Source organism: Pinus tabuliformis, chromosome J (assembly GCF_031772625.1).
Source record: "Pinus tabuliformis cultivar Carrire ecotype Pingquan chromosome J, CPIR1, whole genome shotgun sequence".
Lineage (NCBI taxonomy): Eukaryota > Viridiplantae > Streptophyta > Pinopsida > Pinales > Pinaceae > Pinus > Pinus tabuliformis.
In genome coordinates this window covers 1,213,649,092-1,213,793,270 of record NC_142295.1, presented here as the reverse complement: position 1 = coordinate 1,213,793,270, position 144,179 = coordinate 1,213,649,092, and positions in this window count along the sequence as shown.

Below are 144,179 nucleotides of genomic sequence, written 5' to 3'. Positions count from 1 at the left end.
GCCGATTGTCAATCCTGGAAGCGACAATGTGGCCATATGGGGTGCACCAACATCTCCCCAAGAGGAGAAGGGACTATTATTTCCTCCAAGGGGAATTCCTTGGTTGGTGGAATCCATTCTCTCAACCTAAGACCAACATAGGAAAGGTGATGATTATTCCATTTAAAATAAATTTTAGACGCTTTGACACAACTTGTTTTTTCAATTTTAAAGAGTTGAGAAAAAACAAAAGATGACTCTAGTCGCCTTCGATTTTTAATGAGCCTAAAGTGACAAGTGCTTAGATGGACCTTTTCCGTTAAGGAGTCTAAAAAGGAAAGAAAGGGACTGCTCTGGAAATATAGGCAGAGGGATTACCAAACCAATCGCAAAACTGCAGAATACTTTTTACGGTATGGCAGTCAATCTTCCCGAATGCTGTGTTCAGTGCATTGTGATCAATAGGGCGGTAGACATGGCTTCCTATGGATAAAGGATTAAGCCTATTGTGGTCTTCCAAAATATACTTGATAGTACGTGGGAGCACAAGTCCGTACTGGCACTTATCATCTCAAAGTGGAGGAATCACCAAACCAACAGTGAGAAAAACAGTTACCAGGCTTTACGACGTCGGAATACGTCTCTAGCCTAGACTTCTAGATGTTGTGCGTTAGGTTCCAAAGCGTTGTTAGATTCATTAAATTTATTTTATAGTTGATCTTGCTTAAGAAATTTTCCTTTCAGGTTCACCGCGTGATGTAGATGTACAATTCCTAAAATGCAATCTAAGATGATAAACAGTCTTTTATCTTCTTTGTGCAATGAAAATCCTAGCTACTAAGGAAAGAAAGACAGAATTCTTTCAACAAAGAGCAAAGAGCACACACTATATGCACCGTCCTAAATCAAACCAATCAAACAATCTAAATGAAAATGCACATGCATGTATTTGTTTTCAGCCTTCTTAATATGTGAATGATAAAAAGAAAGCTAATGCACAAATCTGAATTACTTTCAAACGACAATTACTAACAAGTTTCTTTTCAAATTCAAAATGAAGAACACTAGAAAAACTACAAATTCAGATCAAATACAACAGTAACAGGGTAATCGACTATCAAGAGCAATCAAACTCTCTTCTATGACTGAAAACGACACTTGAGACACTTTAAAATCAAGAAACGACAGTACAATTACATTACTTTTTGCAAAGGAAAACTGAAAATGACTCAACAAATACATAAAAACATTTACAGTTCTTTGCACAATGGAGGCGGAATATCAGCAAGGAAAGGGGCTTCAAACTGTATTGATCATAGGCAGCAAAACTCATGAATAGAACTGAAAAGAATGAACACAGAAACCAAAATTCAAGAACAATGCCTAGTCTGATCAGCGCACCTGTAACATAGTGAATTTGAAATGCAGCGCACCTACTACACTCGGGAAGTGCGCTGAATTTCAGATTCACATAACAGAGAGTGCGTTGGGCCAGGGACGAGACTTTGCTTGGGTTTCGGGTCACAGTTTGCAGTTCAGTTCAGGGATTTTGGCTGAGCAAGTGGTAATCAGTAAATCAACAACAGGGGTAGATCTAAGGAGGTTACTAGAGCCACCACAAGGGCAATTAGAGAGTTTGTAAATCAGTTGTTTAATTCATAAACAAAACCTGGAGATTGATTGAAGCGGCATTTATCTACTTTGCATTTGCATAGAAAATGCAGTTCGAAAGCTACCTGGCTCAACTTCAGGCTCTGTCTGTAAGTTTATAAAGTAAAAAAAATGTAGATAAACAAACAACCTAGTCGCTCCCCAGCGGAGTCGCCATTTTGTTACAGGGAAGAGTGTCTATGCAGAACTGCGAATCCCACTAAGGTGTGGTAGCTACCTTAGAAACAAACAAAGTAAAGCTACTTTCGTTTTCCTTTATGAAATATAGATGAGAGAAGAATAAAGGAGACCAACCTCTGTCTTGCGCTTGGTTCCTAGTTCGATTCCTCTCTCTTCTGATAGTCCTTTACTACTTGCTTCCTTGTACACCCAGCTTCACAGAGCACGTATAGAATCAAAGTAGCATAACACTATACAAGAACATGGATCTATTATCATAAACAATCTAGGATCAGATGTAAATTGACCATACAAATGCATGAAACATAAATTACACAAGAGTATCGAGGAAAACTTGAATAGCTTTATTGATAATCAAGAAAGAGCCAAGAGAGTTACAACCAGTTGTTCTGACCCAGCATCATCCTCTTAGCAAGTAAGCCCTTCTTCACCTCATGCAAATCTTAGATCACCCAACACTATGATGTTGCCTCAAGAAACCAACATCAATTCTTTACAAGATGCAAAATTCCAGCTTCTGGATCTCTGGGATGAGGGATCCATATATAGATATCTGTAAGGGAGACGAGTCAGCTTGTGATTTGATTAGTGTCTTCCCTCTGATAGTTCTTGCTTCCACTTGGAGATTGATGATCTCTTACTCATCCTTGGTTGAATTCAGAATGGCAAGTGTCATAGAAGAAGTTTCTGAAAGATTCCATGCTTCTCCACCTTGCAGATTGACACTGCCATTTGTCTCTTTTCGCCCATCGCACCCCATAGAATGGCCTTTTGAAAATGCAATGCACCCACAGAGTGTACTTAGGTGAGATGCAACGCACTTTGCCTATGGAGCAGGTGAAATGATCCTGTTTTGACCAGTTCTAAGTGGTTTTTCATGGAGAACTTCTGGGAGAAGCTGTAATCAGTTGACCTTGTTCCTTTAGGGGTTGGAACAACACTTTTAGGGACTTAGGAGCCCTTGGTTTATGGACATTTTATGCTTGGGGTTGCAGTGCCCAAAAATGTCTATAACACTCTTGGACACTTAGAGTTTTACTGGAGCACTTTGGAATTGGAGCAAGAAAGGAAAATAAGGCAATATGAAGAAAATATCAAGCAAGGGAAGGTAGGATCAAGTAGCTACAATAGGCACGAAAGGGGGTGCCAGCGGAATTTGGAAGGTGTGTGACTACATGGAAGGGGGTGACCAGATTACTCGAGGGACTCTATAGCAAAGAAGGGAAGGTCAGGGATGGATTTGTTTTGGTCATTAGCATTTTCAGATGGAATCAGATGCACATTGGGAGTGTGCCTTGGAACAATGAGTCGATAACTATTCATTGAGAGGACAAGTGGTGTAGGATTATAGTGCTAGACATTGGATGCAACTTTGACTTTGCAGTGGATTTTGGATTTCCTGGGAAGGAGTAGAATCTTGGTATTACTTTGAGGGTGGAGGTGTGAGCCTTTGAATTCCATTGTTGTGGATGCAAGCATCGTATCCTTTTATTTGTTGGTTGAGAAAATGTGCATATGTGTATATGTGTGTATTATTGTAAATATTGTATCGAGTTGGATTTATAAAGCTCCATAGACAGTATGGTTATTTTTTGGTTGAAGAAAATGTGTATGTGTATATGTGGTCATTGTAAATATCATAATAAACTATGTTATAAAGCTCCAGTAAATGGTATGATTGTGATGTTTCAGTAGTGGTCATTGTAAATATTGCCACGACCTATATTATAAAGCTCCATGGGTAGTATGTTTTGTTTTATGTAGTATTTTTGGTTATAGGTGTCACTGAATACTGAGGATGGTGTTCCCCCAAGGGAGAGGGTTTTGTAACAACCCTATATAAAAGTTCATGTAAAAATATATAAGGCCATGGTGATGGGACATGTACTCCAAGCTGAATGGTGGACAAAACATCCTAGTGGGTATTCGTTCAGTTTATTATAGCTAAGGAAATTGGAAAAGGCAATGGAAAAGGCTTTCGAAAGGAAAGAGGCATTAATTGACATTTTGTTTATGAAAATAATGGAAATTAAGAGAAAAGGAAGGTGAAAGGTCACATGTTGTGTGTGAGAAGGAAAATGAAGGAAGATAATGGAAAATGAAGAATATAGAGGCCTCATTCATAAAAAGGCTTCTAAGGATCAGCTGATAACCTTTTTTTAGTTCAATTTTGGGGTTCTCTCAGTATTCTCTCTCTCTCTCTCTCTCTCTCACTCTTGGACATTTAGACATTTCTTGGAGCACTTTGGCATTGGAGAAAGAAAGGCAAAGAAGGCAAGAGGAACCAAAGATCAAGCAAGGGAAGGCAGGATCAAGCAACTACAACATGATTCTTTACATGTATTTATTTTCATGTGTATTTTCCTTGCTAGATTTGGCATGCAATGCTGTTGCTGTGGTTTTTTTCTGTCATGGAATGGGTTTTTCTAGGTGTGATAGTGTTTTCAGCCTAGCCTTACTATTTCCTGATAGCCTTGATGAGATGGGTTCTCATATTTTGGTTGAGCTAGATTGATGGATGGATTTGAAGCTAAGAGAGGTGGATCTCTAAAATGAAAAAACATGGCATAGTGGTCCCTGAACCAGACTGTGGATAATGGCAAAGCCACTGGCCTAGTAACCTCTGAGTCAGACTATGGGTTGCAATCAAGCCAGGATTGTGTGCCTCAGTGGGCCTAGGAATTCTTGCCGGTGAATGCCGAGATATATAGTAAACCAAGAGGTGGATTACTCTCCATTGGGCCTAGTAGTCATGGGATGGGATGTATTGCAAAGCATGGAGAGTAGGTCTCGATGTAGGGCCTAGTGATCCCTCAATTAGACTATGGATTATGGTATAGCCTGAGAGACTAGGAGGCACTCAAAATTCCTCACTGCATAGGTGGAGAACTAAGGTAGAATCCATGATTGTTTGGTTCTTTTCAATTGGTTATGAGTCCCACATTCATGCTTGGAATATGGCAAGGGAGTGATTGGCTGAAGAAAGATTTGGCTCAACCAATCTATGGTTGGGTGGAATGTGGTAGTCTCATCCCCGGTTGGTTTCTACATTCATTAATGAGAAATTCATTTCCTTGGTTTTCATGTGTAAATGTATTGGTTTATATGTGGATCCTATGGTTGATGTATTTATGGTATTTCTATTGTTACTATGATGGTTATGTATATGTTTTATGGCAACAACTATGTATGGTTTTCATCATGTTTTTACTTTTAAATCAATGAACAATGTATCTATGACCTCATAGAGGATAATGCAACAAATGACATGAGGTAACAATGGTTGTTAGAGATTATCAAATAAGTATGAGATCCCTATGCTTAAATTTGTTGCTTACACATGTAGATTACATGTTTGTGATATGTTTGACGAAATTCCTACTATGGATAATAGGGGTCTGGTTAAGGGCTTGTTCAAGTAGTTGCTTTAGTATCATTGTTTTCCTATTATTTTACTGCCTTGAAGATGTCATTCCATTCTAGGTAGTGGCCTTGGCTCTGTCCCTAAAAAAGTAGCTCAAATCCTTGGGACCCTGGCACAAAACTAGAAAAAATGGTCCCTGGACATTGGCTTGCAGGTCTGCGAGAGCGTCCAGAGTCCCTGGACGCTGACATGCCAATAGCATGAGCACGTCCAGAGGGAAAGTGATAAAAAACTTCAGTGGGACCCAGGAGAAAGCTTCCTGAAGTGTTTGCACCATTCTTGAAGGTCCTGTAGCCGATGTGGAAGGTTTGTATGTTGTATTTCCATCGATTCCATTTCCTAAAGGTCACATAGGAGGTTGAATCCAATCATAGTAGCCTCTCGTCGCATGTTTACCAGGGTTGGTCGGTTACTTAGGTAGATTTGGGAGGAGGGTGTTACAGAGTGGTATGAGAGCATGGTTCACCCCTTAGACTGGATGAGCAGTGTGGTTGTCACACATTCATGTCGATTGCATATGTGTTCCTTATGCTTGTAGTCCACGTGCTTGTTGCATTTGGATGGTGTTGATCATGGTTGTAGTGAGGTCGCCATGTGAAGGTTGATGGTGTTTTGGTGCAATGTGTCATCATGAGTGCATGGTTGTATATTCATTTGTTATGCATGTCGGTGTCTATATGTTGTTATGCATGCATTGTCATGGTTATGGTCATGCATGTATAATAGGTCAAACATGAATTATGAGGTCATTTTATTCAATTAGGTCATCATGATGTTACTGGTATGTTATGATGCTAGTGAGTTGGTTGAGATAGTGCAAAAGATGCATATCATTAAAGTGAAATTACAGCATTGGACCTCGAGGCAAGAGCATGTCATCATATATGTTTGTATGTTTGGCATGCATGTCTGTAGGTTAAGAATTGTTATATGCATTAGGCTGCTACACATTAGTTTTCTGTACATGTCTATTGAGGTTATGGTTACATACATGATAGATGCTAGTTGATTAGTATAGTCATATGCAAATGTGTCAGATAGCCATGAATGATAGTAACCTATGGTTGTCTGCATTGCTATTTTTGTTTTATGTTAGTTAGCTTGATGATTATGTTATATGTTGTTGATGAATATGTTATAAGTTAACTTGTTGGTGTTATATGATAGTTAGCTTGATGATTACGTTATATGTTGTTGATGAACATGCTATATAACTTGTTGGTGTTATATGATAGTTAGCTTGATGATTATGTTATATGTTGTTGATAAGCATGATATATAAGTTGTTGTTATTATATGCTAGTAACCTGATGATTAGGGTTATTAAATTAAAATCTTGATGTTATATGTATTGTGTTAACATAGATTAGTCTATGCAGATGGTTAGGGTTATGGAATTCAAGTATGAGTCAACATATTTGGGATATTGTGTTGTACTAATATAGACTGATGGTCCATATGTGATTGTTATGCATGAATAAAAATTGTTTATGAGTTTATGGGTTTATGTTGTGAACATGTTAGCTAGTGACAATTATGGATATCATGACCTTATTTATGTTTGAATACATATGTTGTAAAGTTATATCGTGCTAATTTAGATTGATTGTGTAGACAAGATAGCCTCCCCTAAGATACGTTAAGGTATGAGCTTGATTATGTAATCTACTTTATGCTTGAATGTTTGATTATATTGTCTATTTAGTTTTGAATGTTGGTGTCTATTATGTTGTCTAGTTGATTCATCTTACATTGTACACTTATAGTTTGTTTGAATGTTTGATTAATTGCATGATATGAGTATGCATATATAATATTGCTTGAAGAAATGATCTTGTTTTGAGATGGTCATACTAACACATATGTGTTGAGACTACTGATATGTACTTGAGTGCAGTTGTAGCATGAATATGTATTATGACATGATTGTTACTCTTGGTAAAGGTTGATTGTAAATTGATAGATATTATTGTCTTGATATTTGGAACATGTGGTTGACATGTGTGAACAGTTCCATGGAACATGCTTGGTATTAACATGACAAGGTAATAATTTATTTGTTTATATAACTATCCATTAGGTGATGTGACAATACATAGTAAGACTCAGTTGCAACAATGTAAATGTAAAAGAAAGGATTTGGGAGAAAATTACTTTAGATATGTTTGTAAACCCTAATTCCAAACGAATGAGTGCTTTTCATACAAGAAGTTTTCTTAACCTTGATTTCGTCCGACATTATGTGGGTATGTGCTATATTCATGGACTTGTGTTTGATAGGTATAACAACTGGTGACTAGTTATAGCTATATCTCTCAAAGGAATTAGAGTCCCTTGAGAGATGGCATCGATGTATATTGTTACAAGGTAGCGTGTTGGCATAACAAGATAAGGTAACTAGTGTATTGTTATGTTAAATTATGCACTGACAATTATATGTTTATGGAAATATGATGTAGGGAATTGCATGGAAAAGAAACTTCCATGAAATTATAAAGAAGGCTCAGGTTGAGATTTTCCTTGGAGGATTTGGGAACCATGGGAATTGATTCATGGTGTTTGTTGCTAGTCTTGTGCCTTTGGTATTTTTTGAATTTCTGTGATTGATTACATCTTTGTTATGTCTAGTGCAATGCCTTGCCACTATTTGTGGTGTCATATTATTGTTGGTTTTCTATGATTTTCTTCTTGTTTGTTTCTTGTCTTGCCTTTTAAGTTTTGAATCTTGGTAATTGGTTGGGAAAGAGGAAAGTTAGTGGAGCTTGGGGAGAGATGAATGAAATACTGCAGGTGATGTAGGGCCTGGATGAAGTTCAATGCATGTATAAGGGGAGTTGAAGGCAACCATATGACAACGAGTTGGGTTGGTTGGGCCGATTGAGGTAAATGGATGTTGATAGGAAAATCATTGGAAATGTATCAAAAAGGGTAAAGTAAATGGATTTTAGGTTTCATATGCCTTGGCTATGTTGGGAACTATTGTTCTCAATGTTGTGCATGGTGTGCACAAACAAAAGGGAGTTATTTTAACCTTGATCTTATGCTATCTGATAATTATGTTATGATCATGATTACGTTGATGTTTATATATATATGTATGTATGTGTATATGTATGTCATGTCTAACAGGGTTGTCGTGGATCATGGTTGTTTAATGCTAGAGTTTATATATATATGAGTGTATGTATGTCATTGTCTGAGAGGATCATGATTGTTTTATGATGTTTATGTATATGTATGTATGTATCCATGTATCTATGCCATTGTTCAATAGGGTCATCAGGGATCATTCTTGTGGAATAAATATTTCTTATGTAGGTGAATGGCTTAGAGAGGTTTCAAGTCTTACGAGGAATCAATTGGGAGGAGTAGTCTTGAAAAATCTATGAGGTCAATATCATGTGGTTATAAGTTGATATTATGTGATTACATTATGTTTATGTTATGGAAATGCTATACTAAGGGATGCATCAGCAAAATGAAAGTAGTGTGGTCTGCGACATGTTGGGATAAGCATGGATAAGACACTAGAAGAAAGGTTTCTTGGTAGAGAAAATGTGCTTTTGGATGTGAGGTACTACTGTTGTCCATATGCTGTATATGTTGTACATGTTGCATCTATGATTTTGTGTGCATGCTGTGTTGTGTATATATACTGTGTGTACATGTTATTCATGCAATGATTATGTACAAGGTGGTACATATAATGTTGTGTGAATGTTTCATATGAAGTGTTGGGTATAGATGGTGCTATGTACATGTTGGATATGCAACGTTATGTACATATTGTACTGTGTGCATGATGGATATGCGATATTGTGTGCATATGGTTCTGTGCGCATGTTGGATATGCAGTGGTGTGTACATATGGTGCTATGTACATGTTGTGTATGCATTGCTATGTACATATGGTGTTGTGTGCATGTTGTACATATGGTGCTATGCACATATTGTGTTGTGTGCATGATTGTACAAGTGGTGTTGTGGCCATGTGGTGCCGTGTACATGTTGTATATGTGGTGCTGTGTGTAGGTGGTGCTATGTACATATCGTGCATATGGTGTTTTGTACATGTGGTATCATGTACATGCCATGCATGTGGTGCTATGTATGTTTCGATTTGTGTACACGTTGTACATGCAGTGTAGTGTACATGTCATGTACATGTGATGTTGTGCACACATTGTGCAGGTGGTGCGGTGTACTTGTGGTACTGTGTACATGTTGTAAATATGGTACTAGTGTATGTGCGATATTGTGTGCATGCCATACATGTTGTGTTGACGGCATGCAGTACTATGTTTGTGCATTATGTAGTTGGGATATCGTGACATGTGTACTCGTTATGCTGTATTTTTTGTAGTACATGTATTTTGTTGTGTTGTATGCCAGGTGTAGGTACATGTATTTTGTGGCATTGAACATTGGGTATATATGGATTTATTGTGTCATACACTGGGTGTAAGTGTATGCATGTGTTGTGTTGTACACTGGGTGTAACTGTATGCATGTGTTGTGTTGTACAATGGATGTAGGTGTATGAGTTGTATGTCAAGTGTATGTGCATGTATTGCATGGTGTTGTGTGCCATGTGTGGTGATGTGTGTGTGATTCACAATATGTGTATATGCACATGGTTGAGGAGAAGGCACTGGGTGTTTTTCAGGTGTGGAAATTGATCCAGTGTGTGTACAGAAAGAACAAAGGAATAAGTAAGGACCGATAAAGGATAAGTATTGATCTTTACTCGTTATGTTGTACTCTATGTAGTACATGTATTTTGTTGTGTTGTATGCCAAGTGTAGGTACATGTATTGTGTGCATCTGAACATCGGGTATAGATGGATTTATTGTGTCATACACTGGGTGTAAGTGTATGCATGTGTTATGTCGTACACTAGGTGTAAGTGTGTGCATGTTTTGTGTTGTACACTTGGTGTAGGTTTATGAGTTGTATGTCAAGTGTAGGTGCATGTATTGCATGGTGTTGTGTGCCATGTGTGGTGGTGTGTGTGTGATTCACACTATGTGTATATGCACATGGTTGAAGAGAAGGCATTGGGTGTTTGTCGGGTGTGGAAATTGATCCAGTGTGTATACGAAAAGAACAAAGGAATAAGTAAGGATCGATAAAGGATAAGTATCAATCTTTTATCCCAATTTTATTATGCATGAGATTTATGATTCTGGTATATGATGATTACATGCCATCTATGATTATGGTTTATGATAGTTACATGTGATTTATGATTTTTATCTATGATGGTTGTGTTTTGAGCTAACCTCATGTGATATGTTTATACATGATGACTCGATCAAAGATGGCAGTTTGACTTTTTGTGACAGGAGGTAAATAGGATTGCAAGTGTACCTTATTGATGGACCACCAATGAGGTATGATTTGATGTTATTTCAGTTTATTTTGAATCTACTGGAAATTATGTTCTTGGTGTAGGAAAGCATGAAATGCCCAGTTGGGTGGTTGAGATTGACTAAAAGAATTGACAACGTTAGAGAAAGGAATTGGAAGATGTAGCAATATGCTGGTAAAGTATTCAGGAGTAGGGCCATTGTGGGACATTGCTGCCCAATAGTGACCATTGATTTCCATGAGCATGCTATGACCAGTATGATGGTTTTAAGGTAGGGATATGCTTTGTTTTTTGGACCTTTTCATGCAAGGAATCCTTGCCAAGGATGGACAACCCTGAATTGGGGTGCCAACGGAACTTAGAAGGTGTGTGACTACATGAAAGGGGGTGACTAGATTACCTAAGGGACTATTTAACAGAGAAGTGAAAGTTGGAAATGGATTTGTTTTCATCATTATTTTTGCCATGTGGAATCAAATGCACATTGGGAGTGTGCCATGGAACAATGAGCTAGTAGTTGTTCAGTGATTGGACAAGTGGTGTAGGATTATAGTGCTAGAAATTAGATGCAACTTTGACTTTTAAGTGTATTTTGGAATTCTTGGGAAGGAGGAGAATACTGGTATTACTTTGAGAGTGGAGGTGTGAGCCTCTAGATTCCATTGTTGCAGATGCAGTCATTGTATCCTTTTATTTGCTGGTTGAGAAAATGTCCATATGTGTATATGTGTGTATTATTATAAATAATGTATCAAGCTGGTTTTATAAAGTTTGATAGAAAGTATGGCTATTTGTTAGTTGAAGAAAATGTGTATGTGTATATGTGGTCATTGTAAATACCATAATGAGATATGTTATAAAGCTCTAATAAATGGTATGATTGTCATGTTTCAGTAGTGATCATTGTAAATGTTGGCACAAGCTATATTATAAAGCTCCATAGTCAGTATGTTTTGCTTTCAACAGTCTTGTTGGTTATAGGTGTCATTGAACACTGAGGACAGTGTCCCCCCAAGGGGGAGGGTTCTGTAACATCCCTCTTTAAAAAATCATATAAAAATATATAATTTTGTGGTGATGGGACACGTATTCCAAGTTGAATGGTGGGAAAAACGTCCTAGTGGGTGTTTGTTTGGTTTATTATGGATAAAGAAATTGGAAAAGGCAATGGAAAAGGATTTCGAAAGGTAAGAGGCATTAATTGACATTTTATTTATGAAAATAATGGAAATTAAGAGAAAAGGAAGGTGAAATGTCATAGGTTGCATGTGAGGAGGAAAATGAAGGAAAATAATGGAAAATGAAGAAAATAGAGGCCTCATTCATAAAAAGGCTTATGAGAACCCGTTGGTAACCGTTTTTCAGTTCAGTTTTGGATTTCTCCAAGGATAATTTTAGGGGCGAATGTTCACCCTTTGGCGAAATTAAGGGGTTTTAAATTTTTAGTGGGCGAATATTTCGTATCATAGTACATTTTTATAAATCACCTCAAATAGCCCACCTTATTTTAAGGGAGAGGGTAAAAAAGGTAAATGTAGCCCTTGAAATTAGGACTTACAACCTTCCATTTGCCCATTTTCAAGAATAGGTTTTATTTAAGTGAATCCTATGGGCCAAATACCATATTTATAAAAGAGGTATGGTAAATTAATAAAAATATAAATGAGAGGTATGGTAAATAAATAAAACATTTTTTATATTTACTCCATAAGTCACCTTATATACATGTAAGGGTGTAAACAAATAAAAATATAAGTAAAGTGGAGGTATGGTAAATAAATAAAACATCTTTTTATACTTACTCAAAAGGTATGGTAAATAAATAAAAATATAAATAAACTAGACGTATCGTAAATAAATAAACCTCTTTTTATATTTAGTCCATAACCCTCGTTCTATTTATGAAGGCTCAAGAAAGAGGTTTTATTCAAGTGAATCCTATGGGCCAAATACCATATTTGTAAAAGAGGTATGGTAAATTAATAAAACTATAAATAAACGAGAGGTATGGTAAACAAATAAAACATTTTTTATATTTACTCCATAAGTCACCTTATATTTAAGAACACTCAAAAAATGGGTTATATTTAGGTGAAACCTATGGCCAAAATACTATGGGACAAATACCATGGACTAGATTGTTATTAGTACCATGCAAAAAACCATTATTAACCCTAATATTAGAATTAATAAAAATAAAAATGGCACATGGTATTGACCCATGGTATTTAAAAAAATGGCACATGGTATTGACCCATGGTATTCACCTAGAATGTATCTTATTTAAATGGGGGAATTAAACCAGCATGTAGCCTATGCTAAGATTCACTAGGACTTTACAAAGTTTTATTATTTAGTGAAAGACTCGCCAAGGTCTTACAAGATTTTATAATTGAGTAGAATATTCGCCATGCCTGGTGAGAGATTCGCCAAAAAATTATATATACATATTATATTATTGATAAAATCGCCTTCCATTTTTCCTATATACCATGGAGATTCGCCCATTTATTATATTTATAAATTTAGGGGGGGTTCTTAAAATTTTCCCTGGATTTCTCTCATTATTCTCTCTCTCTCTCTCACTCCTTGACACTTAGAGTTTTCTTGGAGCACTTTGGAAGTGGCACAAGAAAGGAAAAGAAGGCAAGAGGAAGAAAAAATCAAGCAAGGGAAGGTAGGATCAAGTAGCTACAACATGATTCTTTGTAGGTATCGATTTGCATGTGTATTTTCCTTGCTAGATTTGACATGCATGGTGTTGCATGTGGTTTTTTTCTGTCATGGAATGGGTTTTTATAGGTGTGATAGTGTTTTCAGCCTAGCCTTTCCATTTCCTGATATCCTTGATGAGATCGGTTCTCATAATTTGGTTGAGCTTGATTGTCATATGGATTTGAATCTGATTGGGGTGGATTTCCAAAATGAAAAAAACATGACCTAGTGGTCCTTTAACCATACTCCGGATCATGGTAAATCCACTGGCCTATTAACCCCTGAGACATAATGTGGGTTACAGTAAATCCAAGATTATGTGCCTCAGTGGGCCTAGGAATCCTTTCCAGTGAATTTCAGGATACACTATAAAGCCAAGAGGTGGATTTCTCTCCATTGGGCACAGTAGTCCCGAAATGGGATGTACGATAAAGCCTAGAGAGTGGGTCTCGGTTTAGGGCCTAGTGATCCCTAGATCAAACTATGAATTACGGTAAAGCCTAAGAGACTAGGAGGAACTCAAAATTCCTCACAGTGTAGATGGAGAACTCTAGTAACATCCATGATTTTTTGGTTCTTTTTGGGTTGTTAAGAGTCCCACATTCATGCTTGGAATATGGCACGGGGGTGATTGGTTGAAGAAATTTTTGGGAAAACTAATCTATGGTCATGTTATAGCACCATTTACCAATCTTGGTATTTGTGATGCTTTGTTTATGGCATAGGGAACCCCTCCTTCCAGACTTCGTCCAAATATATAAAAAATTGTGTTTTATTCCATGTACGCTACTTTTTCTTGAGCTAAAAGTGTGTACATGTGGGTCAGTCAATACCCAACTCGCGTATATGTATTAAAACACTTAAAAAAATTAATTTTCCTTAATTATGGGCAGAGTTCACAGGTTTTACCTATTGATTACCTCCTACTGCTCATGGACCAAATATTTCCCAACTAAAAAACTAATTGGGAGAAGTATAAATAGACTTCTATGGGAAGGCCTTAAGGAGGAGAAGAGATAGAGTTATTATACTGAGATTATCCCTGACTGAGTCTGATGAATCCCTGTGCCTCATGCATTTCCCCAAGCTTCAGGAAACCCTTGTTTTCTTGATTATAAATATTATCTCTTTTGCTTGGGATATCATGGTGTTGGTGATAGAAGAAGATTGCTGAAGGCTGGGATAGGATGAATCTGGAGGACGGTTCCTCTTGGACCCACAAGAAGACGACTCGGGTGAATTCTCTCCATGTTATTTATAGCTTACTGTAATAAAAGAAATGCTATCGTGCTTCCGAAATTAACTATGTTTATGCATCAAGTTATGTTTTAATTCATATATGATTGTCGTTTTGATGTATGATCAATCATTCGTTTATATGATATAAAGTCAATCTCGTGAATATGATTTACTTCTATACTGATATGTACTATGTTTGAATTGAATTATTTTCAGGTTTGAAGAACATTAGGAGTTGCAGAGGGTTTGAACCCTGCGAGACCTACTCGAACAAAGGAAATCTGGGTACGGTTGCTCTTATGTAGTTTGATTATATAAGCATTTTTCCCGAGTTGTATGAGTATTTCTTGTTGTAGTTTGCTTCTGCTCTGTTGGGGTTCTAACCTAAAGCCCTAGGGTGCTTCCACCCAAAACGGAATTGGCGACTCCATTGGGGGTAAAAATCTTGTTTTTCCTGGTTTGGGTTGTTCATTATGAATAAGGGCTCAGTCTTTGGTTTTCTTGCTATTTCAGCCTTATTTGGTTTACTAGAGTCCCAGGCCGTAAGTCTGATCTTTTGGATCAGACTTTGTTTTTTATTTTTTCTTGCAAATCTTTGTATACACTTTTTACTTTGTTTATAGTAGCATATACATGCTTGTTTCTATAAAGTGAACCCGAGTATACGTGAGTTTCCTGTGTCAAAAGTGCGTGTGCATGCTTCTGTGTTTGAACACAGTCGTGTATGCAATTTTTTGCATTCTTTTTTCAAATCTCTCTACCCAGACAGATTTGTTTCCTGGTCTTTTTAGTATCTGTGTGTTCAATTGATGTCTGAATATTTTAATTATTCTGCAAGCTTACTGTTTCGAAGTCTCTTCCTCATTGAAAAGATTTGGCCTAGGTTTGCTTCTTTAATAATTTTGTAATTTGTGTTTTGGCACACAAGACTTCGTTCAAAAGTTCTTGATTGTTCTGGTCCCCCAAAACACAAAATTGTTTTCAGTTTAAGTGTCAAGCTTGGATTTCAAATCTACTTTCTTTTCTTTCCATCGTTTTGTGGCCTCATAGCTTTTCTTGCTTTTTGAAAGTCTTTTTGACAAATTTGGAAGTATTTCTTTCCGGGCTTCTTGGTTAGTTTATCAAGCTCTTTGCTGCTGTTTGGGTCATTTTGTACAAGTTGAAGTATTTTTGCTCAAGTTTTCGTTCATTTTCGAGTTTGTAACTTGCAAAGACTCCTTGTGCTCTCTTTTCGATCTTTTAGTTTTAGTAGCATTTTAGTGATTTTCGGAAAGTTGTTTCTGGTTGTTTCTTTAAAAAGAAAAGATCTCAAAAAATGTTTTCTTGTTTTTCTTTTGCCAAGTTTGGTTTTTGGGTTTCTTTTTGTTGTTGAAAGTGAACTGCGATCTTTTACAATTTTTCCATCTTGTTTGGAAAGAATTTTGTGTTCAAAATTTGTATCCTCTTCAGTACTTAAGTTGGTTCATTGTTAGTTATAAACAATTGCTTTTTCTTTTTGAGTGATTTAGGATCTTGCATCTCCATTATATCTTGCATTAGGGTAGTTTGCATTGTTAAAGCATTCATAGTCTTTTAGTTTTTAGGTGTGTGAAGTGTGTTTCAAGAAAATAAGAAAAAAAAATACTTTTCTTTGTAGAAGTTTCGTAGAACCTGTGTAGAGATCTCTTTTCATCGAAGAAAAGATGATTGCATTCATGTAATTAGTTTTTCATTAATTTCTGTTGCGTCATACACACATCATTGCTTTCACTCCCATCTATACCCTTTACTTAAATAACAACCATTAAAATCAAGCGATTAATTAAAATAAACTAGAACTTTTGTATTGTCATCAAAATGCACCAACAAGTTTAGGTTTATTAGGGCCTTGGATTAGGAGAGAGGAGAGTTAACTCTCCAAGGCCGCTCAAAATTACAAAACATAGAAGTTTGATTAATGAGAAAAATCCAATAGCGTTAGGGAGACCGGCAAAGCTCCGTAACTGGGAGTAAAGCACGGGGGTAAGTGAAGATAAGGATGAGAGATACCCCCTCTCTTACTTGTCGGATCCCGCCTCGTGACTGTTTCACCCAACTTATGATATGAGTTGGTGACCATAGTTGCCTATCCTAGGGACCACACAAGTGGCTACAGAGGGGAATCCTATGGAACCTAAGGTTGAAATTGTATCACGTTCAGCAGTACTTCCAGAGGGCACCCTTACGAAGCTTGGGGGCTTGCACCAGAAAAGGCTGTTGTCTGGAGGTCAGTGTAACTACCTCTGATACCTTCACTAGTAGACCTGGGGCGTAATTACCCCAGTCTATTCTTGGAAGGCCCTTGTTATTAACTTTCTTGTATTTTGGTGTCCAGTCCTAATCACCCGGAGCAGAAATACTGGAGATTTGTTTGATTACTGATATCTTTATGGAATTTTTAGTGAGTGTTCTTTGCTCCTAGTCAGCCTAGCTCTATAATTTTTCGAGTCTCTAAGTAGATATTTTAAATAATTCAAAGTGGTTGACCGACCATCTCGATGGTCTAGGAGACTTCATGGGCTATCACCTACGAGTCTTGAGCCTTCTTTTAGAAGGCGTAGGAGTGATTTTGCCAGTGGTTTTCAACCAGTGGCAGCAGGCGCATCAGAGATTGATCCTTCACTTGGGGTCATTCATTCAAAAGATAGACCTGACACTAGTAGAGAGTTAGAGAGGAACACACCAATTCTTTCTCGAGTAATTTTTCAGTCGGAAGATAATATTGAAGTTGTAGAGCTTTCAGAGTGGGTTGCAGCTCTGAATTCGCCTCTTCCTCCTGATCATCTAGATGTTCTATTGTACGTTAGAACTATGACTCATAGGCCTTCGACCCTAGGTTTACATACATCTATTCCTTCAATGACCACTGTTGGAAGCATGGCATCTACGACGAGTGTTGTGAGCATGCAGACTCCCATATCTATATAAGGAGGGGCAAACTATTTCCATCCCTTCTATTACTCCCAGCACGACTATAATTGGGTCTAATTCCATTCCGTCAACGATTGGAAGTTCTCAGGCTACTGCTTTTGGTTTTGGATTTTTCCCTTATGGAATGCCGTCTCACGGGATTCCTTCAGTTCCTTTGAACATGACATCGACTGCCTCTACATCCATGATGAGTGGATCGTCTTCTTTTTAGGGTTTACCATTTGGAAGTGGTCATATACCACATTCCAATCTGATAGTAGGGTCAATGCCTTTTTCTTTCACAAGTCAAGGTAGTACCCCTTTCAGAGTTGGACAAACCCTGTGGTTAGTGGGATAGGAGCTCGGAATCAATTTTTTGGCCAACAAGGGAATGTATCGTATTATTTAGTTAATTCGTTTCATAATTTTCCACCCTTTTATAACACATGGAATCCTTATCAGGGGCTGTCAGCTCCTTTTAATGCTTCGTTAGGGGGGTAACTTCAATAGTTAGGGAGGATTTTTGGCAGGAGTTGGTCAAACTATGAATTTTTCTAGACCACAAAGAGCACCTTTTGGTTCAGTAGGCTCTATGAGTTACTTTAGGCAACCTGGTGTTTTTCAAAATCCAGGTCATTCTTTTCAGACCTATGGGAACCCCGCCCGCTCTGGATGAATTCCCAAGGTCCACCATAACTTCCTTTGCTGGCCACACTGAACTTGCCAGACTTAACTAAATTGACAAATGATCTGATTCGGTACAATCTAGCTTGGCCTTCAGTCCCATCTAAAATTCCCTTGTATATCCCAAAATTCGAAGGAAAGAGTGGTGAAGATCTGGGAGACCATGTAGCCACATTTCACTTATGGTTCTCATCCAACTCCATGATAGATGATTCGATCAGGTTGAGGTTATTTCAGCACACCCTAACTGGAAATGCAGCCAAATGGTATATAGTGTTTCCAGGGGGCACCTTTACTTCTTTCTGTGATTTGGATAATATCTTTTTGAACCATTTTCATTTGCCTATCCGATAGGAAGCCGGAACTGAACTTCTGGTTAACTTTCAACAAGACACTACAACTCACATTTTGAATCACATCCAAGAATGGAGGAGGAGGAAAAGGCTTATCAAAGCTGAAATCCCACTAGAATTCCTTCTCAAATGATTTCTCAAATCATTGCAACTAGAGATCTCAAATATGTGTCTCTTTCTAGTGTTTATTCGGAACAGTAGGCCATTTTCTGAGCCCAGCAATTGGAACTGGTATATTCTCAGTCTGGGACTCTTAAGAAAATTCTACCTAATGCTCCTAGATCTAAGGTCGATTCGGCCAAACCAAAACTATGCCCCCACACTGATGGTATAGTTAGATCGATTAATATTAATGAGGTGAACCAATTGAATCAATTACAACAGTTGTCTCTACAAACTTCTTCTTCTAACCATGAAGCACCGTCTGTACCTACACCTTCCCAACCTACCTCTATGAATGTCATTCAGAGCTCTAACCCCAAAGGGATGAGGTAAGAAGTAGAGCCAAGAAGGGAAAGGTAATGCAAACGAACCTGGCAATGCTACCAGAGAAGATAGGAAAGAGTCCAAGAAAAAGGTAAAATTTCCATGGAAGTTATGCAATGGAGATCATCTGACTCACATCTGCCCCAAGATGTAAGACACTTAGCGCTTATTAGTGCAGCAAGGGTCCTCTAGCTCCCAAGATGTTTTGACTAACCCTTTTCCCCAAGGGCAGGAATTACTTGCTGGTGCGAATTCTAATGCTAGTACCTCCTCCGGGGGCAACCAGGAAGGGGAAAATTCGTCAAATGTTTATATGATGAGCTCTCATATCGACGTCACTATGCAAGCACATAATTATGGTGAATCAAAAACATCTAAGGCCAAATTTGTTCCTGAAGCCACATAACCACTTCATATTGAGAGATCCTCTGTTGAGTCTATACCTCGAATACTGAAAGGCTCTGCAAATCACTCGACTATTAACCCTAATGCTAGGGCAACCCAGAACTAATTGATTGTAGAAGATCTGGCTCAAATTCCTTGTGCTATGTCTGCATTGGAGGTACTCCAGTTGTGCCCTACTTAGAGAAGTGCTTTGCTTTCAGAAATTGGCACAGTAGATCCAAAGAATTCTTTAGTGCTCACTTTTGATATGTTGAATGTAAAAAAGAGACTTCCTCACCATATGGCTTTCCAGATAAAGTCCACATACCGAAAGACCAATATTTTTCGGACAATTATAGATGAGGGAGCTTCCACATGCGTGATGTCTATGTCATGTTGGAAGGCCATTGGATCACCTTCAGTTGTTCCTTCACCCACTCTTTTGATGACATTTGATGGACATTCTCATAGGCCACATGGGATTATCCCGACCTTTCCTATCTGTGTTGGGGGAAAGGTAGTGAATATTGAGGTAGAAATTGTTGATGTGAACCTAGATTATAACCTCCTCTTAGGAAGGAATTGTATTTACGAGATGGATGCCATTGTTTCATCATTATTCCACATCCTCTATTTTCCTCATGAGGGGAGGATTGTTATAATTGATCAGTTAAACTATTCTCCAGGTGACTCCCACACAACTTCAGATTCTACTGTTCCATTGGTGGAAAATCCCGTTGATCTATTGAGAATTTAGGAGTTGGGATGTACTCTTCGTTAATGGGTATTTTTGACCTCCTTCCTCCTACAACTAGAATTAATGTAATTTCATCCTCTAAGGGACCTTCTCGGAAAGGGTTATTTCAAACTCATTATTTTTCGGACCCTTGGCCCTTACCTTCATCTACCACCGCATTAGATGGAGGAAAGGTAGGTGGAATGCCATTTCCCATGTCTGCAGTAGAACTTAGTTATCAATCTATCTTTAATTTTGTAGACAAACATCCCACTCCTTTTTCACAAGAGGAGTTAGATGGCAATGTGGCTCCGGCTTGGACCCTCGATTCTTCTTCAGCTCTAGATTGCTTGGATACAATGTTAACATCTGAAGAAGCAATTTTGGAAGCAATGATGGGAGTGGATTGACCATGGGAGGATTTATATCATTGTTCATGTTTTCTCCTTCCATTGCGTGAAGTTGAATCTATTTTTTCCAATTTGTCTACTAGTGATGTTTGTACAGTTTGAAACCCTTTGGCTCTAGCACAATTTTCTGCCGAAGGTAACATGTCGGTTATCTCACGAACTGTACATGTAAACATCTCTAGGAATCATAACGTAATATAAAATTTCTTCATCGGAGCTCATTGTTCCTCTGAAGAAATTCAAATCGACATTGATCTCTTTAAACAGTTTCGAGATGTGTTCGCTTGGTCATATGAGGAAATGCCTGGAATTGATCCATCTATAATCCTTCATGAGATCAAGACATATGAAAATTCCAAATCGATTCGTCAAAAACTTCGATCAGTCAATCCTCGGAAAGCAATAGCTATTAAAGCTAAAGTTGAAAGGTTGCTTAAGGCGGGTATCATATACCCCGTTCCTCTAACTGAATGGGTTTCTAACCCAGTCTCGATAGATAAGAAGTAAGGAATTATCCGAGTATGTATTGACTTTAGGGATTTAAATAAAGCTTGTCCAAAAGAAAATTACCCCACACGTTTTATTAATCAAATTGTTGATGAATGTGTGGGTCATGAAATTTTTTCGTTCATGGACAAATTCTCTGGATACAATCAAATTAATATCCATCAGACAACCTTTATTTGTCCCTGGGGCACGCTTGCATACAAGAAGATGCCTTTTGGTCTTAAAATGCTGGAGCTACTTTTCAACGGGACATGTTTTATGCTTTCCATGACATCAAACATGTTATCAAAGCATAATTGGATGACTTAGCTGCTTGTTCTTGCAAGAGAATTGATCATCCCAGCCACCTTCAGTTAGTCTTTGAGAGATGTCGTTTTTATAAAATCTAGTTGAATCCGAATAAGTGTGTTTTCGCGGTCACATTCGGTCGGCTGTTAGGATTCATTGTATTGACTGAAGGGATTCGTGTTGGTCCTTTCAAGGTTGAGGCAATAATTCAGTTGCCTCTCCCGTCTTCCATTCATCAACTTCAAAGTCTCCAAGGGAAGGAAAATTTCTTGAGGAGATTTATAGAAATTTACGCCGAGATTATCAAAGGATTTATGCGTTTTCTTAAGAAAGGAGTTCCATTTTTATCGGACAATTTTGCGCAACGATATTTTGATGCTTTGAAAAAAGCATTAACCTCTGCTCCATTATTGAGTCCACTAGATTAGGGAAAAGATTTCCTTCTATATCTCGCTGTAGTAGAATCAACCATCGGTATGGTTTTGGTTCAAGAGGATGATGCTCTCAACGAGCATGTAATCTACTACTTGAGTCGAGGCTTAGTAGGACCTGAGCTACACTATTCTCCCATTGAGAAATTAGCCTTGCAGCTATCCATGCTGTCCAACGGCTTCATCATTACATTCCGCTGTGAAAAATGTTCATCTTAGCGGCTGTCAATTGTTTTTAGCTTATCCTCAGGAACGAAACAGGTCGGGTGGAACATGGTAGTCCCATCCCTAGTTGGTTTCTACATTCATTAATGAGAAATTCATTTCCTTGGTTTTCATGTGTAAATGTATTGGTTTATGTGTGGATCCTATGGCTGATGCATTTATGGTATTTCTGTTGTTACTATGTTGGTTATGCATATTTTTTATGAAAACAGCTACGTATGGATCTCCTCATGTTTTTACTTGTAAATGAATGGAAAATGTATCTATGACCTAATAGATGATAATGCAACAAATGTCATGAGGGAAAAATGGTTCTTAGCAATTCTCAGATAAGTATGAGATCCCTGTGCTTAATTTTGTTTCTTACACCTGTAGATTACATGTTTGTGATATGTTTGACAAAATGCCTATCATGGATAGTAAGGGTCTGGTTAAGGGCTTGTTCAAGTTTTTCTTTAGCATCATTGTTTCCCTGTTATTTTACTGCTTTTAATATGTCATCCCATCAAGAATTTGGGCTTGAAAAAGTGGCTCAAATCCTCGGGACGCTGGTACCAAACTGAAAAAAATGGTCCCTAGACGCTAGATTGTAGGCCTGTAAGAGCATCCAAAGGTCCCTAGATGTTGGCATTCCCATAACATGAGAGCGTCAAGAAAGAAAGTGATACAAAACTTCAATGGGATCGAGGGGAAAGCTGCATGAAGCGTTGGCATGGTTCTGAGGGGTCTTGTAGTTGATGTGGAAGGTATGTATGTTGTATTTCTATTGATTCCATTTCCTAAAGGTCACATAGGAGTTTGAATCCAATCATAGTAGCCTCTCATCACATGTTTACCCTAGTTGGTCGGTTAGTTGGGTAAATGTGGGAGGAGGGCATTATAGAGTGGTATCAGAGCATGGTTCACCCATTGAACTAAATGGGTGGTGTGTTGGTGACACATTCATTTCAGTTGCATATGTGCTCCTTATTCTTGTAATCCATGTGCTTGTTTCATTTGGATGGTGTTGATACAGTTTTAGTGAGCTCACCATGTGATGGTTGATGGTGTTTTTGCGGGATGTGTCATCATGAGTGCATGGTTGTATATTCATTTGTTATGCATGTCAGTGTCTATATGTTGTTATGCATGCATTGTCATGGTTATGGTCATGCATGTATAGTAGGTGAAGCATGCATTCTGAGGTCATTCTATGCAATTAAGTCATCATGATGTTATTGCTATGTTATGATGCTAATTCTAACACCCCCTCCTCCCAAGTCCATGCAAAAAACATGCTAGCCAGAGTAAACATGCGATGAAAGAGGCTACTATAAGATATTTAACTTCCTGGTGACATTAATGAAATGGAATCGGTAAAACATATAAAACAAACACATCCACATCAACAAAAACACCCTAAGGAGACATGGCAACCACTCAGACAACCTGTCCCTGAGTTCCACTATTTTTTGAAGCTTTTTAACACAAATTCACTCTCATGCTATAGGCAAGATAGCGACCAGAAGCCAAAGTTACTCTCACAGGCCTATGTGCTGGTGATTGTGAAATTTTCTCAGTAGACCTATGCCAATGACCTTAAGAATTGAGTCGCTTTTCTAGCCCAGAATCCTGGCCTCTGCCTGTAACATTCTACAACCTTTAAAACCCATAAAAGACATGATAACAATGTTGATAAATCAAAAATCAACCTCAGGACTAGGCCTGAGCATCCCTAATTGAGACTGACATTCTGTCAAATATTGATTAAGGCAACTAGGGACTACAGGTGGCAACTCACACACAACATAGTCTAGTGTCTCATTAGAAGTCTCATTTCTTTTGGAACTACATGGACACCACTTCATAGCTTCTTCGCTAGAGAGCAGCTCAGAGGGCACAAGTGGGAAATCAATGCTCTTACAAACTGATATTGGTAAGGGTTAATCAACAACCCTATAGAAGCGAAGGGTTTGAAATGGAATCAATGCAATCTACAGGTCTAGGGTACAAGAGAGAGAATAGATGGCTGAAAGCACTTATGAAACATAACCAGAAGGATCACCTCCTTCTCCATTGAAATATTATATCATCAATTAGGTTTTGCATCCATCCATTAAAAAATTACAAGTAAATACATGAAATAACCATGACATGAGCTAGTCATATAACCATGATTATAACAAGCATAAAACCATATAAATATCAGAGATATGCACTCCATTAAATCTATATATAAATAAGTGAAAAAGTAAGAGAACTTAAATTTTATTAATCATAGGAAAATTCGACTAGGTTCGGGACTTACACATACCACCTAACCATAGACATGGGTGAACCAAATCTCTCTTTTATCCAATCACCCCTGTACCATATTCCAAGCATGAATGTGGGATCTCATAGAATAACCAATCCAAGAACACCCAAGTGAATCCAGAGTTTAAGCCACCTCCACCCTCATCAAATCGTGATCACACCAAAACCAGTACTCCAGTCACAACCGAACCGAACTTGGAATGCCATCTGGAATCCATCACTATCCTTGAGGAATTTTTTGTCTCCTTGCCCCTCAGGCTTTATCGCAGTCCAATCCTAGATCACTAGGCCCTAAACTGAGACCAATATCTTAGGATTTACCACATTGAAAACCTGAATCAATAAGCCCTAAATTGAGACTCCTCCCTCAGGCGTTACCATGTATCCCTCCAAAATCGATCAAGGGATTCCTAGGCCTTTGGGAATGAAATTTGAGATGAACTCCACCCTGGATTCCGAAATCCATCTGGAAAACCAAAGATAAAAACCAAAATAAACATCCCAACACCATGGAATATAGAAAAAGGCAAGGCCATGCTGAAAACCATTGTCATACCCCGAAAAAACCATGCCACCGACAATAAGAGAATCATACATCAACATGTGAAGCCATGCATGTCCAAACCAACTAGGAAATCACACATGCAATATGTTACCTGAAAGTATTCTTGCAGAAGTTGCTTGATCCTACTCTTCCTTCCTTGATCCTTTCTTTCCTTCCTTTTCCTTTTCTTGATTTTCCTTCCTTGATCCAAAGTTAGAGTGCTCCAAGAAAACCTTAAGTGACCAAGAGTGAGAGAGAGAGAGAGAATAATGAGAGCTACAAACTTGAACTGACAAAAGGTTAGAAAAATCTTTCCCACTAATCCTCAAAAGCCTTTTTATGAATGACACCTCTATTTTCTTCACTTTCCATTATTTTTATTCAATTTCATCCTCACGTGCAACTTGTGACCTTTTACCTTCATTTTCTCCTATTTCCTTTATTTTCATAAAAAAATGTTGCAAAAATTCCTTTCTTCCTTAGCCTTAACCTTTTCTAATTTTCCATAACCAAAACACACATCTAGTGATGGCCACTAGTATATCTTTTCCAAACATTCAACTTGGAATATGTGTCCCTTACTCGTGGTCTTATTTTTTCCTTTATTTACTTTATTACATGGAAGTTTCACTAGGGCTTTTATAAAACCCCCCCTTGGGGAACACCATCCTCGGTGGTATACCACACCAAGACCTCAGAAAAACCATTGAAAAAAAATGTATTTCCTGTTAAGTCCCTATAATACTAGTGATTACCCCATTACTATTGTAGTTGTCTCCCTTATTAATATTGTTGTGCCCCTATTGCCCCCATATTGTTATCATTGTGCCCCATAGAATCCCTTTATTATTATTCTTGTGCCTTTATATTATTGTTGTTAGGTCCGCTGGGTTATATTGTGACTCCTTAGACTCCTATATATAGAAAGGAGGTTTTGTCATTTGAATCATCCAAGAATTGTTCATTTGTGTAATGTAAAGGAGGTTTTCCCCTCGAAGAGGCTGAAATTATAAGGCGTTCAACTATATTTTCTATATTTTGTGAGCTTGTTTCATAACATTTGGTATCAGAGCTTTGGATTCTAGGGTTTCGCTACTCCAAATAGGTCATTGTCGTATTTTCGCTATAACTTTTTTTCTGCAATGTTTTAGAAGAAAAAAAAACAACCCATTTGAGATGAAATGGCACTGAACATAGAGTCCAAATTTCAAAGCTTTTTGCGCTATATTTGAGGAGATATGATTCGAGGAAGTTGGTATTTTTGCAGACTCTTGAATTACATTCCAAACAGGTGACCTGGGGAAAATCATCATAACTTTCTCTCTGAACATCAGATTGAAATTTCATAAGAAGGTATAGAAAGAGGATGGAATGTAGTTTCTTGTATGTATTTTTCAGAGCCAAAGGTTGAAAAAGGGACACGTGGCATGTCGTACAAGTTTGCTCTACTGAACTAGTTTATAATCAAGTCACTGTGGGAGATTTGGCATAAATTTTACTTAGAAAATCCAATTTGGATTAGACTAGTGGCATTGGAAAGAGGACACAGAGGGCTACTACAGGTCACAATTTTAGAACTAGATGATCCGAAATTACAAAGATACATCAGAGGCAATATCGAGCTCTTACAAAGTGAAAAGAGGTGTGTAGTTTTTTTTTAATTTTTTCTTATGCTTGGTTTGAAAAATTATTTTGAAGCAATTCAAAGGGCATAGTAGAGCATTATTATCGGTAACTAATGCCCCGAGGAAAGAAAATGCAAACACCTAGTAAGCAACCTGAAAGCTCTAGCATGACTCATGAAGAAGAGGAAGAAATGCTACATGATATATCAAAATTACAAGACCAAGTGCAACAAATGTCACTTTCACAAAAGCTAATTGAAGCCAAGATAAATGGCGTGGAATCTAAGATAAAGTGAGTGGAAGCTAAGATGGATGATTTGAAGATGGATTTGAAGACAGGAATGACAGATTTGAAGACAGATTTGACAAATTTTCTACAAGAAATACTTAATAATGGTGAAAGGGTAGTAAAGGAAACTCATGATGCGAACAAAAGAAATGTTAATCATGATTTCATATAATCTAATGTTGGATCAAAGACCCACCATATTCCAAAAATAGATATGAGGAAGTATTATGGCAAGGATCTTGCAACATGGATATTACATATGGAGCAATTTTTCGATCTCAATAATGTGCAAAACACACAGAAGGTACGTATTACAACTTTATATTTGGAACCAAATTAGTTTGTATGGTATCAATGCCTTTGCTCTTGTAAACAAATTATCACTTGGAAAATTTTACAGAATAATTGACAGCACATTATGAGGATACAAAAACCAACACTTTTTTTAGCCAATTGATAAGTCTCAAACAAAAGGGTTCAATAATGGAGCACATTGAGGAGTTCCAAAAATTGAACATAAGGTTAAAAATATTCTAGAGGAGCATAGGATTGATGTGTTCATAGGGAATTTAAAGGAAAATATCCAACATGATGTTCACCTTTGGGAACTTGATTCATTAGAGAAGGCATTCAGGTTAGCAAAAAAAATGGAAAGCAAAATTATGGCAACCAGGAGGCATACCACTCACAACTATAAAGATGGAAGTGTTGTTTCCCCTAGTCTTCCACAACCTATAAGGTTGACACCACAACAATTGGAAGAAAAAAGAGCAAAAGGGCTTTGTTACAATTGTGATAGGAAATACACTAAAGGTCATAAGTGTGCCAAGAAGAAATTATTCTACATAGATTTTGAAGAGGAAGAAGAAAATGAGCAAGAAAGGTCAAAAGAAGAGGATATACTCCAGGAACAAAGCCTAAATAAAGAAGAAATGAATCCGACCATATCTTGTAATGCATTGGCTGGAATTACCACTCCTCAAACGATCAAGATAGAAGGACAGATCAAGAAGAAAAGGGTAATAGTGTTGATCAATTTAGGAAGTACCCACAATTTTATTCATTGTAAGGTAGCAAAATAATTGAATTGCTTCCTATATCCAGCACCAAAGTGTCAAGTGATGGTTGCAAATGGAGGAACAATAAATTGCTCTGGAAAGTGCCATAATATCAAGCTATCCATGTGATCCAGGTGGATGTTGGTGGCCACCCACCTATCCCATTTGGACCCCCACAACTGTCTCTTTCAGTTTTTCAGTTTCCTTAATTATAGCATAGTTTACTATTTTTAGCAGTTTTTTCGGGTCCTGAACTTCCGGAGCCGTTTTGAGGCCCTAAACAACGTTTTTTGGGAAATCCACTGCCAACGATTTTTCTAATAAAAATCGTCTTTTCCGTCGTAGTCCTCGGAGAGATCTTTCCAACGGGCTATCATGCGCGTCAAACGGAGGTAGTACGACCAATTCGCGACCCCGGGAAGTTGATGTACCAACTTACCCAAAAACGGGGCCCCCAATTTGGCGTTTCATCTTCTAGGGTTAGGTTTTGGAATGTGAAGGGTTTTCCATTGTTTCTCAACAATAAATAGGCCCTTGAGCCTCATTGTAACATAGTTCGAAACAGTTCAGAGGCATGTAGCCGATACATCTCTTCTCAGAGATAAGCTACCATCGCCCTAGCTGGGTTATTTATATTTGTAAGCATATTTCAGTATTCTCCATTAATGAAATGAAGTATTATTTCCACTGCATCTATGTTTTTATGGTTATCGCATCTGTGTATTTATGGTTATCTCTGTAATCTATTGCGTTCCTGTCTAAATCCGGATCACCATGGGAGAATATGTATTGACTAGCCCAATGCTTTCCATTCCAATGGGAGGTGCTGATGTTGTATTAGGAGTCTAATGGATACAATCCTTGGGTACAATAGCTTTTAATTTTCAAGAACTTTTGATGAAATTTTTTGCGAGAAGGAAAGGAAGTTGAATTAAGGAGTATTGAAGGGAAACTGGGAAAGATAATTAGCTCTAACGGTATGACAAAGATTCTAAAAAAGGAACAAAGAGGTGTAATTGCACAATTATATTCACTAGATGTTTCCACATCGAAATCATCTATTTCTCCAGATCTCCAAAAAGTCTTAGACAATCATTCCAAGGTATTTGAGACTCCCAAAGGTCTCCCACCTATTTGTGATCATGATCATGCTATTCATCTGATTCCAAGAATTGTTCCTCCAAACATCAGGCCGTACAAATATCCCTATGCCCAAAAGAGTGAAATTGAACGTATGGTTGCGGAAATGCTAGAGGCTGGTATAATTCAACCTAGTCAAAGTTCTTTCTTTGCTCTAGTGGTATTGGTGCACAAGAAGGATGGATCATGGTGCATCTTTCCGGATTATAGGGAGCTCAACAAGCTCACTATTAATGATAAGTTTCCCATTCCTGTCATTGATGAATTACTGGATGAATTGCATGGATCAATTTACTTCACCAAGTTGGATCTTCATTCAGGATATCATCAAATCAGAATGAAGACTGAAGACATTCCGAAAACAACATCTAGAACTCATGAGGGTCATTATGAATTTTTGGTCATGCCTTTTGGCCTTACCAATGCACCTTCTACATTTCAAGGTTTGATTAATTCCATTTTCAAACCCTTCCTTAGAAAAATTGTGTTAGTATTTTTTGATGATATACTAATCTACAACAAGTCTTGGAAGGATCATGTTGAACATGTTGACAAGGTGCTACAACTATTGGAGGAGAAACAATTATATGCAAAAAGAACCAAATGTTTCTTTGGAGTATAAGAGGTGGAATATTTGGGTCATATTGTATCTCATGGATTTAAGGTAGACCCTAGCAAAATTAAAGCCATTAAGGAATGGAAAATCTCCACATCCATAAAGCATCTATGAGGATTTCTCGAGTTGAAAGGGTATTATCACAAGTTTGTTAAGAATTATGGGAGAATAGCAGCACCTATAACAACAATATTGAAGAAAGATGTATTTTCATGGACTCCAGAAGCAACAAAGGCCTTCAAACATATTAAAGAGGCAATGTGCCAAGCACTGGTCTTAGCTACACCGGACTTCACAAAAACCTTTATTGTGGAATGTGATGCTTCAGGAAATGGAATTGGTGTTGTTTTAATGCAAGATGAAAGACCCATTGCTTTTGAAAGTCATCCAATCAAGGGAAAGTTTTTACACAAAGCTATTTATGAGAAGGAAATGCTGGCAATACTACATGCACTTAAGAAATGGTGACCCTACCTAATGGGAAGACACTTCGAGGTAAAAATGGATCATGATAGCCTTAAATACTTTTTAGAAAAAATATTATCCTCTGAAGAGCAACAAAAGTGGGTCACAAAGATGTTGGGTTATGAATTTGAAATCATCTACAAAAAGGGAAGCAAAATATGGTGGCAAATGCACTCTTAAGAAAGGATGAGGATGTGGAAGCATTGTTGTGCGCCATTTCTATTATCCAACCAGATTGGATAAACGAAGCAAGGGAGGAATGGAAGGATGATGAAGAAGTGTGGGTACTTATTCGAAATTTACAGCAAGATTCCAGTACATCTGATACATTTAGCTGGCAAAAAGATTCATTATGGTACAAAGATCGCTTATACCTTTGTAAGAATTCCCAACTCAAACAAAAGATTCTCATGGAATTGCACACTTCTCCCTTAGGAGGGCACTCTGGATTTTTAAAAACTTACCATAGGGCTAAGAAGGAAATTTTTTGGGATGGCCTTAAATCATATATTCAAAAGTTTGTGGCGGAATGTTTTGTTTGCCAACAAAATAAAGTTGAAACAATTAAGACCCCAGGCCTATCACAAACTTTATCCATTCCAAGCCAACGTTGGGAGGAGGTTTCAATGGATTTTAACATAGGTTTACCCAAGTCTGAGGGAAAGAGTGTCATCATGGTGGTAGTTAACAGACTTACCAAGTATGCACACTTTTGTGCATTATCACATCCATTTAAAGCTAGTACAATTTCTACTGCATTTATGGAAACAATTCAAAAGCTACATGGAAACCCAAAGATTGTTGTAAGTGACAGAGATCCCATTTTCACTAGAGACTTTTGGGCAGAATTATTTTCTTGTCTCGGTACTCAGTTAGCTCATAGCTCATCTTATCATCCTCAATCTAATGGGCAAACTGAGATAGTAAACAAATGTTTGGAAGGATATCTTCATTGCTTTGTATCTAATAAACAGACACAATGGGTCAAATGGTTACCTCTAGCTAAATGGTGGTATAACACTTCCTTCCATACAGCAACAAAAATGACCCCATTTATGGAACTTTATGGATATCAGCCACCATCCATCACATCATATTTAAGAGAAAATTCTAAGGTTCAAGCAGTGGAACATCACATCGAGCATCAACAACAAGTCCTCCAACTCCTCAAGGATAACCGCGTGTTGGCGCAGAATAGAATGAAACAATAGGTAGATCAACATCATAGTGAAAGAAGTTTTGATGTAGGTGATTGGGTATTCCTATAGCTACAAACATATAAACAAATGTCCCTCAAGCAAGCTAAGAAGGATAATAAATTATCACTAAAGTATTATGGTCCGTACAAGGTGTTGCAAAAGATTGGTACTATGGCATACAAAGTGGAGCTTCCTGTAGCTTCTTGAGTGCACCCAGTTTTCCATGTTTCATGTTTAAAGAAGGTTATAGGCGACAAGCTCCCAGTTCAAACAATATTGCTAGAACTTGATGAGGAAGGAAAAATTATATTGGAACCGGAAGCAGTCACAGAAACAAGAACTCGACAGCTACGAAATCGATCAATTTTGGAGTATCTCATCAAGTGGAAGAACTTATTTGCTGAAGATTCCACGTGGGAGGATGAGAATTTTATACAGAAGCATCCAAAACTACTCAAGCATTGAGGACAACACTTTTTTGAAGGAGAGGGGCATGTTAGGTCCCTATAATACTAGTGATTACCCCATTACTATTGTAGTTGTATCCCTTATTAATATTGTTGTGCCCCTATTGTCCCCATATTGTTATTATTGTGCCCCATAGAATCCATCTATTGTTATTCTTATGCCTTTATATTATTGTTGTTAGGTCAGCTGGGTTATATTGTGACTCCTTAGACTCCTATATATAGAAATGAGGTTTCGTCATTTTAATCATCCAAGAATTGTTCATTTGTGCAATGTAAAGGAGGTTTCCCCCTCGAAGAGGCTGAAATTCTAAGGCGTTCAACTATCTTTTCTATCTTTTTGTGAGCTGGTTTCATAACACTACCCATGGAGCTTTATAACTTAGCTCGTTGTAGTATTTACAATGAAAAACCTTCTCAAAAGAAAAACATCATGGAAACATGACAATATAATAACCATACCACTTATTGGATCTTTATAACTTAGCTCATGGAAGTATTTAAATCCATATACATATACCAAAACATCAGCAAAACATATGCCAAAAATATACCAACGTCAAACCAAAACTGCTTTGCCTCAATCAACAAGCAATGAAGGATACACAGCCCACATCTGATCTGCCATCTCCCATGTAGCTTCTTCAGGTCCAAAGTTCTTCCACTACACTTTAACTTGCTCTATGGTTCTATTCCTGAGCATGATATGCTTCCGCTGCAATATGCACTGACGCTCCAGATGGAACTCTCCTTCTTTCTCCACTTGCATACAAACCATTCAATAACATGATCAATATCTTTTATATACTTCTTATGCAATTAAATATGGAAAACATCATGGAATTTCACTGTTATAGGTAGTGCAAGTCGATATGCCACTAGTCCAATCCTCTCAAGGATCTTGAAATGCCTGCAATACCATGGTGCTAACTTGGCACATGAACAAATCACCAAAGATATTTTCTTGGGCTTGATGTGCAAATACACATGCTCCCCAACCTAAAACTCCTTGAACACCTTGTGTTGATACGCATACCTTTTTTTTCTATCTTATTTTGCCTTTAGATTATTCTTTATAACCTTCATTTCTTACTCCAGTTCTGCCAACATATTCGGTGGAATAAGTACCCTATTCACTGGATCACTCTAGCTGATGGGAGTGTTACAACTTTGCCCATACAATGCCTTGAAATGACTCATCCTCAATGAATCCTGATAACCATTGTTGTATGCAAACTCAACCATTGGCATATTATATTCCTCCCATTTCCTCTGTTGGTACATCACGTACATCCTCAACATATCCTCCAAGATCGTACTAAACCTCTCTATCTATCCATCGTTTTGTGGATGATAAACCGTACTAAAGGCCAACTGTTGGTGCCTTGTTTTTTCCCCAATTTTTCCACTTATCACCTCTTTTTTTGCTCATTTCGTCAAAGAAAGTACTCCTTCACCTAACTTTCCATCGACATCACTATCCTAAACCATGCTAAGACCCTGATATAAGGTAAATGCATTACATTAGGGTCATTTTGCTATTTTTGGTTAAGTTTGAGTTATATTCCTAATAAGATGACTAATCATTATGGGTTAAGTGTGAAGATTTGCAGTAGTATGGACAGGTCAGCTGAAGGTGGAGGGAATGGTTGTCAACAGTCTTGTTTTGTCATTTAAGTACTCAACAACTCAGTTTATGATCTGTACTCAACTCCATGGAGGCTTAGTAGACTCTTTCTACGACTTTGTACTTCTAGAGGCTCAAACACCACAACTGAAGATTTTGACCAAGCTCGAGTTCGATGTTTTCCATAGCAAATATTTCCTACATCCTCATTGAAACATGGCCATGCTAATGTTGGGATTTGTTGGAATATGTTGTGTCAAGGAGAACAAAATCGTTCAAGTAATCAGATCTCAAGTCTAATTTAGTAAATGCACTGAGTTTTCCATGTATGGGTTTATTGTTTTTATGAACATGAATGATTTCCTATAAAGGCCAATATTGTAATGAATTAGATTTATGAAGGTTGCTATTGCAAACTATTGAGTTATCAAGTTATTATTCAGACATTATTATTCGTAATTGAAGACTCTGTTATGGCTATGATTTGAGTCGAATCATTCTAAGTTATGGTTTATTGTGAGATTTTTATTTGAATGTTTTAAATCTTTCTTTCATGCAAGTGGTTTAAAGCTTACCTAGGGGTGGCAAGGCCCACCATCATCTGGGAACAAGATTCACTATTAGTTTGTAGGTGTATCACAATGTGATAATTCATTACATTTGTTTTCTATCCAGTTCTGGTGAGAGTTCACTAAGGTTTCTTATACAAATGTGCGATAAATTCCATTAATTTTGGATTGATCTTGATCTTTATAACCTTGCATTCGTTGATCGAGGTTAATTATAAGTGCGTAGATCATTATCTGTCATATATATTGTGCATAAATCCTCGACACAAAGTTATTATCTATTCCTCATAAAATGATGAGATTTCATTTTGATACAGAGCCATGCTCTGTTCTTTCATTTAAAAGAAAAAATTATTTATATTTGTGATTGGAACACCTATGATAGGTAAATCAATCGTGTTTTGAAATTACTTAACATGATCTCTGCATGTTTTATTCGTTGTGTCTATCCCTTTAATGAAGTTTATGATAAATAGTATGAGCGTGAGTGTGGATTGCCTTATGTGTAATTGGGAGATTGATTTATGGTATTGTTGGGTGTGGGATCCCCCAAGGGCAGTTTTGGGGCTAAAAGCCCTTATGTTGGTCATAAGTTTGTAATCCAAGTGTAAAGACTCTGCATTTTGTGGTCGCGAAGCATGTAGATGTTAAAGAGTCATAGGGTTGTCCGCCCTTATTTTGGAAATGTAATGTCGGCTATAGAAGATCTACCCATGGTCCGCAGACCATGGGATTGTATAAATAGAGCTAAGCTCTAAGTAGTTAGAAAGAAATCAATCAATGAAGAAAAAAAGATATGATGTATGAGAGATAGATCTGAAGTTGAAGTCTAAGTCTTGGGTCGTAGTGTAGGTAGAGGCTCTGCAGCTAAGTGCGCAGAGGCCTAGAAGTCCATAGTTGAGTGTGCGGACCCCTGCAGTTGAGTGCGCAGGGCGGGTCGAGTCTGTAATTGTTTGGAATTATCAATAAAGAGAAGTATTCTACAATTTCTACATCTTTATTTCCTGTTTATGCATCTGGTTATGTTGGGTATGAATTTCACTTATAATGCTTATATGATGCATGAATATATGTAATTGTGTTGGTTAAGTGAACGCAAGTAAGAACATATGTTTACGCGAAGCTAACTAAGATATGTTAATAAGACAAGTAAGATACTTAGTGTGGTATGGGAAATATTGTAGCTCGCTACCCTAACAGTGCGAAAGTATATCAGCCCTAGGTTAGGGCTTTGTGAAAGCAAATTATACGTTTTCGCGAAGGTACTGAAGGGTGGAACAAAGGGCTAAGCAAACTTCATGAAGGCAGGTATAGCCGTAATAAACCGACATCACATCCATCTCAAGGGTGCAAAAACTTTTTTCCAGCATCCCCCCATACTGCTTCTAGTGAGACTTCAGTCTGCACTGCGCAAACTGATGCCGAAAGGGCCAGTAGTGTAGGGATTTGTTTAGCTAACTAACGCTGAACTTGGGTCAAGCCCCCACAAGCCAAACAATGGTTCCATTGCCAGGACCAGAGTCTGCATAAGAGATGTGTGATGTCATATCAATGGATTCCAACTAAGAAAGAAATTGAAGCCTGGTTGGACAGAAGGATTCACGAGTTGGTGGCACAAGAAAACAAAAACCTGTGACTATCAAAAGAATAGTCGTTGGACTAATACCTGTATACGAATATGCACGAAATATTTTTTTCCACCTTTCCTACTAGCCAAGAAAGTTGGAAACTTGATGGTCCTATTGTGTGGACCCCAGAGCTATTGTGAAGGTTGGAAGCATCAGAGGATAAGATTTCCCACACTGTCGATCATTGGCTTGATCACGTCATAGGAGGATTTGTTACTGAGTTCGTTGTCGACACCTCGGTTAGTTATAGCGAGGTAGAGTGACACTTTGTCAAAGGACCACGAGGTAAGTACGTTAAATCTCTGAATACTTGGATTAAAATGTTGTTGTGTGAAAAACAGGTTATGTAGCTACCTTGATGTTTGGGTCTACGCGAAGCGGAAAAAGTTACGGAAACGAAGGAAATAAGGGTCCAGAGTATAGTCCCTTGATTTCACCTCCATGAGGGGATGAAGAAGGGATAGCGAAGGTCTCACTGCGAAGTTCTATTCAGCTGATAAGACAAGGATTCCCGCTAATACCACCTCTACCCACACCACCTCCGTCTTCACCACCATTTCCTCCAACTTCACCCGTACCACCTCCCCCTCCACCGCGATTCAGTATGGAAAATACAGTGAAGTTGACTTTGTTTAAAGGCTTGGGAAATGAGGACCTGGACCCATTCTAGTTCATTGTGAGGGTTGTATGGCAAGCTCAAGGTGTTACAGATGATCACATAAAGAAGGCAACACTAGTTAGTGCTTTGTAAGATGGTGTGCTAACCTGGTACATTAAGTACTCCAATGATAACTCGAATGATAGAGCAGTGGACATCCAAGTAGCACTAAATAGGGAATTTAGCAGGCCTAAATCCAAGTTGCAATTGATTGTGTAAAGAGATCACAATACAACCAGGTGAGATGCCGTGGGAATTGGATCAAAGATTGAAGTGTCAAATCCGTGAGGCCAATATGAATTTGACATATGGACAACATTGTGAGTGCTTTGTGGCTTTGCTACTACCCCACTTAAGGAGCATGCTGTCACAACAAAAGATAACAACTCAAACAAAGGCCTTGGAGATTGCCATGAGACTACATGAGACTTTGATGCAAGATCCTAATCTAGGAATTCAACAAATCCACACGCATCTGTAGAATCTGTGCCTTGAGATGCAGTGTATGAAGCGGGACAGGACAGTTCGACCAGAGGTAAGCAAGGAGGTATGGTGCTTGAAATGCAAGAGCCAGGGTCATGAAAAAGACCACTACCCAGTATTTACAAATTACCTTGTAGGAGGGGGATTGATGCCTTTAAGGTCGAAAACTCAAGCAGGACCTAGCGCGACACTTGCTTTATGGTGCACTATTTGTTAGGTAGCCAAAAAGCATGCTACCAATAACTATCACTTGCTACAGAAGTATGTGCAAACACTGCAATAGTTGTTTTGCAACTTTTCAGATTGGTAGGACATTATGAGCATACTTGCAGGAGATATGAATTGATGATCGATAGAACTCTTGCCTACAGGGTTCAGGCCAAAATGCAACCCCTTAACCAGAATGTAGGGATGGGATGAACAGGATTTCAGGGGCGCGAACAAGGCCAAGGTGGAGGATGACCTGGTAGAGGTCGAGGATAGTTGATTTGCTACAATTGCGGAGGGCCAGGACACTATGGCTGCAATTGCACTAATCGAACACACCCATTGTGCAAGTATTGCTCGTTGTTTGATCATGAAACAGAAGATTGTCCTAAAATGATAGCTAGGATACATGAAAAAGGGGTGCTACCACCTGCCCCAACTCAGAACCTACAGATGATGAGGTTTGAGCCATGCGAGGAAGATCCGAACATAAATATAGTGCTTTGGATTGGAATCGAGATGGGAGATGACAAGGGGAAACAACCAGAAGAAAATATATGGGTTCGAAAAGCCCCGACAAAAGAGGCTAATTTCGATTTGGAGCATGTTTGTGAAGCATTCATGGAAGCTAAGAAAAACTTCGCTAATGTCTCCACTTTAGGAAGCAAGGATAAGCCTGAGCTAGAGACGGACCCCTCTATGCTTACAAATTTCCTCGAAACCTGTATGAAGTTACTGTGCGATAGAAAGGATGTAAAAGGGCTATAAGAACTCATCAATAGATGTGTTGGAACTGCGCGTAGTATGAAAGATTCTTAAGAATAAGACAAGGACAGGGCGTGAAATGAGACTCACCACGCAAATCGAAGAATATGAGATGGATCAAGTCACTGTGGATTTGCGATCAGATGCGAAAGTTCTGCCGAAACAGACATGGGAGTGAATGGGGAGACCTGCACTGTAATGGTCTCCAATTCAGCTAAGGATGGAAAATCAGTAGAAAATCATACCCATGGGGCGGCTTCAGGGAGTAACCGTGGATATTAAGGGAGCAGCCACGTTGGAAAATTTTGAAGTAATAGAGATTGTTGATGATAGAAATCCCTACCCTACACTCTTGGGAATTGACTGGGCTACTAATATGAATGGGGTAATCAATCTGAAGAAGTGAAAGATGATCTTTGAGAAGAAATCACTACGCGTAATAATACTCCTGGATCATGCTGAAGGATCGCGCTATATGGAACCAGTCTGCGACTATGAGAGTGATGATGATCTAGAATGCATCTGTAAGATAATAGTGCGAGACCAAGGCTAGGTGAATCCCACTGCGAATGTACATATTACATGGGATCACGAGAGCTCCTGCACTTCAGATTCCAACGCAGAAATAAAATGCTCGCAGAATCGGTTACATGAAGTAACTACGCTGAATTGCAACATGATGACCCAGTCGCTGTGTTGTGTGTCATCAGAGGAAAGAAACCTACCTACTTATGATGGATTGAATGAGGTCGATATATTTTTGGATGCATTTGAAAGGGAGGTGCCAGAAAATCAACGCTTCTAGGCCTTGGATTGGGCATTGTGCGCTATGCCCGCAATATGGTGGGGTATGCACAGGGGAAGTTTTGATGATTGGCACGAATGTAGGAGAATGATGAGAGAATGATTTGGGAAGCCTAAGATGTGACTATCAGATAAGTAAGATGGGAAAAATGATCTGCTTTCACATCTAGCCAAATGGATGCAAGCCTATGGAGAAAAGACACAACCTGAGCAGGTGCACTTGTACTCCGTGCTAAAGTACCTGGTCAATAAGCCTGTGTTGGTGGGGATAATTTTCAGATGGCTCTTATTTTTACAAGAATACGATTTTGAAGTTGTTGTGAATCCTAGATGATTGAATGCGAGACAAAATCACCTATCGTGCATCGAGATAGGGGAGGAACCCACTAATTTGGAGGAAGGATTACCTGACACGCAGCTCTTTGCTGTATGCAGCGCGGATGGAAATTTTGAGGATATAATACACTTCCTAACAATAGGAACTATGATGGAAGGATACTTTTTCCAACAAAAGAAGGAATTAGTTGTGCGCACGACAGATTTCTCTGTCATTGCTGAGCATCTATATAAGATGGGGACTGATGAGATATTGCAAAGATATGTACTAGATTTCTAAAGAAGTAGCATCCTCGTAGATGCTCATGGGGGCACGGCGGGAGGACATTATGTAAGGAGAGAAACCACGCAGAAGATTCTACGCACAGGGTTGTGGTGGCCAACCCTTCATCAGGATTCAAAAGCATATTGCAAGGCGTGTGATGTATGTCAGTGAACAGGTAGGCCATCACGGAGGGATGAAATGCCTTTGAATCCACAAATAACATTACAACCCTTCAAAAAGTGGGCAATAGATTTTGTAGGACCTATTCAGCCCTAAGGGAAGATAGGCGCAAGGTACATTATCACTTCGACAGAGTACTTGACTTGTTGGGCAAAAGCGTAGCTGGTGAAGGATTGCATGGGTGCGACTGTCATGAAGTTTCTATTTGCATATGTACTGATGCGATTTGGATGTCCAAAGATTTTGATGAATGATCAGGGTACACACTTTCTGAACAAAACGATTAGCGCGCTAACGGAAGAATTTCAGGTGTATCACAAGAAGAGCACACCTTATCACCCATAGGCTAAAAGGATAGTGGAGGCGTTAAACAAAGTACTGGAGACCACGCTGACCAAGGTTTGCAACACTCAATGAAATGATTGGGACCTACGCATACCTGCAGTATTGTGGGATTATCGAAGAACATGCAAATGGCTAATGGGATAGACACCCTTTAGGCTGGTATACGGGGTTGAAGCAGTAATGCCTATGGAATATATCGTGCCTAGTCTACGCATAGCAATGTTGACAGGTATGACGGATCATGGAACCCTGGAAGAGAGGCTCGCGCAGTTGGATGAGCTTGAAGAAGAGAGATTTTTGGCTGGATTTCACTAGCAGGTCCAAAAGAAGTGCGAAAAAGCATGACATGACCGACATATTAAGCTTCACACCTTTAAGGTGAATGACTCGGTGCTATTGTATGACAGTAATTTTGATAAATTTCCAAGGAAATTCAGAATACATTGGTTGGGGCCTGTTGAGTGGCCCGAGGTCGGGTCAACAACAAGGGGGATACCCACCTGGTCCGGAACCTGGTTGGCGGCTCCTTGCCCGTTTGGAGTAGCAGGTCCGATTGGGGATAATGGGACCAGCTTCCCGATGCATGGGATGTGTATGTGTGTGTGTGTGGAATTTTGGTTAGGTTACTTCTAAGAAACGTTCTAAAGACTACTATAAATCTATCTTACAAACTTGAGTCTAAATTACTATAATCAAATGAAAACAACACACAGAATTTACATTAACCCGGGATATTTCTTTTATCATGCGATCTAGAAAGATTTCTGACAGCAGCTGGTGATAAAGATCATTCAACTGATATCGGAATATAAATCAATAAAGATAAACCATTCTGCATAAGAAGTGAGGCAGAGCGGTTGTGAACAACACATCGCATAATCAAATCATTCGCATATTAAACATGAATAGACAAATCCACCGTACAGAAGTGCCAAATGATAACTTATATATTCATACATTAACATGCAAACAATATCAGCTGTATATCGTTTTAAGAATACAAGCATAAATTAATCAAGAGATAAAAGTACCATTGATGACTAATTCTTACCCATAGACTTCAAACAATAACGATCTACTTCTACTTGCTTCTAACATCTACCAAGAGTACAGAAGTGCAACATCAGTAGCAGACATAAGAATGCAAACATAAATAAATCACGATCCTTCCATTCATCAAAACCTCCTCTGAGGGTGTAGAAGTGCATGTTCTGAGGACAAGTTTTTGACAAATATCTGGACCCTTCTCCAATGCAATGAGAAGGGTTAAAATACTACTATCTAATCCTAATAATAGTATTATTACAAGATTTTAGGATACGGCTCTCAAATGACCGTCCTTTTTCTAATTCTGTAAAACAAAAAGAAAAACAACTTTCTAAATTGAAATTACTTCTTAATCTGGTCTCTGAAATTGCAGTTTTCAAGCATGGGCTTGAGAAGAGTCGGTTGGCCGACTTCCGTGCTTAGTTGGGCTGCGAAAACAGCGTCCATAAGAGTTGTCGCTACTTTCTCGGCCGCGTTCATGATGCACCTTACTGTCATGCATTGGCTGTGGGGCTTAACTAAGTAAGTCCAGTAACTTTCCCAGTTTAGCCTCGATAATGCTCGGATTGTCTCCCTATTTGCCTGTGCTTTCTGCTTCCATTCAGCCTCCAGTTGCGATGCGATTGGTAGGTATCCCGGAGTGGATTCTGAAACTAAGTTGGCCCTGTGTAAATTTTCATTTACACAATCGATAAGTATGGTCGCCTGTGTTGCCACTGACTCTGCCGCCTGCTCCGCCTGTGTGATTTGCTCGTCCCATTTGTTAAAGAGCAGTTCTTTATGATTTTCGTTAATCTTGGGTGCCCCTGCTCTTTTCCCTTCCTCGTCATTTTGCCAAGCCAGGTATTCTGTTATTCTTTTGTTGGCCTGGTCATAGTCATTCCGTAGTTCCACTACTTGGCTGGTGATCTTGTCGCTTATTTCACAAAACTCCCTCCACTGTGATATTTTGCGCACCATTTCCTCCTGTTGCTGTGACAACTGGTCGTTCAAGCCGATGGACTCTGAAATAAACTCTGTCAGCTTGGGTTCATCTTTATGCATTTCTTGCACCGTCTGCAGCTGTTTTTCTTTTTCTTCAATACTTCTTTGGTGGCTCACCTGCATCTAGCGAAAGCTTTCTTGTAACTCTTCAAGCTGCTTGGAGGTTTCAGCATTCTCATTGGCTTGTCACAACTGTTGTTGCAGCAGTTGTATTTGACTTTCACGTTCTTTTAGGAGCTGTTGAACTTCAGAGGCCTTGTCGATAGTTGCAGAAGCATATGCTCCCGCAATTTGAGACAATTTCGTGAGATTTTCTGTTGGATTGTTATTCGGGTCTTTCCACAAGACATCTAGGTGTTCAGCATTCTGAGCCAGTGCATTTTCAAGCTTCCTTTTCTTTCTTTGTCTTCTCACAACTGCCTTGTGCTGTGGAGTGTAAAATACGTCCAGTGGAGGGATTTCTTCTACGCCGAGTAGAAGTTCTGAGGATGGAGCTATAGGGAGATGCTCCGTCTCTACGGTACCACTGACTATGGTTGAGAAGACCTCTTGCACCACCTGAGTATTGCTCACAGGTGGTTGCGGGACTTGGCCTTCAAGATTTATCAGTTCATTGAAGGTCTCCCATTCTTTATCTAGTTCTGCTGTAACCAGAGGTGCTTCAGTGACGGGAGGGGGAATTCCTCTTGGTGGCGAGACGGCAACTTGCTGCTGAGCCATCGAGCTTGACTGAGCTGTGTCTTTGATTGTTTCTTCATTCTTGTCTTCTTTGTGGACAGACTCTTCAATATCTGGAGATATTTCTTGCACGGTGCTGGAATCAGGTTTGGAGGCACTGGAGTGTTCACTGAGGCTGACGCTTGGAGTCGGTTCTCTGGCAGCTATCCGCAGCACTTCCAGTGGAATGTTAGCCAACCTTCTTTCTCTATACAACTTGAATTTCCGGAGGTTGTCTGGGGACAACCTTGACTGAGCTTCTTGCAAAACTTCTTTGATCGAGTTCTTACTCTGAAAGAGGTCGTCAAACGGATCTTTCTGTCTAGAGAACACACGTATCCTGACGCTAGTTGTAAATTCTTGGGCGACTTTATTTGGGTCGAATGGCCTTGGTGGGAGTTTAAATAGTTGGAGACACGTCACATTCTCCACCTCACCAAAAGCGTGTCCCACATCGAATAAAGAGAAGGCCCCACATGTTACGGGGAATGGAGGCCAAATGGCCTTCTTTTTGTTCTTTAGGTCCTTAGTTAAACCACCTTCCGAACAAGTCTGATAAGCGATCTCTCGGGCCAACAATTTATCTGGGATGTACAAGGGTAGGACATGAGGAGGTACTGTGCTTCCAAAAACTCGAATGTAGGTAAACCATTCTTCTCCAAACCATCTAGCTACGGAGGTGATGTCGTTTTGTGCTTCGGGAGAGCATCTCGGAGGGTCTTTATCATATATCATTCTATGGATGGGCAGTATGAGCCCGTGGCAAATCTGGTAAAAATGGGGGGAAAACTGAGAATCCCACAAGACTTTATGGTAGGCATGAATGGGCAATGGGTCCTGGGTAGTCCATTGCCATCCCATAGTGGGGAATTTAGACACATAACAGATAGAGTCCATTATGTAGGCAGACATATAAAAAGGGGGATAAAACCTTTGGGAGAAGGATCTTTTAGAACGATAGTGAAGAATGGCCGTGTATAGAGTGTCAGAAAGGATTTTGGCCCAATCTATTACCTTGGAGTTAGTCACAGCATCAATTAACGGTAGCCATTCAGATGGAAATTTATTGATATCAGGCTTACCGAATAGCCTACAGAGCATGGCTGTAGCAAAACAATACGGAGAAGTAAGGGAACCGGTGCTATACATACCGTTCTTATCTTTCTTCAGTGGTTCATCCCTTTTTGACCATTCTTTGGTAGTGTCTGATAGGTCCGGATTCTCTGCTGCGAACTTCCTAACAAAATCTGCATTGTAGGTCGTTTGAGGTTCGGGAAGGTGATACATGAGCTTCAGGTCTTGAGCCGCGAACGATCCTACGAGCCCATGTCCTTTGACTTTGAATTGCCTATGATGTAGCTCTGCGTCATCAAAAACCCACTTGATCATGTCTGTATACAGTAGGATCTTTGGCCTTGATGCTATTCTGTGGAGGAAAGAGCACGTTAGATCTTCCAGGGATGCTTCTGAAGAGCGTGGTGCATCTGCGACAGCAGCAGTTGCCTTGATTATTCTAGGGTTCTCTTCCTCCAACAGTCTATACATGCTTTCCCATGTGGAAATTCCTGCATCTTTATTGCATGCGGTATCTGTGTAAAGGGGCGCCATCTCCTTGGTCTTTTCTCTTGTTTCTGAGCTCTGAGCTTTGTTCTTCTTCCCCATCTTGCTTATCGTTTCTATTTGATTTTTGCCTTCGCACTTCGCTCCTGCAGGTTATGAGAGAAATGGAAATATTGATCAAAAAAGGTGATGGGAGAGTTTTGAATGCAAGAGATAGATCAGATACGCCACCTTACGTGAAGTAAATCCGCATTAAGGCACGCGTCTTTATGCCACTTAATAACTGACAACTAATTCATTACTAACATTAAAAGCGCAATAATTCTCAAGTCAGGTTATAGTAAGTGGATTTTCTTTGGGTGGTGTGCCCGAAGGAGTCGTATCAAGGTGCTTTTATGAACTGCCAACGCATCCTGCATGCCGCGCGATCGCAAATGGTAGCGATCGCAATATCGCATATCGCAGCATCGCAACATCGCAGATCGCAATGGTTCAATGATTGCTAACGTACCCCGCCTCATTTCTGCGATGTGCGATCGCGCCATCACAATATCGCAAATCAACGGACTCGTAAGCTTTTGTTTATGGATGTTAACGTATTGCGATGCGACGTGGTTTATTAATGCCGAGATGATGCGCATATTGGCCTTCAGAAGGGAAATGTGGGCGTTTCTTACCCTTTTCGTGCTGCGACCTTGACGATTTTCTTTTATGAACACAGGTTTAGGCTTAAGTTGTCCAAGAAACCTTTTCTAAGCTGATGCTTGCAATTTCAAAAGAAATCTTTATTATTATTATTTTTCTTTTTTGAAATGTAACTAAGGGTCCCCATTCATTCTAGCATCGTGGTCGATACTAGTTTGAACAAAAAGGGGGGGGTTGTTGCTGGCCACAACAATTGGCGATTCACTTGGGAGAACCAGTTATCTCTGCTCTTTTTCTATTGACGTTTTCAGACCCTTTTCGAAAAAATTTCTCAGGGAATTCGAACTTTATTATAAAAGGATAAGAGAAATAATACTTTAAAGCGTCAATGATGTTTTGTCTTCGCCCCATTCTATTCCAATTACTTGCATTCCCAGGTTTTTTTCGAGTTCAGATCAGTTATTACTTGGTCTTGCAGAACATAAAAATAAAGTGTTCTCTATGTATCAGCCCCTTTTTAAAGAATGTCCCTTTGTCGCAGGTAGAGCCACTGCTGCCAGCAGGCGTCCATAGCCTCGACAGGGTTACCTATTATCCAGGAATGATCCTTTATCCTGCCTTAGTTTCTTGCAACTTTTTCAGAAGAATTATACCTTTCTTGATGCTTTTTTTTTTTTTTTTAAATAAATCCTCAAAAGAACAATGTCTTGGTTTGGTGGCCAAAATTATGACACAGTCATTCACTTGATTTATACTTTTGCTGAACAAGCTGGCTCATGATGAGACCCCTTGTCTTTTGATCGCAACAATCTTGAGTCATTGCCCTGTTTTGGTAGACAGTTTTGGCAAAGTCAGCAAGTTATAATATCTGTGATCATGATAAGTCGGCTCGTGATGAGACCTCTTATTCTTCGAGATATAGCATCCTTTCGGGTTATTCTCCTGAATCGTTGCATTCTTCTTCAGCAGGGAGGAAGTCAAATTCTCTTTCCTTAAGAAAGTTCTGGACGACAATGATAGGGCTACTTTTGATAATGGATGTTTTCACAGAGAACCTTTATTCTAATATTGATACCTTTTATTGTGCTGATCTAACACGAATTCCTCACTGAGATAGCTTTCTTTAAAATTTTCTGGTTTTGAATTCTAACACCATCTTCCGGGTTAAAGATCTATTGACAATAAAGACCGAATTCCCACAAGCTTAATTGTTCATAAGAGCCGAAATTCCAAAATCTTTAACAGAGACAGGGTTTCTTTCGGAAACGTCAAATATTGCTTTGCCAGAACAAACTTTTATTTGGGAGAGGCAACCATTCTCTGGGGTTATGTAGAGAATATAACTAACTTTGCCTATCAATTATTGGAAGCAAAACTAATAACTTTAGCTAAACTACTCCTACTCCTATTCTAATTATGTGCAGGAAATAGCTAAGAGAAATGGTATTTCCAGTGGAACCAACAGTTCATTATTATTCCTAGTCGCATAGATTGCCTCAGGATAAAAAAAATGAATCGAATTCCCCATGGATAGGACTTGTTGTTTAGGGGATAGGGAATCATGAATCCAGTTGGAATCTTGTTTGATTTTATTTTCTTGTGATAGGTTTCTTCCAACTGAATACCTATTGGATCGCAAAAATTGGGATGAATTTCTTTTGTGAATGGGTGATCTTTCGATGGAAAGGACAACAAGCCAATCCGTGAGATATGTTCTTCGATTTGGGTGGCTTGTGACCCGTCGATTGTTAATTCTGAGTGTTTAGCGATCTCGTTTGGAATGAAAGCTTTTATACATAAATCGCCAAAATCTAATCTATCAAAATTTTGGAGTTTTAAAGAGAGATTCGATTTTGTACACAAAGAAAATAAGTGAGAAAGAAAAGATTGGGTAGCTGTATATACAGTGGTGTCGCACATCTGGGCGTTACTTGAAACTCTGTGTTTTTCACAAGAACTGGCCGGGTTCTGTGAATCAGGAATTGAATCATGATTGCGATCAGGGATGGAGATCTCCTCTGGATATGAATCGTAGATAGGAGTATCGCTTCGGACAGTGAAATTATTCAAATGAGATTTTGCTTTGAGATGAGGGTCAGATAAAGCAGTTTCTGATCTAAGATGTTTCTTATAACCAGACCCTGGTTGAGTTACTTGCGACAATTCAATATCATCATAAATATCAAAGCAACTATCACGAAAGATTTCACAATTTTCCCTAGGTTCCTCTTTTTCATTATATGTTTTTAGACAAGGGAGATGAGGGAGCTCTTGTTTGATATGAATCGTAGACTGTGATATAGTGGTCTCTTTATTTTGGAAACCCAGTGATGTCTTGTTTGAATAGCCCTCTATTGGAATAGACTTGATACTATGAGGGAGAAGATTGTCATTACAAAAAACATCGGGGTAAAGAGAAAAATGTCGATCTGGAACAATGTATTTAAAATCATCAAACAAATCTCGTTCATCAGATTCACAATAAGCATCGGGCTTTAGATCGTACCTTTTTGCATCGATACTTTTCGGAAGAGAAACAGTAGGTGGATCTAACCTTGGCACCAGGAGTTGTTGATTTGAAATGATGTTGTCTGACTTTACATTAAAGTCAACTTCTGATGTCAGGGCACCTTCCCCCTTAGTACTTTCGCCTGCGTTTTCTGATGTTAGAGCATGCAAAACTCCTAGGCTAAATTCTGTCTGACCAGGTGCAGGAGGTGGGAAACACTCATCATAATCCGAAGATTCTTCATCTGTGAGTTCATCTTCAAGATCATATTGTAGACATTTAATATGAAATCGTATATTGAAATCCCTTACGGGCTCGTCTTGTTTCCGCAGATGGTTGATCTCATCGTATACCTGGTCGTATTCCTAGCAATCAAACTCTAAGATGAAAGCTCTAACAAGTTGGTCCCAGCTATGGACTGATGCAGTTGGGAGGTTCCTGCACCATCTCCTAGCTTCTGCTGTGAACGTGAGAGTAAAAATCCTGCACAGAACGCCTTCATCAATTTTCTGAATATCAGCACTAGAGAAGCTATGAATGAACTGTAAGGCGTGATGAAATGCAGAAGAATTATTCTCACCATTAAATTTTACCTGAGATAATAGTCTTACCACGTTCGGTGGAGTGTTGGAAGATGTAGGAACCTGGATGCAACTCCAAATGGGAATTCTGTGAGTAGACATCCTTTTCCGGGACTTCTAGTTTTAAACATATCCCAACAGACAATATGCTCAGGCCCTCCTTCTAGCACCAGAAATGTTGAGTGGCCCGAGGTCGAGTCAACAACAAGGGGGATACCCACCCGGTCCGGAACCTGGTTGGCGGCTCCTTGCCCGTTTGGAGTAGCGGGTCCGACTGGGGATAACGGGACCAGCTTCCCGATGCATGGGATGTGTATGTGTGTGTGTGTGGAATTTTGGTTAGGTTACTTCTAAGAAACGTTCTAAAGACTACTGTAAATCTATCTTACAAACTTGAGTCTAAATTACTATAATCAAATGAAAACAACACACAGAATTTACATTAACCCGGGATATTTCTTTTATCATGCGATCTAGAAAGATTTCTGACAGCAGCTGGTGATAAAGATCATTCAACTGATATCGGAATATAAATCAATAAAGATAAACCATTCTGCATAAGAAGTTAGGCAGAGCGGTTGTGAACAACACATCGCATAATCAAATCATTCGCATATTAAACATGAATAGACAAATCCACCGTACAGAAGTGCCAAATGATAACTTATATATTCATACATTAACATGCAAACAATATCAGTTGTATATCGTTTTAAGAATACAAGTAGAAATTAATCAAGAGATAAAAGTACCATTGATGACTAATTCTTACCCATAGACTTCAAACAATAACGATCTACTTCTACTTGCTTCTAACATCTACCAAGAGTACAGAAGTGCAACATCAGTAGCAGACATAAGAATGCAAACATAAATAAATCACGATCCTTCCATTCATCAAAACCTCCTCTGAGGGTGCAGAAGTGCATGTTCTGAGGACAAGTTTTTGACAAATATCTGGACCCTTCTCCAATGCAATGAGAAGGGTTAAAATACTACTATCTAATCCTAATAATAGTATTATTACAAGATTTTAGGATACGGCTCTCAAATGACCGTCCTTTTTCTAATTCTGTAAAACAAAAAGAAAAACAACTTTCTAAATTGAAATTACTTCTTAATCTGGTCTCTGAAATTGCAGTTTTCAAGCATGGGCTTGAGAAGAGTCGGTTGGCCGACTTCCGTGCTTAGTTGGGCTGCGAAAACAACGTCCATAAGAGTTAGCGCTACTTTCTCGGCCGCGTTCATGATGCACCTTACTGTCATGCATTGGCTGTGGGGCTTAACTAAGTAAGTCCAGTAACTTTCCCAGTTTAGCCTCGATAGTGCTCGGATTGTCTCCCCATTTGCCTGTGCTTTCAACTTCCATTCAGCCTCCAGTTGCGATGCGATTGGTAGGTATCCCGAAGTGGATTCTGAAACTAAGTTGGCCCTGTGTAAATTTTCATTTACACAATCGATAAGTATGGTCGCCCGTGTTGCCGCTGACTCTGCCGCCTACTCCGCCTGTGTGATTTGCTCGTCCCATTTGTTAAAGAGCAGTTCTTTATGATTTTCATTAATCTTGGGTGCCCCTGCTCTTTTCCCTTCATCGTCATTTTGCCAAGCCAGGTATTCTGTTATTCTTTTGTTGGCCTGGTCATAGTCATTCCGTAGTTCCACTACTTGGCTGGTGATCTTGTCGCTTATTTCACAAAACTCCCTCCACTGCGATATTTTGCGCACCATTTCCTCCTGTTGCTGTGACAACTGGTCGTTCAAGATGATGGACTCTGAAATAAACTCTGTCAGCTTGGGTTCATCTTTATGCATTTCTTGCACCGTCTGCAGCTGTTTTTCTTTTTCTTCAATACTTCTTTGGTGGCTCACCTGCATCTGGCGAAAGCTTTCTTGTAACTCTTCAAGCTGCTTGGAGGCTTCAGCGTTCTCATTGGCTTGTCGCAACTGTTGTTGCAGCAGTTGTATTTGACTTTCACGTTCTTTTAGGAGCTGTTGAACTTCAGAGGCCTTGTCGATAGTTGCAGAAGCATATGCTCCTGCAATTTGAGACAATTTCGTGAGATTTTCTTTTGGATTGTTATTCGGGTCTTTCCACAAGACATCTAGGTGTTCAACATTCTAAGCCAGTGCATTTTCAAGCTTCCTTTTCTTTCTTTGTCTTCTCACAACTGACTTGTGCTGTGGACTGTAAAATACGTCCAGTGGAGGGATTTCTTCTACGCCGAGTAGAAGTTCTGAGGATGGAGCTATAGGGAGATGCTCCGTCTCTACGGTACCACTGACTATGGTTGAGAAGACCTCTTGCACCACCTGAGTATTGCTCACAGGTGTTTGCAGGACTTGGCCTTCAAGATTTATCAGTTCATTGAAGGTCTCCCATTCTTTATCTAGTTCTGCTGTAACCAGAGGTGCTTCAGTGACGGGAGGGGGAATTCCTCTTGGTGGCGAGACGGCAACTTGCTGCTGAGCCATCGAGCTTGACTGAGCCGTGTCTTTGATTGTTTCTTAATTCTTGTCTTCTTTGTGGACAGACTCTTCAAGATCTGGAGATATTTCTTGCACGGCGCTGGAATCAGGTTTGGAGGCACTAGAGTGTTCACTGAGGCTGACGCTTGGAGTCGGTTCTCTGGCAGCTATCCGCAGCACTTCCAGTGGAATGTTAGCTAGCCTTCTTTCTCTATACAACTTGAATTTCCGGAGGTTGTCTGGGGACAACCTTGACTGAGCTTCTTGCAAAAATTCTTTGATCGAGTTCTTACTCTGAAAGAGGTCGTCAAACGGATCTTTCTATCCAGAGAACACACTTATCCTGATGCTAGTTGTAAATTCTTGGGCGACTTTATTTGGGTCGAATGGCCTTGGTGGGAGTTTAAATAGTTGGAGACACGTCACATTCTCCACCTCACCAAAACCGTGTCCCACATCGAATAAAGAGAAGGCCCCACATGTGACGGGGAATGGAGGCCAAATGGCCTTCTTTTTGTTCTTTAGGTCCTTAGTTAAACCACGTTCAGAACAAGTCTGATAAGCGATCTCTCGGGCCAACAATTTATCTGGGATGTACAAGGGTAGGACATGAGGAGGTACTGTGCTTCCAAAAACTCGAATGTAGGTAAACCATTCTTCTCCAAACCATCTAGCTATGGAGGTGATGTCGTTTTGTGCTTCGGGAGAGCATCTCGGAGGGTCTTTATCATATATCATTATATGGATGGGCAGTATGAGCCCGTGGCAAATCTGGTAAAAATGGGGGGCAAACTGAGAATCCCACAAGACTTTATGGTAGGCATGAATGGGCAATGGGTCCTGGGTAGTCCATTGCTAGCCCATAGTGGGGAATTTAGACACATAACAGATAGAGTCCATTATGTAGGCATACATATAAAAAGGGGGATAAAACCTTTGGGAGAAGGATCTTTTAGAACGATAGTGAAGAATGGCCGTGTATAGAGTGTCAGAAAAGATTTTGGCCCAATCTATTACCTCGGAGTTAGTCGCAGCATCAATTAACGGTAGCCATTCAGATGGAAATTTATTGATATCAGGCTTACCGAATAGCCTACAGAGCATGGCTGCAGCAAAACAATACGGAGAAGTAAGGGAACCGGTGCTATACATACCGTTCTTATCTTTCTTCAGTGGTTCATCCCTTTTCGACCATTCTTTGGTAGTGTCTGATAGGTCTGGATTCTCTGCTGCGGACTTCCTAACAAAATCTGCATTGTAGGTCGTTTGAGGTTCGGGAAGGTGATACATGAGCTTCAGGTCTTGAGCCGCGAACGATCCTACGAGCCCATGTCCTTTGACTTTGAATTGCCTATGATGTAGCTCTGCATCATCTAAAACCCACTTGATCATGTCCGTATACGGTAGGATATTTGGCCTTGATGCTATTCTGTGGAGGAAAGAGCACGTTAGATCTTCCAGGGATGCTTCTGAAGAGCGCGGTGCATCTGTGACAGCAGCAGTTGCCTTGATTATTCTAGGGTTCTCTTCCTCCAACAGTCTATACATGCTTTCCCATGTGGAAATTCCTGCATCTTTATTGCATGCGGTATCTGTGTAAAGGGGCGCCATCTCCTTGGTCTTTTCTCTTGTTTCTGAGCTCTGAGCTTTGTTCTTCTTCCCCATCTTGCTTATCGTTTCTGTTTGATTTTTGCCTTCGCACTTCGCTCCTGCAGGTTATGAGAGGAATGGAAAGATTGATCAAAAAAGGTGATGGGAGAGTTTTGAATGCAAGAGATAGATCAGATACGCCACCTTACGTGAAGTAAATCCGCATTAAGGCACGCGTCTTTATGCCACTTAATAACTGACAACTAATTCATTACTAACATTAAAAGCGCAATAATTCTCAAGTCAGGTTATAGTAAGTGGATTTTCTTTGGGTGGTGTGCCCGAAGGAGTCGTATAAAGGTGCTTTTATGAACTGCCAACGCATCCTGCATGCCGCGCGATCGCAAACGGTAGCGATCGCAATATCGCATATCGCAGCATCGCAACATCGCAGATCGCAATGGTTCAATGATTGCTAACGTACCCCGCCTCATTTCTACGATGTGCGATCATGCCATCGCAATATCGCAAATCAACGGACTCGTAAGCTTTTGTTTATGGATGTTAACGTATTGCGATGCGACGTGGTTTATTAATGCCGAGATGATGCGCATATTGGCCTTTAGAAGGGAAATGTGGGCGTTTCTTACCCTTTTCGTGCTGCGACCTTGACGATTTTCTTTTATGAACACAGGTTTAGGCTTAAGTTGTCCAAGAAACCTTTTCTAAGCTGATGCTTGCAATCTCAAAAGAAATCTTTATTATTATTATTTTTCTTTTTTGAAATGTAACTAAGGGTCCCCATTCATTCTAGCATCTTGGTCGATACTAGTTTGAACAAAAGGGGGGGGGTTGTTGCTGGCCACAACAGGGCCCTATGTTATTAAGGAGATTACCGATGGTGGCGCGGTCTAGCTGGTTAATTTGAATGGTGACCCCTTCCCAGGAAAGGTGAATGGAAGTCGATTGAAGCCATACACAAGTGGCCCAACCATCTATATAGGTGACAGAAGCATAGTCTTAGCGCTCCAGGCAGTTGAAAGGAGGCATATGACTATAAAATACACTGCCCAGGTTGGGGAGCTACACGATTTCAGGACTGCACGAAGTAGCGAAGTGTCACAAGGTCCACAATAGCGTGAAGACAGCTGCGCTAGCACGTAGGTCTACTAGAAAGTGACCGTTAAAGTCACTATTCATGACTTGATGGTCCGTTTGAGGCCAAATGGAGCGGGCGATAGGAATTTAAGGCAAACTTTATGGCTTGGATTCTTGAAAATATGTTTTCGATCTAACATTAATGGGTCGAATGTGGGGGGAATAGGCGAATTTGAATTCAAAAGGCCCTATAAATTACAAGTGGTTGTCCAGTGAAAAACACTTGACATATTGAAAATCCAATTGCTGCGCTATCAGGTGTGTATGGACCTTAAACTTTTGAGGCTTTCAGAGAAAGTTCAATGTTTGAGATATTGCCGAAGGAGACGCAGGACCTCCTGACTAGAATGATGTTGACACCTGAGGAAGCTACATAGGAAATTGCGATAGTAGAATCCCTAGAGAGTGCAAGAGTAATAGTTGAAGTCCCTAAATCCCCAAGAACACCGAGACCTAAGAAGGATAAGTAGGCTATGATCCCAGTGTGCATATCACCAAGAAACCCACAGAGGACCAAGCTCACCTTGCAAGAAAAGGGGAAGGCCATTAATCTGGAGGCTGACAGGGAAGAATCTAAAGAAATCCTGATGGATGAAGAGGACGTAGAAATGGAAGTTGAAACCTAGGGTGCGGACCCTATTACTAGGCTACCAGAATATGTTCCTTCGCTCAAGGGTAAAGCCAAGGTGCCGAAGGACATAGATGAGAGAAAGATCTCCCTGCAAACTTTGTTGCTCCCAAATGACCTTATTTTTGAGGGACCACACTTAGGGTATGTTCCTGTCCTAAAGTTGGAATATTAGGATGTCACAGATCATGAGAAATCCCCACATTAATTAACTGAGGAGCTAATGTGCCGACGGATTGACGCGATGGCTGGAATGATTGAATTGGAGCCATGCACATGGCTTAAGAGTGTAGCGAAAGCCAGTTTACTAAACCTACTCTGGGTGCTGCATTACCACTGCGCCCCAATGACCGTCTTTGTCATTAGGTAGCTGCTCTGCTTGGTGCGTGATGGATGTTTGTGGCTGGAGGAGCCCATTCCCATCACAAATCAATTGATTCATTGGATCACATGGCTGCCTTACTCAGGGGAGGATCCAACCAATATATCATAAGGAAAAGGTGGCGAGTTGGCCCTCCCAGTAGTGATGAAGAAGAAAATAAAGTTGGAGAATAAGAAATGAGGATATGCCATCTCCAGCATTAACAACTTTGTAGTCAAAGTTGCAACACAAATTTTAGCAGGGAAAGTGATGCAGAAATGCTACACGAATGAGGTGCCCATGCCTATGGTTATGTTGGCAACCTAATGCACTGAAGGAGTCCATTTCAACTGGGTGAATTATCTATGCGATGAGTTCATTGCGAATTGTCGCGAGGAATAGGATTAGGGAAATATGTTCCACTATGCGTGGCTCTTTCTCTTGATCGTACTTGTGGCATGGGAGCTACCCGAAAATAGCTAATTCCCTTTGGTCGTGCTAGACCTTCAAGTGGTAGAGAAGTACACTTTGCTACGGGTGACCAAGGACGTGTAGCGTATAAAAGAAAGCAAGATATTTTGTATCTTGATGGAGATGAGTATCCGAATGGGGATCAATCACAAACCGCGATTTTCACCCACAATATATGCCAGTTTGTAGAGCTTTGTAGAGTTCAAAGTAGATTTCCACCATGTCTTTATCAGGGCACGAAGGACCCTATGAAGACATGGCATGACCTACCATATTTGGCGACTGATAATGTAATTTTCATAGTCCTCGAGTCTTGGCCGTCTGAGTGGCGTGCTCCAATAGGCTTCGCGGTCCAAATGGACAAGTCTACCACACAACATAAGAAGGAAGAAACCAAGTTCTGAATGGCGCATTTGGCGGAGAAGCATAGAACGGAAGAAACAAAGGCTAAGGCCCAGGTAGCGCGCGATGTCGTCAAATTTGCGGAACAACAACAAATAGGAGGAGAAGAGCGCGAAGGAAAGAAGTCACCTTCTCCCAGGATTGAGGCAAAAATAGAGACAGAACAAGGTGGCATGCACCCACAGACAATGTCCACCCAACTCAAGCGTCTACGATCATGAGAACAGGTAGTGCCAAGAAAGAAAACTAAGGCATCAAAGACATCTTTCAACATAATCACCCTCACTGAGGTGGATTTGCATGATATCGGAGAAATGGTGAGGGATGTCACCACAGAGGCCCTCCGACAGTTCAAAGAAAAATAGCAGTTGGTATTAGGGGTTCTCTGGACAAAGCTACAGGAGTTGCATGTTCACACTCCACAGGCTGGCACAGTGTCTACCAGCCTCGCGATCGACACTTCAACTGCCAAGGAGATGTTGTGCACAAGGGTGGCCAACACGATAGTTCTACCATATGGGGCACTCACTATAGAAAATGAGGCCGACAAGCCCACGGTTAGCAGTCTGAAAATGGTAGGACTGAATATGGCCATGCTCCCTCGGGAGATGCTCTACCTCTTACAGGATGGAGTCACCGTGGAACTCAAGGCCCAGGAGAGCCGCTTCTATAGCTCATGAGCAAGCAACACATCAACATTGAGCAGTTGGGCTTGCAGCGCAACGAGGCAGTGGAGCGGAACAAGCAAATAATGCAGGTAGTGGAGGAAGCTTGACAAATGATTTAGGAGTTCGACATTCAATGAGAAGAACCGGTAGAGGCATACGTCCACAAGTTGGCCACATGGGTGCACAATTCTCGAGCAGAGATGGCCCGATTTCAGTTGGAGCTAAACCTCCAGATCGTAGAATTACAGTTGTGAGCTCAGCCTTCAACTCCACTGGATGTTAGGGAATAGTGTACCACCGTTGTTACAATAGTAATAGCAGTGGTTGATAGTGCAGTAGAAAACTGCATGCAGCATTTTGAATAGTCATTTGAGGTTCTCACCACCTTGCAGGAGGACCTGAATGTAGAGCACCTGGAGACAGAAGTACGCAAGATAAAGCAAAAATATGACAATGTCAAAGGGACTGCGCAGACGGTTTCCCTTATAGAGAGGCTCACATGGATGTAGGAGGCAAAGGTTCTCAAGGAACAGGTGGATTTCGCTCGACATAAAGAAGTGGTCTTAAAAGCACGCCTATAGCCATGGATAGACGAGGCTTATGTGATCACAACCTCCATGGAAGGAAAGCTAGCGCAGCTACAGGCAGTTTAGCAGAAGATTCAGGGTAGCAGTTCAGCAGCACTCATCGAGTAGCACGTGGAAGAAGTCCAGCAAGCAGCCGCTCAGTGCGCTACCGAAGTTGCAGTGATCCAAACAGAGCTGGGAGGTCTTCGTGCTACGATCTCTGCACCTACATAGTGACTTGAGGGTGAGTCACGATGTTTGTGTTGGGGGCCTGTTGGGCGCGGGATCCCCCAAGGGTAGTTTTGGGGTTAAAAGCCCATATTTTGGTCATAAGTTTGTAATCCAAGTGTAAAGACTCCGCAATTTGTGGTCGCAGAGCATGTAGATGTTAAAGATTCATAGGGTTATCTGCCCTTATTTTGGAAATGTAATGTCGGTTGTAGAAGATCTACCCATGGTCTGCGGACCATGGGATGCTATAAATAGAGCTAAGCTATAAGTAATTAGAGAGAAACCAATCGATGAAGAAAAGAAGATATGATATATGAGAGATAGCTTTGAAGTAGAAGTCTAAGTCTTGGGCCGTAGCATAGGTAGAGGATTTTCATCTGAGTGCATAGAGGCCTAGAATTTTGCAGTTGAGTGAGCGGACCCCTGCAGCTGAGTGCGCAGGGCAGTCGAGTTTGTAATTGTTTGGAATTATCAATAAAGAGAAGTATTCTACAATTTTTGCGTCTTTATTTCCTATTTATGCATCTGGTTATGTTGGGTATAGATTTCACTTATAATGCTTATATGATGTGTGAATATATGTAATTGTGTTAGTTAAGTGAACGCAAGTAAGAACATTTGTTTACGTGAAGATAACTAAGATCTGTTAATAAGACAAGTAAGATACTTAGCGTAGTTTGGGACATATCGTAGCTTGTTGCCTTAGTAGCGCGAAAGTATATTAGCCCTAGGTTAGGGCTGCGCGAAAGCCAATTGTACCCTTTCATGAAGGTACTAAAGGGTAGAACAGAGGGCTAAGAAAACTATGTGAAGGCAAGTATAGCCGGAATAAACCAATATCACATCCATCTCAAGGGTGCGGAAACTTGGTTCTAGCATCCCCCCATACTGCTTCAGGTGAGACTTTAGTCCACGCTCCGCGGGCTGGTGCCAAAAGGGCCAGTAGTGTAGGGATTTAATTCAATACAAATCCATGATATGTTCTTTCATTTAAAAGAAAATTTATTTATATTTGTGATCAGAACACCTATGATAGGTAAATCAATCGTGTTTTGAAATTACTTAACATGATCTCTGCATGTTTAATTCGATGTGTCTATCCCTTTAATGAAGTTTATGATAAATGGTATGAACGTGAGTGTGGATTGCCTTATGTATAATTGAGAGATCGATTTATGTTATGAGTTTGGATTGTGTTTTCAAATGAATTTGAGTTATTCACAATAGAATTGTGTTTCCTATTTCCACCATTGAATTGTTTGATTCCTTTTATGTATTACGATTCAATTTTCACAGTGTGATTTATTGTAAAGAATTTCTTTAAGAGCATTGATTTGAGTGATTAAATTATGATCGGATAATTTAAATACATTCTCGAATAATATATTAAGATTGATTTTCATTTCCAATACCATAGAATAAAGGTTAATTTCAAGTATTGATTGGTGTAATTTATATTTCTAGTGTGATTTGATCTTTTACATTGCTTTGAGTTGTTTGAGATTCTAGAATAAATTGAATTTCCATTTTAAATGTAGTAGCCCAGTATTTGATAGCAACAAACCTAGATAATTCTGTCAAAGGTTTCATTTTCGTAGCTTTAGTTTCTGTAGTCATTCAAAGTGAAGTTTGGAAGGTGTTTCATTTCCACATAAAGGCAGTTTGGTTTGAATGGATTGAAGACAACATATCAGGATTTGATTTTAGAATTATAGTCTAGTCTCCTTATCATATTCTGTTCCAAGTAAAATAGGTGCTTGATTTAATTAATAGCTAAAAGTTTGAATCCTCGCTTAAGATTTGTAGTTGGAGTGAATTTCATTTAGCCTTCGGGTTCAGTAAGATTGTCTTTCGATTCTAGAGAAATAGAGTAAATAGCAGAGTGGATTGAGTTAAGTAGAATTATTTCAGATTGCTTATGTTTTCTAAGAATGAGATGAGTGCCTAATTAGTATTGTTTCTTTTCCATCATTCTGTACTTAACGATCAAAGGAAAATTACATACTCTAAATTTAATCTTCAACCAAAGATGTAGTACAACTTATGCTTATGATTCCTGGTTGACAATTAATATTTCAGGCTCAGAAGAATACTTACGGAAAAGAAACCCCCTAGAGCTTTCTTTCTAGTCATTTCAAGATCTCTAAATAAGAAATGCCTCAGGAAGACATCATCCCAAGCTTGGTTAAAAATACATGGGGTGATAAACAGGTTTTACTTATTTTCTAAGAATCAATAATCAACATGTTACATGGAATTGAGTAAATAAACTTCCAAATTTTGTATTCCACACTTTGTATCTAGCAGTTTTCTATACTATACTGTGTAAAAATTACAGTATGCTATTATGGATGTATTTTGGGAACAACATTTTGTTGGGAGCATGTTTAGTATTATGTTTCATTTGTATAAGGATTGCTTCATAACCAAAGTTCATTTCTACTATCAGCCAAGGATGGTCATCTCCACAACTCAGTAATCTATATGGAACTATGCAAAGAGAGATTTATAGGTTTTGTACTCCACTTCTGTACTTAACTATGTAAAAATTAAAGTTCTGTCATTAAAATTATATTTCCATAATAGTGGTTGCAGAGCACATTTGCAGCCTTAGTGCCATTCCTATCAGCATTATTTTTTGTTCAGTTACAAAGCTAAGTGATCTTCAAAAAATTATTATCCTATATCATTATAAGTTGGCTAAGATATGTACTTAAAATTGCTTGAATTTTATCATCAATAGTTGAAATGTATGCTATATGTTTTGCACCTTTAACTATCCCTCATATCTTAAATTATGCTCATAATCCCATCTTCTTTCCCTACTATCATCTTGTATTCCTATAACTCTATAATCCTTTAATACTATATTTCCTTCCTATATTCTTTTCCACCTTGAATAATTATATACTCCTTTGTCCTCTCCCCGCTATGATCTCATAATATCTCTGAGCAATCATGATCGCTCGTGCAAACTCTCATTTGGCCTCAACACCATCACTCCACATCATTTGCATATGGGTCAGTGCTATTATTGTGCCTCAAGTCTCATGCTTCCTTTAATTGTAATGATCGACTCCATGTTGTCATTTTGGCCAAATTTTGAGGTGTTGGGAATGGATTAAACTAAAACAGCAGAATTATTGATTAACAAAGAAGCAAATTTCATTTTAATCTTGCAAGGGTGCATTTGTAACTAAATTGTGGTGCTAGTCGACATGGGGGTCGACTGTCATGAGCCCACATTTGGCCAGTTTGTGCATAGTCACAAATATCAACAGTGGAGAGTTGTGGAGGAGCGAGGATGGACGACATTTTCACAAAAATTCTAGGGCTATAATGATAAGGTTGTTCTATCGTTTGCCAAAAATTTTGATGGGGAACACATCAAGATTGGGGATTTAAGCTTCAAAGTCACTGAGAATCACTGAGCAAAGCTATAGGGTTTCCCTCGGAGGGTGAACCATTCTTCAAAGGTGGGCAAATAAATATTCAAAATTGCACCATGTTCTTGAAGCCAACATACCGATCACTCAGTTAGGAATAAGGTGTATTTCGGAGTTGTATAGAAGAGTAGTGGAACCCTTTGATCACAATGTTGCAGTGCTTCCTTACCTGTGAAGGAAGGTATGCGATTGTATTCTTTACCATATTCATTTGTTGACCTATTTCACTCAAGATAGCTAGATAAACATCCTACATTTCTTGAGGTTAAGATTATACAAGATGGCTATAGGTGTACAGTCTAAAATTAGAAAGCTTGAAACGAAATTGTATCATTAGAGTCTCATCAATATTATAATAATTGTTAAACTTCGGAGGCGAAAGAAATCATGGGAGGATTTCTTAGTGGAGAACTTCCCTGGGGAAGAGACTCAGATTAAAGGGTGACAACAATCGGTAGGCTGATCCTCGAGAAAAAAGAATGCAACTCCCATGCCTAAATCCCAAGTAACCCTTGCCTCTCCTACTGATTCTACCACTCCCACCTATGAAAACCCCTCAGGAAGCAGGCCCTTCTTCGAACGATGAGGAAGATGTTATTTCTTTATAGAACCAAGTAGGAACGAAGAAAAAAGTCAAAAGGAATAGGGCCAAGATAGACCGACCTGAGCCGAGCCCTATGGTGGAAGAAAAAGCGATGGAACCCTAGTCAAAGGCTCCCAAAGCTCATAAGCTCATGAATGTGCCAAACCAAAACAAAAGTGCAGGAGAATTCTCTTTCCTATCCACAAGCCCTCGATTCCTACAACAAAGACCTCTACTCAAGGCCGTTATAGAACCCATAGTATGACTAGAACCAAACATTCCATATCTAAGGTTGAAAGTTCTGAACATGTTGATAATCCATCATCTCTTGATAAAAAAGTTAGAGTTGTCTTTTGAAAAAGTACCAATGCCCACATCTAAAGCACAAATCCTCATGGATATTGCATGTGACCTAGAAACATTGTCCCCTTTTCAGCCTTCGTTAAGTAGAAGTGCTACTAAAGCAAGCCAACATGTTTCTTCACTAAAGGAAAGCATCAGTAAAGCACCTAGAGGTAGTGCATATCAGCAATCAACAATACTTGCAAAGAATCCAACTTTTGATGAGGAGGAGAACCTTAAGATTCGACTCGTCAAGTTGCAGAAGGAAATTTTTAAGCTTTGAGAACAAGCCAACAAATACAAGGTTTCGTTCCATTAAGTAAGAGAAGTCAATAATCAAGTTAGAGACTCTAATCTTAGACTGTATGCCCATAATGATGATCTAAAAATGAAAAATAGACAGTTATTGCATTGGAAGGCCTTAAGGTTTAGGCCCACTAAGAAGTTAAGTGCACAAGGACTGGCTCTATAGTTTAAGAAGTGTTTAAGAAGTGTTTTACTCCAGTTAAGCATGGGATAGAAGTTTTGGTCAAGATTGCTAGTCTTTGACCAGGGTTCCTTTTTGTCTTGCAACCTATTCTTTTTGGCGGATTGTAGCAAATTCATGAGGACATGTATCCAAATCGGCACGGGGGGATGTTGGTGCCTTGCTCTATCCCCAATTTTACCATTTATCACCTCCATTTTTTCCCACTTTTGTTAAAGAAAATACTCCTTCACCTACTTTTCCATCACCATCACTGTCCTAAACCCTACTAAGACCCTGACATGAGGTAAATGCATTACATTAATGTAATTTTTCTATTTTTGGTTAAGTTTGAGTAAGTTTGAGTTATATTCCTAATAAGCTGACTAATCATTATCAGTTAAGTGTGAATATTTGCAGTAGTATGGACAGGTCAACTAAAGTACGAGGGAATGCTTGTCAATAGTCTTGTTTTGTCATTTATGTACTCAACCTCTTAGTTTATGATCTGTACTCAACACCATGGAGGCTTAGTAGACTCTTTCTACGACTTCATACTTCTAGAGGCTCGAACACCACAGTTGAAGATTATGACCAAGCATGAGTTTGATGTTTTCCATAGCGAATATTTTCTACATCCTCATCAAAACAAGTCCACGCTAATGTTGGGATTTGTTGGAATCCGTTGTGCCAAGGAGAGTGAAATCGTTCAAGGAATTAGATCTCAAGTATAATTTAGTAAATTCACTAAGTTTTCCATGTATGGGTTTATTGTTTTTCTAAACGTGAATCATTGCCTATAAAGGCCAATATTGTAATGAATTAGATTTAAGAAGGTTGTTTTTGCAAACTATTGAGTTATCAAGTTATTGTTCAGACATTATTATTCGTAATTGAAGACTCTATTATGGCTATGCTTTGAGCTCGAATCATTCCGAGTTATGGTTTATTGTGAGTTTTTGATTTGAATGTTTTAAATCTTTCTTTCATGCAAGTCATTTAAATCTTACTCAAGTGTGGAAGCGCCCACCATCATCTAGGAACAAGCTTCATTGTTAGTTCATAGGTGTATCATTTTGTGGTAATTCATTACATTTGTTTACTATCCAGTTCTGGTGTGAGTTAGCTAAGGTTTCTTGTACAAATGAGTGATAAATTCCATTAATTTTGGTTTGATCTTAATCATTATAACCTTGCATTCATTTATAGACACCTCGATCAGGAATTCTAAGTGCGTAGATCATTATGTATCATATGGACTGTGCATAAATCCTCGACATAGAGTTATGCTCTGTTCCTCATAAAAAGCTGAGTTTTTATTTCGATACAGAGCCATGCTCTATTCTTTCATTTAAAAGAACATTTATCTATATTTGTGATCAGAACACCTATGATAGGTAAATAAATTGTATTTTGAAATTACTTAACATGATCTTTGTGTGTTTAATTCAATGTGTTTGTTCCTTTAATGAAGTTTATGATAAATGGTATGAGTGTGAGTGTGGATTTCCTTATGTATAATTGAGAGATTGATTTATGGTATGAGTTTGGATTGTGTTTTCAAATGAATTTGAATTATTCACAATAGGAATTGTGTTTCCTATTTCCACCATTGGATTGTTTGATTTTGTTCAAGTATTACGATTCAGTTTTCACAGTGTGATTTATTGTAAATCATTTCTTTAAGAGAATTGATTTGAGTGATTAAATTATCATAGGATAATTTAAATACATTATTGCATAATAGATTAAGATATATTTTCATTTCCATACTGTAGAATAAAGGTTGATTTCAATCATTGAACGGTGTGATTTATATTTCTAGTGCGATTTGATCTTTTACATTGCTTTGAGTTGTTTGAGATTCTAGAATAAATTGAATTTCCTTTTTAAATGCAGTAGCCCAAGATTTGATAGAAACAAACCTAGATCATTATGTCAAAGGTTTCATTTCCATATCATTAGTTTCTATAGTCATTCGAAGTGAAGTTTGGAAGGTGTTTCATTTCCACATAAAGGCAGTTTGGTTTGAATTGATTGAAGATAGTAGATCAGGATTTGATTTTATAATTATAGTCTAGTCTGCTTGTCGTATTTAATTCCAAGTGAAATAGGTTCTTGATTTATTTAATAGCTAAAAGTTTGAATCCTTGCTTAATATTTGTAGTTGGAGTGAATTTCATTTAGCCTTCGGATTCAGTAAGATTGTCTTTCGATTCCAGAGAATTAGAATAAAGAGCAGAGTGGATTGAGTTAAGTATAATTCTTTCATATTGCTTATGTTTTCTAAGAATGAGATGAGTGCTTAATCAATATTGTTTCTTTTCCATAATTTTGTACTTAACGATTAAAGGAAAATTACATACTCTAAATTTAATCTTGAACAAAAGATGCAGTACAACTCATGCTTACAAGTCCTGGTTGACAATTAATATTAAGAGATTTAATCACTAATTAAAACTCCCAACACCAAATCTATACCCAAGCTTACAAATAACTCCTTCCAAAGCTTGGAAGTGAACTTCGCATCCCTATCTAACAAAATATTCTTCGAAACACCATGCAGTCTCACTATCTCTCTGATGAACACCTGTGATACCTTACTGGCTGAATATGTATTCTTCATTGGAATGAAGTGAGCTACCTTGCTCAACCTGTCGACCATGACCATAATAGAATCATGCTACCTCACTATCCTTGAAATACCTATGATGAAATCCATGGAAATGACCTCCCATTTCCATTCCAGAATCACTATAGGTTGTAGTAAACCACCTAGATGCTTACATTCTTCCTTCACCTGCTGACAATCTAAGCATCTAGATGCAAACTCTACCACTTCCTTCTTTAGATTCAGCCAATAGTAGAAATTCCTTACCTCTGTCAACATCGTCTGATATCCTAGATGACCCCAGTATGACTTGATGTGAAATTCTCTCAAGATAAGATTCTTGAGCTCACTACAATTAAACACATAGATCATGTCTCTAAATCTCACCAAACCATCTATTGTGAGACGATAGCCTGCATCCTGATCACTTGTAATCGTACCTGCACCTGTACTTATACCTATACCTGTGATATGTTGTAACATGTGCACGATGTCCATATACTTGTCATATCGCTATCCTACCTGCAAGATCCTATCCTATAACTCTGTCCCATAATAGCTCATAGCTACTCTATGATTCACTAGCACCTTCCTACTAAGAGAATCTGCAACTCAGTGCTCCTTCCCTTTGATGTACCTAATATCGAGGTCGAACTCACTAAGGGTAGAAAACCACCTAGCTTTCCTGGCATTCAGATTTGACTGATCAAACAGATAACTCAACCCACTATGATCGCTCATCAATGTAAATATTATGCCCAAAAGATAATGTCACCACATATTTAATGCATGTATAATCACTGCTAGCTTAGGATCATGCATCATATAGTTTTGGTCGTGCTCATTCAATTTCCATGACACATAGCACACTACCTATCATTTTTGCATGAGAACTCCACCAAGTCCTCTCTTGCAAGCATCTATACATACTATAAACTCCTTGTTTGGATCCACATTCCTTATCACTAGTGCATGTGTCAACAACTTCTTAAGTTGCTCAAAACTAGCTCACATTCTTCTATCCATTCAAACTTCTTACCTTTCCTTTGAAATTATGTGATAGGATATGCAACATGTGAGAAGTTCCTAATGAATCTCCTATAGTAATCTGCTAGTCCCATAAATGACATGACCTTATACACAATCTTAGGAGTTGACCACTCCATGATGGACCTTAACTTTTTTGGATCTACCACTATGCCTTGCTTGGAGACAACATGCCCCAAGTAATGTACCTCAGTCTGAAAGACGTTGCACTTTATAATTTTAGCATATGATTGATGCTCTCTTAAAAACCTCAACAATGCTGCTAAATTTTCGACATGTTCTTCCTCATTCTTAGAATATACCAATATGTCATCAATGAATATGATAACAAACTTGTCCAAATGAGGACACAACAAACTATTCACCAAACACATGAATGTAGCTAGAGCATTAGTCAAACCGAATGGAACAACAACAAACTCATAATGCCCATACCTGGTCCTGAACGCAATCTTGAATATATCCTCTTCCTTGATGCGTACCTGATGGTATCCTGATCTCAAGGTGATCTTAGAGAACATTGTTGCTCCCTTCAACTAACCAAAAAAATCATCAATCCTTGACAACGTGTACCTGTTCTTGATCGTTAACTTATTCAGATGCCTATAGTCAATGCACAATCTGAGAGTATCATCTTTCTTCTTTACAAACAACACTGGTGCACCCCAAGGTGATACACTAGGTGTGTTGTATCCTTTGTCCAACATATCCTTTAACTTCAACTTCAACTCTACCAACTTAGGTGTACTCATATTGTAAGGTTCTTTTGATACTGGATCTACCCTTGGAACCAACTGAATAGAAACGTATACCTCCCTATGAGGTGGCAATTGTGTAATGTCCTCCGGAAATACATCCTAAAACTATTGTAGAACTGGGTACCTGCTTAACACATATGCACCCTTAACCTCCTTATCTTTATCACTAGAGATTTTCACCACAAACATCACACAACCTTTTTTGCAACTACGCTTAACCTTCATAGTGGTAACCATCCTCATTGATGTTGGCTTCTTCTTCCCCTTCAAGGTCCTCTTTTCCCCACTATCATCCACACACTCAATGGCCTTGTCGAATCAATCCACTTTGGTCCTGTGAAGGTATAGCCAGTCCATACCCAAAAGCATACTATATGATCCCAATGGAAGTACATTCAAATGTGTTGTTGTAGGCATACCATTTAACTCAAATGCACAAGATATTACCCAATGGGGAACTCACTTTTTTGTACCTGTAGCTAATTGTACCAACCAAGATTCTGCATGAACCTCTTTTCTCAAACCACACTTATCCACCAGGTCAGGATTAATATAGCTATAGTTAGATCCAGGATCAATTAAAATAGAAACAAATTGGTCACAAACATTACTGTCCATCTCAATGATCGATTCTTGATGATTTTCCTTCCTGTTGTCCACAACTGCATAGATTCAAGGAATGCTATGACCAACCTCACCAACTATATGCACCTCCTGAGCACTGTATATCTGAGGTCTACCACCACTTTGATACTACAGAAAATCCCTCTTACGATGATCCTTACCACATATCCAATAGTGCAATGGTTCCCTACCACCACCTCTAGCCTGTTGCTCTCTGTGTCCCTTCTCAACTGTATTGAACCTCTTGTAAGGAATTTCATTTTCTTTCTCACTTGCATGTTGAGGTATTCCTCTCTTTGGTGGCCATTTTCCTTTATATTTCTCATTTATTTTCAAGTCATGCTTAGGCTCAACTTTGTGCTTCGACTACTCATAACAATGCTTCAACTTTCGGATTGCCTCCTCCAACAATCTAGGATCATCAAACTCAATCTAGTCTCTATTTTCAACTAAAACTATGCTAATGAATCTCTGAACCTTAGCCTTCTCCTCCTTAAGGTAAGGAACATATCTCAAAAACTCCAAAAATATTCTAGTATACTTCTCATTTGTCATAGAATCCATCCACAACTCACAAAAATCCTTACCCTGTCATCAGAGTACCTCTCCGACAAGTACTTCTTCTTGAATAGCCTTTAAAATGCATGCCAATTCAAATATTCCTCATGTATACCTTTGACATTCTTCATGTCTTCCCACCAAATATTCTCTTTACCTTTTAGACTGAAAGTGGCTATCTTTGCATTCATGTTTTTTGAATAGTCATGCAATCAGAATAATTTCTTCATACCAAGCAACCATGCTTTTGCATCCTGTGATTTCTTCATTTCTTTGTCAAAGTTAGGTGGTTTTTCTTTCTTAAACTCATTTGGAAAGTATCCCCTATCACTCCTCCTGTAAGGATGATAACAATGACAATCATGATGTTCGTTAGAACCAAAACTAGAATAATACCTGTGTTTATCACCCCTCCTATATGGAGTGTCCAACAACCTGCCATTTTTGGTCATGTCAGATCTATTTGACCTATGTATACTAGGATACCTACTACCATATGCCCCATTAGTTTTTTCCTTATATCAATGGCTGATCCAAAGTGGTCCCTATCACTTCAAATCTGACAAAATCTAAAGTACTATCACATTCACCTATGTTTGTTTTTCTTGTGCCTGCATGATTTTGTCATTGTTTTCTTTGCAACTCCTTATTTATTTCTTCAGGATTCTCAAGGTTTATGCCAAGTCCAAAGAGTGCCCCACACCATGATTCCCATCGGATCCATAGGGAGATTCTATGTAGTCTACCACCTTGTTAGCCATTTGATCTCTTTCCTGCAAGGCATACTATGTTAGCTAAACCAAATCACAATAAACCAATGTACCTTAGCATAATTCGGGGAGGATACCTTGCCAACAAGATCATCAAATTAGCATGATACATGTACAACATAAACATAATAGCATATAGACATATATCTAATAACTGCATTAACGCATAAAAATCATTCTAGTTAGGGTCTAGTCATCAATGCGATGACGTATCAACAATGCATGCTATGACCTCATGCATGACAACAATCATTACTCCATTGTACACATTTGTACATGAAACTATCAACATGCATAAGCAATGCCTACTCAATTACACATACAAATAAACACATGTAGTCAAGCATAAGTGATCAATTCTTGTAATCAACCTCCAAGACTAATACATGTAATAAACATGAAAGGATGCACCCTAACATACCAGGATATACGTAAGTGACATATAACCATATGCAACCATTGATATACTTCTGATGATGCATTCCAAAAATCCACATCAATTTCTTCACGATAACCTTACTACAACCATGATCAACATGATGCAATGCAACAAGCACATGGAATTCAAGTGTAAGAGACACACATGCAACTAACATGCATGGATGACTGATGAGCACTAGTATTGCAGCAAGAATGTTGCAACTCTTGGAGCTACCAACTTTACTTTATCAACCCGGGGTTCGTACAAACTTGGAGGTGACAATGTTGTATACATAAGTAAAATTGATGGTTTTTCCTTTTGTCACTATTTAGCTGGCGAGAGACCAGTAGGGTTTGCAAGACAAAATTCTATGGATTCAGAAGAATCTTGGTTCCTTGATGAAAGAAAGAGAAATCTACTCTAAGAGATCGCTGATCTACTACAATAATGAAAGAGACTAAAATTCAGTGCTAGGGCATATCATTTCCTAATTAAGTGCTAAGAGCTATGCTTTGCAATGATGATAAATTAACATGAACATAATGCCACTATCCTAAGCATGGAAGCTAAGAACATCAAACACAACTTCTATGCATGTAAAGGGCTGTAAGAAATATGTTTTGTCTTTTTATGCTTTTCATGAAAAGTCAAGTGTGAAAACTAATCTCTCTTGGTGATGTGCCAGGGGGTTTAGGAGTAATGATGGATGGATGGAAGGTTTAGGAGATGGTCAGAAGGTTTGGGGGACCCTTGGGTGACCTTGGGAGGCTTCCTAGAGGTTTTCCCTCAATTCGGCCTCAAAATAGGCCACTATAGGAAAACCTACAGGATGTACAAGAAAATTACAGGATTCCATGTAGTTCTACAGGATGCAGCCGTGAGAAAAATGATGGGTGTTGGAGGTGATGGAAAGCTTAGGGAAGGTCATTGATGGGTGGAATGGAGTGAGAAGAGGTGTAGGATCACTCAGAATGCAAAACCAAGTTTAGGAGATGGTTAGATTTTCTCAAAATGCTTGAGGAAATTTCTATGTAAAATGACGAAATTGGTGAAGGTTTTGCTAAAAACAAGGAATGCCTATGGGTGAGTGAAGTTGGAAGGTGGTTTCTTGCTATGAGATCTTTGTCTACTTCTGAAGTGCCTGCTCTACATAAAACATGTGTAATTTCCAAAAAGTCATGTAAACAAGAAGATTTCTCATGAACTAGAAAAGAAGACTTTAATGAACTAACTGTCTACCTTATGCATGAAGAAATTGTTGAATAACATGGAGTCATGGATGAGATCTACTACAAGAATGAAGATAGAAGAGATGGAAATGAAATCCTACTTTGGAAAACTGATCAAATGTTATCTTAAGTACAAAAAATTCTAAATATCATGAAGGAAATGGAAATCTGTCTTTTTGGGATGTATACGTGTCTTTGCCTCAAATCATGATCCTAGAAGGAAGAAGTGAGGCCAAGACACCTAGTGACAGCTTTGTGGAGCCTCTTTTATCCCTTATAGCCTGCTACTAAAGCAAGGCACAAATGGAAGAAAACTAATAAACAATTAATCAAATCTACACTACTTGTAATGAAATACTTCTAAAAATAGTTTAACCATGAATCTATTAAACTAAGCTAAGCATAAAGATACAAGAAGAGAAGCCTTTGCTACTAGGGTTGGGCCCTAACACAAGAGCTTCAGTCGTCTAATTTAACTCAGTATTGAATCAAGAACAAACTCATTCTTATTGCCAAAACAAAAAAGTACATCAAAAAGTCTTCCACAAGTCTGGATCTCGAAAATAGATAGAGTTTTACAACAAAAATTCGAATCCTAATGAGTCCCTAGGCCTCTCTACTTATACAAATGAAGTCTCCAATGACTTCCTTAAATTTAGGGAGGCTCGGCTCCCAAACTTGAGATGAAATACTCCTTGTCTATCACTTACTCGGCTGCCTTCTAATCTTCATGGCTTGGTTGCTTGCACTCGAAGCTGGTGGGATTAATGAAGGAATATTTGAATGGGGAAGGAGTAAATGAGGAGGATTTACCTCCCACAATTCCTCTCCCTTGTCCCTTTCGAGTTTCAAACCTTAGTATTTGCCAAAATTCCTTGATTTTCTCTTCTAAACCTACATTCAATGCATATTAGTCCACTAGGCATAATATCTCACTTTAACTCATCTCATTAAACAAAATTTAATCAAAACATGTAATAAGTTGTGAGAAAAGTTGGTTTGACTAAGCTAGGAGGTGAATTAAGGCCCATATAATTACCCAATGATAAGGATCATCATCACCCCCCTACTCAAAGTGTTGCTCATCATTTGAGGAACTCATTCAATATCCATGTCCTTAATAGCTCTAGTGGCCTCCCTGACATCCCATGCCTCTACTGTGGTTTCCCCTTCTTGTTCATAGAAACCTGCTTTCTTTTCTACCTCCTCCCACTACCACTTTTCTTCTTCTTCCTTCCTTCCTTCTAGCATTCCTAAGAGCAGTGGTGGAATGAGTTTCAGGCCAATCCAATTGACTTTGATCCTTTACATGGATTTCTTGTACATGGGTGTCCTATTTTGTGCTTCTCTCATTCTTTGAGGAGAGTGGTACTCTCTTATATTTAAACTGTATGGAAATTTTTTCCATCTCTTGAGGCAAGCATGTATGTTGTCATCCCCTAATGACCCGAGAAAGTCCTCAAAATGTGAAATTTCGTACTCTTGGGTAGCAAGATACCTAGGTTCAAGATGAGGATCATTTGTAATTAAAATATGTGTGTCGATGAGGGACATTGGATTGGACTGCTTAGCTCTTATCATAAGGGTCTCTGTTTGCTCTTTTGCCAATATCTTCTTCATTTCTGTAGCCCTTGCTTCCTCATGGTTCATCCATGATGCCAAAGCCATCAACTATAAATATCCTAGATTGGAATTAGGGTCCCATAGATTCATGTCTGTTAAGACCATGTTATGCAAATGAAACGCAGACATCTTGGCCCTATCTTCCAATGTACTTTGATCACAAAGATCAATGAACTGTCTATAATCCTGAAATGGCATAATGCCTCTCTATGCTAGGGTCTTGATCTGGAAATGCAACCATTGTTCCTTGAGGTATAGGGCATAGGATTTAGCTAGAATCCTACACTGGATTGCTTCCAAAGAGAGACTGTCCATACATGCCAATTGGTTCTCTCTTACTTGCAATTGTCCTTTCAACCATGCATTTCCTATCTCTAATTGATTTCTCATTATGGCCTCTCCGTATCTCAAGCTAATTAATTCTCTACCCATCTCCTTGAGCTTCTCCTCCATGTGACTAACGTCTTCCACCCCTTGGATTTTTCAATCTGCATCCATCGATGAGTTCTGGATCTCTCCTTATCAAGCTCAAATAATAGTGGAATATCAAATCTTTGTGGAATGACCCTGCCCCCTTCAATAAATCTATAGTAAGAGTCAAGGTTAGGTTGGGGGATAGGTTCCTTTAACTCTGGGTTTTCTTCTTTAGTTTCTTGTTGTAGCCTTCCCTCCTTATCCAATTTTTGAGTCTCATATAGGTTTAATTGAGTATCATGTAGGATTGCTTCAGCTTCGTATAGGTCTTGCTATTTATCTTGTAGGATTGCTTCTCCTTTGGATGAGGTGGATCTAGTTGCATGCCTTCTCACATAGGTGAGAGGAGAGGAAGGAGGAGGCATTTTATCCTACTGTTTAGGTGAGTCCTCAAACACAATGGGAATTTTTGTTGGTGTTTGGGGTTTCCCCTCCCTTATCCTTGTGCTTTTCCTTGTCCTAAAATATAAGGGGGTTTTCCTTTGTCTTTTTCCTTTCTGTTTGATAGGGGTGCTAAGAGCAGTGAGGAAAGCTACTGCTTATCTCTCACTAGCCTATGGAGACACCCTAGGTGACTCCTCCTTGTCTTCTGCCTCCTCTTTTTCATTGCTCTTTTCCTCTCTTCTTCTCCTTGTAGTTCCTCATCTTGTTTATCAGTCTCTTCTTTTTCATCTTCTCTATTTCCTCTTCCTCTTCCTTCTCTTTCTCCTCTTCTTCCTCCTAATCTGTCTCATATGCATCCCTCTCTTCTTCTTCTCCCTCAGTTTCAGTTTCTTATTCATCCTTTTCACGGACATTAGGACTAATGTCATATGTGTATCCTCCTTTGTTTGCATGTCTCTAAAAATTTCCCGTAGGATAGGAATTCTGAGGGTATGGAGGGCATCTTCTATGATTATTCTAATTAACCGATGGTGGGATAACTATTGGTGATTCCCCTCTTGCACTTTTATACTTGTGTCTATCCGTGATTGCAAAGGGAAGTATGGTATGTTGAGCCTGTGGTGAGGAGGTGTTTCTGCTCCAAACCTCAATTCTTCAAGAAGCCTATAGTGATACCCATAAACCACACTATACGTACCCTCACATGAGATTTATTTGATAAGGTGGTAGCTCACGTCATTCCATGGGTATGGTAGGCTTGCTCTCCTTACTCCAATTTTGTCCTCAACTAGGTCTTCTCCTTCTAAAAATAACTTCTTGGAAATCTAGCTATCTCCCTTGTCTTCCTTTCTCTAAGGCACTCCTAGGGGAAGTGTGGTAATTATGCTTATGAGTTCAGGGGTGATCTCTATGGGGAGGCCTCTCACCACAATAGTGGCATGAATTCTGGTTAGTGGGATGAGGGAGAGAGCAAAATCTCGGGACACTCCATCATCATACCCTCTTAATTTCTCAAAATACCCCATCAAATTATGTCTTGTGAAGATTTCTAACACTTGAGGGTGTTGGTGGATTCTCATAGTATTAATGGTCTCCCTTATATTGAACCCCCCTGTCACTTTGTTGATGAATTTGGAGGGGTTGAGATGGTTGACACAATTTTTTTGAATGATGAAGTAAATAATTGAAAGAATTGTGGAGACAATTCCCTTACGTCGCTGCCAAATTCACTCTCCACTAGGGAATTTTCTATTCAATTCTCTTTCAAAAAGGGAATGAATTATAGAGCCTACCTCTTCATATCATTTGTTGTAGCCAACCTCGGTGTTTTCCCCTTTGAAAATCCTCTTGACCAATCCTGTAGACTGTCTGTCTGTATCCTGTAGGTTTCTTATGAAATCTTGTAGGATTTCCTATGCAATCTTGTAGGGAGCCTTGTGCAGGAGATAGATGGAATTTTCCTCTTTTGTAGGTTTCCTGGATATGAGAGTGACTTTTGCAAGAGTGAGCTTCGAGGAAATGCATGCATGAGTGCATGGGGAACAAAAAATATTTATTCTTATGGCTGAGTCATGTGAGGTGGTGTGCTGGCAATGGAGGCATGTTTTCCTTGTACTGTTGGTCCCCACTACCTCCTCATCATTTCCCCCTCCTCGTAATCAACTCCCAATTCATACCTTTATAAACTTAACTATTTTTGTCCTTCTCTTCTCCTTTTTTGACTTAACTATTGCCACGTGTGGGAGGACCCACTATTTTTTCTTTGTCGACTGAATGAAGGTGGCCAAGTTAATTTTCCACCTTTCACTTCTAAACAAACTTACTTGTAACCTTTACATATTTTGACTACATTATGAAAATGAGAGAGTGAGAAAGATACTTACCTATGGTGCTAACCGTTGTTGCAGTTATTGAAGACTGGAGGTGGTTGTTGTGTGTTGATTACATGCTATTTTTCCCCTCTCTTTATTTATTTATTGTTCTCTTTGAGGTACCTGGTGCTGAAGATGTTGGTGTTGTTGCTGCTTTGGAGCTCCTTCTGCTCTTGGATCATCATGTTGGAAGCTTGTTGTAATCATGATTTGAATTCTATGGAATAGGCTGCTACAGGGTTTCCTACAGGATGTCCTGTAGCTACTTCTCCCTTAGAACTCTAAATCATACACTCTACTAGCATTTTGAGGATGGTGACATGGATTGAGAGGAAGACTAGGAGTGTGGATAAATGAGACATACTCATGTGCTTCTCCCTTCTGCTCTCTATTTCATGTTTTTTTTTCTTTTCCTTGAAGACTGTGACAAATCTCTCTCTCTCTCTCTCTCTCTCTCTCTCTCTCTCTCTCTCTCTCTCTCTATATATATATAATATATATATATATATATATATATATATATATATATATATATATATATATATATATATATATATATATATATATATATATATATATATATATATATATATATATATGGTGAATGCATGGGTGATGAAAGTGGACATAGGTATGGTATTGAAATGGCAATATAGGGGTGTTAGTTCTTTGACATAGTAGGTCATTTTTGTTTCCCTAGGGTCACTTCCTATAGGATTCCCAAACCATTGTAATTCCTACAGGATCATCTTGTAGGTTTATAGGGGATCCTGTAGAAAACACAGTCCCCTTGTAGACTGAAGAAAAGGAGTGAAAAATGAGAGAAATGGTGGAGTGATGAATGATAACGAGTGGAAAAATAAAATTGTGAGTGAAATAGATCCCTTTTTGATCCTCCTTTGTTCTCTGATCATCCTCCTTGCTGACCTGCAAATTGGAATTTTCATGAATTTTTTTTTCTTTTTTTCTTTTTTTGAAAAAGCCTAAGCTGCCTCTGAGAGGTTTTCATCCTAGTTGTTTGTCTGGGGTGCCCTAAGAGAGGTTTTCACCCAGGGAATATTTTACCTCTTTTTCTTGTTTTTTGACACCATTGGGATTCAGCGAGAAGTTTTCAACCCAATAGTGGGACTCAGGCACCTCATGGAGGTTTTAACCTGAGTCCTTATTTTTTTCTGAGTGATTTGGTGAGGTAGGAGCTGAAACTTGCTCCACTACCATCATTGTTTTATTGATATCATCAATGAACTCTTTCTTTGACAATGGTCTTTTATAAACTTTCAATTCGTGTCCATTAATAAGTAAAGGAATGGCCTCTTCATCTATGGTTTTGATCTGCACTAAACCATTATCATGACATTTCTCTAGAACATAAGGTCATAGCCATCTTGTCCTCAAATTGCCCTTAAAGTCTTTATATTTGGAATCATAAAACAAGGCCCAATCACCATTTTGAAATTGTTTATCCTTTATGTTTTTTCATGCCATATCTTCCTCTCAAGTTGGGTTACCTCTGTGTGCAAGAGGGCCTGCATTATAATCTCATCTAAACCATTTAACTGTGGTAATCTCTCTTCTTGTGCACTGCTAAGATCTATATCTAGTTGGGCTGCCATCCTTAGTGTGTTATACTCAAACTAAATAGACAACAGGGCCTTTTCCCCATAGACCAACTCATAGGGTGTGAATCTAGTGGTGGTCTTCTAGGTGGTATTATAGGCCCAAGTGGCCTCAACTAGTCTATCTACCCAATATTTCCTGTTGTTGTTAACCAATTTGGTCGAGATGCACTCCAACACTCTGTTGGTCACCTCCACTTGCCCATTAGTTTGTGGGTGATAGGGAGTGGAGGTCCTATGCTTGATATTGTGTTGGATGATCAAATGTTCAATCATGTTGGAGGTAAATTGGCTACCTTGATTAGTGACCAGTTCTCTAGGGTACCCAAATTTGTAAAATACATTCTCCCTTAAGAACACAACCACCTTCTCCTCTATTTCTGCCTTAATTGCCTTGGTTTCAGCCCACTTAGTCAAATAGTCAGTGCACACAATGATGTACTATTTTTTATTAGAAGGAGGGTCAATAGGTCTAATGAAGTCCATGCCCCACTTGTTAAATGGCTCGAAAGTCACTTGAGGCTGTAGGGGAATTTCATCCCTTGGAGTGCGCTTTCCCATCCTTTGGCACTAGTCACACTGACTAGTATATCTTTTCACATCCCGATGAAGAGTGGGGAAATAATAACCTACTTGTAACACTTTGAATGTTTTCCTCTTTGGTGCAAAGTGACCTCCACAAGGCCCATCATGACAAGTCAGAAGGATGTCAAAGACTTCCTCCTCCCTGACACACCTTCTCAAGATTTGATATGGGCCATGTTTGAAGATATTTCCCCCAATCCAAGTGAAGGGGGCGCTCTTCCTTATAATCTTGCTTTTCTCTCTGGAGAACAAGTTTGGTGGGAACTATGCAGATACCAAATAGTTTTATATGTCAACAAACCATGGAGAGAGAACTGAAATGGTGAACAAGTGCTCATTTGATAACTGTCATCAACCATTCCCTCTTCACCTGCATGAAGAGTTAATCTGGACAAAAGGTCTGCAACAACATTTTCCTTACCAGGCTTATCAACAATGGTTAGATCAATCTGCTGTAATAAAAGCAACCATCTTATAATACGAGCATTCCCATCGGGTTTATACATTAAATATTTGACTGGAGCTTGGTCAGTATGGACAAATGTTTGATAATCTATAATATAATGCCTAAATTTGTTCAATAAATGCGCAATAGCTAGGAGCTCCTTTTTGGTCACTGTGTAGTTCAGTTCGGCCTTTGACAGATTCTTATTGATAAAGTAAATGGCATAAGGCAATTTTTTATCTATCTAACCTAAGGCTGCTCCTATGGCATTGTGTGAGGAATTAGCATGAATGTGAAAAGGAAGGGCCCAATACATACCTCGAAGAATTGGGGTAGTGGTTAACTTGTTCTTCAGGATTTCCAAGGTCTCTTGACAACTTTTTGACCATATAAACTTAGAATCCTTGGCCAACAACCCAAATAAAGGAGAGGCCAACTTACTGAAGTCCTTTATGAACCTTCGGTAGTATCTAGCTAATCCTAGGAAACTTCTGACATCTCTCTGCTTTTGAGGAGGTGGGACCCTTTGGATAATAGCTATTTTGTTACGTTCCACCTATAGTCCTTGTTGAGATATTGAATGACCCAGCACGATCCCTTAAGTCATCAAGAATTCACATTTCTCAGGACCAAGAGATAGGTTCATCTCAATTCATTTGTATAGTAACTTACCTAACTTGGACAAAGGCTCCTCAAAATCACCCCCATAAGGTGTGAAATCATCCATATATATTTCTACTGCATCATGGACCAACTCAGTAAAGATACTTAGGAATGCTCTCTGAAAGATAGCAAGATCATTTCATAGGCAAAAAGGAAGGATCCGATAGGAAAAAGTGCCCCAAGGACAAGTGAAGGTGGTTTTATCCTGGTCTTCCGAGCTAATCTGGATTTGGTTGTACCCATTGAATCCAGCTAAGAAAGAGAAAAACTTTTTCCCTGATAGGCCATTTAGCACTTGGTCGATGAAAGGTAGAGGGAAATCGTCCTTCTTTTTAGCTTTGTTCAGTTCCTTTTAATTGACACAAATCCTCCACTTACCATTTTTCTTGGGAACTGACACCAGAGGGGATACCCACTCACTGTCGGAGATAGGATAAATGAATCCCGCATCTAGCAATTTTTGTAGTTCTTTTTTGACTATATTTTTAAGAGATGGATTCATCCTTCTTTGGGGTTTTCGGACTAGCTTGCAACCTTCCTTTATATAAATATAGTGAGTACACACTGAGGGGTGTAATCCCTTCATTTATTTGTAACTCCAAGTGAAGACATCCATATGTTCCTTTAGAATGTTGTACAACTTCCCCTCTTGGAGAATAGAAAGAGATGGATTGATTTTCAAAGTTTTCTCAGGGATGAATTTTGTGGTTTTGACACAGAGAGGGTTGGAATTAGCCAAGTACAGATCAATTGGATGGTTGTTATAGGTTTCCTTTACTACTTCTTCTAGGGACAATGTAATGGGAGTTGGACTTTGGAGCAGGTGTTCAATCAAATTATATTCATCCTATTGTCCTCCTCCCATGGTTGTTTCTAAGGTATACAGTTGGGTAGTATAAACTTCATCTTCTTCCTCCTCTTCCAGCCATAAAGGTGAATCATGTTTTAGAGATGGCTGAGCAGGAGGGTATAGGACTAATTGCTTGGACATATGCCCATTCTTGATGGTCATATTCCTAGCTTTGTAGCTGATGTAAGCATCGATAGTGGCCATCCAGGGCATCCCAAGGATGAGAGGGTAACCAATAAGCTTAGTCTTAGGCTGGAGAACTAGGAAATGTGTAGGGTACTCCCAAGAGTTAATGGAGACCATCACATCCTCCACAATCACCTCAGGGGTCACCGTGGAATGGTCTGCAAGTTGCAGGACCATTGTGGTATTTCTCAATGAACCTTGGAGTTTGAGCTTGAGCATGGTGTCCTTGGTCATCACATTAATGGAAGCCCCAAGATCGATCAAAGTGTGTGGGACAATGGTGCCAATGATGTGAACATCTACTACAGGGTTTCCATGGTCCAAATACTTTAGCTAGATTACCTGCCCCAACATTAAGTCAGATAGTTTCCCGATGAAATTAATGGTAGGGGCATCTCTTTTCACCTCCCTAGATGCTTGAAACACCTATCCTTAATCATCTTGTTGTAAATAGGTACATCCTTTATGGATTGGAGAGGTGGAATCTTTACACATAGGTTTTTCAATTCTCCCAGAAGTTCAGTCTCTTCTAGGGTAGGCTGAGGTGGTTGAGCTAATATCTTAGGAAAGCGTGTATTTACTTTAAGAATGATTTCCTCCCTTTCTTCTTCAACCTCCCTATGTGGAGGTGGAGGTTGGTTATCTTGGAGACCTCTCCGAGATCTCAAGTTAATTTCCTAGATCTCCACAACATAAGATGGATATGATGTCTCTGCACTGTATACTTGTTGTGCCTGTCTATTTTTTGGGTTCAGATTTGGCTGGGCAGGAATCTAGGATTGTTTCGGTGGAGCAGAGTGTAACAACTGTAGTTCGGTAGGTGGTGAAGGAAATAAAGCTGGAAGATTGTTGTACTGGGGCCTCCACCTCTGGGGTAGTGCATTCCACTGAGGTTGTGGCAGAGCATATGATTGAAATGACTGGATGGGAATGGTACTGAGATGGAGAGGACCAAGGGGGAGGTGTAGACCAGGAAGGATGAGTAGGGGTCCCGAGGAAGGTATGGATGTTGTCTGGTTGGGGTTAAAATATGCATGGGATGACCCTTGCATGCCCTGCTAGTATGGCCTAGGCCTATGAGGTCTCCTTTGGTTTATGTAATAGAGCTGCTCAGTGAACCCTTCATCTCCTTGATATATAACTTTGAGTCCAGGCAAAGAAGGGCACTTGTTTGTGGAGTGGTTTTATTCACATAATGAGCAAATTTCAATAGAATTCAATGGACATTCATTCCTAGGGTGCCTCCTGGTGCATCTAGGACAGAAAATGACCCAGGCTCTCTCGGCTTCCTCCTGATTTCTCCTAATGTTCATCGTGTCCATCTGTAAGGCAAGGGTTTGTAGCATCTCACTCTTGAAATCTTCCAATATGTTTCTAATTTCACCTTTGATAGATGAATTAGAAGAGGATGCACTGAGCATAGGTTGACTTCCCCTACCCTTTTTCCTAGCTGCCCTAGAATGGTATCTAAAGTTATTCTTGATATCCTCATAGGGTAATTGGTATATATCTCCTCCTGATAACAAGTGTAAGGTATCCAAAAGGTCTTCCCTTGCTCCTCTAAGCAGGACCAGATTTAGTGACTCAGGGTCAAGTGTGCACCTGGCCCTTTTGTAACTAAGCTAGAACCTTTATTCATAATCCTCTAGGGATTCATCAGTACCTAAGGTCATCCTAAAAATTTCTTCTTTAATATCCTTAGACCTACAATAGTGTTGATACTTATTGTTGAAGGCTTGCTACATTTGAGCCCAAGTTGTGATGCTATCCCCATGTAAACCCATGAACCAATGCAAACTTGCATCCTTGAGCGTAGATGGAAATAGTTTCAACTTTTGCTCATAATCTCTATAATCATAGGTTCAGCATATAACAACAAACTCAAATAGGAAAGTTTTGGGGTCTTCTGTGGTCAGGCCATGGAAATGAGTAGGGGAAGAGGGGCTTATATTTTTCATCTTAGTGTCCCCATTGGTTTCCGTGATGTGGAAGGCACCCTCAAATCTCTCTCTATTCCCTTTGTCATTTTTGTTTTCATCCATTGGCTCAGTAGGAATGGGTTTTTCTTCTTCTCCTGTAGGTTCTTCAAATATGTTTGGTTGCTCACCTAAGGGTTCCTCCAGTTCACAACCACCGAAGAAGAGGGAAGGTTGGCTGTTGGATGCAGTGGGGGTATTTGGTGAAAATTTCCCTAAGTTATCCCTATTCCTTTGAGGCATGAAAGGAACTATTTTGGTTTGAATTTGTGATTTTTTTCAAATTTTGAAAGTTCTTTGCAAAAATGAATTTACAGATTGAATGAAAACTACTAACTAAATGAAAAACTAATTTCTGAATTGAAATCTAACTTGCAGAATTAAAATTGCAGACTGAATGAGAACTACTGACTGAGTGAGAAGATTAGCTACTTGCTTGAAATCTAAATTGCAGAATGGAAAGGAAAGCAAAGAATGCAGAATGGAAAGCAAACTAAATTACTTTTGCAGAAATGAACTTCATGGCAGAATAGTAGAAACAAGAAGTAGAAGAAAGAAAATAGTAATCACATATTACTCAGACACCTCCCTGGCAATGACACCAAAAAGTGATGAGCACCAGCATTGTAGAAAGAATGTTGCAACTCTTGGAGCTACCAACTTTACTTTATCAACCCGGGGTTCATATAAACTTGGAGGTGACAGTGTTGTATACACAAGTAAAAGTGATGGTTCTATCTTTTGTCACTGTTCAGCTGGCGAAAGACCACTAGGGTTTTCAAGCTAGACCTTTATGGATTCATAAGAATCTTGGTTCCTTGATGAAGGAAAGAGAAATCTACTCTAAGAGAGAGCTGATCTACTGCAATAATGAAAGAGACTGAAATTCAATACTAGGGCATATCATTTCCTAATTAACTGCTGAGAGTTATGCTTTGCAATGATGCTAAATTAACATGAAAAAAATGCCACTATCCTAAGCATGGAAGCTAAGAACATAAAGCATAACTGTTATGCATGTAAAGGGCTGTAAGAAATTTCTTTTGCCTTTTTATGCTTTTAATGAAAAGTCAAGTGTGTAAACTAATCTCTCTTGGTGATGTGGCAGGTGGTTTAAGAGTGTTGATGGATGGTTGGAAGGTTCAGGAGATGGATGGAAGGTTTGGGGGACCCTAGTGTGACCTTGGGAGGATTCCTAGAGGTTTTTCCTCAATTTTGCCTCAAAACAGGCCACTACAGGAAAACCTACAAGATGTACTAGAAACCTATAGGATTCCATATTTCTACAGGATGCAGTCGTGAGCAAAAATATGGGTGCTGGAGGTGATGGAAAGCTTAGGGAAGGTGTTTTATGGGTGGAATGGAGTGAAAAGAGGCCTAGGATCACTCAGAACCCAAAATCAAGTTTACGAGATGGTTGGATTTGCTAAAAATGCTTGAGGAAATTTCTATGTAAAATGATGAAATTGGTGAAGGTTTTGCTGAAAATGAGGAATGCCTATGGGTGAATGAAGTTGGAAGGTGGTTTCTTGATATGAGATCTTTGTCTACTTCTGAAGTGCCTGCACTACATCAAACATGTGTAATTTCTAAAAAGTCATGTGAATAAGAAGAATTCTCATGAACTAGAAAAGCAAAATTTAATGAACTAACTGTCTACCTTATGCATGAAGAAATTGTTGAATAACATGGAGTCATGGATGAGATCTATTGCAAGAATGAAGATAGAAGAGATGGAAATGAAATCCTATTTTGCAAAACTGATCAAATTCTATCTTAAGTACAAAAAATTCTGAATATCATGAAGGAAATGAAAATTTGTCTTTTTGGGTTGTATAAGGGTCATTGCCTCAAATCATGATCCTAGAAGGAAGAAGTGAGGTGAAGACACCTACTGACAGCTTTGTGGAGCCTCTTCTATCCCTTCTAGCCTACTACTAAAGTAAGGCACAAATGGAAGCAAACTAATAAACAATTAATAAAATCTACACTACTTGCAATGAAATACTTCTAACAACAATTTAACCATGAATCTATGAAACTAAGCTAAGCATAAAGATACAAGAAGAGGATCCTTTGCTACTAGGGTTGGGACCTAGCCCAAGGGATTTATCCCTTTGAGTTAATTCAGTACTGAATCAAGAACAAACTCATTCTTATTGCCAAAATAGAAAATTACATCAAAACGTCTTCCATAAGTGTGGAGCTCGAAAATAGCTAGAGTTTTACAACAAAAATTCGAATCGTAACGATGCCCTAGGCCTCTCTACTTATACAAATAAAGTCTCCAATGACTTCCTTAAATTTAGTGAGGCTCGGCTCCCAAACTTGAGATGGACTACTCCTTGTCTATCACTTGCTCGACTTCCTTCTAATGTTCATGCCTTCGCTGCTTGCACTCCGAGATGGTGGGATTAATGAAGGAATATTTGAATGGGAAGGAGTAAATGAGGAGGATTTTCCTCCTACAATCTCTCTCTCTTGACCCTTTCGAGTTTCAAACCTTAGTCTTTGCCAAAATTCCTTGATTTTCTCTTCCAAACCTGCATTCAATGCATATTAGTCCACTAGGCATAATATCTCACTTTAACGCATCTCATTAAACAAAATATAATCAAAACATGTAATAAGTTGTGAGAAAAGTTGGTTTGACTAAGCTAGGAGGTGAATTAAGGCCCATATTATTACCCAATGATGAGGCTCATCAATGACCAAGCACCTTCACCCAAGGAAAATGAAACCACACTCTGATACCAATTTGTAGTATCATATGTGACCCAAAGAGAGAAAAGCCCACTCTAATACCAATTTGTAACACCCCTTCCTCCCAGGTCCACCCATGTAACCTACAAGCCAGGGAAAATATGCAATGAGAGAGGGTACAATAAGGGATTCAACTTCCTTTGTGACCTTAAGGAAATGAATTCGACAGAACATATCAAACAAACCCATCCACATCAACAACAACACCCTCAGGAGACATATCAGTCACTCAAACAACCTGTCCCTAAGTCCCAGTGATGTTTTAAGCCTTTTAACACAAATTTTCTCTCTGATATAGACAAGACAACGACTAGAAGCCAAAGTCACTCTCACAGGCCTATGTGCCAATGACTATGGACGTTTCTTAGCAGACCTATGCCAATGACCCCGAAAATTGAGCCAATTTTCTTGCCCAGAATCCCGACCTCTGCCCAAAACTTGCTACAAACCTTTAGAATCCATGACATACATGATAACAATGTTTATAAATCAAAAATAAACCTTAGGAAAAGGTCTAATCATCCCCAACTATGATTGATATTTTATCAAACACTTGGCATCAATGCAATCTATAGGTCTAGGATACAAGAGAGAGCATTCATGACTGAAAGCACTTATGAAACATAAACATAAGGATTTCCTCCTTCTCCATTTAACTATTATATCATCAATTAGGTCATGCATCCATTCATTCAACAATTACAAGTAAATACATGAAATAACCATGACATGAACCAGTCATATAACCATGCTTATAACCAACATAAAACCATGTAAATATCACAAATTTGACAACCATTAAATCCATATATAAACAAGTGCAAAAGTAAGAGAACTTAGCTTTTATTAATCATAGGAAAATCTGACTAGGTTTGGGACTTCCACATACCACTTGACCATAGACATGGCTGAAACAAATCTCTCTTTTAGCCAATCACCCCTGTGCCATATTCCAAGCATGAATGTGGGATCTCATTAAAAAACCAATAAAATAACAACCAAGGGAATATAGAGGTTAAACCACCTCCACCCTCATCAAACTGTGTTCACACCAAAACTGGTGCTCCGACCACAATTGAACCAAACCTGGAATTCCATCTAGAATCCATCACTATCCTTGATAAATTTTCCATATCCTTGTCTCTCAGGATTTACCGCAATCCAATCCTAGATCACTAGGCCCTACAATGAGATCCATCTCTCAATATTTACAACAATCCAAACTTCAATCATTATGCCCTAAACTGAGGCTCCTCCCTTAGGCTTTACCTTGTATCCCACAAAAACCGGTCAAGGCCTAGGAATCCCTTGATTTTGAAATCCATCTGGCAAACCAAAGCTCAAAACTAAAAAAAACATCCCAACACCATGGCATTCAAAAAAAGGCAAGGATAGGCTGAAAAACACTTTCATACCCAGAAAAACCATGCCATCGACTGAAAGAGAACCATACACCAACACGCAAAACCACGCATGTCCAAACCAGCTAGGAAATCACACATGCAATATGTTATGTGTAAGTATTCCTGTTGAAGTTGCCTGATCTTGCTCTTCCTTCCTTTAATTTTTCTTGTTTTTCCTTCCTTGATCCAAAGTTAGAGTGCTCCAAGAAAACTCTAAGTGACCAAGAGTGAGAGATAGATAGAGAATAATGAGAGAGCTCCAAACTTGAACTAAAAAAAGGTTAGCAAAAACTTGCCCATTGATCCTCAAAAGCCTTTCTATGAATGAGGCCTCTATTTTCATCATTTTCCATTATTTTCCTTCAATTTCCTCCTCACATGCAACCTGTGATCTTTATCTTCCTTTTCTCCTATTTCCTTTATTTTCATAAATAAATGTGCCAAAAATGTCTTTTTTCCTTTTAATGCCTTTGTCTTTGCCTTTGCCAATTTTCCTTAGCCAAAACACACTTCCAGTGATGCCCACTAGGATATGTTTGCCCAACATTCAGCTTGGAATACATGTCCCTTACCCGTGGTCTTATTTTTTCCTTTATTTACTTTATTACATGGAATTTTCACCAGGGATGTTACACTAATGAGTTGGTTGAGATAGTGCAAAAGACATAGATCGTTAAATTGAAGTTGCAACATCAAGGCAAGATCATGTCGTCATACAAGTCTGTATGTTGGGCATGAAGGTATGTAGGTTAAGGATCGTTATATGCATTGTGGTTATATACATTAGGTTTATGTACATGTCTATTGAGGTTATGATTACATACATGATTGTTATAAACATTTTTGTGCCTTACAGCATTGAGCATGAAATGTCCATAATCCAAGGGATCCAAAGTCCCTAAAAGAGTTGTTTCTGCCCCTAAAGGAACAAGCTCAACCAATGACAACTTCTCCCAGAAGTTCTCCACCAAAAACCACTCAGAAACAGTCAATTCAGGATCAATTCAGAGGCTCCACTAGCTGCCTGGGTTGAAATGCAGAGGTTACATTGGCTAGGTACACTGCAACGCAAGTGGAAGCACTACCGGGGTGTGCTGAGCGGGAAATGACAAATGGCAAGCTCATTCAACGAGGTGGAAAGACCATGGAAGCTTCCAGAATCTTCTCCAATGACACTTGCCTCAATGAATTCGACTAGTGATGAGTAAGAGGTTCTCAACCTCCAAGTGGAAGCAAGAACTGACAGAGAGAAGCCACAAGTCAAAACATAAGCTGACTCATCCTCTCTGCTTACATCTATATATGGATCTCTCACCCAGAGGTTCAGGAGGCTGGAATTTTGTACTTTGCAGAGAATTGCTATTGGTTTGAGATTGAGATTAGTACATTGGGTGATTTATGCTTTGTTGGAGGAGAGGAAGGGATTTGTTTGCTGGGAGTTAGATGCTGGATCGGGACTCACTTGGTTGTATCTCCTCTTGGACTTTGTTATCATATCAATAAAGCTATTTGAGTTTCTCCTATATGCTTGTATTTCAATGATGTTTTGTTATATTTGCATATTTAGTTTATATTTGATCCTAAACTAGTTATGAATGTAAATCCATGTCTTTTGTGTAGTTTTCCTCTCTTGTGATCTTGCAGGAACTTGGTGAAGTTGGACCAGTGAAAGAGCAGGAAGCGGGAAGCGAACAAAAGAGAGAGTGATTGGATCGACAAACTAGCGGAAGACACCGGTTAGTTACATCCTTCTTTCTCTATTTACATCTCATAAAGAAGAATACTCAGATAGTTTTCCTTGTTTGTTGCTAAGGCACTATCACACCTTAGAGTGGGATAGGGGCATTCCGAATTGGATACTTTTCCCAACAACAAATTGGCGACTCCGCTGGGGAGAGTATCTTGTTAGTTTATTTGTGTTTCTATTGCTATTCATTTCATAAACTCAAGAGTGCCGAATCGAACTGCATTTGCCATTTACAAATGCAAAGTAGAGATCAGCTACTCTAGTCCATTTGCTGGGCCTGTTTATGATCTGAACAGCTGATCCACAAATGCTCTAACAGCTCTTTGTGATAGATCTTAGTCCTCCTTTAAATCATCCTTCTAATTGTACCTAATTGATAGCTTTTATCCGGCCAAAAACCGTAGATTAAACTACAAACCGTGACCCAGAACCCAGAAACAACTCTCGTTTCTGCTTCAGCGCAGACTCTGTGAAGAGGTTCTGCATTTCAACGCAGGTCCCGTGAAGGCTACCTGCGCTGAAGTTCAGTTTCTCTGTGCTAAGGGTGCGCTGATCAGTCTTTGCCTTGTGCAGCTGTGGTTCCTTGCTTCCTTTTGCTCAGTTTTATCTCTGTTTTTGCAGCCTGTTATCAGTCAATGTACCTATCTGAAACCCCTTTTCTTTGCCTCAATTCTGCCTCAGTTGTATAAAGAAACTGTATTTGTTCTTTGTGTATTTGTTACATCATTTGAAGTTTCCCATTACAAAAGTAAACAATTCATACCGTCGCCCTTAGATCTAGACCTGTCGTAAGTGCCATTTTGATCTTAGGAGTGAGTTGGTTTGCTGTTCACAGTTGATTAAACTTTTACTTTTGTCGTTTGGTTTGAATTTATGCATTTCTAGTGTCGAAACAAGTAAATCATAAAGTGTCGTAATCGTCTTTTTGATTTCGAAAAAGGAACTTGTTTATGTTTTTCACTTGAAATCGAATTCAAATTTGTACAACAACTTTCTTTTTAGGCATCAATATTAAGAAAGTGAAAACAAATACATGCATATGTGCATTTGCATTTTGACAGTTTGTATGTTGATTTAGGGAAAAGTGCATTACTGTGTGCTCTATGCTCTTTGAGAAAAGATGGTGTCTTTCTTTTCCCCTTGTAGCTAGGATTTTCATTGTTGAAAAGATATAAAAGCTTGCTTATCATCTTTAGACTGCATTTAGGAATTGTATCATACATCTCGTGGTGATCCAAAAAGGCAAACTTCTAAGAAAGATCAACCTAAAATAAATTGAATGAACTTAACAACGCTTTGTAACATAACGCACAACATAGAGGTCTAGGCTAGAGACGTGTTCCGACGTCGTAAAACCTGGTCACTGGTCGCCTCACTGATGATTGGGTGATTCCTCCTGAGAGACGATAAGTGCCAGTACGGATTGTGCTCCCACGTATCGTCGAGTATATATTGGGAGACCCCTATAGGAATAAAACCTTTATCCATAGGAAGCCGTGTTGGCCGCCCTACTGATCGCAATGCACTGAACACAGCATTCGGGAAGATTGACCGCCCGTACCCTAAAACGTATTCTGCGGTTTGCGAAAAGTTTGGCACACCCTCTACCTAGAACTCCAGAGCAGTTCCTTTTGGCCTTTTTCAGACTCTATAACAGAAAAAGTCCATCCGAGCATTTGTCACTTTGGGCTCGTTAAAACATCGAAGGAGACTAGAGTCATCTTTAGCTTTTTCTCGACTCTTTAAAATTGAAAAATCAAGTTGTGTCTAAGCGTCGTTAAAATTTATTTTAAACGGAACAATCACCCCCTTTTTCCTGCGTTGATCTTTAGGTTGAGAAAATGGAGCCCACCAACCAAGGAATTCCCCTTGGTGGAAATTCTAGTCCCTTCTCCTCTTGGGGAGATGTTGGTGCGCCTCATATGGCCACATTGTCGCTTCCAGGACTGACAATTGGCCTGCCAGTCTGGCTCTTCTCAACCAATGTCGTTCAGAACACCACTATTCCTGAACAATCGAATCAGCAATTAGACGAGTCCAGAATTTCCCACCAACCTTCTACTTCCTCTAATTCATCTTCTCTTCCTTCCTCTTCGCATGACGGGACTGGTAAAGCTAAAAACCAAGTTCCTAAGGAGAAAAAGGAAAAGAAGAAGAAGGAGGAAAAGAAGAAGGAGCCAAAGGCAAATAAGGGAAAACAAATGTCGTCTAATGAAAATCCACACACAGCACTGACCAGGCCTAAATCGCCATGTGTCATTTGCAAGGGAGACCACTTTCACAGAGATTGTCCTTGCATCCCTCGGATACTAAGGGACTGGTCTCCCCGTTTGCACAATGCGGTATCATCAACCTCTGATAGCCATGTTGAAAGTACACCATCAACTAGCGAAAGTGAAGTTCCAGGACAAAAAGGGAGAACTAGACCTCCCTGTAGACTGTGCGAAGGAAACCATGCCCTCCACCATTGTCCCTTCTTAGACGAGGCTAAAAGAGTCTTGGAAGATCGTCCGGTTTCACCGTTACGACTTCCTCCTGGATATAAAAAACTCTTTCCAAGTCCTTCGTTAGTTGAAAATCCAGCTGGCCTGCTCAAGTGGTCAACTGAAGCGTCTATCATTGAGGATAAACCAACTGAATCCATACCAGACGAAAGTCAAAAGGTTGAGGCGGCAGTTGACCCGGTCTTGCCTTCAGAGGATTTATCTTCGAATGATACAGTCACTGAAGAGGATAAGGATGACACCATCTAGATTCTTTTCATCAACACAGACTCTGACGAACACGGGGGCAATGCACCCATTCCTTTATCGCAGGTAGGAAGTTCGTCAGAGCGATATCCGGCCGTCTACTCGGTCCCACTACCAAGTAACCTAGTTTTATCCTTCGACTGAAACCAACTAGGCAGACCCCGGTTTCCAGCAAGCATACCATTCCGAATTATCGTTCAAATATACAGAATGGTAATGGCTGACACCATCATTGATGAGGGGGCATCTGTGAGTATCCTTTCCTCTATTGCTTGGAAAGCGCTTGGTTCACCAACGCTTTTGCCTGAAATGAGAAATCTGACAGGTTTTGATAAAGGAACCAGTCGACCTTTAGGGATCCTCCCCAATGTGCCTATCACATTGAAAGGGAAGACCGTTCAAATGAACGTGATGGTCATTCAAGGACCCTTGGATTATAACCTACTCCTTGGACGAGACTATATATATTGCATGGGAGCCATCGTCTCCTCACTCTTTAGAGTAATGTGTTTTCCGCACGAAGGAAGAGTGGTCAAGCTCGTAGACCAGCTTTCATTTCCCGGATCACGCATCGCAAATAGTCATATACCATCCCTAAATGGTCTCTTCACGCAAGAAATGTCTCAACCCACGGTCCGTCCTCCCGATGAGCTCGAGTGATTCGGAAGGATATGACTGGAACCCAGGGGGCATGCGTCCTGGTCTGCTTCGACAGGAAAACTTTGGGTATAGGGTAGGTTTCCGCGGGAGAATATGACTAGTCCATACCCCATCCGTGATGGAAGAGGGGTTGTTCTAGAATAAGATTCTTTTGTCAAATTTATGTGAAAGGGCCGGCGTCGTCATTCACCTTTGTTCATCTCAGTGGACATCGCCGAAGAAGTGTTTTGTTTGAAAGATTAACAGAACAATCTTTGGGTAACCTGAAAGAGGTAGGCCTCTCTCGGTAAAACAAATTTTTTGGCGGAAAATGAAGTAGGGGTGACCTTGAAATCATACTTTATACCTGGGGGCATGCAAACCTTTTGGAGTGCAAGCAAAGAGCGATTATTTATCTGTTTTTTGGGTTATTCGTTTCCTAACTTGCATAAAGAAAGGAATCTGGAGCAAAGCTTTGTAAGGTGCAAGCTCCATAAAAAATGGAATCTTAAATGAGACATTCTTATCATATGACTAGATTAATCGAGCAGTTTTAACACATAGTTCATGCTCGTTAAAAAATAAACATAAGATCGAGCAAGTGTTTCAATCCACGTTTAAGCTCGTTAAAAAATGAACCCTCCGGTAAATAACCACCGTGAATGTAAATTTATCAGCCATTAAAGCCTTGGTCGTGTTTGCACCGTCACCTCCACTTTTCCATTGGCCGATCATTCACCTCCATTTGATTGTTTACCCATTTTGAGGAACAACTACGAAGAGTGATTTCACTAGCCATCCTTGTGACACTGCCGTGATTGGAAAATTCCAACCCTTACCTGGAATCAGCTGCTACCCGTTTATCACTCGTTCCTCAAAAGACGAGTCTTCTTTAAGCTCTTTTCATCTGACTCATAAAATATGAAAAGATTGCCGAGTTTTGGCCTTCCAGCTCATTAAAGCTACCGGAAGTGCTATCCCTCCTCTAGATTTTAATCTTTTTGGACCTGAGGGATTATTGCACAAAAAGATCGAGCGCTTGTTTTGTTCGGCTCGTTAAAACTATCGAAAATCCATCCCTTCTGTATTGTTTTATACTTTTTCGGACTTAAGGGATTAGATGACGAAAAAGGAACTTTGGAGTTATCTTTACGTACATTTTCAGACTCTCTAAAATTGAAAAGGACCGAGTTATCTTTGTCGTTAGACTCATTAAAAGCATTAATAGCGACAAACTTGTCTTTAGACAAGAACGAGTTTCACTATCGCTAGGCTCGTTAAAACATAGCGATGGGTTTGCCCGAAGGGAAAATTATAGAACAAGCATATGTTATCCTCCTCAAGCTTGACAAAAATAAAGAGGTACTGGTCAGAAATGACTGGGGAAAATTGGGAAGAAACTCAAAGAACTTTTATTGGTAGCAAGTCGCTCTTGAACATGACACTCCGTGCCTGAGTCGGTTTGGGTTGTTTCATTCACCGGTCACATCACCATGGTCTCGCCAATACCATCCATCTTTGGGGTAAATGCTACCGATCCATCACACAAGTGTCGCCGATATGTTCAAGAGAAGTCATCCAGAGAAGTCAACCGTGTCCCATCCACTACTATACATTATCCTTCATCCTTTCATGACCGCCACCCTGAACCATATATCATCAGATCGTTTTCACCTCCATCAAAATCATTTACTCTGTTCCATGTCACTGATGTGGGATACATTAAGGCCCTCCTTTGACGGATTGCTTCTTGTCGACATCAACTCATTATCCAAGAAGTTGATCTAGGAACACCCCCTTCAGTACTTTGAAGCTTGCATGCCTCAATGGCAAGTTTCTCACTTCCAGCGACAGGTATACATCAATGACCTTCGACCGAAAGATTTTGCGTGGTGTTCGACGCCAAGTCCTTTATTCACACCACGTGAATTGTACTACAGTACCTTGAGGGTCATTATCATTATCGGTGATTCCTCTCGCGCTTGTTAACAGTTTACATCATTGACTGGTAATCAAGCGATGTATTTCCATGTTCGACTTCAAAACATTTCTCACATGGATCGACTTGTACTTAGAGTGAAGATCGGATGAGATTGAAGACCCCGGATCTAGTTTCATCCATCCGGGCTGCGATATATATTCAGGAAAAATAAAGACATTGATATGTACAGCATTGTAGCATAGATGATCATCCTACCAAAAGGATGATGATTTCATCAAAATCATCAGTCTACCATCAGACGATTGTCTGTTCTATGTACAGAAAAATGAATTTATAAAGCTGAGCATGGGAATGCCCGCCTCAGCTAGATCATGAAAGCAGTATGAAAAATAATGTATTGTATTGTATCTTATTACAGGTCTCCTCCCAGCATCGGAAGAACTTCAGATCCTCCTAATAAAGCATTTCACCCGATAAACGGCCTCATACTTTAGGGGGCAACTGTTATAGACATTTTTGTGCCTTACAGCATTGAGCATGAAATGTCCATAATCCAAGGGATCCAAAGTCCCTAAAAGAGTTGTTCCTGCCCCTAAAGGAACAAGGTCAACCAATGACAACTTCTCCTAGAAGTTCTCCACCAAAAACCACTCAGAAACAGTCAATTCAGGATCAATTCAGAGGCTCCACTAGCTGCCTGCGTTGAAATGCACAGGTTACACTGGCTAGGTGCACTGCAACGCAAGTGGAAGCACTACCAGGGTGCGCTGAGCGGGAAATGACAAATGGCAAGCTCATTCAACGAGGTGGAAAGACCATGGAAGCTTCCAGAATCTTCTCCAATGACACTTGCCTCAATGAATTCGACTAGTGATGAGTAAGAGGTTCTCAACCTCCAAGTGGAAGCAAGAACTGACAGAGAGAAGCCACAAGTCAAAACATAAGCTGACTCATCCTCTCTTCTTACATCTATATATGGATCTCTCACCCAGAGGTTCAGGAGGCTGGAATTTTGTACTTTGTAGAGAATTGCTGTTGGTTTGAGATTGAGATTAGTACATTGGGTGATTTATGCTTTGTTGGAGGAGAGGAAGGGATTCCTTTGCTGGGAGGTAGATGCTGGATCGGGACTCACTTGGTTGTATCTCCTCTTGGACTTTGTTATCATATCAATAAAGCTATTTGAGTTTCTCCTATATGCTTGTATTTCAATGATGTTTTGTTATATTTGCATATTTAGTTTATATCTGATCCTAAACTAGTTATGAATGTAAATCCATGTCTTTTGTGTAGTTTTCCTCTCTTGTGATCTTGCAGGAACTTGGTGAAGCTGGATCAGTGAAAGAGCAGGAAGCGGGAAGCGAACGAAAGAGAGAGAGATTGGATCGACAAACTAGCGGAAGACACCGGTTAGTTACATCCTTCTTTCTCTATTTACATCTCATAAAGAAGAATACTCAGATAGTTTTCCTTGTTTGTTGCTAAGGCACTATCACACCTTAGAGTGGGATAGGGGCATTCTGAATTGGATACTTTTCCCAACAAAAATGATCGATTCTAGTTGATTAGTATAGTCATATGCACATGTGTCGGATAGTCATGAATGATAGTAACCTGTGGTTGTATGCATTGGCATTTTTTATTTATGTTAGTTAGCTTGACGATTATGTTATATGTTGTTGACATGTATGTATAAGTTAACTTGTTGTTGTTATATGATAGTTAGCATGATGATCAGGTTATATGTTGTTTATGAACATGATATATAACTTGTTGGTGTTATATGATAGTTAGCTTGATGATTAGGTTTTATGTTGTTGATGAGCATGATATATAACTTCTTGCTGTTATATTCTAGTAACTTGATGATTAGGGTTATTAAATTAATATCTTGATGTTATATATATTGTGTTAACCTGGATTGGTCTATGTAGATGGTTATGGTTATGAAATTCAGGGATGAGTTGACATATTTGTGATATTGTGTTGTACTAATATAGACTCATGGTGCATATGTGATTTTTATGCATGAATGGAAATTGTTTATGAGTTTATGAGTTTATGATGTGAACATGTTAGCTAGTGACTATTATGGATATCATGACCTTATTTATGTTTGATTGATATGTTGCAAAGTTATATTGTGCTAATCTAGATTGATTGTGCAGACAAGCTAACCCCCCAAGATACATTAAGGTATGAGCTTGCTTATGTAATCTACTTTGTGCTTGAATGTTTGATTATATCATTTATTTGGTGTTGAATGTTGGTGTCTATTATGTCATCTAGTTGATTCATCTAACATGGTACATTTATAGTTTGTTTGAATGTTTGATTAATTGCATGATATGAGTATGCATCTATAAGATTTCTTGAAGAAATGATCTTGTTTTGAGACGATCCTACTAACACATGTGTTGAGACATCTAATATGTACTTGAGTGAGTTGTAGCATCACTATTAGTTGACTATGGATTATGACATGATTTTTAGTCTTGGTAAAGGTTGATTGCAAATTGATAGATATTATTGTCTTGATATTTGGAACATGTGGTTGCCATGTGAGAACAATTGTAGGAAACATGCTTGGTATTAGCTATTATGCAACCAGCTCACAAAATAGAAGAAAAGGGAGATCAACGGCTTCAAAATAAACCTCTTCGAGGGGGAAACCCCCTTTAAATTACACAAATGAACATCTTGGATGATACAAATGACAATACCTCCTTTATATATATAGGAGTCTAAGAGGTCACAAAATAATCAGAGCTGACATAACAATAATAATGTAAGGGCATAACAATAATAATAGTGGACTTCTATGGGGCACAATAATAACAATATGGGGACAAATGGTCACAACAATAACAATAAGGGGCTACAATGACAATAATAATTAGGGAATACACTAGTATTATGGGGACATAACATGCCCCTCTCCTTCAAAAAAGTGTTGTCCTCAACACTTGAGTAGTTCTAGATGCTACTGTATAAAATTCTCATCCTCCCATGTGGAATATTCAGTGGGGAAGCTCTTCCACTTGATGAGATACTCTAAAATTGATTGATTTCGTAGCTGTTGAGTTCTTGTTTCTGTCGCTGCTTCAAGTTCCAATATCATTTTTCCTTCCTCGTCAAGTTCTGGAAATATCATTTGAATTGGGAGTTTGTCACCGATATAACCTTCTTTAAGCATGAAACATGGGAAAATGGGCGCACTCGGGAAGATGCAAGAAGTTCCAATTTGTATGCCATAGTACTAATATTTTTCTACACCTTGTAGGGACGATAATGCTTTGGTGATAATTTATTATCCTTTTTAGCTTACTTGAGAGACATTTGTTTGTATGGTTGTAGTTGTAGAATTACCCAGTCATCTACATCAAAACTTCTTTTGCTGCGATGTTGATATGCCTGTTGTTTCATTTTTTTCTGTGCCAAAGTGAGGTTATCTTTTAAGAGTTGGAGAATTTTTTGTTGATGCTCGATGTGATCTTCCACTGCTTGAACCTTAGAATTTTCTCTTAAATATGATGTGATGGATGGTGGATGATATCCATAAAGTGCCATAAATGGGGTAATTTTTGCTATAGTATGGAAGGAAGTGTTATACCACCATTTAGCCATAGGAAACCATTTGACCCATTGTGTTTGTTTACTAGACACAAAGCAACGAAGATATCATTTCAAACATTTGTTCACTATCTCAGTTTTCCCATCAGATTGAGGATGATAAGATGAGCTATGAGCTAACTATGTACCTAGACATGAAAATAATTTTGTCCAAACATTTCCAGTGAAAATAGGATCTTTGTTGCTTACAATAATCTTTGGGTTTCCATGTAGCTTTTGAATTGTTTCCATAAATGCAGAAGCAAATGTACTGGAAGAAAATGTACTAGATTTAAATGAATGATATAATGCACAAAAGTGTGCATACTTGGTAAGTCTATCAACGACCACCATGATGACACTCTTTCCTTCGGGCTTGGGTAAACCAGTGATAAAACCCATTGAAACCTCCTCCCAATGTTGACTTGGAATGGATAATGGTTGTAATATACCTGGGGTCTTAATTCTCTCAACTTTATTTTGTTGGAAAACCAAACATTCCACCACAAACTTTTGAATATCAGATTTAAGGCCATCCCAAAAAAATTCCTTCTTAACACTGTGGTAAGTTTTTAAAAATCCTGAATTCCCTCCTAAGGGAGATGTGTGCAATTCCAAAAGAATCTTTTGTTTGAGTTGGGAAGTTTTATAGAGGTATAAGCAATATTTGTACCATAACAAATTGGTTTTCCAGCTAAATTTATTAGATGTACTCGGATCTTCCTGCAACTTTTGAATGAGTGCCCACACTTCTTGGTCATTATTCAATTCATCCCTTTCTTTGTTTATCCAATCTGGTTGGATAACAGAAATGGCACAAAGCAATGCTTCCACATCCTCATCCTTTCTTGAGAGTGCATCTGCAACAACATTTTGCTTCCCTTTTTTGTAGATGATTTCAAAGTCATAACCCAACATATTTGTGACCCATTTTTGCTACTCTTATAAATATAATCTTTGTTCTAAAAAGTATTTAAGACTATCATGATCCATTTTTACCTTGAAGTGTATTCCCATTAGGTAAGGTCATTATTTCTTAAGTGCATGTAGTATTTCCAACATTTCCTTCTCATAAATAGCTTTGTGTAAATACTTTCCTTTGATTTGAAAACTTTCGAAAGCAATGGGTATTTCTTCTTGTTGGGTAGCAGAAGCCCCACGCAGTGGTGATGGGACACGAAGCCCGTAATTTTGGGTAAAGATTCTGCGAGAAGTTCGGAGCGCGATGTGTAGTAGGTAAAAGTCAAAGGGTAGTCTACTCGAAAAATAATGTAAAGAAATGTAAACTGAGTCAGCCCACCCATGGATCATGGTCCATGGAAAGGTATAGATAGATTGAGGCTCTGTGGGTAGAGGTAGCTAAGTTTTGGTTATGATATTGATGTAATGGGTTTTTGAGAAGAGGAAGCGGTAAGCTTCTGTAAGTCCGAGTTGAGAGTGTGGGTAGTGGGTAGAGGCTCTGCAACTATGTGCGCAGAGGCCTGGAAGAGTCCACAGCTGTGTGCGCGGACCCTTGCAGCTGAGTGTGTAGGAAGATCTGGATGTATTGGTGAAGAAAGGAAATAAAGATAAGTTGATTTGATATAATTCTGTGTTAATCTAAAGTATCACAGATCTAGCTTTTTGGAATGATTAATATTACTGTTTGATCTATGTGCATCTGCTTACATTCTGAATACATATGAATCTGTGGTTAATCTAAGTATGCAAACTGGGTAAAGTTAATAAATGTTTGCTTAAAGACCTTTCTAAGTAATACTTCATCACATAAAGTAAATCTGTAAACAACGCGCTAATAACTAGTAAAGAGTGTTTTGGGTTTAGATCTACGCGAAGCAGGCTAGCGTGACGCTACGAGAGGTTGGGTGAACCCTCCAGATCACATCTAGACACCCCAAGGTTGCGGAAACCTAGTTCCAGCACCCTCCCTTGCTACCTCGGGTGAGACCTCAATCCACGCTCTACGGACTGTTGCTGAAAGGGCCAATAGCTGCGGGATTTGCTTGGCTAAATAATTCTTCCGAACTTGGGTCAGGTCCATATAAGCCAACAAATGGTTCCGTTACCAGGACCGAGATCTGCCGAAAGGGTGTTTGGTGTGAAACGTGGGGACTCAAAGAAAGTAGGGACAGTAGTAGTTCAAGGGAAACAATGACAAGCATGATCTAGTTACCGATATTCAAAGGAGCGGGAGGCGAAGACCTGAAGCAATTTTGGTTTGTATTAACATCAGTATGGAACGCACAGCGAATTACAGAAGATAATATCAGAAAGGCCACCTTAGTCAGCGTGCTACAGGACTGAGCACTGACATGGTACATAAATTACTCAAGTGATCATCCAACAGTAGGGACAACAAACATCTAAACTGAATTAAAGAAGGAATTTAGCTGGCCGAAGTCAGAAATGTAGTCGATTATAGGGTTCAAAGAGATCGCAATGATGCCTAGTGAAACCCCATGGGATTTAGACCAAAGATTGAAAAGCACTATTCGCAAGGCTAACATGACATTGATGGATGCACAACACTACGCTTGGTTTATGGCATCCTTAACACCACATCTGAGGATGGCTTTATCACAACAGAAGATCTCAACCCAGGCTGAAGCACTAGAGACAACGATGAGGTTACATGAAACTCCGTTACAAGACCCGGGGTTGGGAGTTCAGCAAATCCAAGTGCAGATCCAAAACTTGTGTTTGGAAATGACGAAGTTAAAACAAGAACAGGTGCCACGACTGGAAGTCTGGGAGGAAGTATGGTGTATAAAGTGCAGAAGCCAGGGACATGACAAAGATCACTGCCTGGTCTCAGTGAATTTTGTGACAACAGGGGGACCAACACTGTTGCGACCAGAAGCAAAAGTGGAATCAGGCACTGTAGCCTCTCTCCGGTGTGCAATTTGTCAGGTAGGAGGAAAGCACAACATGAATAACTTCCATCTACTACCAAAATACAACCAGACCCCCCAGCAGCTATTTTGTAACTTTTGCAGGTCGGTAGGCCATGAGGAAAGAGACTGTCATAGCTACCAGTTGTTAATGGACCATTCACCTACGTATAGAATGCAGACTGAAGCGTGAAGTTAGTATCCAACTGTGGTGATTGTGCGTAGTGGGTTCCAGGGCCGTGGACGAGGATGGGGTGGAATGGGGCTAGGAAGGGGTTGTTGGCAACTAATCTGTGACAACTGCAGAGGACCGGGACATTACGCGTGGGATTGTACCAACCCCACCATAATTTCGTGTAGTTATTATGAGTAATTCGATCATGAGCTAATAGATTGTCCGATGCTGATAGCACAGATTTGTGAAAAAAGGGCAGCGCAACCACCAACAACCTAGAACGTACAAATGATGAGGTTTGAACCTCACAAGGAAGATCCCAACATCAACATGGTACTGAGAAGTGGCATGACCACAAGAATGGATAGAAGGAACCTAAGTAAGGAAGACGTAGGGGTGGGTAAAGAGGCATATCTGGAAGCTTGGGAAAGCTTCACAGAAGTCTCTACCCCAGGTAGTAGGGATCAGCCTGAACTGGTCAGGGATCCCTCGATGATAACTACCTTTTTAGAGACGTGTATAAAATTGCTTTGTGACAGCAGGGTAGTTAAAGGCTTATAAGAACTGAGAAATAGATGTGAAGGATGGAGTGAACCTCGCATAGTTCGAAATATAGGAAGATATGCATCGCGGACCGAGAGGGAAATACAACTCACAGTGCAAATCGACGAATACAAAATGGATCGGGTCATTTTGGATCTAGGATCAGATGCCAACATACTACCTAAAAATACTTGGGAATGCATGGGTAAGACGAAGCTACAATGGTCCCCTATCCAACTGTGGATGGCCAATCAGCAGAAGGTGTTGCCAATAGGGAGGCTAGAAGGAGTAACGGTCGACCTTGACAGCGCAAGTACTCACATGGACTTTGAAGTTATTGAACTCATGGAGGAAAGAACACCCTATTATGCATTGTTAGGAATAGATTGGGCCATCAACATTAATGGAGTTATCAATTTAAAGGAATGAAAAATGGTGTTTGAAACAAAGTCACTCTGCGTGGTTATTTTGCTAGACTCGGCTGAAGGACCGCGCTATGTTGAACCTGTGCACGACAGAGAAAGCGATGACGACATAGGTTGTAGCTACAGAGTGTCTAAATCTCTGTACTGCATAAGGATCCAAGATTGTGAAATACCAAGATATGATGGGCTGACGGTAATAGATGAATCCTTGACTAAATTTGAAGTCACAGTACCGGAGCACCAACGATTTGATGCGTTGAGATGGGAATTACGTGCCACACCTGCACGATGGTGGGGAACCTATGAAGGAACCTTTGACGAGTGGCGCGCTTGTAAGCGAATGATGAAGATCAGATTTGGAAAGCTAGAAGTATGCCTAACGGAGAAATACGATGGACGAGATGATCCGCGCATGCATATGACCAGATGGATTAAAGCCTACAGAGAAGAACCTCAGCCAGAATGGGTACACTTATTTTATCACACCCTGGATGTCATTCCTAGAAACTGGTATACATAACCAGAGCTCCAGCATGACACAAGCGAGTGGGATATCTTGCGTGAAGGGTTTTTGTCGACCTTCCTCTTTGAAGATCAATGGATGGATCCTATGGATTACGCAATACAACTAGTAAAGGCCGCTATATTCAAGATGCCAATAAAACCAAAAGAACTGACATAGCCTGACTGGTCACGACAACTGATTCAGGCTCTTGAATGCTATAATATCTAGGTAGAAGATGATGAAGAAAATCAGCGAAACATTAATATTCCTGAATTAGAAGGGAGCCGTGAGGTGCGAGGACCCGCAATCAAAGATCTAGATATCACGGCACCATTGAAAATGAGGCAATTCAATATTGGAATAGAATATGAGCCGAAGTATGCAATGCTTGGGGACTATTGGGATGACGCCACAGTGGAGAAGGTTGTCAAATTGCTTCGCGAATATCAAGATCTATTCCCAACAAAGATCACAGAGCTAAAAGGGATCCTAGGAGACCTGGTAGCGATGAAGATAACATTGATGCTCGATGCGAAACCAGTTAAGCAGCAACCCTACTGATTGAACCCAAAATATAAAGCAAAAGTCTGCAAAGAACTGGACAAGATGCTGGTAGCTAGAATCATTGAACCAGTCGAGGAGTCTGATTGGGTAAGTCTGATGGTTGTGCAGGAGAAGAAACAGAAGGGTGAGATTCATATCTGCGTGGATCTCCGGAAGCTCAATGATGCTTGTGTAAACGATCCATTCCCAACTCTGTTTACAGATGAGGTACTGGAAAATGTGGGGGGGTAGGAAGCCTACTCCTTCACGGATGGGTTCTCAGGATACCACCAGATTAAGATCGTGCCAAAAGACAAGAGCAAAATGACGTTTGCCACTGAATGGGGTTTCTTTCAGTACACAGTGATGCCTTTTGGACTGAAGAATGCACCGATGATATTTTCACAAATAGTGGTCGCTACATTCAAAGAATTTATACACAAGTTCTTAGAAGTATATATTGATGATTGGACCGTGTTTGGATTGGTTAAAAAACACATAGCAAGCTTACAGTTAATGTTGGATACTTGCCATCGACACCAGATTGTGCTTAACTTAAAGAAGTGTACTTTCCTTGTCCCATTTGGGAACCTGCTGGGCCATGTGGTTTGTAAGCAAGGCCTGATGGTGGATCTAATAAAGATCACCGTCATCCTCAATCTGCAAGCACCGCGAAGTGTCAAGAAACTGCGCGCCACACTAGGACACACGGGATACTATCACAAATTCATCAAAAGCTTCGCCTAGATTACAGTGCCAATGGAACAATTGCTGAAGAAGGATGCTACGTATTGTTGGAACGAGGAATGCAACAAAAGTTTGGAGACGCTTAAGGAAAAGATGGCATCAGCCCCTATATTTGTCTTTCTGAAATGAGACATTGAGTTTCACGTGCATGTCGCCGCGTCATGTATTGCGTTGGGGGCGGTACTCACACAACCAGGAGCGGAGGGATTGATCACCCGATTACATTCGCAAGTCATCGATTGTCAAAATCAGAGAAGAATTACTCCACTACCAAGTGCGAGGGATTAGAAATGGTATATGCACTTCAAAAAATCCACCACTATTTGCTTGGAGGCCACTTCAAGATGTATACTGATCACTCGACATTAAAATGCCTAGTGAATAAGCCTATGTTGGGGGGGCACATTTGTAGATGGTTACTGTTATTCCAGGAATATGACTTTGAGGTCATCGTAAAGCTAGGACGTCTAAATGCAGGCCCAGATCACATGTCCCGAATTGAGACTGGCAAAGAACCCACAAATCTAGAGGACAGACTCCTGGATGCACAACTATATGCGGTATGCGTAGCGGATGGTCACTTTGAGGATATAATCCATTTCTTAACTATAGGAACTGCGCCACAGGGATATTTCGTTCAGCAGAAGAAGGAACTAGTAATACGCGTAGCAGACTTCACCATGATTACAGGCCACCTTTACAAAATGGGCAACGAAGAAATATTGTGTAGGTATGTCCCAGAATTCGAGCGAGGTCAGATCCTGGTCTAAGCACATGGGAGGGTTGCTGGCACACATTATGTAGGTCGTGCCATAGCCCAGAAGATTCTTCGCGCAGGATTATGGTGGCCCACTCTGCACCAAGATTGGGAAGCATACTGCGAAGCCTACAACGTATGCCAATGGAGGGGGAAACCCTTGCAGAGAGATGAAATGCCACTCCAGCCACAAATGACGCTACAGCCATTCAAAAAGTGGGCAATTGACTTTGTAGGACCTATCGAGCCATGAGGAAAGATAGGCGCTCACTATATCATCACCGCGACAGAATATTTGACTCGATGGGCAGAGGCACAACCGGTCAAGGATTGTACGGCTGCAACAGCTACAAAATTTCTGTTCGAAAACATACTGACAAGGTTTGGATGTCCCAAAATTCTCATGAGCGATCGGGGTATGCATTTCCTGAATGAAATAATCAACACACTCACTGAGGAATTCTGAATATATCACCAACAAAGTACACCATATCACCCGCAAGCGAATGGGACAGTTGAGGCATTCAACAAAATCTTGGAGACCGCATTGACCAAGGTTTGTAATGCGCAGTGAAATGACTGGGACTTGTGCATCCTTGTTGTGCTATGGGCATACCGCACCACGTGCAAAAAGTTGATGGGCCAGACACCATTTCGGTTGGTCTATGGCAAGGAGGTTGTCATGCCTATGGAATACATTGTGCCTAGTCTGTGGATCGCGGCAGTCACAGGTATGGTAGATCGTGCGGCTTTGGAGGAAAGGCTCGCGCAGCTAGCCGAACTGGAAGAAGAATAGTTTTTGGCTGGATTCCATCAGCAAGTACAAAAGAAGCACGAGAAAGCGTGGCATGATCGCCATATTAAGGTACGCACCTTCAAGGAGAATGATCTAGTGTTGCTATACGACAGTAAGTTCGAGAAATTCCCTGGCAAACTCTGAATGCATTGGTTAGGGCCCTATATCATCAAAGAAGTTATCAATGGGGGTGCGGTTCAGCTTGCCAAACTCAATGGAGACCTCTTTCAGGGCTGAGTGAATGGAAGTCGCTTGAAGCTCTACACGGCGGCCAGGCTGCCTGACTAACTGTTCAAGGGACAGTCTCACCACTCTAGCCAGTTGAAAGAGAGCATGGAATGATAAAGCAGTCTGGGCGAAAGAGGCACACGGATCGTGCTACACGCCGTTTTGGCTCGCGGTTGCGCGATAAAAAGTGCATCGATGCATTGATACGAAGAAATATGACTGTTCCTGTCACTGTTCATGACAAGATGTCTGCATTATGGCAAAAGGGAGCAGGCGGCGGGCAATTAAGAGAGGAAGTACGAGTCAGATATGAAACACGCTGCCACAGATTTTGCACGAGGTCGCTAGAACAAGCGGGAACCAATGAATTTGAAATTCGAATTGCTTATAAATTCCCAAGGGGCATCCACCGGGTGACTTACACTTCAGGAGATGACATGAGAAGTATCAACATGGAGCTGTTTATTCTCTCTGCACAAGGAGTAAGCTCGAAGGTAGTGATATGGCCAATGAAGTAGCAGGGCTCTCTGATGCGTATGGTGTTGACAGTTGCGGGTGTTCCATAGAAGACAACACCCACAGTAGGGGATGTACTGGAAACAGGAAGACACGAAGCAGAATTGGTCCGGAGGCCGTCACCCCACTCAGGGGTGGATCGGCCAAACACAACAGAGAGGCGAAAGGATGGACGAACAAAGACCATGGATAGACACAAAGTTCCTAAGTCGCCTTTGAAAGACATTGAGGATTGGGATCTCGCGGACAGCAACACAGGTCTTGCAAAATTGCAACACAAGCTGCAGCAGATAGTACGACGAGCAGATATGAAGGTCGAAATTGGCTGCAGTGATACAAGGAGGTCTTGGATGGGGCTCGCCCGCTAGAGCTAAAATCCTAGCACAGGGTGTTCTGTGTTGACCGAGCAGAGCAGAATGAGCATTATCGGTCGCAAGGATGGGTCGCAACAACGCAGTAGGAGATGGATGAAGCATCACAGGAGACAACGAAGAAGTAGTAAAATAATGAGTGTCACTCTGAGGTAGGTGAACCACGAAGCCATGACAACGCATCTCGCTGCACCAACGAATGACTTGGGACGAGTCACGATGATTGTGTTGGGGGACTGCTGGGTGGCAGATGCCCCGTGTAGTGGTCATGGGGCACGAAGCCCGCAATTTTGGGAGCGCAATGTGTAGTAGGTCAAAGTCAAAGGGTAGTCTACCCGAAAAATAATGTAAAGAAGTTAGCTTGCCCATGGACCACGGTCCATGGAAAGGTATAAATAGAGCGAGGCTCTATGGGTAGAGGTAGCTAATTTTTGGTTATGATCTTGATGTAATGGGTTTTTGAGAAGAGCAAGCAGTAAGCATCTGTAAGTCTGAGTCGAAAGTGTGGGTAGTGGGTAGAGGTTCTGCAGCTATGTGCGTAGAGGCTCGGAAGAGTTTGTAGCTGTGTGCACAGACCCCTGTAGCTGAGTGTGCAGGGCAAATTTGGATGTATTGGTGAAGAAAGGAAATAAAGATAAGTTTGATTTGGTATAATTTTGTGTTAATCTGAAGTATCATGGATCTAGCTTTTTGAATGATTAATATTACTGTTTGATTTATGTGCATCTGCTTACATTCTGAATACATATGAATCTATGGTTAATCTAAGTATGTGAACTGGGTAAAGTTAATAAATGTTTTCTTAAAGGCCTTTTTAAGTAATACTTCATCACATAAAGTAAATCTCTAAACAGTGCGCTAATAACTAGTAAAGAGTGTTCTGGGTTTAGATCTACACGAAGCAGGCTAGTGCGACGCTGCGAAAGGTTGTGTGAACCCTCCAGATCACATATAGACACCCAAAGGGTGTGGAAACCTAGTTCATCACCCTCCCCTGCTACCTCGGATGAGACCTCAGTCTGCGCTCCATGGACTACTGCCGAAAGGGCCGGTAGCTGCAAGATTTGCTTGGCTAAATAATTCTTCCAAACCTAGGTCAAGCCCATATAAGCCAACACTTCTTGCATCAAAAAAACACAAATTACATTTCCTGAGGCATCACATTCCATAATAAAGGTTTTTGTGAAGTCTGGTGTAGTTAAGACCAGTGCTTGGCACATTACATCTTTAATATGTTCAAAGGCCTTTGTTGCTTCTAGAGTGCAATAAAATGCATCTTTCTTTAGTAATGTTGTTAGAGGTTTTGCTATTCTCCCATAATTATTAAAAAACTTTAGATAATACACTGTCAACCCGAAAAATCCTCGAAGAGGCTTTATGGACATTGGAATTTTCCATTCCTTAATGGCTTTAATTTTTCTATGGTCTACCTTAACACCTTCATGATATACACTATGACCCAAATATTCTAGCTCTTATACTCCAAAGAAACATTTGGAGGTTTTTGCATATAATTATTTCTCCTCCAATAGTTTGAGCTCTCTGTCAGCATGTTGAACATGATCCTTCCAAGACTTGTTATAGATTAGTATATCATCAAAAAATACTAACACAAAGTTTCTAAGGAAGGGTTTGAAAATGGAATTCAACAAACCTTGAAATGTAGAAGGTGCATTGGTAAGGTCAAAAGGTCTGACCAAAAATTCATAATGACCCTCATGAGTTCTAAATGTTGTTTTTGGAATGTCTTCAGTCTTCATTCTGATTTGATGATATCCTGAATGAAGGCCCAACTTGGTGAAGTAAATTGCTCCATGAACTTCATCCAATAATTCATCAATGATACGAATGGGATATTTTATTCACGAATATTACAAGAATTCTCTTCTTGTGAGGAAATTGGGCACGAATTTTCAGTTTCTTGAAAACTCTGCTCAGTTCCTACTGTTTTGTTGTGGACCTCAGTGTAGGCTACAGATGGTGAGCCTGTGGCCCGAAGGGAGACAGTAGGTTGTTTGGAATCAATGTTTCGAGGACCTACTGATGGCTGAGATTTAGCTTTCTTTAAGATGTCATCTATGAAAGTTGATCATCCAAGGGTCACCGGCCCCTTAGATTTTTCGGGTTTGGGTAGTGGAATTGGATTGTTTTTAGATTTTTTCTTCTTAGTCATTCATGCAAACAATTAAAATGTTTATCTCTACCCTAAGTTCCTAACAATTCTGCTAGAAAGTGGGCGGGGGATCAAGCATTTTACTTGCTCCGTACGCAGGTCCTTACCTTTGATTTTTAGTACCCAGTTCTCTCTCAACAAACAATCATCAAACACCTACCTTAGTTTTCTATAATTGTGCTGAAAAGCAAGTGGAGGAGCAAGCACTTTACTTTCTGATTACGTAGGTTCTTACCTTCTGTTTTCAATACCCAATTCTTCCTCAACAGTAATTACTAGATGTACATCACTCTTTGTAAATGGCTACACCCTCCCCGGCAGCGGTGCCAAAATGTTGGTCGATAATAGGTGCCTTTGAAATCTCCTAATTATCCTCACATTAATTATCAATCCGGGCAAGTCCTCTTATTTCAAGAGTGTACACAGTATGTGGCTACTATTTAATTCAGAGAGTAATGTTTCCTAAATCGTAGTATAGATCTTTAAATACAAGAGTAAATAGATTCATCTAATAAGTTCCAATAGTGATCTTTAAAGGAAATATAACAATTGAAATTCAAGACTCAATCTTCTACCGAAATCATGATCATTTTTTACTCAAGCAATTCAATTAGTAATGGTCATTAGCTAAGAGTACAGTAGAAATAACTCATCTCTTCTGAACTGATTTAATATAAATCAAACTCACTCCTTAGTAAATAATCTAAAAAACATTGATATCAATCTGAGAGTCCAACAACAATAGTTAATACTCTTTACAGTTTATTAAATGAAGCAGAATATTTATCTAAGTAACTCAATTTGAAATGAAAGCGAACTATATTAACGAAAATATTGTAATTCATATAAAGCAAAGATATGTCAACAACTGGAAAATAACAAACAACGAAGGAGATAAAATCACAGAAAGAAAGAATACTATCAAACCAACACACTTGCGAGAATTGGAAATGTATGCCACAAATAAAGCAGTTGAATCCACCAGAAGCCAGGCTCTTAACTGCCAACGAACACTACTACGTTACTTCAGATAGGTTGAGGGAACAACAACTTCACTTATGTATTAATCATCGAACATAAGTAGCATTACAATATCATTGTGTTCTCTTAACAGCAAGAGTCTATAATTAAAATTACAAATTCAATAACAACAGAGATTACTCCCCCTTTATTTTTACAATGGTCTCCTTTTATAATCATAAAGGGTAAAAATAAATGGTAAATGCGATCCCTCAGGATCTCTTGATCCTGAGGGATTCACAACCAATTTTCAACTCCAGGCATCCTTTCTTTTCATGCACTGATTTCCCTTATTCATCCTTAGCCTTGACCATAACCACTGTGTTCCCTTCTTGGCTCGTTGATTTTTGTTGTTCCTTCGTTAGGGAACAACATTTGTCCTTTTTATTGTTTTCCTGCATAAAGAAGGGTAATAATTAGCTAAGTCGTAACTGCAGATAATTCCTTCATTTCTTACCATAATTCTTTAGTATATTAACTTATTAGGATATAGAAAAGATAAGAATAAAGGAAAAGAATGTTGAGATTAATAGTAATTACATACCCTTTCCATGACTCAAAAGAAATGTTGGCAATACTACATGCACTTAAGAAATGGTGATCCTACCTAATGGGAAGACACTTCAAGGTAAAAACGGATCATGATAGCCTTAAATACTTTTTAGAACAAAGATTATCCACTGAAGAGCAACAAAAATAGGTCACAAAGATGTTGGGTTATGACTTTGAAATCATCTACAAAAAAGGGAAGCAAAATGTTGTGGTAGATGCACTCTCAAGAAAGGATGAGGATGTGGAAGCATTGTTGTGCGCCATTTCTATTATCCAACTAGATTGGATAAACAAAGCAAGGGAGGAATGGAAGAATGAAGAAGAAGTGTGGGCACTTATTCGAAAGTTACAACAAGATTCCAGTACATCTGATACATTTAGCTGGAAAAATGATTCGTTATGGTACAAAGATCACTTATACCTCTATAAGAATTCCCAAATCAAAAAAAAGATTCTTATGGAATTGCACACTTCTCCCTTAGGAGGGCACTCAAGATTTTTAAAAACTTACCACGGGATTAAGAAGGAATTTTTTTGGGTGGCCTTAAATCAGATATTCAAAATTTTGTGGTAGAATGTTTGGTTTGCCAACAAAATAAAGTTGAAACAATTAAGACCCTAGGTATATTACAGCCTTTATCCATTCCAAGCCAACGTTGGGAGGAGGTTTCAATGGATTTTGTCACAGGTTTACCCAAGTCTAAAGGAAAGAGTGGCATCATGGTGGTAGTTGACAGACTTACCAAGTATGCACAGTTTTGTGCATTAGCACATCCATTTAAAGCCAGTATAGTTTCTACTGCATCTATGGAAACAATTCAAAAGCTACATGGAAACCCAAAGATTATTGTAAGTGACAGAGATCCCATTTTCATTGGAAATTTTTGGACAAAATTATTTTCTTGTCTTGGTACTCAGTTAGCTCATAGTTCATCTTATCATTCTCAATCTGATGGGAAAACTGAGATAGTAAACAAATGTTTGGAAGGATATCTTCATTTCTTTGTATCTGATAAACAAACACAATGGGTCAAATGGTTGCCTCTGGCTGAATGGTGTTATAACACTTCCTTCCATACTGCAGCAAAAATGATCCCACTTATGGCACTTTATGGATATCAGCCACCATCCATCGCATCATATTTAAGAGAAAATTCTAAGGTTCAATAAGTGGAACATCACATCGAGCATCAACAACAAGTTCTCCAACTCTTAAAGGATAACCTCGTGTTGGCATAGAATAGAATGAAACAACAGGAAAATCAACATCATAGGGAAAGAAGTTTTGATGTAGGTGACTGGGTATTCCTATGGCTACAACCATATAAACAAATGTCCCTCAAGCAAGCTAAGAAGGAAAATAAATTATCACAAAAGTATCATGGTCTGTACAATGTGTTGCAAAAGATTGGTACTCTGGCATACAAATTGGAGCTTCCTGCAGCTTCTCGAGTGCACCCAGTTTTCCATGTTTCATGTTTAAATAAGGTTATAGCCGACAAGCTCCCAGTTTAAACAATATTGCCATAACTTGATGAGGAAGGAAAAATTATATTGGAACCGAAAGTAGTCACAGAGATAAGAACTCGACAGCTATGAAATCGAAAAATTTTGGAGTATCTCATGAAGTGGAAGAACTTATCTGCTGAAGATTCCATATGGGAGGATGAGAATTTTATACAGAAGCATCCAAAACTACTCAAGCATTGAGGACAACACTTTTTTGAAGGAGAGGGGCATGTTAGGTCCCTATAATGTAGTGATTCCCCCATTACTATTGTCATTGTATCCCTTATTATTATTGTTGTGCCCCTATTGTCCCCATATTGTTATTATTGTGCCCCATAGAATCCCTCTATTGTTATTTTTGTGGCTTTATATTATTATTGTCAGGTCGGATTGGTTATATTGTGTCCCCTTAGACTCCTATATAGAGAGGAGGTTTTGTCATTTGTATCATCCAAGAATTGTTCATTTGTGTAATGTAAAGGAGGTTGCCCCCTCGAAGAGGCTGAATTCTAAGGCGTTCAACTATCTTTTCTATATTTTTGTGAGCTGGTTTCATAACACGGTCGATATTGAAGGCGTGAGCACTTTGGTGGATTTCGAACTGATATAAATTGTAGACAATAGCAATCCCTATCCTGTGATACTAGGTATAGATTGGGGCACTGATATGAATAGAGTCATAAACCTGAAGAAGTGCAAAATTATTTTTGAGAAAAGGTCGCTTTGCGTAGTAGTACCGCTAGATCCTGCCAAAGGAGCATGATAGATAGAACGAGTGTGTGACGACAATACTGATGATGATCTCAATTGTATATACAAAATTACTGCACAAGAGTAGGATTGGGTGAACTCAACAATTGATGGAAGGATTTAGTGGGAGCGCGAAAGTTCCTGCACCTCAGATTCGGATGAAGAGGTAGAGCAATAGCAGCACCGGTTACACGAGGTAACCACGCTAAATTGCAATATGATGATACGATCATTACGCTACATAGAAACAGAAGCAATGGATCTACCCATATATGACGGATTGATACCAGTAGAGGAATTCTTGAACAACTTTGAAAGTGAAGCACCAGAACAACAATAGTTTGATGCTCTAAAATGGGCACTACATGCTATGTCTGCAAGGTGGTAGGGTACACACCAACAAAGTTTCGAGAATTGGCGCGACTACAGAAGGACGATGCTTAAATGCTTTGGGGAACCCTATCCACCAATGAAAGCTGGGTTTGAGGGGAAAAATAGCCTATGCGCTCACCTTTCCAGATGGATACAGACATATGGTACGCAGCCCACACGCATGCACCCCACTCTCAGGATCAAAAATCAGAACAACAAGCGGAAGCAGGAAAGACAAAGCATGCCAAGTATTATCCATGAAGAAGCATTCAACAAGGTGTGTGAAGCACTGAACAAGGTTCACCAGGTGAGACCTACTGACTGGGACCTGCGTGTACCAATGGTTTGATGGGAAAATAGGACCATGTGCAAAATCTTGACCGCGACAACAATTCCAATGTTGCAAAAGGAATTAAGTACCATAATATTTGAGGAACATGACAAGATGGACCCCCACATAATAGCACCCATAGGTGTGACAATACGCAAATCCTAGAATGAAGAAAACACACAAATACACGAAGTAGAACGTAGAAGACTTCAGAATGAAATTCGACAAGGAAACTCTAGACTTCGTGAGCTTGAATCAGATCAGGTACGGTTAAGGAAGAAGGGTGGGTCTTAGTGCTTTCCTTATTATTGGTTTATTGGGCTAAGCTCAATCCCGAGAGCATGAGAATGCTTATGAAAACTCCAATCCTTAATGGACGCGGAGGTCAAGAAGCTGGAAAATGAAATAAAGGGAGCATTTCTCATCAACAAACCTAGGATAGCAACGCTAGGTGTGTACAATCGTTCGAACGATTTAAACAATTATCAGTGAGAATTAGTTAATTTGCTGCCATGGCTAGGACCACATATCACCAAGCACAGTAACCAGGGAAGCGCATTACAAATAGTAGAGCGCGCGGTGCCAATTGCCACAATGATAGATGAGGATTTTCAGCAGACTATATGGGAGGGAAAAATGGAGGCCCACACAGGTGGTGCAACCACCTAACTAGCTGTAGGAAGCATAGTCTCAGTGCTACATGAAGTTGAAAGGAAGTGTGGGACTATAAAGTATTATGTCGGGGGGCTGCGCGCTATGGGAAATGCGCGCAAGAACAAGATGTCATAGGGTTCACAACTACGCACGAAGGGCAGCACTGCTACGCGGGTAGGCTAGGAAGTGACCGTTGGTGTCACTGTTCATGACAGGATGTTTGATTTGAGGCCAAATGGAGCAGGCGGCGGGCATTTAAGATGTGATTTATGGAAAAGATTTGGGAAAATCTGCCACCAAGAAAGCATTGATGGCCTAGAATTGGGGGGAACGGTCGAATTTGAATTCAAAAGGCACTATAAAACTCTAGGGGCTAGCCACGAGACAACACTTGCTCACTTGAGATTTGAGTGATTGAACAGAGAACAGAGTGTTGAGCACCAAGTGATATTTGAGCCCCTAAGTTCACAAAAGACCACATATAGTGCAGATAAGATGGTGCCTACCAGGAGAGGTTTGGGCTTTGAAGAAGGAATCACCAGTGAGGTTGTGCAGAACCCCATGGTACACGATGTTCCCCAAGGTACTGGGGTTGTGCCAAAAATCCCTAAATCCCCCTGAACACTGAGACCGAAGAAAGTTAAGCAGGCAATGGGACCAGTCCGCATGTCCCCGAGGAATCAGCGGTTCGGTAAACTATCAATGGAGGAAAGGGAAAGGTTGTCACCATTGAGACAGATGAAGAGGAGGAGGGTATACACACTATGATTTCCGAGGTAGAGGAAGGAGAGGATGTAGGGGAAGATATCCAACCGTTTCACTCTGCATCGAAATTGCCCGAGTATATCCCTCCGCGAAAAGGGAAAACCAAGATACCAAAGGATCTGGATGTAACAAAGAGTGCACTCCAGACCCCGGTCCTCCCTGATGGAATTACCTTTGAGGGTTTGCACCTAGGATGTGTACCTACCCTGAAATTTGAAGATTGGGACCTCACGGATAGCGAGAAGTTCCCACACTTGGAGACGGTGAACCTAATGAAGCAGAATACAGAGGGACTAGTGATAACATTATAGCCGTGAAAGTGGTTGCCCGGTGTGGAGAAGGTCGGGTTGCTTCATCTGTTGTGGATACCACACTTTCACCATGCACCCATCACCATTTTCATCATCAGCTAGCTCCTTTTCCTGGTGCATGATGGGTACTTATGGCTGGAGAATCATATTCCCATCACGATGGATATCATCCATAGAATTTCTCGGCTTCCATGTAAGGGAAAGGACCCCGCAACAATAGCAGGAAAAAGCAGCAATTTGGCTCTCACGGAAGCCATGAAGACAAAATATAATCTTGAAAAGAAAAACAGGGGTTATTCCATCACCAGTATCAAGGAAAAGGGGGTGCACATAGCCACCCAACTCCTAGATGGAAAGGTAACAAGAAAATGCAGCGCTAATTAAGTATTAGCACAGGTGATTGCATTGGCTGAACAATGCGTGGAGGGGGTCCAGTTCAACTGGGCCGAGTTCCTCTGCGAAGAATTCTTGCTCAATTGTCAGGAGGCCCAAGATCAAGGCAAGACCTTCCACTACTCGTGGTTGCTCTTGTCCATCTTGTTGGTTGCAGGAGAACTGCTGGAGGACAATCAGTTCGTAGTCATTGAGCGAGACTTACCAAAGGCCACGAAGTACACGTCGCTCTGGGCTACCAAGGATGTGAAGCAGATTCATGATAAAAAGGTTTTCTGGGTGCTCATGGAGGCGAACATCTATATGTGGATTAATAGGAGGCCGCGCCTGTCCCCCATGGTGAACAACAGACTTTAGAGGTTTACAGACTTCAAGGTGGACATGCACAATATTTACATCAAGGCACGAAAAGATCCGGTGATCAAAAAATGGATCCTGGATATACCTCTAAGCCTAAAAGACTTCATATAAGATGTAAAGGGTGCCAAATGGCACAAATCCTTTGTAAATCAGAGGAAAATGAAAGTTGCAGGCTGCTCTCAGAAATAGTCTCATGGCAGATATCCCTTCATTCTGAATCTAACGCAACTTGAATGGGAAAAATGGACTTCATATGAAGAAGTTATCACAAAGAGAAGCTCCCCTTGTTCTTTGGGAAAAGAGGAAAAAATCCTTTAAAAATGGGCAAAAGACCCTTATAAGGGAAAATCGCATCGCATGAGGCCAAGGATTAAAATTGGGCAGAAGGCACCCCCGATTAGCAACCTTCGATGATCGGAACGGTGGGTCATATCGGAGGCAAGCAGTGTGTATAAGGCAAATATCTTGGGCCAATACAATGGTACGAACGCCAAAATCGGCGGATCGCAATTGGCGATACCACAAGGAAAAGGTGGGACCCCGAGCGATGTGAAATCGCGATCGCCTATATTGGCAGATCGCAATCAGAGCTACACAGAGGAGCAGCTATAGACATATATATATATATATTTGTGTGTGTGTGTGTGTGTGTGTGTTTTGATTAGCTGGACCCGATGGAGTTTCGAGATATAAATGAATAATATTTCAAATCCGCCATAAGGCCATTTTGCGGGAATTTACAGTGTTTTAATGTATTTTAAAATACAAAAGGGAAACCGTGAAACTTGGGCATTGCGACTTGCACATTGCGACTTGCAATATGCCAATAAGGCACGAACTCGATAAGATTATGGATGCAATTTTATACATTTTAAGTCTGGTTAAACGGCCAAAGATGTGTTTTTCACACGTTTCTCTGTGTATTGCATTATGTGTCCATTTCTGCACAGGAAAGCAAAATGACCAGTTTTCTGGTACGCTAGTCCCTTTCCATTGGAAACCGCCATCACACCTCTGCGTTATGAAGCTCAGAGAGCTGCAGAGAATGATTATGCGTAGAGAAAATGGATGTGGTAACCACAGAGGCAAAAGACTGCCTCAAAGAAGCCAGAGAGCTCAATTGATGGTCAGAGAAAGCAAGCTAAGCGAACAACGAGCAAGAGCTAGGTGTGCAGAGAGTCTCTGGAGTCACTCGGAGGTCGAGTGAAAAGCTAGAGAGCTCAATTGACAACAACGTATTGTTGTTGAAGGTTGTTGGAGTTTCTTGGAGGTCGAGTGACTCATAGAGGCATGCAGAGGCTGAGAGAAAGAGCTCAGAGAAGGTAGAGCAGAGAGTCACGAGCCAGAGCCAGAGCCAAAGAGCCAAAGCGAGAGCCAAAGCAAGAGCCAAGAGCCAGAATTGGAGCCAGAGTCAAAGAGCCAGAGCCAGATTCAGAGCCGAGAGCCAAAGCCAGAGCTAGAGCCAGAGCCAGAAAGCCGAGAGCTTCAGAGCCAAGGATGAGATGGTAAAGTAAGCCCATGTTGTTCTATGTAAACTAATGGAGTTGAGTCAAAGACTTGTAAAAGAACTACTGCCATAATTACAGAGAACCTAGTCGAGTTGACTAGAGCTCATGGAGATGTAGCCCAAGAGTTGTGGGTGAACTCCTAATTAAAGTGTTGTTGTGTGTGCGCTTTAATTGCTACATTAGTTACTGTTCTTTGTATTTAAAATATCAGCATAAGCAACAGTAATTACGCACTTAACAGTAAAAAATAAACACAAGCATACACCTATAATTTCAAGCATTTCTTAATTCCGCATTGGTTAATCAATAAGACCTAGGAATATTCAAGCTTTGGAAGTGGGAGAGGTTCTTGTAAGTTATACAAGTAGCCTAAGAGCCCCATTTTCATATCAGGTGGTATCAGAGCTTAAGTTTGGTTAACCACACCTTTAAGAAGGTTATATTAGAATTCTTGATTGACAAAGCAAAGGTTGCTTGTTTGAAAGGTGTTTGAACAACAAGAGGCTGATTGTATTCTTGTTAGACTGATTATTTTTTGAATTTGCAAAGGTAAAGGGAAAGTTGTTTCTAGCTCAGTCCAAGAAGGACAAATAGGAAGAAGGGTTGAAGGCATTCTTCTATCCCAAGGACCTTAAGGAAATCTTTGGAGCACAGGAGGTTTGTTGCAAAAGGTTGTTGAATAAGCTCTTTATTTATCTTGTTGAAGTTTTTTTGTTCATTGACATAATGACAACTTCTACAAGTGGGTCCTCAAATTCTTCGTTCTTCACAAGATTCTTTGATGAAGACATGAAGCAAGAATTGTCCACCATGATGGATATGGTGAGAGTAATGTACGAGGATGGAAGGAAGAGAAGCATGATTAGAGAGCATGCTTTCTGAAAAATTGTCGGAAATGGAGAGGCAACTTCATATTGCAAATATGAACCTAAAAAGGATGCATGAGTTGGAGTCACAACTCTTTGTTTCCCAAGAAGCCTTACTCAAGTACTAGCTTGAAGAAGAGGATGTAGGTGTTCAGGAGCACACACTTGAACCAGAGAGTTGAGGAGACTCCAACAGCCTTGAAGAGATTGATGGTTTCCAATGTTGGCATTATGATAAATATGTTGTACTTGATGGCAACCCACTCATCTCAGATAACAGATAATAAATTATAGTGTAGAGAAAAGTTCACGCACTTATATGCAGAGAAAAGTTCACGCACTTTTATGCAGAGAAAAGTTTATTTCATGTAGAGAAAAGTTCACGCACTTTTATGCAGAGAAAAGTTTATTTCATGTAGAGAAAAAGTTCACGCACTTTCATGCAAGGAAAAGCGCGTATATGTTGGAGAACTTACCTTTGGTCCATGGTATTTAGTCCTTGGCATTTGAACCTATGAGGAAAAGCGTGTATATGTTGGAGAACTTACCTTTGGTCCATGGTAGTTAGTCCTTGGTATTTGAACCTATGAGGAAAAGCGCGTATATGTTGGAAAACTTACCTTTGGTCCATGGTAGGTAGTCCTTGGTATTTGAACCTATGGTTTTGGACCATGGTACTTCGTCAAAAGTGTTGATCTCACGTACTTTCATGGTTGGTTCATGTTATTAGTCCAACAGTTTTTTGATCCTATGGTTTTGGCCCGTGGTATTGTGAAAGGCCTAAGCCTATATAAAGCAAAGGAGATCACTTGGCTAATTCATCCTTGCAATTGAATATCTTAAGATCTGAAATATTGGGTTATTGTTTTGAAAGTTTGATCTATGAAAGTGAAGTTGAAAGCGAATCTGTGAAGGGTGATCTCTCGAGTGCTGCAGCTGCGAAAGTGCGGAGGTGCCATAGAAGGCGTAGTGCGGAGGCGCCACAGAAGGCACAGTGCGGAGATGCCACAGAGGCGCCACAGAAGGCGCAGTGCGGAGACGCCACAGAGGCACCCCAGAAGGTGCAGTGCGGAGGCGCCACAGAAGGCACAGTGCGGAGGTGCCACAGAAGGCGCAGTGCAGAGGCGCCACAGAAGGCGCAGTGCGGAGACGCCACAGAAGGCGCAGTGCGGAGGCGCCACAGAAGGCGCAGTGCAGAGGCGCCACAGAAGGCGCAGTGCGGAGGCGCCACAGAAGGCGCAGTGCAGAGACGCCACAGAGGCGCCACAGAAGGTGCAGTGCAGAGGCGCCACAGAAGGCACAGTGCGGAGGCGCCACAGAAGGCGCAGTGCGAAGGCGCCACAGAAGGTGCAGTGCAGAGGCGCCACAGAAGGCGCAGTGCGGAGGCGCCACAGAAGGTGCAGTGCAGAGGCGCCACAGAAGGCGCAGTGCGGAGGCGCCATAGAAGGCGCAGTGCAGAGACGCCACAGAGGCGCCACAGAAGGCGCAGTGCGGTGGTCGCGGCGCCACAGAAGGCGCAGGTGCGGAGGTAGTACAGATATCCGCAGATCTATACTAGTGAAGTTGCGATCCCTGCTTAAAATTTGTTTTAACTGCCTTTGACTATTCTGCAGGGCTTTGGGTGCATAACTGATGTTTGGTTACTGGTATTGAGTTCAGATAACAGCATGATTAATGACTTATCTTTATGTACTAGATCTGGTTGATAACTCTCATAATATCATTGTATATGTATGGATCTGGTGATTGGGTGATTCAGAAGGTTGTTTGATTATGAGCTTCAATGTTGTTGTTGGGTCCAGTATGAAAATTGGATGAAAAGTGGCCTTTCAGATTATGTGTTATGCTTCAGTGTATCCAGTCTGAAAATTAATGAAACGTGGTACCTAGAGGAGAGAAAATTGTAGGCCAACGCCTATGTACTAGTATCTAAGCTAGTACAAAAGCTAAGGGATATCTTTGGAGCATTGTAGCAGGTAGCAGCCTGCGTACTAGTAAATGGATCGGCTAGTACAAGAGCAAAGGGGGTTGTAGCTCCTGTACTGGTATAAGACTGCACCAGTACAAATATTGTAAAAGGATTTTCTTATTAAGAAGAAGATTGAGATGACTTGCAGCAGGTGGTTTTTCTCCCGCATTGGGTTTCCACCTTATATCATGGTGTTCATGTGTGTGCCTTATGTGTGATGATCTATTCTCTATTACGACATCTGTTATCTGATAATATGGTTGATAATGTTCTAATGCACTCATTGAAGATCAATTAACTTAATCATAAGAAGTTGTGGAAGTAGCATATATGAATCTGATTATGGAAATGAAAAAGTTTTATTAATGTGATAATACTGATTCACCCCCCCCTCTCAGTATTATTTCCAACAATTGGTATCAGAGCAGGTCCTTTGATAGAAGCTTGATCGCTTGAAGGAGATCCGTGGAACAATGGGAAAGAAGCTTAAGAAGAAAGCACCTAAGAAAAAGAAGTCATCTCAGAAGAACTATGACAGTGGGAGAATCGATTGGGGATTAGGTATAAGAAGCTCTTCAGATTCAGAATCATTATCAGGTATGAATATATTATCCTCTGATGTTCCAGCTATCTTTCCTTTTGGAAGAGATGAAAGTGATAGCGAAACTACTGAATTTGCTCTTATGGGTGAACAAGAAAGATATCAAATAGAGGCAGAATTTAAAAGGCTGATAGACAAAATTAGAGATCAACAAGATCTATTGAACAAAAGGGAATGTGATTTCAAAGAAGAAGCTACCAAACTAAAGGCCCAACTAGAAGAAGGAAACAAGGTAAGAAAGCTACTCAAGGACAAGGAAGACCAATGTCAAAAATTGCAGCATGAAGTGACATCATTAAGAAAATAAGTCAACGAAAGAAGCACAACCATCAAGAAACTCAAAGATAGATCCAGCTACTACGAAAATCTCGAAGCTACAATCCTCTCACTAAAAGGAGATCTTGAAGAATCAAAGAAGTAGAAGACAGATCTACTCCAAGCTATTGCAAAACAAGAAAACGAATTCACCAGCTTAAAATCTCAACTAGAATGTGCCTTCCGAGTTCGTCAAATGCAGCAGGATCTGAATGAAGAACAAGAAAAGGAGATTCTCAAACTAAGGGAACAAATGGAAGAAGGAAGGAAAGCTGAAGAAGATTTGAAAAAGCAATCTCTTGAAAAGGAAGAACAACTTCAGGTTGAGGTAAATATCTTGAAAGGTAAACTAGAAGAAAAGGATAAGCTTTTACGATTTCAAGATAGTTCTAAAGTCTTGGATGATATTATTAGTAGTCAAAGGTCTCCTGCTATAAAGACTGGTCTTGGTTTCCATGAATCTGTTGAAGGTGAATCTAGTTCACAAGGTGAGGCAAGGAACTCTAAAGAGAAATCTAAAGTGATCAACGAAGAAATGAAAGATCAATCTCATCATCAACCAAGAAAAGAGATTCCTCAAAGAAAATCCTTTACTCCTCCTATGAATAATGTTGAATGTTATGTATGTCATAATCTTGGACATGTTGCAGCTAGATGTAGAAGAAGAAGGGTTCAAGACCATTATGCAGAAAGATCATCACATTCAAGGTACTTTTATGGATATTGCTTTGCTTGCAATATGTTTGGTCACAAAGCTGTTGATTGTTACAGGAGGAATATGAAACATGTAAGATGTTATGCATGTAACAAGCTTGGACATATAGCTAAGGAATGCAGGAACAAAGTGTGGGCACCATATCAAAAGGAGAAAATGTCATCATCACGCTTGAATATATGGAGGAAAAAGGAAGTACAGTCAGAAAAAGGCGGCACTGCACAACGTACAGACATACCAGAATCAGAGGGAGCTGAAAGTACAAAACTTCAGTGTCCTGAATCTCATATGCAAACTCCATAAAGGAAAGTTGCATATATATGCGAGTTAGTTACTGCACAGTCGCGTATATGATTGTTTGAAGAAAGGCAGTAGGGACAGATTCAAGAGAAGGATCAGTTTTGCTCTAATTAATAAGAATGATGTGTGGATATGATGGTTAGAAGTGTTTTGGTTCTAACTTGATATTGATGATGTCTTGATACTTCTTATTGATATGCATGATCAGACAGATGGCACAGGTTTAGAGGGAGTGCATGGACTTAATGCATTATTGGCATTATGGTTAATAGTCCTTGGTGATGATACTTATATGGATAAATGATTCATCTTGCTATGGTTATGAGTTGTTCACATGGTTCTTGGATCAGATTTATGGTTGATTCTCTAATGATGCTTGCATGGGAAGCACTTAGCTTGAATTCACATCTTCTTGATGTTGAGTCACTCATATGCTGTTGTCATCATATGCATAAAGATCATATATTACAGTTATGATTCCTTTCATTCTTGGCACAAATGGATGAGGATTGTTGGCTGGATACAGGGATGATTATTCAAAGTTGCATTGTTGGAGACATGATGATAATGAGATCTTATCTATATGATGATAGGATTGTTTCATACATATGTTAATTAATGCAGATATTCCCAATTGATGATACTTGATTCATGTAGATCTGGATGGCTATGATGTTTCTCACATAGAATGTGAAATTCTGTTGATGCGGACATACCTTAATGATTCATGCACTAATACAAGTTGCTGGTCTAGTTGCTGTTGACAGATACTATGGAGCAGATCATAAAGTGTTGTTGTTGATGTTCATCTTATTTAGGTGATGTCATATCAAGACTCATGATGTAATAGTGTCATCTCTTCAGGTCATGTAACGACCTATGTTGGTTTCCCCACTATGCTTGGAATGAAGATGTAATGTATTTGGTTTTCTTTTTTCTGATATATCCCCACTTGGTTGGGTGATGGATGTATGTATTGAATCTTTTAGGAAGGTCATTTGTGATGTAGAACATCCTTTTGCAGACCTTGCTTACAGTCAGGGGGAGCCTGAGCATGAACAACAATATATAGTAGAGCAGACATTTCAGCTTGTTCTCAGAAAGAGCATGATCAGATTGGTGCACCATGACATATACAAAGGGAGAGCTCATTCAGAGATTTCAGCAGGTACTCAGGGGGAGCTTATAATGCATTGTTGGCATTATGGAGGACGTACAGAAGGAGATCTTGGATGCTGGTCTGATTATTGTTGCAATCTATCTCTTTCATGGTCATTTATGGTGCTTGGTGGATTATGTTTCTTCTTTACAGATCTGGTTCATATTCAGGGGGAGCATGCTCTTAGGGGGAGCATAACCCTTTGCCCTTGATGTCAAAGGGGGAGACTGATTGGTTGTTGTTGCCATCAAGTCCAAAGGGGGAGATTGTTGGCATTATGATACATATGTTGTACTTGATGGCAACCCACTCATCTTAGATAACAGATAATAAATTATAGTGTAGAGAAAAGTTCACGCACTTATATGTAGAGAAAATTTTATTTCATGTAGAGAAAAGTTCACGCACTTTTATGCAGAGAAAAATTTATTTCATGTAGAGAAACGTTCACACACTTTTATGCAGAGAAAAGTTTATTTCATGTAGAGAAAAAGTTCACGCACTTTCATGCAAGGAAAAGCGCGTATATGTTGGAGAACTTACCTTTGGTCCATGGTAGTTAGTCCTTGGTATTTGAACCTATGAGGAAAAGCGTGTATATGTTGGAGAACTTACCTTTGGTACATGGTAGTTAGTCCTTGGTATTTGAACCTATGAGGAAAAGCGCGTATATGTTGGAAAACTTACCTTTGGTCCATGGTAGGTAGTCCTTGGTATTTGAACCTATGGTTTTGGACCATGGTACTTCGTCAAAAGTGTTGATCTCACGTACTTTCATGGTTGGTTCATGGTATTAGTCCAACAATTTTTTGATCCTATGGTTTTGGCCCGTGGTATTGTGAAAGGCCTAAGCCTGTATAAAGCAAAGGAGATCACTTGGCTAATTCATCCTTGCAATTGAATATCTTAAGATCTGAAATATTGAGTTATTGTTTTGAAAGTTTGATCTATGAAAGTGAAGTTGAAAGCGAATCTGTGAAGGGTGATCTCTCGAGCGCTGCAGCTGCGGAAGTGCGGAGGCGCCACAGAAGGCACAGTGCGGAGGCGCCATAGAAGGCGCAATGCGGAGACGCCACAGAGGCGCCACAGAAGGCGCAGTGCGGAGACGCCACAGAGGCGCCACAGAAGGCGCAGTGCGGAGGCGCCACAGAAGGCGCAGTGCGGAGGCGCCACAGAAGGCGCAGTACGGAGGCGCCATAGAAGCCGCAGTGCGGAGACGCCACAGAGGCGCCACAGAAGGCGCAGTGCAGAGGCGCCACAGAAGGCGCAGTGCAGAGGCGCCACAGAAGGTGCAGTGTGGAGGTGCCACAGAAGGCGCAGTGCGGAGACGCCACAGAGGCGCCACAGAAGGCGCAGTGCGGAGACGCCACAGAAGGTGCAGTGCGGAGGCGCCACAGAAGGTGCAGTGCGGAGGTGCCACAGAAGGCACAGTGCAGAGGCGCCACAGAAGGCGCAGTGCGGAGGCGCCACAGAAGGCACAGTGCAGAGGCGCCACAGAAGGTGCAGTGCGGAGGCGCCACAGAAGGCGCAGTGCAGAGGCGCCACAGAAGGCACAGTGCGGAGACGCCACAGAGGCGCCACAGAAGGCGCAGTGCGGAGGCACCACAGAAGGCGCAGTGCGGTGGTTGCAGTGCCACAGAAGGCGTAGGTGCGGAGGTAGTACAGATATCTGCAGATCTATACCAGTGAAGTTTCGATCCCTGCTTAAAATTTGTTTTAACTGCCTTTGACTATTTTGTAGGGTTTTGGGTGCATAACTGATGTTTGGTTACTGGTATTGAGTTCAGATAACAGCATGATTAATGACTTATCTTTATGTACTAGATCTGGTTGATAACTCTCATAATATCATTGTATATGTATGGATCTGGTGATTGGGTGATTCAGAAGGTTGTTTGATTATGAGCTTCAATGTTGTTGTTGGGTCCAGTATGAAAATTGGATGAAAAGTGGCCTTTCAGATTATGTGTTGTGCTTCAGTGTATCCAGTCTAAAAATTGATGAAACGTGGTACCTGGAGGAGAGAAGATTGTAGGCCAGCGCCTATGTACTAGTATCTAAGCTAGTACAAAAGCTAAGGGAGATCTTTGGAGCATTGTAGCAGGTAGCAGCCTGCGTACTAGTAAATGGATCGGCTAGTACAAGAGCAAAGGGGGTTGTAGCTCCCGTACTGGTATAAGACTGCACCAGTACAAATATTGTAAAAGGATTTTCTTATTAAGAAGAAGATTGAGATGACTTGCAGCAGGTGGTTTTTCTCCCGCATTGGGTTTCCACCTTATATCATGGTGTTCATGTGTGTGCCTTATGTGTGATGATCTATTCTCTATTACGGCATCTGTTATCTGATAATATGGTTGATAATGTTCTAATGCACCCATTGAAGATCAATTAACTTAATCATAAGAAGTTGTGGAAGTAGCATATATGAATCTGATTATGGAAATGAAAAAGTTTTATTAATGTGATAATACTGATTCACCCCCCCCTCTCAGTATTATTTCCAACATCCAAAGGGAGCCACTTCTTCATTTGCTTCAGCTCCTCATGAAGGCAATAAAAGTGAAAGAGGCGGGTATAAATCTGGTTCTAAACATATTCCTTTTGATTTTGCAAAGCATGTTAAATTTCCACATAAGTATGGGGAAAGAGTTGCATGTTCCTTTTGTGGTTTAGATAACCACAATGTTTCTAGATGTTTGAAGAGAATGGCCACATACAGGAAACTTTTGAAGGAAAAGAAGCAAGCAGCCAAAGGTCCATTGGAAAAGGAAAATCATGCTATCAAGAGGATGCACATGCAGTGCACTTACTGCCATAAGCAAGGACATCTTGCTGCAAAAATGTTGGACCTTGAATGCAGTGATGCTTCCACAAAAGCTGAAGAAAGTGGAAAGAGAAGATGGCAGAAATGGAAGTGAAGATTCCATGAATGATGTGTCTCAGGATGATTCACATGATGATGTTGATGTGTAGAAAAAGGTAGTGCCTTTGAAAGGGATTGGTAAGGAACGGTTAGAGTTCTTATCCGATTGAGATTTCATGTCTATTGATGCATCTACATTATATTTCATTTCAGCTTCGAAAGTACAGTGTGCTTAAGTGAAAGTTGAAGTATGAAATGCATGCATGAGCATGAGATGCATGAACGTAGAGATGACGATTTCCTTGTTTTTGAACATGTGTGTGTAGTTAACTTTTAGGGTTGATTGCTTTAACATGCATGTGATGCCATGTTGACTTGGGAGAAGTTAACTTGGTCTCCAAATGGAGATAATGATGAAGTGTTTCATCTTTTGAAAAAAAGTCCTAATGGTATTTTTCTACATGCTTGACTTGAAGGATCATTTGTTTAAAGGAATGTTTTGTGGGTTTGTTATCTAGTCCATAATTTGTATGCAGATGTAAGACATGGAGGTGTTCACAAGATGTGAAATCTGTTTCTTTGGTTGAAGTAGGAGTTTAGTGATAAGGAGCTCAGGACCAAGTGTCGTAAAATGGTTAAAAATTAAAGTATTCAAAAATTGGTTTGAACCTTAACGAAGGGATAGAGCTTGTCCTTCTAATTTTGGCACCACAAACGGTTCGAAAAACGGTCGCCGTATGAGAAAGTTGTACTAAAATGAAAAATTGCCCAATAACATTGAAATTTTGATTTTTTTTTCAAAAAAAATCAAAATAAAATATTCTTTGGAATATTCCGTTCTGGGCTGGCCAATAGCAAGCTACCACATGGCAGGCTCAGAGGCCACCACATGGCCTGGATGATGTCAGCAAGCATTTTGGGTGCATATTAAAATTTTGGGAGGCACGGAGGATCGAACCCACGACCTCCTAACACAAGCCATACGCCTTACCAATGGACCACGGGTGAACTTCTTGTTTGAGCGGAAAAAACTTTATTTAAGTTTGTAATATTTATGGACGGGGCCCGTTGGGTGCCAGCCCTCGTCCATGCGACCTCAAGCCCAGAACCTAGGGCTTAAGCCCCAACCGCCAGCACATTTAAACAGTTATGTTTTATGTTTAATGCAGGTTCACATGCAAACAAACAAGGCGTTGAACGTTCACTTAACAACCAATCATGGCACGCAATCCTATGCAGCTTAATTGCCAAGCTATAAACGTGGTCACATGCCCATTAATCACAAACGGTAACTGTCAATTATGATGGCGGGAATATTGGTGGAGCGCCAAATTTGGGCGGTCCCGCCATAATTGGCGGAGCTAACTAAACTTCCACTACAGTTAGCTGGAGTAATTCTAGGCCAAATTGGAGGAAATCTTCAATGAGCCATAACTTTGGCTAGGAAGGTCCTTTTTGGACAATTTTTTTTTTTTTTTTTGTGTCTCGTCAACCTTCGGAAGCCATTGGCACATGTTTCATAGCCATTTGAGCTCATTTGCAAGTGTTTTTGCTTCGTTGAAGTTCCAGGAGCCACTAGAGTCAAATCAGTTTAGGAGCTGCATTGGGAAGTGTGCAGCCAGTGAATGTGAAAAGAAGGTCATTCTTGAATGATTTCAGTGTTATGAATCTATCAGCTCGTTTTTATTTTTGAGGCATTCTTCTCACTGTTTAGCTTTAGGGAAGCTGTCAGGGCCACTAGGGCCATTTCAGTGATTGAGTTGTGCTGGGCTAGGTTCATCTGTTTGAGTTGAAACAAAGGCCTATTTCTGCTATAAGGAACCTTCTGAATCCAATGAAGGTTTTTTCAAAAGAATTTGGAGACTTCTAAAGGTCGAGATGCTGAAGAGAAGTTTTAGGCAGCCCAGAGCCATCCGTGGGAGAAGGCCTAGATTGGGGATGCAGTGCTCATTTTGAGCAAATGAACAGTCATTTGTTTATGTTAGATATGTGTTGGAGATAGTAGCAGAGGTTTTAGAGAAATTTGAAGCATTCTGAAGGAGTTTGTGCCATTAAGAAGCTCAAGGAAGCTTAGTGCACCTACTGAAGGAATCAAGTCCAAGGGAGCCTAGATCTGCTTGCACAAAGTGGACAGCCATGACAGGGAAGTATATGGTTTTTCTAAATCCATAGGTTCAGTTCGTAACCTTTTGGAGTTGAGTGTGGAACTTGTAAAATAATTCAAGCCATAATCCCAAAGAGCCAAGTCTAGTTGAATAGAGCTCACAGGAGACATAGCCCATGAGATTGGGGTGAACTCCTTGTTAAATTTGCTGTTATGTGTGATGTTTACTTGCTGCCTTATATGTCTGATATATATGTCTAATATCAGCTGAAACAAATCAAGTTAAAACACATAAACAAAAGAAAATACATACACCTCTTAAACATGTATGTTTATTGAATTGAATACCTTGCTAAGCATTTACAAGTAGTTTCAAATTCAGATCAAGATCAGTGCTCATTTTGAGAAAATGAACAGTCATTTGTTTATGTCAGATATGTGCTGGAGACAGTAGCAGAGGTTTCAGAGACATTTGAAGCATTCTGAAGGAGTTTGTGCCATTAAGAAGCTCAGGGAAGCTTAGTGCACCTACTGAAGGAATCAAGTCTAAGGGAGCCTAGATCTGCTTGCACAAAATGGACAACCATGAAAGGGAAGTATATGGTTTTTCTAAACCCATAGGTTCAGTTAGTAACCTTTTGGAGTTGAGTGTGGAACTTGTAAAAGAGTTCAAGCCATAATCCCAAAGAGCCAAGTCTAGTTGACTAGAGCTCACAGGAGATGTAGCCCATGAGATTGGGGTGAACTCCTTATTAAATTTGTTGTTATGTGTGATGTTTACTTGCTGCCTTATATGTCTGATATATATGTCTAATATCAGCTGAAACAAATCAATTTAAAACACATAAACAAAAGAAAAGACATACACCTCTTAAACATGTATGTTTACTGAATTGAATACCTTGCTAAGCATTTACAAGGAGTTTCACATTCAGATCAAGATGGTATCAGAGCAGGTTGTCACTTCTTTGTATCAAAAGCAGTCAAATAAAGCTATAGACAGAGCCTGAAAAGAGCCAGGAAACCTTCGAAATTCTCTTGTTATACAATTACAAAGTAGATAAATGCTCTTTTCAGTCAATCTCTGGTGTAGTTGTCTTTTTAATGTTTTTGTGCAAGGATATTTTGACTATCTTGCAAGTTTTGATCACAATAGCTTGATTGTATAGCTTGAAGGGAAGATTGGGGATAGCCACTGAATAGCTAAGTCTTGGAGAAGAAAAAAAGGAATAGCATGTATTTTCCTTGCCCCAAGGACCTCAAGACAATCCGTGAAGCACAAGAAGTTTGATGCAAAACAGGTTGTTTGAATAAGAGTTTGAATCTGCAATCATTTGATTCAGGAATTTGTTGATAGATTCTGAATTTTGTTGAAGCTATTTTGTTCATTTTTATAATGAAAACTTCCATAAGTGAGTTCTCAAAATCATCCTCCACAAGATTCTTTGATGAAGGCTTGAAGCAAGAATTTTTCATCATGATGAATATGGTGAGAGAAATGTATGAGGTAGAAAGAAAGAGCTCTAGACTTCAAGAGAAGTTGAATTCCATGAGGGAAGAGAAGCAGTTGCTTTCTAACCAATTGCAGGAAATGGAAGGCCAACTTCATATTGCAAACATGAATCTGGAAAGGATGCATGAGTTGGAGACACAACTCATTGTTGCCAAAGAAGCCTTAGCCAAGTATCAGCTTGAAGAAGAGGTAAACAATTCTAGTTTGTCTTCAAATTCTTATAAGAATGTTTATGTTGGTTCTCTTGAGAAACATACCAGAGGCATAGGGTCCAAGTTGATGTCCAAAATGGGATATGAAGGAAAAGGATTGGGCAAACATGCACAGGGTATAGTTGAGCCAATAATGGTTGAGGTAAGGCCTAAGAATTTGGGTCTTGGCTATGGACAATCTTATGGAGAAAGTTCCAAAGTAGCCATGAAGGCAATTGAAACAGTTCCTAGAAGATGTTTCATTTTAGGTTCTCTATCTCAAGGTTGTAAAGGTTGTATCCTTGAGGAATGCAATAGTTTGAAACATGCTTTGCAGGAAGAAGGTGTGCATAAGCATGCACTTGAACAAAAAAGTGGTGAAAGCTCTAAAACCATTGAAGGGATTGACAGTGTTCCAAAGGGAGCTTCTTCTTCTTTCGATTCACCTCCTTATGAAGGTAATGAAGGTGAAAGAGAAAGGTATAAATCTGATTTCCGTCACACTTCCTTTGATCATGTAAATCATGGAAAATTTCCACATAAGCATTGGAAAAGAATTGCATGTTCTTTTTGTGGTTTGGTTAACCATAGTGTTTCTAGATTTTGGAAAAGAATGGCCACATACAGGAAACTTTTGAAGGAAAGGAGGCAAGAAGCCAAAGTCCCATTAAACAATGCAAATCATGTTGTCAAGAAGATGAACATGTGTTGCACTTATTGCCATAAGCATGGACATACTGTTGAAAGGTGTTGGACTTTGAATCCAACAATGCTTCCACGCAAGTTGAAGAAATTGAAGAAAGAGTATGGCAAGAATGGGAAGGAAGTTTCCATCATTGATATTTGTGAGGATGATACACATGTTGATATCGATGTGCAGTTAAAGGAAGCACCTTTGAAATGGATTGGTAAGAAATGGTTAGAATTCTTATCCAATTAAAGTTGCATGTATTTTGATTGAATGCATTTTCTTTGTTAAGGGAATGCAAGTTGCAGGATGGAAAAGCTGAGTAGGAGACTCACTCTATCACAACGAAAGTTATATTCATTTCAGCTTTGAAAGTACATGTACATGTGATCGAGGATCTTTTACTTATGATTGTACTCAAGAGAAAGTTGAAGGATAAACTGCATGCATAAGAATGATATGCATGAGCACAGGGATCATGATGATTTCCTTATATTTTAAACATATATGTGTGATTAACTTGAAGGGTTGATTACTTTGTTTTTAACCATGCATGTAATGTAAAATTGACTTGGAAAAAGTTAATTTGATCTCCAAGATTGTAAAGAGGAGAAATGATGAAGTGTTTCATCTTTGTCAAAGCATCGTTTAAATTCTTTTGTACATGCTTGACTTGAAGGGTAAAATGTTTGAAGGGTTGAACGGAAGAGGATATTTCTGTTCCTCAAGTGCTGTACAATTCAGTTCAGGGATTCAGTAAGCTTTTGGGGACCAAAAGCCTCTCATTTGGGAGGTGTGATCAGGAGCTCAGGACCAAGTGTCGTAAAATGGTCAAAAATGAAAGTGTTCAAAAGTGGTTTGAACCTGAACGAAGGGATAGAGCTCGTCCTTCTGATTCCGGCGCCGCAAACGGTTCGAAAAACGGTCGCCGTATGAGAAAGTTGTACTAAAAAGAAAAATTGCCCAATAACATTGAAATTTTGATTTTTTTTTCAAAAAAATTCAAAATAAAATATTCTTTGGAATATTTCGTTCTGGGCTGGCCAATAGCAAGCTACAGCGTGGTAGGCTCAGAGGCCACCACATGGCCTGGATGATGTCAGCAAGCATGTTGGGTGCATATTAAAATTTTGGGAGGCACGGAGGATCGAACCCGCAACCTCTTAACACAAGCCATACGCCTTACCAATGGACCACGGGTGAAGTTCTTGTTATGAATGCGGAACAAACTTTATTTAAGTTTGTAATATTTATGGGCGGGGCCCGTTGGGTGCCAGCCCCCATCCATGCGACCTCAGGCCCAGAACCTAGGGCTTAAGCCCCAACCGCCAGCACATTTAAATAGTCACGTTTTATGTTTAATGCGGGTTCACATGCAAACAGACAAGGCGTTGAACGTTCAGTTAACAACCAGTCATGGCATGCAATCCTATGCAGCTTAACCGCCAAGCTATAAACGTGGTCACATGCCCATTAATCACAAACGGTAACTGCCAGTTATGATGGCAGGAATATTGGCAGAGCGCCAAATTTGGGTGGTCCCGCCATAATTGGTGGAGCTAACTGAACTTCCACTACAGTTAGCTGGAGTGATTCTAGGCCAAATTGGAGGAAATCTTCAATGAGCCATAACTTTGGCTAGGAAAGTCCTTTTTGGATGAATTTTTTTATTTATTTTGGTTCTCTTCGACCTTTGAAAGCCATTGGCACATGTTTCATAGCCATCTAAGGTCATTTTCAGGTGTTTTTGCTTCGTGGAAGTTCCAGGAGCCACTAGAGTCAAATCAGTTTGGGAGCTGCATTGGGAAGTGTGCAGCCAGTGAATGTGAAAAGAAGGTCATTCCTGAAGGATTTCAGTGTTATGAATCCATATCTACAGCTCGTTTTTATTTTTGAGGCATTCTTCTCACTGTTTAGCTTCAGGGAAGCTGTCAGGGCCACTAGGGCCATTTCAGTGATTGAGCTGTGTTGGGCTAGGTTCATCTGTTTGAGGTGAAACAAAGGCCTATTTCTGTTGTAAGGAACCTTCTAAATCCAACGAAGGTGTTTTTAGAAGCATTTGGAGACTTCTAAAGGCCTATATGCTAAATAGAAGTTTCAGGCAGCCTAGAGCCATCCGTGGGAGAAGGCCTAGATTGGGGATGTCGTGCTCATTTTGAGAAAATGAACAGTCATTTGTTTATGTCAGATATGTGCTGGAGATAGTAGCAGAGGTTTCAAAGACATTTGAAGCATTCTGAAGGATTTTTTCCATTAAGAAGCTCAAGGAAGCTTAGTGCACCTACTGAAGGAATCAAGTCCAAGGGAGCCTAGATCTGCTTGCACAAAGTGGACAGCCATGACAAGGATGTATATGGTTTTTCTAATTTAAAACCCATAGGTTCAGTTAGTAACCTTTAAGAGTTGAGTGTGGAACTTGTAAAAGAATTCAAGCCATAATCCCAAAGAGCCAAGTCTAGTTGACTAGAGCTCACAGGAGACGTAGCCCATGAGATTGGGGTGAACTCCTTATTAAATTTGTTGTTATGTGTGATGTTTACTTGCTTCCTTATATGTTTGATATATATGTCTAATATCAGCTGAAACAAATCAAGTTAAAACACATAAACAAAAGAAAAGACATACACCTCTTAAGCATGTATGTTTACTGAATTGAATACCTTGCTAAGCATTTACAAGTAGTTTCAAATTCAGATCATTTATGCCATCGAGTTGTTGTCTATATTTTTGTTGTTGTTAATAGTTTTTGTCGACAGCTTGCCAAACAGGTACAAATGAAAGTTTTGTGGAGCAGATGAAATTCACATTTGTTTGAGCCACCTTGGATAAATGATTAGGGAAAAGAATTTAAAACCTCCTTCTATGACCCGTACAACAGAAGTTCTACAGGAAGACAAGGAGGAAGACAGTTCTTCCCAGGAAGACCAATGCATCCAAGAAGGGAAGTGGTCAAAAGCTTTGGTTCAGAGGCACTATGCAAAGGCAAGTGTAGGGAGGCTGAAAAGAAGGTGAGTCACTCTCATTTACTATTCAGATCAGTATACCAATATTTTGGAGACCAAAAGTTCTTTAGTGGGAAGGCATGATCCAAAAATGGATCTTGGATAAACCTCTAAGTCTAAAAGAATTCATATAAGAGGTAAAAGGTGCCAGATGGCACAAACCCTTTGTAAATTAGAGGAAAATGAAAGTCATAGGCTGCTCTCAGAAATAGTCTCATCATAGAGATCCCTTCGTTCTGAATCCAATGCAACTTTAATGGGCAAAAATGGACTTCAGATGAAGAATTTATCACAAAGAGAATCTCCCCTTATTCTTTGGGAAAAGAGGCAAAAATCATTTTAAAATGGGCAAAAGACCCTTATAAAGGAAAATCGCATCACGTGAGGCCAAGGCTTAAAATTGGGCGAAAGTCACCCCTGATCAGCGACCTCCGATGATCGAATCAGTGGGTCAGATCAGAGGCAGGTAGTGTATACAAGGCAAAGGTCATGGGCCGATGCAATGGTGCGATCACCGAAATCGGCAGATCACAATCGACGATACCACAAGGCAAAGGCAGGACCCCGAGTGATGCGATATCACGATCGTTGATATTGGTAGATCGTAATTAAAGATACACAGAGGAGTGGCTATAGACATATATATGTGTGTGATGAAATTAGTTGGACCCGATGGAGTTCCGAAATATAAATGAATAATATTTCAAATCTGCCATAAGGCCATTTTGCGGGAATTTACAGTGTTTTAATGTATTTTAAAATACAAAGGGGAAACCCTGAAACATGGGCATTGCGACTTGCGATACACCAATAAGCTGTGGATCCAATAAAATTATGGACATGATTTCATAACATTTGAAGTCTGGCTAAATTGCCAAAGATATGTTTTTCGCACGTTTCTCTATGTATTGCATTATGTGTCCATTTCTACACAAGAAGGCAAAATGACCATTTTTCTGGTATATCGGTCCCTTTCCATTGGAACTTCCATCACACTTGTGCGTTATGAAGCTCAAAGATCTACAAAGAATGATTATGCACAAAGAAAATGGATGTGGTAACTGCAGAGGCAAAAGACTTCCTCAAAGAAGCCAGAGAGATCAATTAATGGGTAGAGAAAGTCAGCTGAGGGAATAGCGAGCAAGAGCTGAACATGCAGAGTCTTTGGAGTCACTCGTAGGTTGAGTGAAAAGCCAAAGAGCTCAATTTATAGCAACGTATTGTTGCCGAAGTTTGCTGGAGTTGCTTGGAGGTCGAGTGACTCACAGAGGCACGCAGAGGCCAAGAGAAAGAGCTTAGAGAAGCCAGAGCAGAGAACCATGAGCCATAGCCAAAGTCGAAGAGCTAGAGCGAGAGCTGAGAGCCAGAACTGAAGCCAAAGCCAAAGAGCCAGAGCCAGAGTCAGAGTCAAGAGCTAGAGCTAGAGCCAGAGCTAGAGCCAAAGCCAAGAGTCAGAGCGAGAGCCAAAGCCAGAAAGCCGAGAGCTTTAGAGTCGGGGATGAGATGGTAAAGTAAGCCCATTGTGTTCTATGTAAACCGATGGAGTTGAGTCAAGGACTTGTAAAAGAACTACTGCCATAATCCCAGAGAGCCTAGTCGAGTTGACTAGAGCTCACGGAGATGTAGCACAAAAGTTGTGGGTGAACTCCTAATTAAATTATTGTTATGTGTGTGATTTACTTGTTGCATTAGTTATTGTTCTTTGTATTTAAAATATCAGCATAAGAAAGAATAATTACAGCACTTAACAGTCAAAAATAAACACAAGCATACACCTATAATTTCAAGCATTTCTTAATTCCACATTGGTTAATCAATAAGTCTTGGGAATATTCAAGATTTGGAAGTGGGAGAGATTCTTGTAAGTTAGACAAAAAGCCTAAGAGCATTATTTTCAGATAATCCGGCACATCAATGGACCAAGCTCCCATTCGTAGCCACTGACGATGCGATATTTACAGTGTTAGAGACATGGCCTCCCAAGTGGCGCGCCCCGGATTTGGTAGAATTGGAAAAGGTGGCAACATAGAAAAGGAAGGAGGATGCTAAGCTGCACATCACATAGTTGGCCAAGAAAAGGTGCAATGAAAAAGTTGCAGCAGAGGTAAGGGCAGTCCGCAAAGCAGCACAGGTAGCTGTGGATTAGAAGAAGGTCGCCAAAGAAGTAGCAACAACACAAACAACAGGGGTCGCCAAGGCAGCAGCAGCAACACAGACAATAGGGGTTGCCACAGTGCAGATAGAAGAGGCCCAAGCTATGTCTATAGGATAGGAGGCAAAGGACACAGACCTTGCAGAAGAGGGCGCGGACCCAGGAACAACTTTGACCCAACTCAAACGACCGCATGTCACAGAAAGATTAGGTCCACGGAAAAAGGTCAAGGCCTCGAAGCTAGCCATCGATCTGATCACATTAATTGAAGGACACCTCTACGACATTGGCGAGACGGTTAGCAATGTTACCAAGGAATTGCTCCAAGAAGGTATGACGGAGTAGCAAACTGTGTTGGGGGCCCTAAGGGCTCAGCTGCAGGAACTACAGGTGTGGCCCCCACAGGAAGGAACCTTAGCCACTTATGCCGCAGTAGGCACATCAATAGCAGAATAGATGCTACACAGGAGGATGGCCAATACCATAGTATTACCGGAAGGAGTGCTAGTAGCAATAAATGAGAACAACAGAGCCACAATTAGTAGGATCAAGGGACTTGGCCTTAATTTGGCTAATCTTACGTGAGAAACATTGTACCAACCACAAGATGGAACAACAGCAAAGCTCCACACCAGGGAGGGTCGTGCGATCTAGGTTCTGAGCAAGAAAAAGATTAATATCTAACAGCTTAGCTTGTAGCGCGACGAGTTGGTGTCGCAGAACTAGTAGTTGGTGCAAACAATTGATGATGCTTGTCGGTGTGTCCCAGAGTTGTCCATCACAGTAGACCTAACAATAGAAGTACGGATCCACTATTTGGCAAGTGGAGTCTGAAACACATGTGAGGAAACAACACGAGTGTAGCTGGAGTTGAATCTGCAGATTTCTGAGCTGCAGCTGAAGGCGCAACCTTCCACTCCCCCGGAAGTTATAGAGCAATGCACCAGCACTATCTAAACAGGGCTGGAAGAAATTGGATGAGCAGTATAAGATTGTACCGGTATGTAGCACCAAGCCTTTGGCATCCTCACATCCTTACAGGAGGACCCCAACATAGAGCGCCTCGAAACAGAGGCGCGTGAACTTCAGGAGCACTACGACAATGTCCGAGGAACTACATAGACAATCATCCTCACTCAATGGCTCACAAAGTTGCAGCAAGCAAGGGCACTAAAATAGCAGGTGGATGTCGCAAGACAGAAGGAGGCAGTTCTCAAAGAGCGCGTCTAGCCATGGATTAACGAGGCCTTCACCATTATGGCAGATATCGAAGGCAAGCTCACACAGATGCAGGGGCTCTACACGCTAAGATAGGGATTTGATCCTGACAAAGAAGCATTAGAAGAGCACATGTAGCAGGTCCCGTAAACCGCAGAGAAGTGCGTTGCAAACCTCCGAGCAACACGGGACCAGCTAGAGGGACTCTGCGCTAACAGAGTGACTCGAGGGTGAGTCACGATGTTTGTGTTGGGGGCTTGTTGGGCATCGAATCCCCCCATGGCATGTTTTCGGGCTCAAAGCCCAAGTTTTGGTCAAATATGTTGTAAGACTCCGTGAATTGTGAGCGTGGAGTGCGAAATGTACATTAAGTCATAAGGTTGTCCGCCCTAAAGTTTTGTAATGTAATGTAATGTAATATAATGTAATGTCGGCCTACCCATGGTCTACGGAGCATGGGAGTGTATAAATAGAGCGAGGTTCTAAATTGTAAAGTAGCGAAGAGACAAGTAGCTAAGGGATGAAGTCAAGAAGATAGCAAGGAAAGAGTTTAAGTGTCTTTGTTGTAGTAGTAGCAAGAGGCTCTGCAGCTAAGTGTGCAGAGGCCTAGTAGAGTCTGCAACTGAGTGCGCAGACCCCTGCAGCCAAGTGCGCAGGGCGGAGTCAAGTCTGTAACCCTAGAAGAAGAATAATAAAGAGAAGTTTGATTCCAAATACTGTGTATCTACTTTGGTATTACTTTCTATGCATTTATGCTGTTTTTTATCACGCGCACTTATATGAATACTAAACATTATTAAGTATAATTAGGCTCATATAGATAAGTTAAGTAATCAGATAATATCAGGGTAATAGTAAGGAACTTGGGTAATAACACGGATCGCGCCTCGAGCAAGGCTGTGCAAAGGCAGCATCATAGGCTTTGAGGACCAATAGATGCATGTAGCGACATAAGCGCAGGGTCAAACCACGGACCACCACTAATCCTCAGACATCTCTAAGGTGTGGAAACATGGTTCTAACACCCTCCCATACTACTTCGGGTGAGACCTTAGTCTACACTCCGTAGACTCTTGTTGAAAGGGCCAGTAGTACCAGGATTTTTTTGGCTAAGTCACCTCAGAACCTAGGTCAGGCCCCTACAAGCAAACACTAGGCGTCCGTGGAGACTTTGGTACTTCAGCTGGTATTTCTACAACCTTTGGGGTAGCTCCTTCTTCTACCAAAGCCACCTCTGGAATATCTCCCTCTGCTGTCGTTGCTTCCGTGCTCATAGCTTCAGTGGGCATCGACACATTGCTTCGTAATAACTCTTGATTCACCTGTGGAAATGTCTCTAACATAGAACTTGCTTGAAAAAGTTTGAAGGTTTCACGGTTCATGTGCACCTGAGAGCTCAACAACTCAATTCTCAAAATGCCAAGTGTTTTTCACTGGGCAGCCACCTGTGATTTATAGGCACTTACAAATTCAAATCCAACCGTTCCCCCCAAAATCAGTTCATTAATGCTAGCTTGGCGGCAGATTTTCAGAGATCTGGTCCATAAAGTCTGACTTAAATGTCGCCCCCCCACTCCTTTTGGCTATTTTTTTCATCATCAAATCATGAAAAATGACTTTAACGATCACTTTCAAGCTGCTCTGCATGGTTGCATCCTTGGTAGCGTAGTCCTCTGCGCATTTCCATGGCCATTGTGACATATCTTCGTTCCGCGCAATTCCCGTATCATGCAGCACTTCGACCCGAAAAATGTATTTTATAGTCTTGCACCTCCTTTCAACTGCTTGGAGTGCTAATACTTTGCTTCCCTCATATAGTCACCTAGCTGGATCACCGGTGTATGGCTTCAATCAGCTACCATTCACCTTCCCTGGGAAGGGTTCTCCATTCAATTTGACCAACTGAACTACTCCACCATCGGTAATCTCCTTGATAACATATGGCCCTAGCCATTGCATCCTGAATTTCCCTGGAAATTTATCATATTTAATGTCATATAACAAGACCAGATCATTTATCTTGAAGCTGTGCAGTTTGATGTGTTGATCGTGCCATGCCTTTTCGCGTTCATTTTGAACTTGTTGATGAAATCCAGATAGAAATTGGTCCTCCTCAAGCTCTGCTAGCTACGCGAGCCTCTCCTCTAGGACTCTGTGGTCCGACATTCCTGTGAGTGCCGCTATGCATAGACTAGGTACAATGTATTCCATTGGAATCACAACTTCTATGCCATATAGGAGTCTGAAAGGTATTTTCCTAGTCAACTTCTGGCAAGTCATTCTATATGCCCATAGCACCACTGGTATGCACACATCCTAGTCATTTCTATGAGCATTTCAGACCTTTGTCAGTGCGTTCTCCAATATATTATTCAATTCTTCCACCATTCCATTAGCCTGTAGGTGATAAGGCATACTCTTTTGATGATACACCTAAAATTCTTTTGTCAATACACTAATTGTTTTGTTAAGAAAGTGCGTACCGTGATCACTCATCAAGATATTTGTACATACAAATCTTGTCAATATGTATTCAAAAATAAACTTTGCAGTTGTCGCACCTATGCAGTCCTTCACATGCTACGCCTCCACCCACCTGGTCAAGTACTCAGTCGCGGTGATGATGTACTGTGCACCTGTCTTCTTTCCTTGAGGTTGAATTGGACCCACAAAGTTAATCACCCATTTCTTGAATGGTTGTAATGTCACATATGGCATCAAAGGCATTTCATCTCTCTGTGATGACCTGCTAGTCCTTTGACATTTGTCACATGCCCTACAATATGCTTTCACATCCTTATGTTGGGTTTGCCACCATAACCCAACATGTTGAACCTTCTGCGCTATTGCTTTTCCTGCATAATCTTCTCCTGCAGCTCCTCCATGAGCCTCCACAAGAATGCTGCTTTGTTCAATTCAGGTACATAACATCGCAATATTTCATCTAACCCAATTTTGTACAAGTTCCCTGCAATGATGGAGAAGTTTGACCTGCGCAGTACTAGCTCCTTCTTCTGTTGGCTTGTATACACTTCTGGATTAGTTCCCGTCGTCAGGAAATGTATGATATCTTCAAAGTGATTGTCCGCAATGCACACTACAAAGAGTTGCACGTCAAGCAACCCCTCCTCCAAATTAGTAGGTTCCTCTCCCATTTCAATGCGCAACAGATGATGAGGTCCCACACTTAGTCGTCCTAGCTTCAAAATAACTTCAAAGTCATACTCTTGGAACAACAACAAACATCTTCAGATCTTCCCCCCCAACACAAGCTTATTGACCAGGTATTTCAATGCAAAATGATCTGTATACATCATGAAATGTCCACCCAACAAATAGTGCTTGAATTTTTGGAGCGCATACACCATGGCTAGTCCTTCACGATCTGTAGTGGAATAGTTCTTCTCAGCCTTGGACAACTTCCTTCTTGCAAATAGTATAGGATGGTCCAATTCCCCTCAGCCACCTGTGTCAGAACAGCCCCCAGCCCAATACATGAGGTGCCCATGTGCACCTGAAATTCCTTCTTCCAGTCCAAGAAGACTACGATTGGCGCAGTGACCATTTTCTCTTTTGGCATGTCCAATCTCTTCTAACATTCATCACTCCAACACAACATAGCATTCTTTTTCAAAAACTTCTCCATTGATGTGGTGATCTAGGCATAGCTCTTGATGAACTTCCTATAGTATCCGGTATGCCCTAGAGTTGTGCACAGTTGTTTCACATTCCTTGGTGCCTCCAAGTTGATTATCACTCTGATATTCAGGGGGTCTACCATAAATCCTTGTCTGCATACCACATGACCAAGTAGGATCCCGAAAGTGACACAAAACAGACACTTCTTTAGATTGAGCACGATCTAGTATCTCCGACATGTATCTAACATTAAGCGCAAACTTGCCACATGATGCTTGACCAATCCAAACACTGTCCAATCATCAAAGTATACCTCCAAAAACTTATGAATGAAGTCATTGAATGCTGTAATGAATACGCACAGAAAGATTGCTAGCACAGTCTTCAACCCAAAAGGCATTATAGTGTACTGAAAACATCCCCATTTAGTTACAAAGGCCGTCTTGCTTCTATCCTCAGGCGCGATTTTGATCTGATGGTACCTAGAGAACCCTTAAGTGAAAGAGTATGCTTCTTGGCCACATACATTATCCAGGACTTCATCGATGAACGGGGTCGGGAAATGATCATGAACGCAAACGTCATTCATCTTCAGGAGATCCATGCATATCCTTATTTCTTCTTTCTGTTTCTCTTCCTGAACCACAATTGGGCTTACCCAATCAGATTTTTCCACTAGTTCAATAATACTTGCCACGAGCATCTTATAACCTTTCCTTATACTTAGGATTAAGGCAGTAAGTTCTTTGTTTTACAGGTTTCATGTTTGGTTTCAAGTTGATCTTCATGACACCCAAATCTCCTATTATCCCTTTTAAATTAGAAAACTTTGTGGGGAACAAATCCTAATATTCGCAGAGGAGCTCGGCGACTTTGTCTACTATCGCATATTCTCAATAGTCTTTAATGGCATGGTTATTTCTGGATCCTATATCTGCATACCTTTAACCTCGTGGTGACATTCAGTTTCCAGAATATAAATCTTCCTGGGATCCTCGTCTTCTTCTTCAGTGATCACATTATAGCATTCCAATAGGTGACTCAATTGGGTGGTCTAATCAGGTTGGACCAAGTCCAAAGGATGTTGTGGTATCCTAAAGATCGTTGGTTTAACCTCCTGTAGTGCCACGTCAATATAGTCAAACACATCCTCAGAGCTAAATGTCATTATAAATCCCTAGCACAAGATGTCCCATTCTTTAGTTCCATGGCAGAGCTCTGTTTCCAAGTACCAATTCATTGGTATGATGTCGATGGTATGAAAAAACAGATGCACCCATTCAGGTTGGGGCTCCGCTCCATAAGCCTTAGTCCATTTGGCCAGGTGATCACGCAGATCATCCCTTCCATCATACTTATTTATCAGCTGCACTTTTGGTTGTCCAAAATGTATTCTCATCATCCTCCTATAGTCATGCCAATCACTGAAATTATCCTTGTGTGTACCCCACCATCTTGCGGGTGTAGCACGTAGTACCCAGTCCAAGGCCTGGAAGCGATATTTCTCTGGCACTTCTCTCTCAAATGCATCCAAAAAGCAATCAACATCAGCCAGCCCATCATAGTGAGGAAGATCCCTAACTTTGGATGACACGCAACATAATGACTTGGTCATCATATTACAACACAATCTATATACTTCATGCAACTGGTTCTTCCAGTGCTCTAATTCTTCATCTGAATCTGACGTGCAATATGTTTTGAGGTCCCATTCAAAACATCTTTCCACTATCAGATTTACCCAATCCTGGTCTTGCGCCGTTATCTTCTAAATCTGGTCTAGGTCATCATCACTTTCATAATCTCGGACAGGTTCTGTATAGCGTGGTCCTTCCGCAAGATATAGTGGCACCACCATGCGGAGCGAATTATTTTCAAATATCATCTTTTGCTTCTTTAGGTTGATTACCCCATTCATGTCAGTGGCCCAATCGATTCCAGGGAGCACAGGGTAGGGATTTCTATCATCCACAATCTCTATTACTTCAAAATCCACCAGTGCACTTGCGCCCTCGATGTCAACTATTACCCCTTGCAGTCTCCCATTCAGATAATTTTATGTTGATTCACCATTCTTAACTGGATTGAAGACCACTAGAGTGCAGGTCTCCCCATTCTTTCCCAAGACTGTTTTGGAAAAACATTCGCGTCGAACCCCAGATCCATGATAACTTAGTCCATTTCGTATTCCCCTATCTGCGCAGTGAGTCTCATTTCACGCCTGGTGCTTGCCTTGTGCTTGCCAAGATTCTTGACCACGCGTGGTTCACCAGTAGCACCATCGTTAGCAGCGCACCGATTGATCAGTTCCTGCAGACCCTTGATATCCTTACTATTGTAGAGCAGTTTCATGCAGGTCTTCAAGAATGTGGCAATCATGGATGGGTCCATTTATTCAACTGGTTTCTCCTGAATTCCTGAGGTAGAGGCGTCAACGAAGCTTTTCTTTTCTTCCATAAATGTTTCTTTTTCACACTCCAAATCAAACCTAGTCTATTTTTCTGGTGCTTTGCGGACCCATTCATCTTCTGTAGGTTCCTTGCCTTTATCCTCCACTTTCGTAGTTCCACTTCGCAGCATAATGTTTACCTTAGGGTCTTCCTCATGAGGCTCAGCCCTCATCATCTGGAGTTTTTTCATCGGCTGCAAAGGCTACGCCCCCTTTTCGCGAATCTCATCTAATAATATTGGGCAATCCTCAGTTGCATGGTTAAACTAAGTACAGTAGTAGCATGACAATCGCGTCGGATTCAAATAGTCCCTAACGTAGTGTCCTGAGCCTCTGCAATTGTAACAAATTAGTTGTCCTCGGTCTCTACCAAGCCCTCCTCCACCTCGCCTCGGCTGCGCCCCTGATACTCACCTCGCGTTCCCCCAACGCCTTGGTCTGGATGTTGCATTTCTGCCTGCACTCTGTATGTAGGTGTCATGTCCATCATTAATTTGTAACTATGGCAATTGCGGTCATTGTGACCTACTGATTGACAAAAATTGAAAACGATTTGTTGTGGTGTTTGTATGAATTTCTAAAGTAAATGGAAATTGTCGGTCTCATGTTTCCCATCCACCTAGCATATAGCGCACCATAGCGTAGGCCCTACACTTGGCCCTGCCGTAGAGGTGTTGGTCCCCCATTGCAACATAGTTCGTGAAGATTGGGCAGTGATCCTTGCCATGCCCCTGATGCTTGCATTTCAGGCACCAAACTTCTTTGTGCGTCTATGGCCGAGCTATTCTATCCTTCTTCAGACATTGCATTTCGAGACACAGGTTTTGCCACTGTGCATGAATCTGCTGAACCCCCAAATTAGCATCTTGCATTGGTGTCTCATGTAGCCTCATCGCGATTTCCAAAGCTTCTGCCTAGGTTTCAATATTCTGTTGTAATAGAGAAACCCTTAGGTGGGGCAGGAGCGAGGCCACAAACCATTCGCGGTGTTTCCCATCAGTTGGGTTCATGCTGGCTTCATGGATCGTACACTTCAATATTTGATCCAAATCCTAGGGTGTATCCCTTGGCTTCATCATGATCTCCTTGAATCCCACAATCGACTATGCTTGATACTTAGGTCTATTGAATTCTCTATTCAGCACGACCTTGATATCAGCCAACATGGACGTTGGGTTATCAGTATTGTACTTAATGTACCATGTTAGTGCATGGTCCTGCAAAGCACTAACCAGAATGGCTATCTTCATTTGGTCATCCATGATACCCTGGGCTTCCCATACAACATTTGCAATGAACCAAAACTGGTTCGGATATTCATTCCCTACGCCCTTGAATACAGGTATTTTTATGGAGTTCGTCATATTAAACAGTGGTGGAGGTGGCAGCAGTGTGGATAATGGGGTGAGTGTTGGAGGTGAGGATGGAGGTAGTGTAGATGGATGGGATGAGGGTGGAGGCAATGTAGGCATTCGCATGAACCCTTGTCTTATCAGCTGAACAACACTCTGTGGATAATACTGTGCTGCTCCTTCATCGTCACTCAAAGGAGGCTAGATTAGTGGGCTATACTCAGGACCCTTTCTTCCTCCATCCCTGAAATAATTTCCACTTCACGTAGCTCCAAACATCGACAAGGTAATTGCATGACCCATTGTTCACACAAGAGAATCTTAATCCAAGTATTTAGTGACTTTAAATACTTACCTCACGGTCCTTTAAAGAAGCAGCGCTTTGCTTTGCTATAACTGACAGAGGTATCGACAACAAACTCTGTCACAAATCATCCTATGATGTGGTCGAGCCAATGGTTGACAATGCACGTGATCTTATATTCAGACACTTCGAATATCCTTACTAACTTCGGTGTCCAAAAAATTGGAGTGTCAAGCCTCCACCTTCCTTGGTCGTCTGCCAACTTTGCGATCCACTCATACAACTCAACCGAGAAGGAACATAAGAAGATTTCATGTATTTATGTGTATAGGTATCTATCCAACCACTGATCTTTCATCAATTCGTGGATCTTTCTATCCAACCAGTTTTCGATCTCTTTCTTAGTTGGATTCTAATGATATGACATCACACATTTCATTATGCAAATCCCGGTCTTGACAATGGAACCATTTTCTGGCTTGATGGGCCCTAACCCAGGTTCAGCATTAAGCAGCCAAGCAAATCCCTACACTACTAGCCCTTTCAACATCAGTCCACGGAGCATGGACCAAAGTCTCACCTGAAGCAGTATGGGGGATGCAGGAACCAAGTTTCTGCACTCTGAGATGGTTGTGAAGTCAATTTTCTACCATAACTTCTATCTTCACGCAGGTCGATAAGCCTTTAGGGTTTATCAATGTATTTCCTCTTCCGTCTTTCAAAACCTCTACAAAGGTATCCGATTGTCCTTCGCGCAACTCTAAACAATGATTCAAGCACTTATGCGCCTTTGAAACTATGTTACTATATCGTTTCCCTAATTATCTTAGTGGTTATCCAACTTTATCATGCAATTAATATTATCCTCGTGTAGACATATATTATTACTTGCATACAAATAATAGATATAAACAAATACATTCATGCATCAATTTAATATTATAATGTAAACCCAAAACTTAACATATCATAATTGGATGCAATAATCAGAGACACAAAACACTATGATTCCATAATACTTCTTTTTATGTATGATTCTAGTTCTCAGTACAGACTCTATCCGCCCTACGCACACAGCTGCAGGGGTCCACTTACTCAGCTGCGGACTTGCACCCTAGACCTCTGCACACTCAGTTGCAGAGCCTCTTCATATGCCAAGACTCTCACCCTTAGCTCACCCAAACTTACAAATGACTCATGACTTCTAACTTACTTTTTGTCTTCTCTACTTCCTTTTTTATACAATCCCATGGTTCGTGGACCATGGGTAGATCTCCAAAACAAACACAACTTCTCTAGAATAAGGGCAGAAAACTATTTTAACTTTAGACATATTCACGCTCTGCGACCACGAAATGCGGAGACTTTACATTTATTTACACAAAATTCGGGCCTTCTGCCCCAAAACTTGGGCATTTAACCCCAAAATTGACCCCCAAGGGATCCTTTCCCAACAAGTGCATTAAACTTTAAATATAACTTCAAGACCTTAGTGGTTAAGACTTGTGGTGCAGCATAGTGGTAAGTCATGGTGCTTGTGCAGGAAAGGTCAATGGTTTGACTCCCCGAACTACCATATAAACTTTTATATGACCTTTGATAGGGCATGTGGCGGCCTCCAGGGTTGCCACATGTTAGCCTCTCATTGGTCCACCCAAATTCCCTTAACAAACAATATTCTGACACTTGTCAAAATTTGATTGAGCCACCTGTAGGAATATTTTAGGAATATTTCTTAGAATATTCTTTTTCTTGACTGGGTTGTACGAATGCCTAGTCAGCATCCCAGTCATACAATTTTCTTGTTTGACAAAGCAGACAAAAGGCTCTAACTTTCTCATACGAACTTTGTTTTGAGTGAAACGAGTTGCATTGAGATCATAACGCTGACACAGACTCGGTTGTTAAAGTTTCGAGCGATTATGAGAACTTTGGCTTTTTAGCAAATTTTTACCCCTAATCCAAATTCTAATCAATAAATAACTTATTTGTAATGATGATTTGATCAAGTGATTTATAACTAATATAGAGGTAATAATAACCATCTTATTTCCTTTCCATTACAACTAAAGAAACATAAGGACACCTACTTAAATTTATGATCCCAAATTCCAAAATTTCCTCCGCAATTTTTTCAATCCAAACTTCTAAAAATGGAAATAATGATAGGGACACCCCCTTTTGGAAACTTTGGTGGGTTAAAACTCAATAATGTTTTTCCCTTGATGGATGGATGTTCTACAACCATCTCTATAACGTGACCACTTTATATTATTTTTGAAGTAAGGTAGAGAGGTTTGGAGCATATATGTGTCAAGAAGGGATTGTCTCAATATAATACAAGTGAACCATGAAACCAAAGTGGCCCTTCTTTAAAAGTTTAGATGTGTTTTGGGTCCATAGTACAAATATTTTTAGGTCCTACTCCTTTGAGAGTGACTTCAAAACCATTTTAGTGGAAAGAGAAAAAACTTTCCTTATGGTTATTAGATTAGGTTTCTATGGAAAAAAGTCATTGGGCAATAGCATGGAGCTAGGTTACACTTTTTTGCAAGAGAGGACGTGTTTAGGTGGAGAAAAAGATGTCTCGATCGAGTAATTTAATCACTCGATAGAGCCTTTTTCAAGTGCTTGATTGAGCTCCTCGAGCGCTAAAAAAACAACTCGATCGAGGGTTAAAAACAAACCCTCCATCGAACTTTAGGGCTCGATTGAGATTTAACACTCAAACAAGCATTATGGCTTGATCAAGCCATTATTTCCTATTAAATTTCTCTCCCGCGGTCTGCTTGTGCCATTTCCATAGACCACGGGATACTTTAGAGCTCAACTGAGTGTTTGAATAGCTTGACCGAGAGTATTAAAGCTTGATCAAGCAATTGGAGCATGGATCGTTCAAACCAATATCGCCAATGACACCACTAATATCCCAGAGGCTCAAACAAGGTAAGTATTCTATCTTTTTGTATTATTTAATTAATTTTTTTTGCAAAATTTAACAGATTAATTTGAAAAAAAAAAACTTACCATACAAAA